General features: G+C 43.2%; 4 protein-coding genes across 29 annotated transcripts; 3 read left to right on the top strand and 1 right to left on the bottom strand.

The window, feature by feature from the left end:
- The first annotated feature begins 6,089 nt into the window (after window positions 1-6,089).
- LOC110505642 (kinesin light chain 1) lies at window positions 6,090-42,284 on the top strand. 16 transcript variants are annotated; one of them, XR_016491997.1, is made up of 17 exons: window positions 6,110-6,563; window positions 16,485-16,752; window positions 17,013-17,243; window positions 17,388-17,466; window positions 18,924-19,152; window positions 19,310-19,397; window positions 19,490-19,551; window positions 19,893-19,994; window positions 26,221-26,394; window positions 26,525-26,624; window positions 28,674-28,726; window positions 30,614-30,681; window positions 30,768-30,876; window positions 31,199-31,336; window positions 35,211-35,341; window positions 36,835-36,901; window positions 39,388-40,542. XR_016491997.1 is itself a non-coding variant. In XM_021584996.3 (16 exons), the coding sequence occupies exons 2-16, from the start codon at window positions 16,486-16,488 to the stop codon at window positions 39,451-39,453; spliced, it is 1,929 nt and encodes a 642-aa protein (XP_021440671.2). In that variant the 5' UTR covers window positions 6,090-6,563; window position 16,485; the 3' UTR covers window positions 39,454-42,284. The 16 variants fall into 16 exon arrangements, 10 of the variants coding, with proteins under 10 accessions (XP_021440671.2, XP_021440673.2, XP_021440669.3 ...); XR_016491993.1 differs by having other exon boundaries at window positions 31,199-31,363; window positions 39,388-39,606; XM_021584996.3 differs by lacking the exon at window positions 19,490-19,551 and having other exon boundaries at window positions 6,090-6,563; window positions 31,199-31,363; window positions 39,388-42,284.
- A 3,267-nt stretch (window positions 42,285-45,551) lies between these two features.
- LOC110505641 (zinc finger FYVE domain-containing protein 21) lies at window positions 45,552-55,562 on the top strand. Of its 8 annotated transcripts, XR_016491998.1 has the most exons (9): window positions 45,992-46,222; window positions 49,573-49,623; window positions 50,950-51,118; window positions 51,674-51,749; window positions 51,942-52,033; window positions 52,395-52,448; window positions 53,042-53,122; window positions 53,608-53,738; window positions 53,894-55,562. XR_016491998.1 is itself a non-coding variant. In XM_036962695.2 (8 exons), exons 1-8 carry the CDS (start codon window positions 46,097-46,099, stop codon window positions 53,927-53,929), a joined length of 735 nt encoding a protein of 244 aa, XP_036818590.1. In that variant the 5' UTR covers window positions 45,992-46,096; the 3' UTR covers window positions 53,930-55,562. The 8 variants fall into 8 exon arrangements, 4 of the variants coding, with proteins under 4 accessions (XP_036818592.1, XP_036818593.1, XP_036818590.1 ...); XR_016492000.1 differs by lacking the exon at window positions 52,395-52,448 and having other exon boundaries at window positions 45,583-46,222; XM_036962695.2 differs by lacking the exon at window positions 53,042-53,122.
- Window positions 55,563-65,456: 9,894 nt separating this feature from the next.
- On the top strand, window positions 65,457-129,778 carry brf1a (BRF1 general transcription factor IIIB subunit a). 2 transcript variants are annotated; one of them, XM_021584989.3, is made up of 19 exons: window positions 65,457-65,742; window positions 66,384-66,593; window positions 70,881-70,961; window positions 75,053-75,226; window positions 80,099-80,130; window positions 81,066-81,138; window positions 87,454-87,603; window positions 88,521-88,614; window positions 88,732-88,858; window positions 88,993-89,032; window positions 89,142-89,234; window positions 89,965-90,228; window positions 100,377-100,438; window positions 100,568-100,649; window positions 105,252-105,307; window positions 106,257-106,525; window positions 125,082-125,133; window positions 127,640-127,790; window positions 127,968-129,778. In XM_021584989.3, exons 2-19 carry the CDS (start codon window positions 66,410-66,412, stop codon window positions 127,997-127,999), a joined length of 2,016 nt encoding a protein of 671 aa, XP_021440664.3. In that variant the 5' UTR covers window positions 65,457-65,742; window positions 66,384-66,409; the 3' UTR covers window positions 128,000-129,778. The 2 variants fall into 2 exon arrangements, with proteins under 2 accessions (XP_021440664.3, XP_090076987.1); XM_090220861.1 differs by having other exon boundaries at window positions 65,501-65,742; window positions 87,454-87,619.
- Window positions 79,964-84,689, bottom strand: LOC110505640 (BTB/POZ domain-containing protein 6-B). Of its 3 annotated transcripts, none has more exons than XM_021584992.3 (5): window positions 84,254-84,689; window positions 83,759-84,032; window positions 83,470-83,560; window positions 83,254-83,372; window positions 79,964-82,835 (listed from the first exon to the last, which is right to left on the bottom strand). In XM_021584992.3, the coding sequence occupies exons 1-5, from the start codon at window positions 84,276-84,278 to the stop codon at window positions 81,803-81,805; spliced, it is 1,542 nt and encodes a 513-aa protein (XP_021440667.1). In that variant the 5' UTR covers window positions 84,279-84,689; the 3' UTR covers window positions 79,964-81,802. The 3 variants fall into 3 exon arrangements, with proteins under 3 accessions (XP_021440667.1, XP_036818136.1, XP_021440665.1); XM_036962241.2 differs by having other exon boundaries at window positions 84,281-84,654; XM_021584990.3 differs by lacking the exon at window positions 84,254-84,689 and having other exon boundaries at window positions 83,759-84,243.
- Window positions 129,779-144,179: the final 14,401 nt, after the last annotated feature.

Raw genomic sequence — 144,179 nt, 5'->3', positions numbered from 1 at the left:
AAGCCCTACCATATGATACTCCTATTTGCCACATCTTCAATTTAAGCCTACTAGAGAGCATGTTCCCTCAGGCCTGGAGGGAAGCTAAAGTCATTCTGCTACCCAAGAATAGTAAAGCCCCCTTTACTGGCTCAAATAGCTGATCAATCAGCCTGTTACCAACCCTCAGTAAACTTCTGGAAAAAAATGTTTGACCAGATACAATGCTATTTTACAGTAAACAAATTGACAAAAGAATTTCAGCATGCTTATAGGGAAGGACACTCAACAAGCACAGCACTTACACAAATGACTGATGATTGTCTGAGAGAAATTGTGGGGGCTGTCTTGTTAGACTTCAGTGCAACTTTCGACATTATTGATAATAGTCTGCTGTTGGAAAAACATGTGTTATGGCTTTACACACCCTGCTATAATGTGGATAAAGAGTTACTTGTCTAACAGAACACAGAGGGTGTTCTTTAATGGAAGCCTCTCAAATATAATCCAGTTAGAATCAGGAATTCCCCAGGGTAACTGTTTAGGCCCCTTGCTTTTTTTCAATTCCTACCAACGACATGTCACTGACTTTGAGTAAAGCCAGAGTGTCTATGTATGCGGATGACTCAACACTATACATGTCAGATTCTACAGCGACTGAAATGACTGCAACACTCAACAAAGAGCTGAAGTTAGTTTCAGAGTGGGTGGCAAGGAATAAGTTAGCCCTAAATATTTATAAAACTAAAAGCATTGTATTTGGAACAAAACACTCACTAAACCCTAAACCTGAACTAGATCTTGTAATAAATAATGTGGTAATTGAGCAATCTTAGCTACTGCTTGGAGTAACCCTAGATTGTAATCTGTCATGGTCAAAACATATTGATGCAGCAGTAGCTAAGATGGGGAGAAGTCTGTCTATAATAAAGCGATGCTCTGTCTTCTTAACAACACTTTCAACAAGGCAGGTTCTACAGGCCCTAGTTTTGTCGCACCTTGACGACTGTTCAGTTGTGTGGTTAGGTGCCACAAAAAAGGACTTAGGAAAATTGCAATTGACTCAAAACAGGGGAGCACGGCTGGCCCTTGGATGTACACAGAGAACTAATATTAATAATATGCATGTCAATCTCTCCTGGCTGAAAGTAGGAGAGATTGACTTCATCACTACTGCGACCTGTATGCTCTTATTGGCTGACCCTCGCTACATATTCGTCGCCAAACCCACTGGCTCCAGGTCATCTATAAGTCTTTGCTAGTGGGTGGCAAGGAATAAGTTAGCCCTAAATATTTATATTTGTATTTGACTCGCCTTATCTCAGCGGTCATCATAGCAACACCCACTCGTAGCACGCGCAGGTATATTTCTTTTTTTTTTCTTATTTTTTTTGTTGTTGAATTGTACCCCTTTTTCTCCCCAATTTCGTGGTATCCAATTGTTGTAGTAGCTACTATCTTGTCTCATTGCTACAACTCCCGTACGGGCTCGGGAGAGACGAAGGTTGAATGTCATGCGTCCTCCGATACACAACCCAACCAGCCGTACTGCTTCTTAACACAGCGCGCATCCAACCCGGAAGCCAGCCGTACCAATGTGTCGGAGGCTACACCGTGCACCTGGCAACCTTGGTTAGCGCGCACTGCGCCCGGCCCGCCACAGGAGTCGCTGGTGCACGATGAGACAAGGAGATCCCTACCGACCAATCCCTCCCTAATCCGGACGACGCTAGGCCAATTGTGCGTCGCCCCACGGACCTCCCGGTCGCGGCCGGTTACGACAGAGCCTGGGCGCAAAACCAGGGACTCTGATGGCACAGTTGGCGCTGCAGTACAGCGCCCTTAACCACTGCGCCACCCGGGAGGCCTCAGCAGGTATATTTCACTGGTGATCCCCAAAGCTAACACCTCTTTCCTTCCAGTTTTCTGCTGCCAATGACTGGAATGAATTGCAAAAGTCACTGAAGCTGGAGAGTTAAATCTCCCTCTCAAACTTTAAGCATCATCTGTCAGAACAGCTTATCGATCACTGTACCTGTACACAGCCCATCTGTAAATAGCACACCCAACGACCGCATCCCCATATTATAATTGATTTTTTTGCTATTTTGCACCCCAGTATCTCTACTTGCACATCATCATCTGCACATCTATCACTCCAGTGTTAATGCTAAATTGTAATTATTTTGCCTCTATGGCCTATTTATTGCCTTACCTCCCTAATCTTACTCCATTTGAACACACTGTACATAGACTTTTTCTATTGTGTTATTGACTGTATATATGTTTATCCCATGTGTAACTCTGTGTTGTTGTTTTTGTCGCAATGCTTTGCTTTATCTTGGCCAAGTCGCGTTTGTAAATGAGAACTTGTTCTCAACGGGACTACCTGGTTAAATAAAGGTGAAATAAAAAATATAAATAAAAAGATAAGAGGTGACATGTTGAGTGCACACTACTGGCACACAGCTCGGACACCCACGCGTACCCCACAAGACATGCCACAAGAGGTCTCTTCACAGTCCCCAAGTCCGGAACAGACTATGGGAGGCACACAGTACTACACGGAACTCTATTCCACATAAAGTAACTGACACAAGCAGTAAATTTAGATTTAAAAAACAGATAAAAAAACACAATATGGAACAGCAGGGACTGTGAAGCAACACAAACATTGGCAAAGACACATGCACACACACACACACGATAACATACGTACTCTACAAACACATGGATTTAGTACTGTAGATATGTGGTAGTGGTGCAGTAGGGCCCTGAGGGCACACAGTGTGTTGTGAAATCTGTGAATGTATTGTAATGTTTTTAAAATTGTATAACCTGCCTTAATTTTTCTGGACCCAAGGAAGAGTAGCTGCTGCTTTGGCAGCAGCTAATGGGGATCCATAATAAATATAAATACAAAATACTCAATAAATATGGTCTATTCTGTTCCATGATCACCTTAGTGTTCAGTCTTTATTTGGTGTAACAGTTGAGTGAGCGTAGAAACCATAGTTAGGAACACAGCACTCCCAGCACCCGTCATGATAATCCTTTTACCAACAGTGATATATTGAGTCACTAGTTCTTATGATCTGGGCTTATAAAATATCAGAGTAGTGTTAGACATACAGTACCAGTCAAAAGTTTGGATACACTTACTCATTAAAGTGATTTTCTTTATTTTTACTATTTTCTACATTGTAGAATGAAACATGAAATAACAAATATGGAATCATGTCATAACCAAAAAAGTGTTAAACAAATCAAAATATATTTTAGATTCTTCAAAGTAGCCACCCTCTTTACCTTGATGACAACTTTGCACACTCTTGGCATTCTCTCAACTAGCTTTATGAGGAATGCTTTTCCAACAGTCTTGAAGGAGTTCCCATATATGCTGAGCACTTGTTGGCTGCTTCTCCTTCACTCTGCGGGCCAACTCATCCCAAACCATCTCAATTAGGTTTAGGTCGGGTGATTGTGGAGGCCAGGTCATCTGATGCAGCACTCCATCACTCTCTTTCTTGGTCAAATAGCCCTTACACAGCCTGGAGGTGTGTTTGGTCATTGTCCTGTTGAAAAACAAATGATAGTCCCACTAAGCGCAAACCAGATGGAATGGCGTATTGCTGCAGAATGCTGTGGTAGCCATGCTGGTTTAGTGTGCCTTGAATTCTAAATAAATCACTGACAGTGTCACCAGCAAAGCACCCTCACACCATAACACCTCATCCTCCATGCTTCATGATGAGAACCACACATGCAGAGATCATCCGTTCATCTACTCTGCGTCTCACAAAGACACAGTGGATGGAACCTAAAATCTCAGAATTGGACTCGTCAGACAAACGACAGATTTCCACCGGTCTAATATACAGTGCCTTGCGAAAGTATTCGGCCCCCTTGAACTTTGCGACCTCTTGCCACATTTCAGGCTTCAAACATAAAGATATAAAACTGTATTTTTTTGTGAAGAATCAACAACAAGTGGGACACAATCATGAAGTGGAATGACATTTATTGGATATTTCAAACTTTTTTAACAAATCAAAAACTGAAAAATTGGGCGTGCAAAATTACTAGTGACTGGAACGAGCTGCAACAAACACTCAAACTGGACACTTTTATCTCAATCTCTTCATTCAAAGACTCAATCATGGACACTCAGCTGTGGCTGCTTTGCGTGATGTACTGTTGTCTCTACCTTCTTGCCCTTTGTGCTGTTGTCTGTGCCCAATAATGTTTGTACCATGTTTTGTGCTGCTACCATTTTGTGCTGCTGCCATGTTGTTTTGCAACCATATTGTTGTCATGTTGTGTTGCTGCCTTGCTATGTTGTTGTCTTAGGTCTCTCTTTATGTAGTGTTGTCTTTCTTGTCCTGATGTGTGTTTTGTCCAAACGTTTGCCTTTTGGTAGGCCGTCATTGTAAATAAGAATTTGTTCTTAACTGACTTGCCTATGTAACATTTTAGCTTCCGTCCCTCTCCTCGCCCCTACCTGGGCTCGAACCAGGGATTCTCTGCACACATCGACAACAGCCACACTCGAAGCATCGTAACCCATCGCTCCACAAAAGCCATGGCCCTTGCAGAGCAAAGGGAAGCCCCTACCTGGGCTCGAACCAGGGACCCTCTGCACACAAAGACAACAGCCACCCTCAAAGCATCGTTACCCATCGCTCCACAAAATCCACGGCCCTTGCAGTGCAAGGGGAACAACTACTTCAAGGTCTCAGAGCGAGTGACATCACCGATTGAAACGCTATTAGCGCACACCCCGCTAACTAGCTAGTCATTTCACATCGGTTACACCTAGTTAAATAAATGTTAAATAAAAGGAAAATAATAAATTAAGACCTGATTCACGCAGTCTCCTCTGAACAGTTGATGTTGAGATGTGTCTGTTACTTGAACACTGTGAAGCATTTATTTGGGCTGCAATTTCTTAGGCTGGTAACTCTAATGAACTTATACAATGCAGCAGAAGTAATTCTGGGTCTTCCTTTTCTGTGGCGGTCCTCATGAGAGCCAGTTTCATCATAGGGCTTGATGGTTTTTGCGAGTGCACTTGAAGAAACTTTCAAAGTTCCTGAAGTTTTCTGTATTGACTGACCTTCATGTCTTAAAGTAATGATGGACTATCGTTTCTCCTTGTTTATTTGTTGCTGTTCTTGGCTTATAATGGACCTGGTCTTTTACCAAATAGGGCTATTTTTGTGTACCACACTAACCTTGTCACAACACAACTGATTGGCTCAAATGCATTAAGAAGGAAAGAAATTCCACAAATGAACTTTTAACAAGGTGACTAATTCATGAAGCTGGTTGAGAGAATGCCAAGAGTGTGCAAAGCTGTCATCAAGGCAAAGGGTGGCTGCTTTGAAGAATCTCAAATATAAAATATGTATTTTACATTTTTGGTTACTACATGATTCAATATATGCTATTTCATAGTTTTGATGTCGTCACTATTATTCTACAATGTAGAAAATTTGAAAAAATAAAGAAAAACCCTTGAATGAGTAGGTGTGTCCAAACTTTTGACTGGTACTGAATCGAATCAAAATTATGGAGTTGATTGATTGTATGATAGAGCTTTTTTTGCATATACATTTTATTAATTCAACATGTTGATGACGACACTTTATTAATCAATATATATATATATATATATATATATATATATATATATATATATATGTGCTACAGTAAACAATCGATGGCATTGTCGCAATGTTATTGTCGCTTCCCCTTTAAAGGAGCAATCAGCAGTTTATACATCCGTTTTTGGACTTACAAATTTATGATATGTACCCATTGAGTCTTGACTGACTCATGAGCTTATTTCAACTGTCCTACCAAATCAGAACTCAAAATATAAGTTTTGTTTACTACAAGTTTTATAAACAAAGTAAACGAACACTATAAAACCTCAAAACATGATTAAAACTGTAATTTTGAAATCATGGCTGTTCGGTCCTTGCATCCATAGCTTTGTTTATGAATTTGAGAGTGGTACATTTCTCCGGCCCCATCACTCATCTTTTTTACAAGAACAGTGGCGTTTGATACGTTTTGTAATTGTTTCTACTCCTGATTGCCGCTTTAATCTAAATATGATGACATCATGATCAAGGAAGGGAGCTGGGTGGCGAGGAAGGGAACGCCATTTTCGCACAGCGTTAGTCCCTGGTGATGTTAGACCTAGCTGGGTAGTTAAATTAAAAGTAGCTCGTGTATTTAGCTAACTTGAAAGAGCATGTAACACAGGCGAATATGTCCTTTTTGTTTCGCAATCTCTTGATTTACTTTGGTATGTAGTCACCGATGATGCAGCGATAAGCAATCAAATTCGCGGCGTGACAGCTATGTAAAGGTTAGCTAGCTAAACTGCATTGGTTTAGGTATCTCCGGTCAGTAAGGAAGACAAGGGCAAGATATTAAATAGTTCGCTAGGTTAGCTGAGCTAAGTTTATAAACAGTTAATAATTTGGTCTTTGAGGTATACAACATTTCAGTTTTGAATCAGATTGAAGTCGGACTAACACTTTACTTTGGGGCAACGGATGTTCAATAGAACGGTAAGATTGACTGGCTGGGATTGTCTGTCAGTGGCAGCTAATGTTGACAAGCAGCTAACGTTAGCTAGTTAGATGCCGAACAGGCTGTTACCGATATCATTGCATCTAGTTAAAGCAATCTTTCTTTCAATTAACAGAAGTAAATTAATCTGAGAAATTATAACATGTTGCGCACAGCATGTGGCTAGCTAGCTACAGTACACTTGTTATGGATTTATCCTAAGATTAGGTTGTTAGGAGTATTCAGGAAGTTTATGCTAGCTAACTACAGTCATTTATCTGTTATAAACAGAAACCACGCACTAAAACTGCAGCTAGCTAGGTTTGAGCACACTTAACAGGTACTACCGATTACTCAATTTATAGAATACGAATAGTTCATTAGATAACCGAGAAGGGGACCTTAATGAAAACAACAGTTCAGTTGGCCAAGTATCTGTGTCTACAGTAGCTAGATATGTTCTCCTCAACCTCTGAGCTACTGTTTTTTTCTGTGACTGCTTGCCAAGCGTTGATGGTTGTCATTGAAATTCGGGAGGGCTGTTCTGTAGGAGGACTCTTGTGCCCTCTGAAAGTGTGTCTGTGTTGATCAGGAGTATGTAGACGTTGTGGTGACTAGGGATACTGAACCCAGTGTATTTGGGTTGGCAGCTGGGGGTTTGAAAGTCAGGTGGCTGTGAATGTGAATTCTACTAGGCTGCGTGGAACTGAGGAACTTGCCACTATCATGGAGTCTCAGAGCTGGCAGATGTTTTGTGTATTTTTTGTCATCATTTTTGGATGAATAGCACAGCTGAAGTAATACTATACACACACACACTCACTGTACCTACCCCACCCCATCAGTACCCACCCTTCATTTCTTGCTTCTCAAGCAGCATTGGATTTTGAAGCTGATTATGTCCTGGCCTGGGTGTCAGTGTGAGGAGGACAGGGCCAGTGCAGTCAAATGGCCTTGTTAGATTCTGTCCTCAGTGTGAAGCTGCCCCAGGGCAAAGTAACCATGCAAATCCCTTAGACTGGAGCCCAAGGGAAGCTGCCATCTATAAATTGTGGATGCTGCATAGAACAATGACACACACACACACACTGAAGGCCCTGCCTGTTGTTTTAGACACTGTTGTGGTCAGTGTTGGGTGGGAACGTTTCTCAATATCCTTGCTCCCTATGAGTAATCTTACATAATCTCTTCATTTTAATGCAAGAATGTTCGCCAGTACAAGCACTGTGTATGTTCCTCTTTTCACTGATTGGTTTTTGCTTTCTCTGCTATAGTGGAGGTGTTTGTTATAAAACCTAGCCATCAAGCAGGGAAATGGTTCCAATTGTTTTTCCATCATTAATATTTCCCATAGTGGATTTTAGAATCACTTAAAATAAGGACTGTTTTTTGTGTAGGCTTACCCTGGCGTGATGTTTTGATAACCATGTAAAACTCTCTTGGACAAGGGGACTTTTATCAATATATCCGGATCTATTTACTCACAGATTTGAAAATATTAATTAGCATCAAAGTAGATATCATGCAAAACTAAAAATCCCAGCAAGCTCCTGCACATCTTCACACCATTGCTAACAGGTTTGTGTCTATTTCAACTTGCACAAGATAGTTCACATAATTGTCCTTTTAAAGAAATGTAGCCAATTTATTCATTACTACATTTAGCTAACATTAGTTTAATCCAGAGATTTGGCAGTCTTGTCCAGGTCATGGCATTTGTAGTTCTTTATGATAGCCACATTAGAAGCTAATTAGCATTTAATTTTTGGGGTGTAAATACATGCAAATATATTGAATAAATGTCACTGGCCCATCAACGCGGCTAATTGTAGAGAATTTTAGAGGCCCCCATCTTGGCGATATTGAGACATTTTTGCATTTTAAGCATATTTTCTGCCATTCTATACATTTTTCAATGGAGTTTATTTTTTTTTGTTGCAGTTTTAAAGCTAATTTCCTGCAGTTCTATGCATTTTTCTACGCCTCATGCGGTGTTATTTTGCTTAAACATATACGGAGCCAATCAGATGTTTTATTATTAAGTTGTTGACAGTTACAGTTGAAGTCGGAAGTTTACATACGTTGGAGTCATTAAAACTTGTTTTTCAACCACACCACATTTCTTGTTGACAAACTACAGTTTGCCAAGTCGGTTAGGACATCTACTTTGTGCATGACACAAGTCATTTTTCCAACAATTGTTTACTGACAGATTATTTCACTTATAATTCACTGCATCACAATTCCAGTGGGTCAGAAGTTAACATACACTAAGTTGACTGTGCCTTTAAACAGCTTGGAAAATTCCAGAAAAATATGTAATTGCTTTAGAACCTTCTGAGAGGCTAATTGACGTCATTTGAAGGTGTACCTGTGGATGTATTTCAAGGCCTACCTTCAAACTCTGCCTCTTTGCTTGACATCATGGGAAAATTAAAAGAAAACAGCCAAGACCTCAGAAAAAATTGTAGACCTCCACAAGTCTGGTTCATCCTTGGGAGCAATTCCCAAACGCCTGAAGGTACCACGTTCATCTGTACAAACAATAGTATGCAAGTATAAACACCATTGGATCATGCATCCGTCATACCGCTCAGGAAGGAGACTCGTTCTGTGTCCTAGAGATGAACATACTTTGGTGCAAAAAGTGCAAATCAATCCCAGAACAACAGCAAAGGACCTTTTGAAGATGCTGGAGTAAACAGGTACAAAAGCATCTACAGTGGGGCAAAAAAGTATTTAGTCAGCCACCAATTGTGCAAGTTCTCCCACTTAAGATGAGAGAGGCCTATAATTTTCATCATAGGTACACTTCAACTATGACAGACAAAATTGATTTTTTTTCTCTCCAGAAAATCACATTGTAGGATTTTTTATGAATTTATTTGCAAATTAGGGTGGAAAATAAGTATTTGGTCATCTACAAACAAGCAAGATTTCTGGCTCTCACAGACCTGTAACTTCTTCTTTAAGAGGCTCTTCTGTCCTCCACTCGTTACTTGTATTAATGGCACCTGTTTGAACTTATCAGTATAAAAGACACCTGTCCACAACCTCAAACAGTCACACTCCAAACTCCACTATGGCCAAGACCAAAAAGCTGTCAAAGGACACCAGAAACAAAATTGTGGACCTGCACCAGGTTGGGAAGACTGAATCTGCAATAGGTAAGCAGCTTGGTTTGAAGAAATCAACTGTGGGAGCAATTATTAGGAAATGGAAGACATACAAGACCACTGATAATCTCCCTCGATCTGGGGCTCCACGCAAGATCTCACTCTGTGGGGTCAAAATGATCACAAGAACGGTGAGCAAAAATCCCAGAACCACACGGGGGGACCTAGTGAATGACCTGCAGAGAGCTGGGACCAAAGTAACAAAGCCTACCATCAGCAAGGGCATTGAAGATGAAACGTGGCTGGGTCTTTCAGCATGACAATGATCCCAAACACACCGCCTGGGCAACGAAGGAGTGGCTTCGTAAGAAGCATTTCAAGGTCCTGGAGTGGCCTAGCCAGTCTCCAGATCTCAACCCCATAGAAAATCTTTGGAGGGAGTTGAAAGTCTGTGTTGCCCAGCAACAGCCCCAAAACATCACTGCTCTAGAGGAGATCTGCATGGAGGAATGGGCCAAAATACCAGCAACAGTGTGTGAAAACCTTGTGAAGACTTACAGAAAACGTTTGACCTCTGTCATTGCCAACATAGGGTATATAACAAAGTATTGAGATAAACTTTTGTTATTGACCAAATACTTATTTTCCACCATCATTTGCAAATAAATTCATGGATTTTTTTTAATTCTCATTTTGTCTGTCATAGTTGAAGTGTACCTATGATAAATTACAGGCCTCTCTCATAATTTTCAGTGGGAGAACTTGCACAATTAGTGGCTGACTAAATACTTTTTTGCCCCACTGTATATAGAAACCCAGTCTACCCCAAACAGCAGCATGACCAAGTGGACTGGGGACAACCACAAGTTATGAGAGAGAGAGAAAGAAGACTGGCCCTAGCCACCCCGGCACATATACTATTGCAGCATAGATACTGGGGGGGCCGGGAGACACTGTGGATGATACCCTCTGACAAGGCCAACCAGGCAGGATATAACCATACCCACTTTGCCAAAGCACAGCCCCCATACCACTAGAGTTATCTCAACAGACCACCAACTTGCTACCCTGAGATGAAGAGTTCCTCCACCGCACGAGCCATGGGGGCGCCAAACCCGTACAGGATGATCACGTCAGTGACTCAACCCACTCAAGTGACGCACCCCTCCTATGGATGGGATGGAAGAGCACCAGTAAGTCAGTGACTCAGCCCCCGTAATGGGGTTACAGGCAGTGAATCCCAGTGGAGAGACCAATGGCGGTTTGTCGCTCCAGAGCCTTTCCGTTTACCTTCTCACCCCTGGGCCAGATCACACTCAATCATAGGACCTACTGAAGAGATGAGTCTTCAATAAAGACTTAAAGGTCAAGACAGAGTCTGCGTCTCTCACATGGATAGGCAGACCATTCCATAGAAATGGAGCTCTGTAGGAGAAAGCCCTTCCTTTAGCTGTTTGCTTAGAAATGCTAGGGACAATGAGGCCTCCGTCTTTTGACCGTACCGTACTTGTAGGTATGTACTGCAGGACCAAATCGGAGAGATGGGTAGGAGCAAGCCCATGTAATGCTTTGTAGGTTAGCAATAAAACCTTAATCATCACTAGCCTTAACAGGACGCCAGTGTAGAGAGGCTAGCACTGGAGTAATATGATCAAGTTTTGGGGTTCTAGTCAAGATTCTAGCAGCCGTGTTTAGCACTAACTGAAGTTTTTTAGTGCCTGATCTGGGTAGCCGGAGAGTAGAGCATTGTAGTAGTCTAATCTAGAAGTGACAAAAGCATGGATTAGCTTTTCTGCATAATTTTTGGACAAAGTTAATTATTTTTGCAATGTTACCAAGATGGAAAAAAGCTGTCCTTGAAATATTCTTGATATGTTCGTCCAAAGAGAGATCATGGTCCAGAATAATGCCTAGGTCCTTCAGTTTTATTTGAGATGACTGTACAACCATCACGATTAATTGTTAGATCCAACATCAGATCTCTTTGTTTCTTGGGACCTATAACTAGCATCCCTCATAGCAGTGAAAGTTGGCATTGTGTTTCCAAATGACATCACCAAGAGGTAGAATATATTGTGAAAACAATAGTGGTCCTAAAACGGAACCTTGAGGAACACCGAAACGTACAACTTACAAACAAACCATAACAGGATGTGCCACATCGTTTAGTGTACGCAACACTACGTTGGCAACACACTCAAAATCCTAACGTCGCTGAGTTTTGTAAGTCATGTGGTGTCCACCCAGCTTAAAAGGGTCAGAGTGAGGTGTTCTCTCATTTGTGTCTGAAAGTAGCTAGCAAGCTAGCCAACTTTAGCTAGTTAGCTTGGGTGCATGACTGCCATTGTAAGGAACGCTCGTATCAACCCTACCTCTCGTCGAGAGCATCCAGAGTCAATAGTGCAGTGTGTGCTCTGAACTCTCGGAATTTACGAACAGCGTACTCTGACACACTTGAGGCAATTTACGAACGCACCCATAGTTGCCAATCAAATGTATTTGGTATTGATCAAATGGCCGTGCAGGCAGGAGAGTTCCCATTCAGTTGTGAAAATGTGGGTTGGGACAAGCATGCATTGGCAGGCAAGCAGCAGAAGGACAAGCAGGCTACTATTCCCCATCGTTAATCAGTGCAATTCTGACGACCAACTATCTGAAAATGTTTGAAAGGGTTTATCTAATTCCCTTGTTAGATTTGAGGTAATCTTGCTCTGGCTAGCATTCGTTGTTGATCTTGTTGTTGATGTGCGTAACTGAGGGGGGAGAGCCTACCTTTTTTCATGGTTGTTTGATCCATAGGACTGTAAAGTTCCCAAATGTAAGAGGACTGTGGTATTTACACCACTGTTCAAAAGTTTGGGGTCACTTCGAAATGTCCTTGTTTTTGAAAGGAAAGCTTTTTTGTTCATTTAAAATAACATCAAATTGATCAGAAATACAGTGTAGACATTGTTAATGTTGTAAATGACTACTGTAGCTAGAAACGGCTGATTTTTAATGGAATATCTACATAGGCGTACAGAGTAGAGGTCCACCGAGTTTGATTTTTGAACACAGATACCGATTTATTGGAGTACCAAAAAAAGCTGATTCCGATTAATCAGATGATTTTATTATTTTTATTTCATTTTTAATGTATTTGTAATAACAATTACAACAATACTCAATGAACCCTTTTATTTTAGCTTAATATAATACATAAATAAAATCTATTTAGTCTCAAATAAATAATGAAACATGTTCAATTTGGTTTAAATAATGCAAAAACACAGTGTTGGAGAAGTAAAAGTGCAATATGTGCCATGTAAAATAGCTAACGTTTAAGTTCCTTGCTCAGAACATGAGAACATATGAAAGCTGGTGGTTCAATATTCCAACTTCTTCAATATTCCCAGTTAAGAAGTTTTAGGTTGTAGTTATTATAGGAATTATGACGCGTCAACTATTTCTCTATACCATTTGTATTTCATATACCTTGGACTATTGGATGTTCTTATAGTCACTTTAGTATTTCCAGCCTTATCTCGGGACTTGATAGGCTTGAAGTCATTAACAGCGCTGTGCTTCAAGCATTGCTAAGAGCTGCTCGCAAACGCAGTAAAGTGCTGTTTGAATGAATGCTTACGCGCCTGCTGCTGCCTACCGCCGCTGTAAGATTGCTCTATCAAATATCAAACCATGGACTTAATTATAATAAACACACAAATACGAGCCTTTGATCATTTAATATGGTTATACCTGGAAACTGTCATTTCGAAAACAAAACGGTTATTCTTTCAGTGAAATTCGGAACCATTTCCTATTTTGTCGAATGGGTGGCAACCCTAAGTCTAAATATTGCTGTTACATTGCACAAACTTCAATGTTATGTCATAATTATGTAAAATTATGGCAAATTAATTACGGTCTTTGTTAGGAAGAAACACAGTTCGCAACGAGCCAGGCGACCCAAACTGCTGCATATACCCTGACTCTGCTTGCACTGAGCACAAGAGAAGCGACACAATTTCCCTAGTTAATATTGCCTGCTAACATGCATTTATTTTAACTTAATATGCAGGTTAAAAAAAATACTTATTTGTATTGATTTTAAGAAAGGCATTGATGTTTATGGTTAGGTACATTTGTGCTACAATTGTGCTTTTTTCGGGAATATGCTTTTGTTAAGTCTTCACCCGTTTGGCAAAGTTGAATTAGGCTGTGATTCGATGATAAATTAACAGGCACCGCATTGATTATATGCAACGCAGGACAAGCTAGTTAATCTAGTAATATCATCAACCATGTGTAGTTAACTAGTGATTATGTGAAGATTTTAAAATTTTTATAAGATAAGTTTAATGCTAGCTAGCAACTTACCCTGGCTCATTGCAGCCACAAGGTCCTTTTGACGCTGCACTCGTGTAACAGGTGGTCAGCCTGCCACACAGTTTCTTCGTGGATTGCTATGTAATCGGCATCCAAAAAGGCAGATTACCAATTGTTGTGAGAACTTGAAATCGCCCCTAATTAATCGGCCATGCCGATTAGTACAGAGGCCCATTATCAGCAACCATCACTCCTGTGTTCCAATGGCAAGTTGTGTTAGCTAATCCAAGTTTATAATTTTAAAAGGCTAATTGATCGTGGGAAAACCCTTTTGCAATTATGTTAGCACAGCTGAAAACTGTTGTGCTTATTAAAGAAGCAATAAAACTGGCCTTATTTAGACTAGTTGTGTATCTGGAGCATCAGCATTTGTGGGTTCGATTAGAGGCTTAAAATGGCCAGAAACAAAGACATTTCTTCTGAAACTCGTCAGTCTATTCTTGTTCTGAGTAATGACGGCTATTCCATGTGAGAAATTGCCAAGAAACTGAAGATCTCGTACAATGCTGTGTACTACTCCCTTCACAGAACAGAGCAAACTGGCTCTATCCGGTGCACAACTGAGCAAGAGGACAAGTACATTAGAGTGTCTAGATTGAGAAACAGACGCCTCACAAGTCCTCAACTGGCAGCTTCATTAAATAGTACCTGCAATACACCAGTCTCAACGTCAACAGTGAAAAGACCACTCCGGGATGCTGGCCTTCTAGGCAGAGTTCCTCTGTCCAGTGTCTGTTCTTTTGCCCATCTTAATTTTTAATTTTTATTGGCCAGTCTGCGATATGGCTTTTTTTTGTTGCAACTCTGCCTAGAAGGCCAGCATCCCGGAGTTGTCTCTTCACTGTTGACGTACTATTAAATGTTCCCAAAATGTAAAGATGATGGATCCTCCAATTCTGGTTTATCGATCCCACCACTCGCCATCTACATAGTTCCTGGCTGCGCCTCACAAAAGGATAGTTTGAATTCCGCGACTTAAGATTAGAATTTTGATGACAACATGCACATAGGCTGTAGTTGTTTTAACGGAAAAGCCTATGTTTTTTCAGCTCATATTTACGAGGCAGTGGCATACAACACAGCGTAGGCATAGCCTATAGGCCTAGTGTTTATATATTTTTTGATTTATTCATTCGGGTTTCTGATGTGTGAATCAGGCGTAAGGTTGCTGGTTCGAATCGTAGCCGACTAGGTAAAAAAATCTGTCTATGCCCGTGAGCAAGGTACTTAACCCTAATTGCATTTGGCACGTCTGCATAATGACTAAAATGCACAATGTAAATCAATGTATGTGGTGATAGTCTTTGAGTTGGACCTTTACGTCTATTTATTGAGCGTTCTAAACGTTTATTCGCCAGGTGGGAGAATGATTTGGGAGGGGCCTGGAATTGCCCGTGACAGCGTATTTCTCAAACATTGTGGTTCAGAATGCTCCACTGCTCCCTCTGTCCAAGGTTATTTACGTCATCAATACCTCAGCTTGGCTCTGTGTTTGAACAGGCAGAAGTCAGAGCAGAAGGTCTTCAAATACATTGCCCACACTCTTCTTTCTTTTTCGAGGTCTGTCTTCAGCACAAAAGCCCTGCCTGTATGTTTGTCATTGGTTGATAAGCACGCTTTGTTCAACACAACTAGTGATTTCCCCGATGCAGACACACGGAGGAGCATATTGATTGAGATGGGCTAGACTAAAGTGGATGTTGGAAAGGCTGTCTGATGATAAAATGTAATGCCCCGCCCAGCCGCGAGGACAGAAGTTATTTTAAAAATGTTAATTCATTTATTTTTGAAATTTAGCCCTTTTTCTCCCCAATTTCATGGTATCCAATTGTTTTTTAGTAGCTACTATCTTGTCTCATCGCAACAACTCCCGTACGGGCTCGGGAGAGACGGAGGTTGAAAGTCATGCGTCCTCCGATACACAACCCAACCACTGCTTCTTAACACATCCAACCCGGAAGCCAGCCGCACCAATGTGTCGGAGGAAACCATGGCAACCTTGGTTAGCGCGCACTGCGCCCGGCCCGCCACAGGAGTCGCTGGTGCGCAATGAGACAAGGATTTCCCTACCGGCCAAACCCTCCCTAACCCGGACGACGCTAGGCCAATTGTGCGTCGCCCCACGGACCTCCCGGTCACGGCCGGTTACGACAGAGCCTGGGCGCGAATCCAGAGTCTCTGGTGGCACAGCTGGCGCTGCAGTACAGCGCCCTTAACCACTGCGCCACCCGGGAGGCCCTGGACAGAAGTTATTTTAAGCAAAAGTGTCTGAGTCTCTAACACAATGGATACAGGTCAAATGTAAACAAATATAGTGTAGGGCTAATGCATTTAGTGACACTGAATTAAAGGGACAGCATATTTATAATGTACTTAGGCCAGGGTATCTGTACTTCTGACAACTAAATCCATTCCTCTTCTTTGTGTCTGGTACAGGATGCGTGAGAACATGTCCACCATGGTGTGCTTGAAGGAGGAGGAAGACCCTGGGGAGAAGCTGTCCCAGGATGAGATCATCTCCAGGACCAAGCAGGTGATCCAGGGCCTGGAGGCTCTGAAGCAGGAGCACAACTCTATCTTGGAGGGCTTGCTGGGAACGCTGCGCTGCCTGAAGCAGGAAAACCAGGGTGTCCTGGTGGAGGAGAAGTCCCTCATGATCCGCAAGTCCCTGGAGATGCTGGAGCTGGGCCTGAGCGAGGCACAGGTCAGTACACTGTTTGTCTGCTACATACCTCTGGACCTGGGGGAGCTGGAGATAGAGCCCTCTGGGATCTGATCGAATTAACCTTCAAATTAGATAGCTAGATGGAGAAACCACAGCCATCTACTACTTCAATGGTCTGAGTGTCAGTAAACTAGTCTGAAACAGAGGATTATCCATGAATTTACCTCCAGTGTTCTCATTGTTCTTCCTCGACCCCTTGCCTCACCACTACCCCTGTTCCCCTGTTGTGTTTGTCCCAGGTGATGATGGCGCTGTCGGGCCACCTGAGCTCTGTGGAGTCGGAAAAGCAGAAGCTGCGGGCACAGGTTCGTCGGCTGTGCCAGGAGAACCAGTGGCTGAGGGACGAACTGGCGGGCACCCAGCAGAAGCTGCAGAAGAGTGAGCAGAGCGTGGCTCAGCTGGAGGAGGAGAAGAAACACCTGGAGTTCATGAACCAGCTCAAGAAGTACGACAAGGATCTGTCGCCATCGGTGAGTTAACCCACACCATACACAACATGCCCACGCGCAAGCAGGCTGATGCAAACACACACACACACCCCACTGCTTTTCATCTGCCTGGTTTACTCTAAATGAAAATAACAATCATCTGCCCTCTCTGTTTTCCTCTGTTAGGAGGAGAAGGACTCTGACTCCAGTAAAGAGAATCTGGATGATCTGTTCCCAGACGACCAGGATGACCAACCTCCTGGCAGTGAGTGTCTTCTTCATATCCCCATGTCTCTCCGTTCCACCCCTCCCATTCTCTCTCCTCGTTCCCACTTTCCCTCCCCACTCCCTCAATACATTGACTGGTTGAAGCAGGCCAAATGGAAATGGACCCAGTTAGCCAGATCACACAGGCATCAGGTTGGGTTCACTCTAGCAACCAGCATTTATAGGAGAGGATCTGAGGCACAGAGACAGACAACTACTCCCCATTTAAGCAGATCATTATGGACAAAATTAAACAAAAGGGATCCTACGTACATTACCATATTGTATAATGACCCCACACAGAACCACATCCAACAAATGAAGTAAGCCATATCAGTACATATCTACATTAGTGCACTTTAAATCTTTGCAATTTGATACATCTCCAGGAATTGCTCCACCGCATAGAGAACTAATGAGATGCAGATAGGGCTGTGGAGGAGGGAGGGAGATGGGAGCAGGATCTCTAGTCCTTTGTTGTGTTTGTATTGGGGATATTATTACTTTATTTTAATCTGTGTTTCTGAGGGGGGAGAGAGAGGATCAAAGGGAAGAGTGGGTAGTGCCAGGAAGCTCTCCAGAGAGCGGGGGAGGAACACATCATCAAATGATCCTGAGTATGCTCACATTAATCCAGCTGCCACATGAAGCAGAGCTGACTGAGATAGCCTTCTGTGTCTGTATGACATGATCCTGGGCTGGTACTGTTATAGTGAAGTGGGTTAGACTCCTCTACTGTCCAGACTGCTACCTCCTTGATAGGCTCTTAGGTCCCTATCAGTGCGGTGCTGGAGTTGGTACAATGGGCCCTGGTTAAAGGTGGATTGTATGTTTTTACATAGTTGCTGTATGTGCACTGCTTTTTCAAGTGGATATCTTTGGTTTGGCCAGGCATGTCGATAGGATTCGTCACTCTAGTGCGAGTCGACTGAACACCTGGGATCAGTTTTTCCGGCGAGACATTTTTGATACTTCCTGTATAGGGCCAGGATGATATCAGTATCTAAATATTTTTTCCTGTGGCAAAAATGAAAACACGAAGCAGACCAAACTTTTTTGTCCTTTAAAAACCTGCTGTATGTAAAATATTTGGTACTTTAGCTTGGAAAGTAAATGTGACTCTAGATGACATGTTTGTTTCCAATATCACGGCTGTTTTCCTAAAGAAGTGAAATCCACTGCGTTTTGTTTCTTTGTGGTGATTCTAACTAGTATCGCCATACTGGCATCATACCGGCCCTTTTCCTGTGTGGTGGAGAGTGTTCTTACTGCAGAGGACAACTCCTTCTTCAGCCCACTGTCCCTCCTTCAGAGGTGATACAGAGCTGTGGGCGTCTAATGAGACACTTCCAGTGTCTGTTTCTCCAGTCCAACATTAATAGTGTGTGTTTGAGTGAATAGTCCATGTGAGTAATTGATATGTTAACCCCTCACCCCCCTGCTCTGTGTCTCCAGTCCAGCAGCCCCACGGTAGTGCAGCAGCAGCAGCAGCCCAGCAGGGAGGCTATGAGATCCCGGCCCGCCTCAGGACCCTTCACAACCTGGTGATCCAGTACGCCTCCCAGGGCCGCTACGAGGTGGCCGTGCCCCTCTGCAAACAGGCCCTGGAGGACCTGGAGAAGACCTCCGGACACAACCACCCAGACGTGGCCACCATGCTCAACATCCTGGCCCTGGTCTACAGGTCAGCTTGGAGGAGGGGCTCTGGGGTGGGGATGGTTGGTATTCGGTGTGAATCAATTGTAGTCATTATAATACACTGGTAATTGACCTCATTGTCAGAGAAACAACGTTAACATGCTTTATGGCTTCTCTCTCTCTTTCTCGTTCTCCTCTTTCAGGGACCAGAATAAGTACAAAGAGGCAGCCAACCTGCTGAACGACGCCCTGGCCATCAGGGAGAAGACTCTGGGCAGGGACCATCCAGCGGTGAGTGATGTTTCTCATCAATCTCTGTGTCTCAGCAGTATGTCTGTAACCAGCTAGGCAGGCAGGTCCACTAACTGTGTCGACCCCAACAGGCTTGTGTCTCTGACTCTCCCTGGACATCCAGTTCCCTCAGTGCAGACTCAGAGCAGCAGAGGTTAGGCTCTCTATCCCCTTTCAGCCTCCATGTGGGCACCAGACCACTCCAGTTAAAGGTCACTGTGTGCACCTCTGTGGTCTGGTGGGCTGAGTGATGTGCACGTTGTGGAGATTCATCCTGCTGATTTGGGATATAATTACAGAGCAGTAATCACTTCCTGTTTCCCCTGTTTGTCTTCCTCTCGTCGGTCGGTCACACCTCTAATTCACCAAATCAATTGCACTCTGCTGCCATGGTTGAGTCTTGCGGTCACTCACTACTACACACGGGCACTAATGATTGAGGCTGTCTCAAGCATGATCTTTGTATATTACTGTGTGTGTGTGTGTCTGTCTCAGGTGGCTGCTACACTCAACAACCTGGCTGTGCTCTACGGGAAACGGGGGAAGTACAAGGAAGCGGAGCCCCTTTGCAAGCGGGCTCTGGAGATCCGGGAGAAGGTGGGTCAGAGGGCATATGTCACCACAAGGCATTGTGGGTATGGAGTGCTAATACTGCAGAATGATCTGGATTCCTGCTCCTCTCCAAGTAAATCTTGCTCAAGTTTCAAAGGACTTTTCATTTCTTTGGAAAGTTTTCTTCTTTGTCAAACATTTAAAAAAAAAAATAAAAATACTTATCTTCTGTGTATGTTCCCGCCTGTAATCACCCCCTCCTCTCCCAAGCCTCCCTATAGTTTTGTGTTGTTCAGAGGAACTGTGACTTTGGAGTGAGTTGAGTCCTGTAAGGGGTTCAGGATATTTGACTGCAGAATTGGATGTTTATAAAGGAGAAGCTCAGCAGTCCTAGAGATACAAAGTGCTGTCTCTCTATTTATCCATCTCCCTTTCTGTTTCGCGTTCTCTCTCTTTCTCGCCCTGTGCCTTTTCCCCTCATGCTCCCTCATGCTAAGATTGACATGTCGACTCCTGTGTTGGAGAGCACAGAGCTTAAAGACAGCTGAGACATTTTATTTATATTTCCACTTCAACTCTGATAAAGCTCTCTCTCAAGGTTAGAGACTTGCCACCCAGCTTTCGCAACAGAGGAAGGAAGACAGCTTTGCTGATGTAGGAGGAATTTTCCTGGCAGTTCTTTATTTTTATAGCTTTTGCTTTTCCCACTGAATGAGCTGCCTGAGTCCTTGGTTTATCCCTATGGGTGAAGACTAGAAGGAGGAGGCGGACGGAGGGTCTCTCTCTACAGAGTACCCCAGTAACAGGCACTAACCCTGGCTCGAGTTCAAAGGCATCACTCTCCTCAATAAAACTCAATCAATATATCACCCAGACCTTGCTGTCTTGTATTCCCTGTTGAAATCCTATACTTTTAATGATGTTTACAGTAAACTCTTCAAATTTACCTAGAAACTTCACAGGAGAGAGGAGGAGGAGTGAGATTTGTACACATCCAGCAGCACAGGTTGCTTTGAAAACCTCTTACTATTGATCATTCAGACGGAAACCATCAATCAGAGACTCAAGTCTACCTCATCAGTAAGCCTTTGTCGGTCACTGCATAGAAGGGAGGGAACTCTTTCCCTGCTAATGAGCAGTGTGTCTCACTCCTAACTCCCAGTCTCTCTCTGTCTCTCTCTTTCTGAGTCAGACAGAGAGACAGCGTTAGCCCTCTGCTCCATTCTCTGTCCTCACCCAACCCATTTGTGATGCCACTCCTCCAGCTCTGCTCTGACTTCACCCTCTTATTCTCTTATGATATTTAGCCTAGCCAGTAAACAAAGGACAGAAGTGAGATTGTTCTTCAATCCAAAGTAATGGGGATGGCGTCCAGTGTTTCCCATAAGCACCGGCTGTCGGCTAATCAGCCGGTTACAGACCCATTTTCAGCCAGCTACATTTTCCACTTCTTCATTTGAACTAGGCTACTTCTCATTTAAAAGTTTGAATTCACTAGTCCGTCGAGCCCTCTCCCGCTAAAATGAACTATATGCATCTTCTAGCGATCTATTGATGGGACAGGCGCCTGTCGTTCACAAAGCAAGCAATGACAGGGAAACGCAGCAGAGAGGAAGAGGCGAAGCGAGAGGTTTCAATCGCGCCAAAATATATCCGGAATAAGCCCAGTACGTTTCTATGGGTTTATGGTGGACCTAAGCTTGTCGCCTGCCTTCTCGCCTTTGGGACAACGACTCCCATTGTTAGGGTGGAGACATGAGTATCTTGTCATTATATCCAGATCTCTGGTTGCAGTCAAATTCCTTTACATGGAGGAGGGAGAGGAAGCATGAAGCTTGTGAATATGCACGTCCCATGTAATGTACAGTGCATTCGGAAAGTATTCAGACCCCTTGACTTTTCACATTTTGTTACGTTAGCCTAAAATTGATTAAATATTGGATTAAATAGTCCCCCCCCCCCCCATCAATCTAAACACAATACCCCATAATGACAAAGCAAAAACTGTTTTTTAGAATAGTTTTTTACATTTTAATACATTTGAAAACAATCACAGTTACATAAGTATTCAGACCCTTTGTTCAGTACTTTGTTGAAGCACATTTGGCAGTTATTACAGCCTTGAGTCTTCTTGGGTATGACGCTACAAGCTTGGCACAACTGTATTTGGGGAGTTTCTTCCATTCTTTGCAGATCCTCAAGCTCTGTCAGGTTGAATGGGGAGCGTCGCTGCTCAGCTATTTTTAGGTCTCCAGAGATGTTTAATCAGGTTCAAGTCCGGGTTCTGGCTGGGCCACTCAGGGGCATTCAGAGACTTGTCCCGAAGCCACCCCTTTGTTGTCTCGGCTGTGTACTTAGGGTTGTTGTCCTGTTGGAAGGTGAACCTTCGTATCAGTCTGAGGTACTGATCGCTCTGGAGCAGGTTTTCATCAAGGAACGCTCTGTACTTTGAGCCTTTCCTTTTTTTTCTTCGATCCCGACCAGTCCCAGTCCCTGCCGCTGAAAAACATCCCCACAGCATGATCTTGCCACCACCATGCTTCACCGAAGGGAGGGTGCCAGGTTTATGCCAGACGTGACTCTTGGCATTCAGGCCAAATAGTTCAATCTTGGTTTAATCAGACCAGAGCATCTTGTTTCTCATGGTCAGAGTCCTTTAGGTTCCTTTTGGCAAACTCCAAGTGGGCTGGCATTTGCCTTTTACTGAAGAGTGGCTTCTGTCTGGCCAATACCGTAAAGGCCTGATTGGTAGAGTGCTGCAGAGATGGTTGTCCATCTCCTCAGAGGAACCCTGGCGCTCTAGGAAGAGTCTTGGTGGTTCCAAACTTCTTCCATTTAAGAATGATGGAGGCCACTGTGTTCTTGGGGACCTTCAATGCTGCCGAAATATTTTGGTACCCTTCCCCATATCTGTGCCTCGACACATTCCTGTCTCGAAGCTCTACGGACAATTATTCTACCTCATGGCTTGGTTTTTGCTCTGATATGCACTGTCAACTGTGGGACCTTATATAGACAGGTGTGTGTGCTTTTCCAAATCATGTCCAATCAATTGAATTTACAACAGATGGACTCCAATCAAGTTGTAGAAACATCTCAAGGATGATCAATGGAAACAGGATGTACCTGAGCTTAATTTCGAGTTTCATAGCAAGGTTCTGAATACTTATGTAAATGAGGCATTTCTGTTTTTTATTTTTAATACATTTGCAAAAATGTCTAAACCTGTTTTTGCATTGTGTGTGTGTAGGTTGAGGAGCTTTTTTTTTATTAAAACAAAAAAATATATTTTAGAATAAGGCTGTAACGTAATAAAAACGGAAACCTGGAAAACTATATCCTTTAATTTGTTTTCAAAATATTGTTTACTTAATTTTTCTGTTTTAATAAAATACAGTACCAGTCAAACGTTTGGGCTCCTACTCATTCAATCATTTTTATTTTTTACTATTGTCTACATTAAAGAATCATAGTGAAGACATCAAACTATGAAATATCACATTGAATCATGTAGTAACCAAAGAAGTGTTAAACAAATCAAAATACATTTTAGATTTAATATTCTTCAAAGTAGCTTTGCACACTCTTAGCCCTCTCTCAACCAGGTTCATGAGCAATGCTTTTCCAACAGTCTTGATGGAGTTGCACATATGCTGAGCACTTGTTCGCTGCTTTGCCTTCACTCTGTGGTCCAACTCATCCCAAACCATCTCATTTGGATTGAGGTCGGGTGATTGTGGAGGCCAGGTCATCTGATGCAGCACTCCATCACTCTCCTCCTTGGTCAAATAGCCCTTACACAGCCTGGAGGTGTGTTTTGGGTCCTTTGTCCTGTTGAAAAACAAATTAATGTCCCACTAAGCGCAAACCAAATGGGGTGGCGTATCACTGCAGAATGCTGTGGTAGCCATGATGGTTGTGTTTCTTGATTTTAAATAAATCACTGATAGTGTCACCAGCAAAGCACCATCACACCACCACCTCCATGCTTCACTGTGGGAACCACGCATGCGGAGATCATACGTTCACCTACTCTGCGTCTCACAAAGACACAAAGATCTAATTTCATCAGACCAAAGTACAGATTTCTAATGTCCATTGCTCGTGTTTCTTGGCCCAAGAAGGTCTCTTATCATTGGTGTCCTTTAGCAGTGGTTTCTTTGTAGCATCTCGACCATGAAGGCCTGATTTCACAGTCTCCTCTGAACAGTTGATGTCGTCTGAACAATTATTTTGGCTGCATTCTGAGGCTGGTAACTAATGAACTTATCCTCTGCAGCAGAGGTAATTCTGGGTCTTCCTTTCCTGTGGCGGTCTTCCTAAGAGCCAGTTTCATCATAGCGCCTGATTGTTTTTGCAACTGCACTTGAAGAAACTTTCAAAGTTCTTGAAATTTTCCAGATTGACTGACCTTCATGTCTTAAAATAATTGACTGTTTCTCTTTCCTTATTTGAGCTGTTCTTGCCACAATATGGACTTAGCCCTATTTGGTAAAAGACCATCTTCTGTATAACACCCCTCTACCTTGTCACAACACAAGAAATACATTTTACAAATTAACTTAAATGTTTTTTGTTCATTTAACCTTCAACTAGGCAAGTCAGTTAAGAACACATTCTTAATTACAATGACGGCCTACTGGGGAGAGGCAGAACAACAGATTTTTACATTGTCAGCTCGGTGATTCGATCTAGAAACCTTTCGGGTACTGGCCCAACGCTTTAACCACTAGGCTACCTGCCACCCCAAAGGTTAATTGAAATGCATTCCACCTCATGAGGCTGTTTGAGAGAATTCTAAGAGTGCTGTCATCAATGCAAAGGGTGACTATTTGTATTTGTTTAACATGTTTTTGCTTATTACATGATTCCATATGTGTTAAGACGGGTCAATCAACCAAGGCTGCTCTCTTCTGTGTCACGGAGACTCTCCGCACTGCCAAAGTTGACACACTCTCCTTTGTTCTCATCCTCTTAGATCTATCTCCTGCCTTTGACACCGTGAAACATCAGATCCTCCACTCAACCCTCTCAGGGCTGGACGTCTCAGGCTCTCCACACTGCCAAATCTGACTCTCTCTGTTCTCATCCTCCTAGATCTATCTGCTGTCTTCGACACTGAACCATTAGATCCTCCTCTCCACCCTCTCAGGGCTGGACGTCTCAGGCACTGCACACTCTTGGATTGCATCCTACCTGGCCCTCCTACAAGGGGATGTGGATCTGTGTCTGCGCCACATACTCTCACTACTGGTGTCCCACAGGGCTCGGTTCTAGCAGTGACTCGCTCCTGCAGGTTCATGCTCTACAACATCCGCAGAGTACAACCCTACCTCACACAGGAAGTGGCGCAGGCCCTACTCCAGGCAATTGTCCTCTCCCGTCTGGACTACTGCAACTCGCTGTTGGATGGGCTCCCCGCTTGTGCCATCCAACCCCTGCAACTTATCCAGAATGCTGCAGCCGGCCTGGTTTTCAACCTTTCCAAGTTCTGTCACCCCGCTCCTCCGCACACGCCACTGTCTTCCAGTTGAAGCTCGCATCCACTACAAGACCATGGTGCTTACCTATGGAACACAAGAGGAACTGCCCCTCCCTACCTTCCTACACCCCAATGCGAGCACTTCGTTCTGCCACCTCAAAAAAAAAAAAAAAATTATAATAATTTATATGTCTGTGATATGTGGCTGTCCCCTATCTAGTTATCTTAAGATGAATGCACTAACTTTAAGACGCTCTGGATAAGAGCGTCTACTAAATGACTAAAATGGGGCGGCAGGGTAGCCTAGTGGTTAGAGTGTTAGACTAGTAACTTAAAGGTTGCAAGTTCAAATCCCCGAGCTGACAAGGTACAAATCTGTTGTTCTGCCCACTGTTCATTGAAAATAAGAATTTGTTCTTAAACTGACTTGCCTAGTTAAATAAAGGTAAAAAAAAAAAAAAAGGGAAGGAAAAAAAATGGAATCAAGGTATTAGAATATTTTGATGGAATTAAAGCATTTGAATGTACCAGAGGCCACCAAAATAGAGCTCCTTCTGCAAAAAAAAGGAATTTACCCAGTGGGGAAAGAAAAAAAACGGCCCAGGGCTGCCTGGCTGGCTACTTTCTCTATTTGGCTACTCTATGTACTTGTGGAAAACACCGGCCGTCTCTTTTTGTTGTGATAAACTCCTTTCTTGCCCCCTTACTTTGAGAAGCTGACCCATTATTGCTTTATTGCCCACTGTTTTGTTATATTTACATGGCCTCCCCATCTCACCTCCTGTCCAGGTTCTGGGTAAGGACCACCCAGACGTTGCCAAGCAGCTGAACAACCTTGCCCTGCTGTGTCAGAACCAGGGCAAGTATGAGGAGGTAGAGTACTACTACCAGCGGGCCCTGGAGATCTACCAGACCAAACTGGGCCCTGACGACCCCAATGTGGCCAAGACCAAAAACAATCTGGTAAGAGGGTCACATAGGGTTAAGAGATCACTGGCTTCGAAAAATGACTGCACATTTTCTAATGAGTTATGAGAAGATTTTCTTACTTTTTGAAGATCATATTCTTACATTCTCTCTCTTCCTCTCCAAGGCGTCCTGTTACCTGAAGCAGGGGAAGTTCAAGCAGGCTGAAACTCTGTACAAAGAGATCCTTACCCGCGCACATGAGAGGGAGTTTGGCTCTGTAGACGGTAAGACACTCTCACAAAGCATATGTTTTGCTATCTTTATGGGGCCATTAAATTGATTTCCATTCAAAATAATATTTCTCTAAAACCTAACCCCTAAACCTAAAATAGCCTTTGTCCTTGTGGGGACTTGGGAAATGTCCCCACGAGCGAGAATTTTCTTTGTTTTACTATATTTGTGGTGATTTCTGGTACCCACGGACACACACACACACACACACAATCTATTGTTTGATGGGCACCCGAGTGGTTCAGTGGTCTAAGGCACTGCATCTCAGTGCAAGAGGCAACACGAATCCAGGCTGCATCACTTCTGGCTGTGATTGGGAGTCCCGTAGGGCGGTGCACAATTGGCCCAGAGTTGTCCCGGTTTGGCCAGGATAGGCCGTTATTGTAAATAACAATTTGTTCTTAACTGACTCGCCTAGTTAACCTCTCTGGGATTGTTCATTGCAGTGCGCCAAATTCAAAACAACAGATATCTCCTAATTAAAATTCCTCAACTATACAAGTATTTTACACCATTTTAAAGATATACTTCTCGTTAGTCCAACCACAGTGTCCAATTTCAAAAAGGCTTTTTGGTGAAAGCAGAACATATCATTATGTTAGGTCAGCAACTAGTCACAGAAAGCATTTTCCAACCAAAGAGAGGTGTCACAAAAAGCAGAAATATAGATCAAATGAATCACTAACCTTTGACGATCTTCATCAGATGACACTCCCAGGACTCAATGTTACACAATACATGTATGTTTTGTTCGATCAAGTTCATATTTATATCCAAAAACCTCAGTTTACATTGGCGCAATGTTCAGAAATGCCTCAAACATCCAGAGAAATTTCAGAGCCACATCAAATAACAGAAATACTCATCATAAACTTTGATGAAAGATACATTTTTTACATAGAATTAAAGATAAACTTGTTCTTAATGCAACCGCTGTGTCAGATTTCAAAAAAGCTTTATGGCAAAAGCACAACATTCAATAATCTGAGAACAGGTTCAGCCACAAAAGCAATCCATACAGTTACCCGCCAAATTGTGGAGTTAACAAAAGTCATAAATAGCATTATAAATCTTCACTTACCTTTGCTGATCTTCGTCGGAATGCACTCCCAGGATTCCCACTTCCACAAATGTTCGTTTTGTTCGATTACGTCCATATTTATGTCCAAATACCTTCATTTTGTTTGCGCGTTTAGTTCACTATTCCAAAGGCACAATGCGCGATCGCAAAATCCACACGAAAAGTCAAAAGAGTTCCATTACAGTTTGTAGAAACATGTCAAACGATGTTTACAATCAATCGTTAGGGTCTTTTTATAATACATCTTCAATAATATTCCAACCGGACAATAGCGTATTCATTACAGAGGAAAAAGAAGGAACGGCGCGCCCGCGTTACCGCGCAGTAATCAACCTATTGGCCTCGGCCTAGTTCACTTGTTGAAACAGCTCTTATTCGACACCCTTCCACAATAGAAGCCTCAAACAACTTTCTAAAGACTATTGACATCTGCTGGAAGCCTTGGAAAGTGCAATCTGACCCCATAGACACAGCATATTGGATAGGCAATCACTTAAATGAAACTACAAACCTCAGATTTCCCACTTCCTGGTTGGATTTGTATCAGGTTTTCGCCTGCCATATGAGTTCTGTTATACTCACAGACATCATTCAAACAGTTTTAGAAACTTCAGTGTTTTCTATCCAATACTACTAATAATATGCATATATTACCATCTGGGACAGAGTAGCAGGCAGTTTACTCTGGGCACCTTATTCATCCAAGCTACTCAATACTGCCCCCCTGTCACCAAGAAGTTAAATAATAAATACATGTAAAAGTTAATGTTTTCAGGCTGCTGTCATCATTTTAGTGGAAATGCGCTTCTGAAAACAACAGTGACCTTTCAGTTGAATGTTCTAATACTTTGAGACAGACCAGGTCGAGCACCCTGCTGCCTGGGTGACTGCCTGACTGTCTGTCAATATCTTTTTAGACCTGCATGTGTCTGATTGTTGTTTTTGGTCTCTGGCTCTGCAGATGAGAACAAACCCATTTGGATGCATGCTGAGGAGAGAGAGGAACAGAGCAAGGTGAGAGTGTGTGTTTGTGAGGGGGATGATAGAGGGTCCACTTTCACTAATGGCCATGGCATGGCATGTGTCACTACTGACTTGTGGCTGAACTTTCACAACTGACAGGGAAAAGTGTTTCAGTCACGGTATGAAAGGGTCATCAATTTAGACTGCTGAAGAAATTGTGATGAACTGTAATCTCTCAATTTTCCACCTCTCTCTTTAAGCACTTATGTATATTAGGTTACGTTAACATGTCTCAGATCGGTTAATTTACTCTAGATCTCATTTTACGCTTCCGTATAATTTGTCCAGAATTAGCTGGAATATTTAGGCAAGTTCTTTGTGACCAACAGTTTTGCTATTAATGTGTTGCACCTCGGTCGCGTCATTGCCATTGTTATCAATGTTATACAGATGCTGCAGCCATATTGATGCTCAAAAGTAGAAAGGGGGCTAATGAATTTGAACCGGGGCGAATGACTGTCGTCTAAATTACACTCTAGGGGCTTGGGAATACGATGGCATTGATAAAGTAGGCACATATTTAGTAGGAAGCAACTTTATCATTATGTTGGCAAATGTACTTTTAGACAGATGCCAATGTTGTCATTAGCTAGCAAAGTTTGTCAGAAAATAGCTAGCAATGCTAACATTAGAGGAGACCTCCAGATTTTTGTTACATAACTCCGTTACAATTGCCCTTATTTTAGCGCCTCAAAAACGTAATACTTCCAGATCAACGGTAATGTCAATACCATTGTAAAGCACCATTTCTCCCCTTTCCAACAGAATCAATAACATGACCTAAACGCTGCCCGTTTCTGCATTTTATTTTACTAGGCAAGTCAGTTAAGAACAAATTCTTATTTTCAATGACGGCCTAGGAACAGTGGGTTAACTGCCTGTTCAGGGGCAGAACGACAGATTTGTACCTTGTCAGCTCGGGGATTTGAACTTGCAACCTTCCGGTTACTAGTCCAACGCTCTAACCACTAGGCTACCCTGCCGCCCCAATTCAAGACGGCAATGAGCCCCGTCGGGTCATTTTAAAAATGGCGGGTGGGGAAGCAAAACTACTGCGTGTTAGTGAGAAGGAGAGATGTTTTGTGGGAAAATTGCTTTTTTTCAATCTGTCCAATTTATCACCTTATCGCCTCTAAAATGTAAATAAAACACTATAAATAGTTTATATAATGTGTCATTACATACCTATTTGAAGGTTTGTGTCGAATTTGAATCGGGTTTTTAGGGCGGTGCTAAAGTAATCTTAGAAGTAAACAGCGGCTTTGAGAATGATGATCGCATGCAGTGATGACGCAACAAATGACTAGGTATCTCCCCCTTACCCCCGTCACTGTCCATTTCTTGTTTTTAAATGATGAGAGAAGTGCTACACCTGGTGGAGAGAGATTGTAGACAGAAATAGTTGCTTTATGCGTGCTCTACGTTACGACATGACACGTCACGATGTAACGGAGGGTCAGTCCTTTTAAACTTTTCTCCAATACTATAGAGCCATTACCATGTCAATCAACTCTTGAATAGAAATCTAGTTCACACCCCCGATTTTGAAGTCAACACAGTCGTTACAGTCACATTAGTTTTCTTTGTAACCTCGTTTGAATGTTGTGGTTGCTCACATTTGTACGGAATGGGGTGAGTTTACGTTAGCTAATGTTATACTGCATCTAAAGTCAATCTGGCGACATCAAAATGTTGACAAAGGTTTTTCCTACTAATTATTTATCTTCTTTAGACCAAATAATTATTGCCCAATGAGGATGCATTGAGGAGAAGGCTCACAAACGTGCAACGCATGAATAGGGGTGGGTGTTTGTCATTAGCGTTTGAATTCCTTAAATCCTGACAACTGATGGATGTGGTGGTTCTTCTCTTCTCTAGGGAAAGCAGCAGGACGGCTCCCTGTTCGGAGAGTATGGAGGCTGGTACAAGGCCTGTAAAGTAGACAGGTCTGTGTTGAGTCTGGAAACTCATGGACTGTTCTGTATGTGATTACATCATTAGTTCATGATGTGTTTATAATGTCTGCCCCCAGCCCCACAGTAACCACCACCCTGAAGAATCTGGGCGCCCTCTACAGGCGGCAGGGTAAATTTGAGGCGGCAGAGACACTGGAGGAGGCAGCCAAGCGCTCCAGAAAACAGGTGTGACCACTGTCCTCTTCTGACACTCACATGCTTGAATAAGATTTGCCAGGCCAGGGTCATATGAAACTCAAGGTGAACGCACTGTTGGAGTATCATTGGTCCAGCAGCTTAACTGAAATTAGCAGGTCCTGCCTTTCAACTATTGTAAACAAATCCATAACAAAATCCAACACATGATGTTGATCACTGTAGATGGCTCATGAAAATGCTCCAGATTTTTTTTATTTTGCTGTCTTTATCATCTTTGTACGTGTTTATTTGGTTCATAATGTGTCTGTATGTGTTTGTTAATGTGTGTGTCTCCTGTCAATGTGGCCAGGGTCTGGACACAGTGCACAAGCAGCGTGTGGCGGATGTTCTGAGCGAGCCGGAGGAGCAGGAGAAGCAGCGGAGCCGTGAGAGTCTGACCTCCGACACCACGGTCAAGTACGAGAGTGGCCCGGATAGGGGCGAGGAAGTGAGTATGAGCGTGGAGTGGAACGGGGTAAGTACAGTACACAGCCCAGGCCACACACGGTGTAGGGAGGGGGTACAGACACACACCCCTTAGAGAAAAAGTTATTTCTTACCTATTCTTAAAGTGCATATCCTCTTCAAATTGTAAATTATTTGATGAGGGCTGAGTTGCCAGTGGTATCATTGATGGGAACTCTCCTAGATTCTCTATGACTCCCTATTGTTGGTGTGAAAGCTAGTTATAAGTTGTAATGCTGATTGAATGTGATAATAATCACCTCAGCTCTACATTAATGCTTCTAGTCTACACCGATGCTTATAGTCCTCAACTAACGGAGTGAACACTCCAGCTGCTTATGGAAAACGTATTTCTTCCCAGACCTCTGTGTCAGCAATATGTTTTTTATGCTTCTTTTATGCCTTCAGCAGCAGTATTTTACTCACAACTAACACATCCTCTCCATGCAGCAGCTATTCCCTCTGTCTTTATCTGATTACTGCAGTAAAGTCCACTTGGTCACAGTGTATGTTTGCGAACTACACAACATTCACTGCTGTAGTCTGCTATTCAGAACTTTCCTGCTCCCGTAGCAACAGTAACTGTAGTGTCCAAGATAACCAATCAGCATCTCCTCCTGGGAGTCCCTTGCCTGCCTGGTCTGCACCTCAAGACTCCGGGGTGACTGGGCTCAGACACATTCTTAAACTGTGTTCTCTACTGTACTGCACACCTATTGGACTGGGTCTGTCAGACACTCACACTATCCAGTTAGTATGTTAACCTGTGTGTTAAACCACACCTCTAATGTTGCCATGGGGACTTATTCATGTTCTCATCACTACTGATGCATGTGGGCTCTGTACTGTACATCTTCAGAGTCTCTCTGACACTTTCATCATGTGTGTGTTTGGGTGTGGGATGTCATTATTGTACTGTCTGTACTTACCTGCCTATTGGTGTCTGCTTAGGTGTGTGTGTGTGTGCTCAAGCGCCTACAGTATGTGTTTGTGACCTGTACAGCTGTATCCTCTGTCAGAGGCATAATACATACTGGATTGGCAGACTTATACATGCATGTTGATTGTGATACAGTACTCCTGCTGTCTTTTCCTCTGCATTTAGTGGCAGCTTGTTACCAGGTAGAGGTGGGGCAGCATCCCGCCCTGGGCCTGTCCCATTACTCTGAGTGATTCTAATTGTCTACTGTCTGCATCCCCTTGTCTGTGCATTCTGTGGTGGGCTAACTTGTCTCCTGTCTGAGTAAAACCTGTGCTATTGTGTGTGCAACTATGATATAACTGTGTGAAGACGGACTGTTCTCCAGACACAGTATCTCTCCTCTTTTCCATTATTTCCGGTGATTTGATTTGCCTATGGTTGAACCTCAGGCCTTCTGAACTTGGCTGTTTGAAAATGGCCGATGGCTTTGTACAGGGAATTGACTAGATTTTTTTTATAGAAACCAAACAGGGTTAGAATATACAAGCTGGTTGGAGTTGAAGAATCTAAATGGTTTTTATTTTGGGTAAATAGTCATGTTGGCTGTTTTGTGGATATATATTTTTTTAATATACTGAATTGAGTAAAAGTCTGTTATAGTCCTTAAGTGAAGTTCTATTCATTTGCTTTAAAAATGACATAACTACCAAATTGATCAGCATACTGGCCAGCTCATACTGGCCAGCTCATACTGGCCACCTCATACTGGCCACCTCATACTGGTTAGCTCATACTGGCCAGCTCATACTGGTTAGCTCATACTGGCCACCTCATACTGGCCACCTCATACTGGCCACCTCATACTGGCCACCTCATACTTGGCCACCTCATACTTGGCCACCTCATACTTGGCCACCTCATACTTGGCCACCTCATACTGGCCACCTCATACTGGCCACCTCATACTGGCCACCTCATACTGGCCACCTCATACTGGCCACCTCATACTTGGCCACCTCATACTTGGCCACCTCATACTTGGCCACCTCATACTTGGCCACCTCATACTGGCCACCTCATACTGGCCACCTCATACTGGCCACCTCATACTGGCCACCTCATACTGGCCAGCTCACACTGGCCAGCTCACACTGGCCAGCTCATACTGGCCAGCTCACACTGGCCAGCTCATACTGGTTAGCTCATACTGGCCAGCTCATACTGGTTAACTCCGTGTTTTATATATTATGAGAGATGCTTTAACTGGCCATTTAAGGCTCTGAGGTCAAAGACTGGGAACAGCAGTTAAAACCCCAGATCCATGCTACCTTTGCTTCAGTTGGATGCACTCAGCCTATATTTGAGGGGGTTGGATGTTTATGATCAGTTGATGTATTAAGGCTTCTTTAATTCATTCATTCATGATTTTTCACTCTTACTTTTACCTGGGTAAATTTTTATTTTTTTATTTTGTTGCTTTAAGATTCCTTTCTCCTGTTATGCTCCTTAGTTGTTGCAACTGTTGAGTGTTGATTTCTTCTGCAGTAGTAAAGCACATCCACAACTCTATGTGGAGAAATAATGTCTCTGAGGAGGAAACCCTTTGGCTTACTGCTTCTGTCTGTCTGACTTCCTCTCGTTTCCTTTTACCAACTCCACATTTTTCTCTCCCCATCTCACTTTATTCTACCTCCCTCTTCATCTCTATTTTTCAATACCCTCTGTCTCTTTCATTCTGTCTACCTCTCTCTCCATCCCTGTCTGACTGGCAGGCATAACTCCAGATGCCTTGTTGTGGTTCTAAAAACTTGTCTTCTGCATGATGGACGCCTGCTCGCCTGCCACCCCTCCAGCTTTGCAGTTGTCCTCTCTTCAGACTCTGGTCCCCTGCTCTCCTCTGGGCTGTCTGTCTGGTTACTCTACAGGGACACATTGGGCCAAGCTGACCCCAGCTCTATCCAATGTCAATGGGACAGGGGTTCTGGGCTCTGTCCCAGAACCATTCCAAGCCTCTCCTGCCATTACCTTATCTTACTCTTTACTGTACTTAAATACTCTGTCTCCTCGCTCTCTCGCTTGAGGAGTTTCTAACTATCTCTGTGTGGTGGTGTTGAGTGTTTAGCATTTACTAGTACTGACCGATGCATACCGGACTGCGCTTGCTCGTAGTGATTTAACTAACATACTGTAAATACTATGAGCTGGTGGCATGATAATCACACTGTGTGCTCTCTCAGTGCACCATGGTGGCACCAGGCTACTGTCGGATTTCTTTAGTGTTAGATCCTGTGCTCCATATGCTCCTATTGATGTCTAACTTAAGTGTTGTGATGTCATGATCACGAGAGGGCATCAGAAGACATGGCAGCTCCTGTATATTACTGTATATACATAGACAAATGGGGAATGGGTGGGAGGGTAAAGGAGAGAGGAGTGGGACAAGCCTTGCTCTGCAGTGCGGAATCTGCTCTACTAATCTACTCTGTCGTGTCTGTCTGTGCATCAGATCTTACACTGTCTTTCTTAACTTCTAATAAAACTTAACTCTTTGCTCACCCAGATCTTTGCCTGTAGCCTCTTTGTTTGTTCCCTCTCGAAGATAAGGCAGGCAAAGCAACATGTCTGCCTTCGGATGAAAGTAGATTATTGAAGGAATTTAATTGCTGTGCTCTGTTGACCCAAGAGAACTATTGTGACAGCATGACCTCATAAGAGGTGTTTGGAGGGCTTCTCTGATTTCTTTATAGCATCATTTCTGAATAGCACACTTAGGATGACATTTTGTCTGAATAGAGAGTCTAATCAGATGCACATGACAAGCACACTCTCAAATGCACAGTCCATCACACATGCAGACACATGTCTATGAAAATAATTTACTGAACCAGATCTCTGTGTGTGCGTGAGAGTGTAACCCTCTGGCCTCTCTCATCAGGACGGTTCTGGTTCTCTGAAGCGGAGCGGCTCCTTCAGTAAACTCCGTGCCTCTATTCGCCGCAGCAGCGAGAAACTGGTCCGCAAGCTGAAGGGCGGTGGCTCACGGGAGAGCGAGCCCAAAAACCCTGGGTAACTATCCACCTCACCTTTGAACCCTTGACCCCTAATGTACAGAGGGCCCCATGGGTGAGGCCCTTCCTCTCCACCTCGCTCCACTGGATTGGTGTGCTGCCACTAGATCTGCCTAGAAAAGACTAAGCCACCCCTCTGCTGGAGGGATCTCTACTCTGCTGTGGGTTAACTCTGTGTATCTCTGAGTCCTGTTTGGCACAAGTCATGAATCACTGGGGGTTGCACTAACACATTCAAGCGGCTGATACTTATGCACTTTCACTGGCATACACTATGAATGCCACATATTGTGACTGGTACTGACTCTCACTGGCACAATATCACTCTCTAGAAGCAGGGTAGTATTCCAGACTATGTTGCCTGTGTGGATATGTCCAGTGTAGGAAGTGCTTTGAGCTGACTGGCAGAGAGAGTTGGGCAGAGTACTAGGACACGAAGTGACTCAGTCAGCAGCTTCTCTATTTAATGTCCTTGTAATTTGTATAAAAAGTCACATCTGCTGCTCTGCCTAGTTTATTCTGTTGTACACAGAGTACTCTCAATCAGCTGTGATGGACAATCTGGAGACTAAAGAGAATGGCTGAGCGCTTTAGAGAACCACACTACTACTACTACTCATTGTCTGCTTTGAAATGTCTGCATTTCTGCCTATGAAATGTGTATTTTATTTATTTTCTTGCCATATTGTCTTCTGTTTTTTTCACCATTTTTAAACTACATTTTAAGAAGGTGCAAATATTAGCACCTAGTGTTCATTTTCAATAGTTTCTTGGAGAATTTTTTGTCATAACTTATTTTTTTCTGCATGGGCATCTTTTATTTTAATATTCTAATATGCTGTGCTGTGTTGTGCTTTTATCGACAAATAAACTTTTCCAAGCGAATGGCTACAGCATGCCTCATCTGTTTGCTGGAATTCTGTATTCTTTGATTAATTTTCCTCTTTTTGCTTCTAACTCTTCGATGTTGAATTAACCCCATTATGATGACTTCTCTCTAATCCAGGAGACAGTAGAGAACTCTGTATTGATCAATACAAAACAATATTCTTCCCCTTGCAAGAGGCACAAATTAATTTGACTCAAAATACTCCCTTTAATCAATTGCTTTGTCACACTCATGAACTTTTGTTAAGTATGTCCTTCAACCCACATGTTATAGGGTAAAGAAAAGCCAAAAAATGGCATTTGACTGAACTACTGATTTGGATATTTTGTAAAAAAGTCTGCTGTGCTTTCCAGCGCATTCGGCTTCAAAGATTCTACTTACAAATGTACAGGTGTGGTACCACCAATTTAACCAGGGTTAAAGAGTATGATTTAGCTCATGCTTTATGTGTGGGGGCATTGTCTGGGGAAACTAACATGTGAGTGGGTCTCATTATAGTTATTAACCCACATACCATCTCCATTGGCCACATGTCCTTCTCCTCACCCCTGACCCTCGACCCCTCACCGACATCTCCTTGCATGTCACTGTTCTGGATGCAGCATGAAGCGAGCCAGTTCACTAGGTGTTCTAAACGTGGTGGACAATGCTGCCGGAGACCTCTACCAAGTAAGGAGCTCAACTGTCTCTCCCCCTCTCCATCTTTCCATCTTTCACATCACCCAATCTTGCCCCATTGTTTTCTGGGTCTCTCCTCGCTCATCCTCCCCTTTGTTTGTTTATCTACCTCATTTTCTTACACTACTCTCTGAGACCTCGCTTTATGAAACTCAAATTCCCAATGGTCCTCTTGGTTGTGATCTGTGATCAAACTGGCCCTTGCCCCTCTTCACCTGGGCAGTCATCTCAGAAATTGGTCACTAATGAAATGGTGAACATGTGTGTGGTAACATCAGTGGTTCACAGACTAACAAGTTTTTAATGGTGTTCTCTCTCATTTATAACCCCTTAGTCACAACTTGCAATAATGAATTATGTGCAAGGTAGATGTGGGAAATAACACCTTTTGGCAGTTGATTTATGTGGCTGTATGATGAGTGAAGAAATGAGATCAAAGATGAACCAGGGATAATAGTGTGCAACCGGATGATCAACAGCAACCTTTTTTAAAGTTTTACTCCTGTTATTAACTGACTTGTATCAATTGTTCAGAAAGATTCATCTGAATGGTTTGATTTGAGAATATGCATCACTGGACAATGGGACCTTTCTACATGGTGATATACTGGCTTTGCCAACCCACCATACGATAAGGGTGTGACTCCAGAATACAGTGCCGGTCTGTGCACCACTCATCACTGTCACCAAGCTCCAGATTTTGACATCTCATTTATATTATGTACCACATTCCCCAAATACTCAATAGCGATACTCAACAGTGCCTTCAGAAAGTATTCACGCCCCTTGACTTTTTCCATGTTATGTATTACAGCCTGAATTTAACATTGATTAAATGTCAAAGTGGAATTATGTTTATTTTTTATTTGTACTAATTCATTAAAAATGAAAAGCTGAAATGTATTGAGTCAAGTATTCAACCCCATTGTTACGGTAAACCCGAAAAATGTTCAGGAGTAAAAATGAGCTTAACAAGTTGCATGAACTCACTCTGTGTGCAATAGTGTTAACATGATTTTAAATGACTAACTCATCTCTGTACCCCACACATACAATGATCTGTAAGGCCCCTCAGTCGAGCAGTGAATTTCAAAAACCGATTCAACCACAAAGACCAGGGAGGTTTTCCAATGTCTCGCAAAGGCCACCTATTGGTAGATTGGTAAAAAATACAATAAAAACGGATGCTGAATATCACTTTGAGCATGGTGAAGTTATTAATTACACTTGTGTGCCAATACACCAGTTACTACAAAGATACAGGCGTCCTTCCTAACACGGTTGCCGGATAGGAAGGAAACCGCTCAGGGATCTCACCATGAGGCCAATGGTGACTTTAAAACAGTTGGAGTTTAATGGCTATAATAGGAAAAAACTGAAGATGGATCAACATTGTAGTTACTCCTCAATACTAACCTAAATTACAGAGTGAAAAGGAAGCTTGTACATCAAAGTATTCCAAAACATGCATCCTGTTTGCAACAAGGCACTACAATAATACTGCAAAGATTTTAGCAAAGCAATTCACTTTTTGTCCTGAATACAAAGTGTTATGTTTGGGGCAAATCAAATACATCACATTACTGAGTTATCACACCATATTTTCAAGCATATTGGTGGCTGCATCATGTTATGGATAGGCTTGTAATCGTTAAGGACTGGGGAGTTTTTCAGGATAAAAAATAAACGGAATGGAGCTAAGCACAAGCAAAATCCTAGAGGAAAGCCTGGTTCAGTCTGCTTTCCAGCAGACACTGGGAGATGAATTCACCTTTCAGCAGGACAATAATCTAAAACACAAGGCCAAATCTATGCTTTCTTACGAAGAAGACTGTAAATGTCCCTGAGTGGCCGAGTTTTACTTAAATCTGCTTAAATCTATGGCAAGAATTGAAAATGGTTGTCTAGCAATGATCCACAACCAATTTGACAGAGGTTGAAGAATTTTTTTAAGAATAATGTGCAAATATTGTATAATCTAGGTGTGCAAAGCTCTTAGACTTACCCAGAAGGTAATTACCAAAGGTGATTCTAACATGTATTGACTCAGGGGTGTGAATAATTGTGTATATGAGAAATTTCTGTATTTCATTTTCAATAAATTCTAAATTCTAAAAACATGTTTTTACTTTGCCATCATGGGGTATTGTATCTAGATGGTTGAGGAAAAAAACTAAATTAATCGGTTTTGAATCAGGCTGTAACACCTCAATGTCAAGGGGTATAAATACGTTTTCAAGGCACTGAATCTATATATATTGAATCTGTTCCTAGGCCGTCATTGAAAATAAGAATTTGTTCTTAACTGACTTGCCTAGTTAAATAAAATGTAAATATTCCATATTCAAGAAAAACACTTTCTTCATGGAAATGTGAAGGATGTTTTATCTGTGATGTTGGACCCTCTACATGAATAGTTTTTTTGTTGTATTTCTTCAACCTATTCTGAATCCTATTCCCTCTGTTGTCTTCTCTAGGAGCAAAATAATCATCTGACAAACAGTCGTGACCTGAGTGCCAGCCACAATGACCTGGCACATTGAAGATTAGAACTGAGTGGAGAGGTGAAAGAGGTCGTGGGATCAGTCTCCTGACCCCCACCCCCAACCTTCAGATCCTGCCTCCCCCTATGAGCTATCCCCCTCCAATATAATCCTGTACATAGCTGACTAACTGTTACACCCCCCCCCCCCCCCCTCCCCCAGGTTAAACCAAACAAACCCTTCCTAAACCACACACAACCGTCCATCTGCTCACTACAGCTGGCTACAGCACGTAGGTTTAACAATCTCATTGCACTTTGATCTAGTCGCTGGTTTTCTTAGAGGGTGTTTTTATTGAAATGTTTTCTCTTAATATCAAAATATATTTTTGCACCATGAGATGAGTTATAATGAAGGACAAGTGTATAATGCTAAGTCAAGTGTGAGTGGATGTAAGTGTGCACATATATTTTTGTGATTGAGTGCTCATGAGAGAGAACATTCATTTTTATTTTCTGTGTGGTTGCTTTTTTCTACCTTTCCTCCACAGATCTAAAGAATAATAATTTGGTTATCACTTTAATGGAATAGGTGAGCAGTTCAGGAGGTCGCAATATAGTATCTCATTCCCCTTTACGTCCAAAATGATGTCCTGTGTGTCTTTATTGAAGTGATAGCTGTGCTTATATGAAGTTGAATGTTTACATTTGGGTTGTGTAAATTGTTTTATTGTATTTCCTACGCTGCTCTGGGGGAATATTTTGTTTCTTGGCATCAGAGTTCTAGAAACTGATAGTTCTGCCTCTTTTTATAGTGATATTACTTACTGCAATTGAAGAAACTGCTCCATGTATATGAAGTTATGAGGCAGGAGCGTTGTGTTGGCACATGAAGTATATCTTGTCGATTTCTCAGGATTGTCACAGAACAGAAGATCACTAACCAGGCTAGTTTTGATATTATACACTGACTGCACAAGATATTTAACACCAACCTGTTACGGTCAAATGCAATTTCCATTAATAGGTGAATAACATTGTTACAATCTAGAGTAGAAACATTGTTTAACAATTTGTACCAGTCTGTTTCTGGATGTTAAATAACGAATTAAGAGTAAGACTGTGTATAAAGAGTGAAATTAATCTTAAAGGACTTGTACTTTATGAATAGCCAACCAAAAAGTGAACATTTTTAATGGATCTATTGCAGGTCTGTCACCACCACATTTGCATTGTTTTACTTTGTTCTCAAAACTTTAAAATTAGTTATTTTTCGTTTCTGGAGCATGCTTTATTTTGGTTCACAGACATCACCCTACTGACCCTTGACATGGGTGTGGACTGCTTGTTTGGTGGACTGTGTTAATGTTGGCTGTTGATGGGGATGTGTGATATCGTTCTCTTATGTAAGGAAGGTGACTAACATTTGACTTTAGAAAGCATAGGACCAGGGTTGACCCCAGTCCCTCACCAGGAACAGCACTAGTTAGGGATAAAGGGAAAACACCGGTTAGACTGTCCAAGGAACAGGACTTATTTTAATGATGAACAAGCTAACTGTCATGAACAGAGTGAACCACAGTGTAGTGAGTAATTTGCTTAGTAAATACCAGAAATTGTTTGAGCATTTCAACCAGAGGTCTGTGGTATAGTTAACTTTATACTGCAGTTTGTAAAAAAAAAAATCTATATTTGGTGGCTCAGTAATGGGCATAGGCTTTTCTATGCAGAATGCAGTTGGTAATTTGAAAAACTTTTACATGTGTAACACAACGAAGCATGTGATTAACTTGTGCAAACTTTTAGCCTTACCTTGTTATGTGTATATATAACATCATACTTTTAAAACATTGTGGTAACATTGTGCTTGTCAGAATAGAATATACAAATGCAAGGAACGTTGATTTAAGCACAAACCTGTAAGCTAAATATGTGTTGGATGCTCCCATTTGACTGTTGATCAGTTTGTCTGTCAATCATCAACCTGCTTTATTTGTGTTTTCTCCATTATGTGTTCGCTCAGAATTACTGGTAAGGTACTACAGTGTCCAATTGATTAGAAAGGCACATCAATTCATAGGGCTAGACATTGAATTATTGAGGACAAAATGTATGCTTTATATCAGAAGCATTCATTCAAGTATACTGTGTTGAGAGAAAATAGGACCCTAATTTCTGAAATGTAATCATCCCCTGACCCTGTGTTTATGACCATATTTTTACAAACTTAAATGATCATGAAATCCCTCAAATGCCTGGGCAGATATTATTTGTTCTTCAAAGTATTGATCCTGACGTATTTTGCTTTACTGGCAAAACAGTAACGATAATGAATCCTATTCTTAAACTCAAAGACCGTTGTGGTTAATTATTTGAAATTAGTAATCCTATGAGCAGTGGTACTCTTGAATCACTGTTGAGGTGATGCACATATTCCTATGGAGAAGGGCAACAAGCCCTGAACTAATGGTCGAATTCGTTTTGCATGGCCAGGTGCCCCCGCTTGATCCTTTTAGACCATTCCAATGGTTCTTAAGGGAAATCTCAACCCACCTGGTGCAACAGGCCAAGCAAAACTAACTCCACCAGTGAAACACTGTTGGGAAATCTTCATGATGACATTACCATATTGTTAGTGGGTCTTAACAGTCAATGCACCAGCTTCTCTACTGTCCATCTATTCCTTTGTTTTTGAAAGTGAAATGTTTGTTTGTTTGGGGTTGGCCTGGAGTGTGTATGTGTGGGGATGTCCTGAGATGCACTGACGATAGGATCAAACTCCCAGCCTCTCTCCTTTAGGCTGCCTGCTGTGCTGGCTGGATCAGCCCATAAACAGTGGTGAAGTGTTTGCCCTTCAAAAATATATTGTATGAATAAAATAATACAAATGTTTTTCTTAGTCCCTCTATAATTTTTGGGTCTGATAAAGGAGCATTGGATCATGGAGCAGAGCATGACAGGGGAGATAGACATACAGGATAATGATCATTCCCTCAGCGCCCCCTACTGGATTTTAAGTAGACTATACATGCTGTATCTGTAATCCATCAATTAATAAACTTTCAAAAACTGATCTTGTTTAGTGAATCTAAAATCTTTAATGAGTTGAAATTTTTTTTTAAAGATACAAGATTAGAAATCATATAGGTGAAGCAATTGTTGTTTGTTGCTATGTCATATCAAAATAATCTGTAGTGTTATCCATTGCAAATCAATGTTACTATTCCTACTTTTTCCTAAATGTAAGCAGGTTTCCATCCAACCTTTTTATGCGAGTAAGTGTCGGATAAAACCTGTAATGACAGGCCGAATGGAAACAAATGTTTCGATAAACTTTAAAAATGTCGACAAAACAAAATTCGCTAGATAGACAATGTGGATATTTTTTTGTGTCGGTATATTGAATTATGCGGGAAATATTGGTGGAAACGCTTTTATGCGTAAATATTGATATAATAACCATATCGAAGTAAACGTGGAGTCACGCGATGACATGTTGTGTGGTCATCCCACTACGACACGTCGGGAAAGAATGCAGTTATTAGGCTACAGATTAAATAAATTATAATGAATTTAACAGGAGATCGCGCTCTTGGTTAGAGCGCACTTGCTAATACCAGAGTGGGCACACTTGCTATATGGTGAGAACCATCAGCTGAGTTGAAAATGCGATGGAAACACATTTAACTTGTTTTTTTATTCGGTACATGAGAACTTAACATCAAAATGTATGTTTATGTAGTATGTCATCACTCACAGCCTTTTAATTGCAACAATTCAATTTGATGCAAACATCTCTGGTGGGGAAATGCGCATATCGTTTTTATTCGGATTTTTTAATATTCGCAATTTCGCATGGAAATCTGTTGCTAATTAGATGGAAACCTAAACTGTGTTTCAATACTAACCACACTATTTGTTACGTAAATTGAGTATATAGTTTGCTTATTGGTCATAGTATAGATATAGTTATTATGCCAAAGATTCTAACATCTTTGTTGTTGGTAGAGTATTTAATTGTATTAAAACATAGTTACATTTATTTTTGTAAGGTAAGGAAATGTGGTGTTTTGTTTGTAAATGTACATTTTTTTTATATGAAATTTGGCCAAAATAATTAAATTATTTTCATAACATCGTTTCAATTTATTTCTATCGTAGGTAAATAATCCAAGCAGTACATCTCTCCATAATAGTGTAACATCTTTATAAATGTGTTCAATTATAAATCTACTGATGTCTCGCCACAGATTCCTTACATGAATACAATGACAAAAAGATGCAACACCATTTCTGGGTGGTCATTACAAAAGGTACAATTTGAATTTATGTTTTTCTTAAAACTTCTTCATATAGTGGTTGGCAGGATAATATTTATGAATAATTTTAAAAGACACTTCCTTAATTTCGTTAATTAGTAGGTATGTGTGTGGCAACATCCCAACTTTTTTTCCAACAGATATCAATAAAACCGTTCCAGTAAGGCATGACATAAGGTATAGATAGATATAACATCCTGCTGAAACAAGGCTTGAATTGCTCTATTGTTGTTGAATGGACCTAAAGAAAAACAAATATTTCCTACTGATGAGTCAACAGGATTAATTGTAGGTATGTTCTAAGGGACACGTTCCTGAATAATAAAGCAACACATGAGGGAATGGTATCTAAAACAATTGCAAAATATTTAGGTGTAAAGTGATACGAATTCCTTATAATAAATAAAAGAAGTTGGCTCACCAATAATATATTATTGCTGAACCAATATTCTAAAAACAAAGAAGTGTCTAGATTATTCCATATATAATGTGTGTGGAGAAAAAAATATGCTTATAATTGAAGATCCATGACAAGAAACCCTGCCGATTAAAAGCCAAAATACGAAGTATAAAAGAGGAGACTATTTCCTTGCTTTTAGGGCCGATAATGCAATTATTTCGGGAAATGGGCGTGGCTTCACAGCTTAGAAGAAAAAGGCGGAAAATGTGCAGCCGAAGTCCAACGAAAGCGGATACAAATTCATTGCTTGAACTATTTATGACAAATGTTAAGTAATGTAATAAAGTCAGGACTTTTCAAAGAAGTTACCTTACACGTTATGCTGTCTGACAATTTGTTAGCGACGCTATCCTTACGAACCACATACCTGATCATTACAGAAGTATGTACCGGTATGTTAGCTAGCTAACGTTACCTGGCTACTAATACATCAAAATTGCCAGTATATTAACTATATGCTTACTAACTATCCAACGTTTATTGACTTTATTATTCCCGTCATTCTTAGCTAAGTGGTAAAGTGCCTTCTGCGTTGTCAATGGACATTTGGGTGGTTTCATAAATTCGCTCTAATAGCTACTCCGACTTCAGAACACTCGTCAATGTACCAGAGCGCAGAACAACTGATGGATTTACAAACGTTCAACACCAGTTGAATATGGCCGGTGTCAGTAAACCTCGGCAAAATGCGTAATTAAGTTGTTGCCAGTAGTAGTTACATTCACCAACGCTCTGGATAACATGAAAACTGCCAAACCAGCTCTGCCAGGGCGAGTAGAATGGTCAGAGTGAGGTGTTCTCATTTGTGTCTTCTGGAAGTAGCTAGCAAGTTAGCCAGTTAGCTTGGGTGCGTGACTGGTTTTAAGGTCAGAACGCTGGAATCAACCCTACTCCTCGGCCAGAGCGTCCAGCGTGCGCTCTGGCACTCCAGATTGAATATAAGAACACAACCGTCGTAAAATGTCTAGCTAGTAATTTGTTATGCTAACAATCTAGCAAGAGGTTGCATATAGACTGCATAAACTTCCGGAAGACAGGCAAAGCGCTCAACTGAAAGGATACCGTTTGTTTACAGTGTACTAAAATTAACTAATAGTCTTCTTCTATGAAGTTTAACGGCGGTTGGCATCCCATTTGTTGCATTACCGCCACCTACTAGACCGGAGTACAACTCCCTTATACTTTGCTTGATACATAAAAATGTACTAAATAAATACCCTACCATCTAACACTACATTCACTAATTTCAAAATTATATAAAATTAACACCACCCTACTCCACTAATTAAATGTATTTATTTCTACCTCATGCCATCATTCTGAAAGGATGGGACATCACCACACCCTTGAACTCTTCTGATTTCAAGTCTCGCACACCCAAATACCTCTGCAGCTGCCACCGCAACCTCCATTTTATGCGACTTCCGTTTCATCCCTGTAGTACAGCTGATAACCATTGCTATAAATACTAAAAATCCAATCTTACTGAAACTTATAACACTTTTTGGCCTATCCTTCTGTACGGGTATCTCTCTGCTACTCTCACCACTCCTACCCCTTAACCCTTCTTACTCTACCTTCTTCACTGCCTCAGCATGACAACTTCAGCACTACTCTAACCCTGGAAAACTCAACTTGCCTCTCTCGCACGGCTGAAGTAATAGTATGTAGTATATACTATACAGTATGTTAGTATGGGTATTCGAACACAGCTCTAGTTTGTGTAGATGTTTTTCCTAAAATGTCATGAAAAAATGTGGGTGGGATCAGAACCAGAACCAAAACAACATTGCTTTTCGTTTGCTGCGGTTCATCACATGACATCAGTGATTATACTCCACGCATTTATATTGGACAACGGCTCTGTCCATCAAATACGATATGAATGTTTTTCAGTATGAGCTAAAAAAAGAGGTTCTGGAAAAATGTCTACAGTGCCTGATGGCAAGAAATTGGTCCGAAGCCCAAGTGGACTTCGAATGGTCCCGGAGAATGGAGCGTTTAACAGCCCATTTTCGTTAGATGAACCCCAGTGGGTCCCGGACAAAGAGGTAAGAGACTATTGGAGAGGAAATTACAATAGGGCAACGCCGCTCGGACTTGATACTGTCTGTACGGGACAGTAGCCAGCTAACGTTACTTATCCCACGATTGAATGCCAAAAGGCGTATGATTATTAGTATTAAAAAAATATACGTGTGCTTTTTTTTTTAAAACATTGTTTTATAACTGCCTAGCTACTTCATTTGGCATGTGTTGTTTTTAACAATGTTCAGCAGTTTGCTAGCTGTAAATGTGATTCCCTAAAAACACGCCTCTTCCTTCGATACAACTACGTCGCGAAGTGACTTTTCCTATGTAAGTTAGCTAGGTTAGGAGAGCATTTTCACTAACCCTTTTCCTAAAGTACTAGGTTAATTCTCCTAATCTGTTACGAAAAAAATACATTCGGGTCGTAGTTGTATCGAAGTGGCGTGTTCAGCTATAAATGCCAAAGCTGCCTGTAGTGTTCTAGCTAGTAACGTTAAGTTAGTTAGACAACATGGAGCCGTCAATACAGTAACTAGTTAGGTAACTACGTTGTCAAGTAGCTAACGTTAGCTGCTTTGCATCAGGTGCCACCAAAATACAGAACCAAAGTTGCCTCAGCAAGTCACTGCTGTTAATTAGAAGTTGTTTTTTTCTCTCCGTCTCTTCGAGATGTTCACATGCATCATGATCTAGCCTGGGCAGCCACCATTGGGCTCGATGTGCACAACCGGATGAAACACTTGTGCCCACCGGCATCCGGTTCATACGTAAAACATTTTTCATTCAGGCTCCAAAGGCTTCAATTTCCTCCTTAACTAGATTTAATGAAGAGAAGGCAAAAAAAAGCGTGGAAAATATGCACACTTTATTGACGTTCAACCATGACTGTGTGGCTATGCACATCTCCTACTCAATCATCAAGTTTGCAGATGACACAACAGTGGTAGGCCTGATTACTGATGAGACTGCCAACAGGGAGGAGGTGAGGGCCCTGGCGGAGTGGTGTCAGGAAAATAACCTCTCCCTCAATGTAAACAAAACGAAGGAGCTGATCGTGGACTTCAGGAGACAGCAGAGGGAGCACCCCCCATCCACATCGAAGGGGGCTGTAGGGGAAAAGTTCCTTGGCGCGCACATCACTGACAACGTGAAATGGTCCATCCACACCGCCAACAGCACCTCTTCAACTTCAGGAGGCTGAAGAAATTTGGCTTGGCCCCTAAGACCCTCTACGGATGCACCATTAAGAGCATTCTGTCGGGCTGTATCACCGCCTGGTACGGCAACTGCACCATCCGCAACCACAGGGGTGGTGCAGTCAGCCCATCACATCACCGGGGACTGACTGCCTGTCCTTCAGGACATCTACAGCACCCGGTGTCACAGGAAGGCCAAGAATATCATCAAGGACCTCCCCCACCTGAGCCATACTATTTTCATCCTATATAACTACTGCTTTTCTATATAGTATACAAATGTTTCTATTCATATAATATCAATAATGTTTATACACGTGATATACTCTGAACAAAAAATGTAAACGCAATATGTGAAGTGTGGGTTTCATGAGCTGAAATAAAAGATCCCAGAAATGTTCCAAATGCACAAAAAGCTTATTTCTCTGAAATGTTGTGCACAAATTTGTTTACCACTCTGTTAGTGAGCATTTCCAAGATAATCCATCCACCTGACGTGTGGCATATCATGAAGCGGATATTACACAGGTGCAGCTTGTGCTGGGGACAATAAATGGCCACTGAAATGTGCAGTTTTTTCACACAACACAATACCACAGATGTCTCAAGTTTTGGAAGAGTATGCAATTGGCATGCTGGAATGTCCAACATCGCTGTTTCAGATCATTAAATGTTCATTTCTCTACCATAAGCTGCCTCCAATGTAACTTTAGAGAATTTGTCAGTACTTCCAACTGGCCTCACCACCACAGACTATGTGTAACCATGCCAGCCCAGGACCTCCACAGGCCACAATCAACAGCCTGATCAACTCTATGTGAAGGAGATGTGCTGCATTAGGCAAATAGTAGTCATACTAGATACTGACTGGTTTTCTGATCCACACCTCTACCCTTCTTTTTTAAGGTATCTGTGACCAACAGATGCATATCTATATTCTGAGTCATGAAATCCATAGATTTTCCTTATATGAACTGTGTTTAATTCAGTAAAATCTTTAAAATTGTTGCATTTTATATTTTTGTTCAGTATACATATTTCCTTTTTAATATTTGGGATTTGCATGTATTGTTAGGGATCACTGCACTTTTGGATCTAGGAGCATAAGCATTTCGTAACACTTGCGAAATATGTGTGCGTGACCAATACATTTTTGGGGGGGGGATTTGATTATCCACCACCATGCTAGTGTCTAATGCGTACGAATGCTACTTCTTGATGTTGCGCCCTGCATTCAGCCAGGGGTAAACAACAGACTGATGGCACCTTAATTGGGGAGGAAGGGCTCATGGTAAGGGCTGAAGTGGATTTAATGAAATGCTCCACTCCAGCCATTTATTATGAGCTGTCCTCCCCCAAGCAGCCTCCACTGGTCTGATGCAACCTGACTTGCCTAGTTCATACAACATCAGAAAGTATCATTCCTATAATTCTAGTTATTAATTAGCCACTCTGGTATGGTGGTGGAAAATGTGTTTCATAAAGAAAGTACACTTTTTTTTTAATAAAAAAAAAAAATCAAATTGAGGTAATCGAAGCCTTTGCTGCCTTAATGGAGAATGTTTTATGTACAAACCAGTCGCTGGGGGACAGGCTGTGCACATCAAGCCCAGACGATAGTCGAGATCCATAAAGACCACGAGCGGCTACCCAGGCTAATCATGATTATGACATGGGTCCACTTTGGAAAACACTTGAGTGGGGGATGGCCATGAGTCATAGCTGTGTGTGTGAACCTTACAGTAAACCTGTCCAGCAGCTTGTCACACCACTGCCTCTTCACCCATGTATTTGAATGGTACACTGATCTTTAAGATGCTGTGACATGTGGTGGCATTAAAACAGTCAGTGTTAGGCTAACTTTTACTTGGGTCTCTCTTTATGTAGCATCTCTCTTGTTGTGCTATGTGTTGTCCTATATTTTTTATTTTATATTTAATCCCAGCCCCTGTTCCCGCAAGTGGTCTTTTGCCTTCTGGTAGGCCGTCATTGTAAATAAGAACTTGCCTAGTTAAATAAATAAAGTCTGTGGGTATGTTACTGTAAGCCTTAGGTTTGTGATCATCTTAGTGTAAAGGAGAGGTATTTTGGTAATCCATTTAAACTGTGAATCAAATTGTTGTGTCCATGTTTGAAATTGAGTGAACCAAAAGTATGTCCTTTTCCTCTTTCAGTGCCCAAGCTGTATGCAGTGTGACAAAAAATATGACTTCCTTACAAGAAAGGTTTGATTTACTATGATCCCATAATATACATAAGTATGTGGACACGCCTTCAAATTAGTGTATTTGGCTAGTTCAGGCACACCTGTTGCTGGCAGGTGTATAAAATCGAGCACACAGCCATGCAATCTCCATAGACAAACATTGGCAGTAGAAGGGCCTTACTGAAGAGCTCAGTGACTTTTCAAAGTGGCACGGTTCGTAGAATTGCCACCTTTCCAACAAGTCAGTTTGTAAAATTTCTGGCCTGCTAGAGCTGCCCCGTTCAACTGTAAGTGCTGTTATTGTGAAGTGGAACATCTAGGAGCAACAACTGCTCAGCCGTGAACTGGTAGGCCACATAAGCTCACAGAACGGGACCATCGAGAGCTGAAGCGCTTAGCGCATACAAATAGTTTGTCCTAGGTTGCAACACTCGCTACGGAGTTCCAAACTGCCTCTTGAAGCAACGTTAGCACAATAACTGTTCATCGGGAGCTTCATGAAATGTGTTTGCCAAGCAGCCGTACACAAGCCTAAGGTCACAATGCCAAGCGTCGGCTGGAATGGTGTAAAGCTCGCCGCCACTGGAGTCTGGAGCAGTGGAAAGCGTTCTCTGGAGTGATGAAGTCCAAAGAACAAATATGGGTTTGGTGGATGCCAGGAGAACGCTACCTGCCCGACTGCATAGTGCCAACTAAAGTTTGGTGGAGGAGGAATAGTGCTCTAGGGCTGTTTTTCGTAGTTCGGTCTAGGCCCCTTAGTTACATTGAAGGGAAATCTTAACGCACAGCATACAGTGGCATTCTAGACAATTCTGTGCTTCCAATTGTGGCAACAGTTTGGGAAAGGCCCTTTCCTGTTCCAGCATGACAATTCCCTTGTGCACAAAGTGAGGTCCATACAGAAATTGTTTTCTAAGATCGGTGTGGAAGAACTTGACTGGCCTGCACAGAGCCCTGACCTCAACTCCATCGAACACCTTTGGGATTAAGTTGAACACTGACTGCGAGCCAGGCCTAATCGCCCAACATCAGTGCCCCACCTCATTAATGCCATTGTGGCTGAATGATGTGGGGTCTTTCATCCAACATCTAGTTGAAAGTCTTCACAGAAGAATGGAGGCTGTTATAGAAGCAAACGGGGGACCAACTCCATATTAATGCTCATAATTTTGGAATGAGATGTTCGACAAGCTGGTGTCCACATACTTTTGGTCATGTATTGTATCAGATAATTTTTTTTTTTTTTTACCTGACTTTGAGCCAAAATTTTACTTTTGCCAATAGGATACATAGTTTTGCCTATTATGACCTTTGCTTCCCTTCCTCTTGTTCTGTTGATGTTTAGCACCACTGTCGGCGGTGTGGCCGGTGTTTCTGTGATAAGTGCTGCAGTAAGAAGGTGGCTCTGCCCAGGATGTGCTTCGTCGACCCAGTCCGGCAGTGTGGTGAGTGCAGCCTGGTCTCCCAGAAGGAAATGGAGTTCTACGACAAACAGCTCAAAGTGCTTATGGGAGGTGAGTTCAAAGGAATGAATCATATATATATATATATATATATATATATATATATATATATATATATATATATATATATATATTAGGGCGGTTAGTGAGCAGGGCTAGGTCTGAGGTGATGCTGTCCTGCCCCGCTCTACCCCCTCCTGGCTAGTGAAGAGTGTTGGTGCAGACCAGTGTGGTTATAAATAGGCCCCTTCCACTCAGCCAGGCCCGTAATTAAAAATCCATTTGCAGCATGGTGAGCTCCAGGGCAAGGGTCTGCTGCAGTGGCAGGGACCTGGAGAGAAAGCCTTGTAGCATTTTGGACTAATGGGGTCATGTTAGCCAGATAGCATGGTCCAACAATGCTGTATCATGTCTGTCCACTAGAGATTATACTATGTAAACAACCAAATTAAGATAGATTTTAGTTCTGGGTTAACCAAGATTATCCTTTAGTACAACACCAGTGGACTGGGAGGTGTCTACAGTTGGATGAATTTATAGAGGGATTTTTGATTGGTATACTTTTTTAATTTGACTCACTGGTAATGACTTCTCTGTCATACTCAGGTGGTTCTTTTATTGTCACTTTGGGCACCTCAAAGACGTCTGAGACCATGATGTGTCGTCTCTCCAACAACCACAGGTATCGTGAGTGTTTTACATTTTACACAAAGGGAAAGTATCTAGAATGGAGTTATTTAGGTTAATGCTGGAAGTACATTTACTGTATCTGTGCTTTGATAGAACCACTTTAGAATATGTACATTTTCCAGTTGAACGACTTTCAGTACATCACTCTCACCTCTCTTGGTCTCTTATCTCCCTCTCCACTCAGGTATCTTTTCTTTGATGGGGAGAGCCATTTTGAGGTGGAACTGTCTCGGATCTCCAGTATGCAGGTGTTGACGGAGGAGTCCACTCCTGAAGGTAAAGCTCTGGATCAGATGTTCTCTGGCTGGATTGCTCTCAGTACAGAGGGCAGTATGACCGTACAGCAGCGATACTGTGCAGCTCCTTGAACACTTATTGATTTAAGAGACATGGATTCCTGTGGGTGGAGGAACTAGCTCCATCTCCTCTTTATGACCGGAAGTATAATCACAAATCCACAGTAAAATTCTGTTGACTGTCTTTTCATTGTATTGATTTGAAAACCCTTAACTGATCTAACAGCATGGTAAGTATACTGAGGTGGTGGTTGTGCCTGACTGTTTCCTCTCTGCTTTAATATTAAAACACTCTCTCCCTCTCTCCCTGGGCGGCCTGGCCTTTCTCCTTATGACTTTAGAGAATGACATTCACACTTACACAAGTCTGCTGGACAGTCAGTATATCTCTGAAGGTTAGCACTGTTATACTCCCTCATCCCTCTCTCCCTTATTCCTCTCCATCTTAAATTCACCTGCCTCCAGAGTTTGTTGCCCTGCTTTTGATAAGGATGCCTTTGTTATCATTGTACATGCATTTTATATCAGTGGTAGAACAAAGGCAACGTCCTTCAAATCCGTGTCCCATGCATGCTTCCATGGGGGGGATTGTGTGTAACTAAACACCCAGAGTGAGTCTCATTGCCCCTCTAACTGTGACCAGGCTGGTGTCCATTAGGCAACACCATATCAAAACACTTGATTTGACAGTTGCCATGTGGCACCTTCCTGTTTCTCTCTGTTTGGGCTGTTTTCTTCCACTTTGTGCCTACTGAACACAACCCAGTTCACAGCTCAAGACATCCAAACATATTCCCTCATTCCTATCAACTTCTTCTGTGAATGTCTGATATGTTGTTTATTTTTTCAAGTCTATAGATTTCTTAGTGATTTATGGTACATGCCAGTCGTTAACAAAGAAGCACTTGCATGTTTTCTTTAATCAGTGTTTGTTATTGTGTCCTTTTGAGATATGTTGTAAGGTTACTTTTTTTTCCTTCTCACCAAGGTCATTAGTTTGAACACCAGCCAGGTAGCAGTTTTGGTTTACAAAGTCTGAGCTGAAGCTTTTAGAGTACATCCCAAGATAGTGAGTGTTGTTACTGTACCTTACTTAACAACCTGGTCTTATAGCATTTTCTATTATTCTGTACGAAAATCCGAGACGCTCCATTTAGTATTATATGTTGTGTTTCGTATGGTAAATATTTGTGGATGTCCATCACCCATTTCATATGATGTTACGAATTATAATTTGTATTATATTTTACAAATTTGCAAAATGTGGAATATGTTACGAATTCTAGCTAGGTGGCGAATGTTAGCTAGGGGTTGGGGTTAAGTTCAGGAGATAGGTTAAAGGGTTAGCCAACATGCTAAAAAGTAGTCAGTAGTTGCTAAAATGCTAAAGTTGTACGTGATGAGATTTGGGTTGGTAGATGTTTGTGTTATATGCTCACCCACCCCGACCAACCACCCTAAGTAACCATCTGTCTTATGTAACCATACATAACATATTTACTATGTTACGTCTGGTCTGAGACCAGGCTGTGCTTAACTGTGTGTTGTGTCCAGGGGGAAACTCCAGGGCCAGTGGCATGTTGCTCCACTACAAACCCACTGGCTCTCAGGACCCTCAGCAGTTACGCATGGAGGCAGCAGATGACAAGAAGACTGCCTCCTCATGGCTGGCTGCCATGCACAAGGTACACCACATTAACAGGCTGGCTTGTGTTTTAAAAGGAAGATTATATTTGATACTACTGGAATTTATGTTGTGATATCCAAGCTTCAGACCTGCCATTACGTACTGTGCATGTGGTTGAATAGTTCTGCCTGTACTATGTCTATTCTCTGACAGGCTGCCAAACTGCTGTATGAAGCTCGGGACCGGTGACTCATTGCTAAGATGCCCAGAGCCTGAGAGTGATGGCACAGACCAAGTGTTTTCTTTCCTACCCTTCCGTCTCACATTCTCTAAATGCTGAGAGTGCATTTCAGTAACAATCCATTGAACTATTTGGCCAACCACCCATCTAATGCTGCTATTCTTAATGTTATCATAGACATAAGCCATTTGACATAACCATTTCCCTTCACGTAACGCTTTTAAGGTCATTTTTTTAATGTGATCTGTGACATAGTTCAAGTTAAGTTTCTTTGTTCATGCTGTCTATACTCTACTTTCAGTGCTGGCAGATTTGGATCCTTACCCCTTCCTTGGGGATCCACAGATTAGTCACTGATTCTAGTGGTATATATACACACACGTATGTGGACACCCCTTCAAATAAGTGGATTCGGCTATTACATCCACACCCATTGCTGACCGGTGTATAAAATCGAGCGCACAGCCATACAATCGCCATAGACAAACATTGGCAGTAGAATGGCCTTACTAAAGCCCAGTGACTTTCAACGTGGAACTGTCATAGGATTGCCACCTTTCCAACAAGTCAGTTCGTCAAATTTCTGCCCTGCTAGAGCGGCCCCAGTCAACTGTAAGTGCTGTTGTGAAACGTCTAGGAGCAACAGCGGCTCAGTCACAAAGTGGTAGGCCACACAAGCTCACAGAACTGGACCGATGAGTGCTGAAGCGCATAAAAATCATCTGTCCTCTGTTGCAACATTCACTATCGAGTTCCAAACTGCCTCTGGAAGCAACGTCAGCACAACAACTGTTTGTCGGAAGCTTCATGAAATGGGTGTCCGAACAGATCACCATGCGCAATGCCAAGTGTTGGCTGGAGTGGTGTAAAGCTTGCTACCATTGAACTCTGAAGCAGTGGAAAGCGTTGTCTGGAATGATGAATCACGCTTCACCATCTGGCAGTCCGTTGGACGAATCTGGGTTTGGCAAATGCCAGGAGAACTCTACCTTCCCCAATGCATAGTGCCAACTGTGAAGTTTGGTTGAGGAGGAATAATGGTCTGGGGCTGTTTTTCATGGTTCTGGCTAGGCCCCTTAGTTCCAGTGAAGGGAAATGGCTAAATGGAAGCGAGTTCCCCCAGCAATGTTCCAACATCTAGTTGAAAGCCTTCCCAGAAGAGTAGAGGCTGTTATAGAAGCAAAGGGGGGACCAACTCCATATTAATGCCTGATTTTGGAATGAGATGTTCGACGAGCAGGTTTCCACATAAGTGTGTGTGTGTGTGTGTACACAGTTTATTCAATTCTTTAAATGTAGTCCCATACATAGAATTTTTGTATAAACTATTTTGTTAAATATTCCTATTTTAACACAATGCGGTGTATGTACTTTTTACAGCTAAAATATTTAGTATAGTTTTTGTAGCACTTGTATAACAAAATGTTTATTCCTACACTACAAGATGACTTAAACATTTTGTTTTCATGTTTGATTGCTTTACTTTTTATAAATGAATTGCACAGCCACAACACCAACAATCTAACCCTTAATCTAAGGGTACAATATGCTGTTTAATGTAACACTTTTACTCTTCTGTTTTATTTGGCTTATATCCAACGTATTATGCTTCACATACCAAATAAAATACTTAAGACAGGTTTTCATTTTTGACGAAATATTATTTGTATTATCAAACCAGAGAATTGTGGACATTTAGCCGGAATCTAGAAGGTTTTATATATTTTTTTTTTATCAGGACTGCTCCCAAGTAGGCTGCACTCTAATCAATTGTATTAATATGGTAACAGGCCTGTTGACATGGTGTTTGCTGAATGTGTTTGTACGATGCATTGTGTCAAGAAAAATGCATACTATGGCTATTCACTTAGAGGACCTTTGATAGTCCTTGCTTAGTTCACAAGAATGTTGTCTAATGCCCGATGTCCACCAAATGCATATGCGTTTTGTTTTTTCCGGAAGTCTTGCCCGCATTTACCGTACTTAACACACATGTACTTTGCTTTTCACAGACTCCAACTAGCTAGCTTTTATCTAGTTGTACTTCCGTTTGTACAACCGCACTGTAAAGCCACGAACGAGTTGAAAATATTAAACGCATGCGGTACACAGAACTCACCGCAGCCTAGTGTGGTACCCCCCCAACGTAGCATTGGGGACTGCTCCGTTGACAATGAATCACTTCTGCCGGAACTCAGTAATGCATCTTATGCCTCATGTCCACTATCTGAATTCACTAAATTTTGTATATATCCTTGCCCTACGGTTCAGGCTTATTTTAATGCCCCAATGCTGGACATATAAACTGTTTCTGCATGATGCATCAGTATTTGTGATGGCCAGATTCAATTATTTATGTTATCTACATTCAGTACTCACTCAAGTTGAAATTGGTAGTTTTGCACTAGATGGCATTGTCAAAATGACACGTTTAGCAGTTCTGGTAAGTACCACTGCTCTTTATGGTCTTCCTTTTTACCGCAACTGTCTTAATAGTAATCCTATTACAATATCTAATAATATGTGTCAAGAAATGTCCATTATTTTAAATTTTAACTCATTAAATTGTAACTCTTTTCTCATCAATTGTATTTACAAATCATGACAATGATTGTTGCATTATTAAATGAAAGGTCAATAATAATTTTAACCCTAGGATGCATAGTAAACATGGCGGCCCATGAATGCATAGGCTGGGTCAAAATGACCCCCTACTGTAATATCTGTATTATTTATATGGCTCTGAAATATTATACATTTTGTGAGACATTATTTTGAGTGTTTTTGACCTTTTTCAATATTTTGTTTGAAATGTTTTTAGTCTCAACGGTTTGATACACATTTCAATCAAATTTATTGGTCACATACATGGTTAGCAGATGTTAATGCGAGAGTAGTGAAATACTACACTCGCACGAATGATAACATAAATTCATAACGGCTATTAAAAATAATAGCATTTTTCTTACAATCAATATTACAGAGTTTCACATTAAACCTTTGTGTGAACAACAAAATAAATCCACCTTAAGCATGTTTTATAATATTTAAAAACATTTTTGAAAATCCAAAGTTCATCATCAATATAAATGACAACGCTAACAATTGAGTTTGCCAAAACGCACCTAAAGGACTCTCACGACCATGAGAAACAAGATTCTCTGGTCTGATGAAACCAAGATTGAACTTGGTCTGAATGCCAAGTGTCAGGTCCGTAGGAAAGCTGCTCATCCACTGTGACACAGTCGCTGGGGATGAACCTTTCACTACAGTTTGCTAGGAAAAGGTCCCACACATACCAGAAGGCTGCCAGGTGGTCTGTTGCCTTTCTGAACACTGGTCCTCTTGTCATCAAGCCTCAGGTAGCGATGGATATCTTCCGACCGACATGGTGTCCTTATATATTGGATGGACTGTAATATGGCGCCGGCGAGAATGGCTGCCATTTCATGGGCTCTTAACCAACCATGCTATTTAGTTGTTTTAAAAAAAAACGTATTTTGTACATAATGTTGCTGCTACCGTCTCTTATCACCGAAAAGAGCTTCTGGAAATCATAACAGCGATTACTCACCTTGAACTGGATGAAGAATTTCTCTTTAATGAGTCGAAAGAGGGGGATTTACTCCAGACACCTGAACAGGCCCTCATCCCTGTCATTTGCAGGAGAAAAAGACGCAAGGGGTATTGCGGAAAGAGATCGGGGTGCCTTTGTGAGGATCCGCCGATGAGTGGCTAATCTGCCCTTGCCATCCATACTACTGGCCAATGTACAATCGCTGGATAATAAATTGGACGAACTAAAAGCACGTATATCCTACCAACGGGACATAAAAAATTGTAATATCTTATGTTGCACCGAGTCGTGGCTGAACAACGGCATAAATAACACAGCTGGCGGGTTATACACTGTATCACCAGGATGGAACAGCAGCCTTTGGTAAGACAAGGGGTGGCGGTCTATGTATATTTGTAAACAACAGCTAGTGAACGATATCTTAGGAAGTCTCAAGGTTTTGCTCGTCAGAGTGTGGTCTACAGCTTATCATGAGATACTCTATCTAGAGAGTTTTCATCTGTATTTTTCATAGCTGTCTACATATCACCACAGACTGATGCTGGCACTACGACTGCATTCAATGAGCTGTATACCACCATAAGCAAATGGGAAAACGCTAATTCAGAGATGGCTCTCCTAGTGGCCGAGAATTTAATGCAGGGAAACGTATCTGTTTTACCGAATTTCTATTAGTATGTTAAATGTGCAACCAGAGGGATAAAAAACTCGGGACCACCTTTACTCCACACACATATGCATACAAAGCTCTCCCTTCCCCCTCATTTGGCAAATCTGACCCTCATTTTATCCTTCTGATTCCTGCTTACAAGCAAAAATTAAAGCAGGAAGCACCAGTGACTCGGTCAATAAAAAAGTGGTAAGATGAAGCAGATGCTAAGCTACAGGACTGTTTTGCTAGCACAGACTGGAATATGTTCCGCGATTCTTCCGATGGCATTGAGGAGTACACCACATCAGTCACTGGCTTCATCAATAAGTGCTTTGATTTTCTTTGAACATCCGCACTGAGCTAAAGGGTAGAGCTGCCGCTTTCAAGGAGTGGGACTCTAACCCGGAAGCTTATAAGAAATCCCACTATGCCCTCCAACGAACCATCAAACAGGCAAAGCGTCAATATAGAACTGAGATCAAATCGTACAACACCGGCGCCGACGCTCGTCGGATGTGGCAGGCCTTGCAAACTATTATAGACTGCAAAGGGAAGCACAGCCGAGAGCTGCCCACTGACATGAGCCTACCAGACGAGCTAAATTACTTCTATGCTCGCTTCGAGGCAAGTAACACTGAAACATGCATGAGAGCACCAGCTGTTCCGGTTGACTGCGTATTCACGCTCTCCACAGCTGATGCGAGTAAGACCTTTTAAACATTCACAAGGCCGCAGGGCCAGACGGATAACCAGGAAGTGTACTCTCTGAGCTTGTGCTGACCAACTGGCAAGTGTCTTCACTGACATTTTCAAACTCTCCGTGTCCGAGTCTGTAATACCATCATGTTTCAAGCAGACCACCATTGTCCATGTGATCAAGAACACTAAGGTAACCTGCCTAAATGACTACCAACCCGTAGCACTCACGTCTGTAGCCATGACAACCCTGATGTCCTTGCCGTGTCTGAATCCTGGCTTGGGAAGGCCACCAAAAATTCTGAGATTTCCATACCCAACTATAACAATTTCCGTCAAAGGGGGCGGAGTTGCAGTCTACTGCAGAGAGCTTGCAAAGTAATGTCATACTTTCCAGGTCCATACCCAAACAGTTCGAACTACTATTTAAAAAAATGACTCTCTCCAGAAATAAGTCTCTCACTGTTGCCGCCTGCTACCGACCCCCCTCAGCTCCCAGCTGTGCCCTGGACACCATTTGCGAATTGATCGCCCCCCATCTAGCTTCAGAGTTTGTTCTGTTAGGTGACCTAAACTGGGATATGCTTAACACCCCGGCAGTCCTTCAATCTAAGCTAGATACCCTCAATCTCACCCAAATCATCAAGGAACCCACCAGGTACAACCCTAAATCTGTAAACAAGGGCACCCTCATAGACGTTATCCTGACCAACTGCCCCTCCAAATACACCTCCGCTGTCTTCAATCAGGATCTCAGCAATCACTGCCTCATTGCCTGTATCTGCTACGGGCCCGCAGTCAAACAACCACCCCTCATCACTGTCAAATGCTCCCTAAAACACTTCTGCGAGCAGGCCTTTCTAATCGACCTGGCCCGGGTATCCTGGAAGGATATTGACCTCATCCCGTCAGTTGAGGATGCCTGGTCATTCTTTAAAAGTAACTTCCTCACCATCTTAGATAAGCATGCTCCGTTCAAAGAAATGCAGAACTAAGAACAGATATAGACCTTGGTTCACTCCAGACCTGACTGCCCTCGACCAGCACAAAAACATCCTGTGGCGGACTGCAATAGCATCGAATAGTCCCCGCGATATGCAACTGTTCAGGGAAGTCAGGAACCAATACACGCAGTCAGTCAGGAAAGCAAAGGCCAGCTTTTTCAAGCAGAAATTTGCATCCTGTAGCTCTAACTCCCAAAAGTTCTGGGACACTGTAAAGTCCATGGAGAACAAGAGCACCTCCTCCCAGCTGCCCACTGCACTGAGGCTAGGTAACACGGTCACCACTGATAAATCCATGATAATCGAAAACTTCAACAAGCATTTCTCAACGGCTGGCCATGCCTTCCTCCTGGCTACTCCAACCTCGGCCAACAGCTCCGCTCTCCCCCGCAGCTACTCGCCCAAGCCTCCCCAGCTTCTCATTTTCCCAAATCCAGATAGCAGATGTTCTGAAAGAGCTGCAAAACCTGGAGCCGTACAAATCAGCTGGTCTTGACAACCTGGACACTCAATTTCTGAAACTATCCGCCGCCATTGTCGCAACCCCTATTACCAGCCTGTTCAACCTCTCTTTCATATCGTCTGAGATCCCCAAGGATTGGAAAGCTGCCGCGGTCACCCCTCTCTTCAAAGGGGGAGACACCCTGGATCCAAACTGTTACAGACCTATATCCATCCTGCCCTGCCTATCTAAGGTCTTCGAAAGCCTAGTCAACAAACAGATCACTGACCATCTCGAATCCCACCGTACCTTCTCCGCTGTGCAATCTGGTTTCCGAGCCGGTCACGGGTGCACCTCAGCCACGCTCAAGGTACTAAACGATATCATAACCTCCATCGATAAAAGACAGTACTGTGCAGCCGTCTTCATCGACCTGGCCAAGGCTTTCGACTCTGTCAATCACCATATTCTTATCGGCAGACTCAGTAGCCTCTGTTTTTCTAATGACTGCCTTGCCTGGTTCACCAACTACTTTGCAGACAGAGTTCAGTGTGTCAAATCGGAGGGCATGTTGTCCGGTCCTCTGGCAGTCTCTATGGGGGTGCCACAGGGTTCAATTCTCGGGCCGACTCTTTTCTCTGTATATATCAATGATGTTGCTCTTGCTGCGGGCGATTCCCTGATCCACTTCTACGCAGACGACACCATTCTGTATACTTCTGGCCCTTCCTTGGACACTGTGCTATCTAACCTCCAAACGAGCTTCAATGCCATACAACACTCCTTCCGTGGCCTCCAACTGCTCTTAAACGCTAGTAAAATTGTCCTATCAAACATCTCCAATCTAAAATCAAATCTAGAGTTGGCTTTCTATTCCGCAACAAAGCCTCCTTCACTCACACCGCCAAACTTACCCTAGTAAAACTGACTATCCTACCGATCCTCGACTTCGGCGGTGTCATCTACAAAATAGCTTCCAATACTCTACTCAGCAAACTGGATGCAGTTTATCACAGTGCCATCCATTTTGTTACTAAAGCACCTTATACCACCCACCACTGCGACCTGTATGCTCTAGTCGGCTGGTCCTCGCTACATATTCGTCGCCAGACCCACTGGCTCCAGGTCATCTACAAGTCCATGCTAGGTAAAGCTCCGCCTTATCTCAGTTCACTGGTCACGATGGCAACACCCACCCGTAGCACGCGCTCCAGCAGGTGTATCTCACTGATCATCCCTAAAGCCAACACCTAATTTGGCCGCCTTTCCTTCCAGTTCTCTGCTGCCTGTGACTGGAACGAATTGCAAAAATCGCTGAAGTTGGAGTCTCACCAACTTTAAACATCTATCTAAGCAGCTAACTGATCGCTGCAGCTGTACATAGTCCATCGGTAAATAGCCCACCCATTTTACCTACCTCATACCCATACTGTTTTTATTTATTTCTTTTTCTGCTCTTTTGCACACCAGTATCTCTACCTGCACATGACCATCTGATCATTTATCACTCCAGTGTTAATCTGCTAAATTGTAATTATTTGCCTACCTCATGCCTTTTGCACACAATGTATATAGACTCTTTTTTTATTTTTTCTACTTTGTTATTGACTTGTTTACTGTTTACTCCATGTGTAACTCTGTGTTGTTGTCTGTTCACACTGCTGTGCTTTATCTTGGTGTTACTGTAATTTAATTATGCCAATGTGCTTTCATTAATTGAAAACCCTTAATCTATTTTATGAGAATTTGTAGGATTCTTGTTTTTATAAAATAGACGGAGACCAGTCTTTTTTAATAATAGGTAACAGAATTTATTCTCGGAGCGCGCTGCCACTTTACCACGAGCAACAGTTTATATACAAATCATGACGTTATTTCATTGTTTTAACAGAATCCCCTCCTCTCGACCGGTACAAATTGAGGTGAAAAGTTCATTCTAACTTAATAACACACTCCCAGGTAACTTTTGACCCCTCAATATTATCGATCACCACTGAGCTGACAGTTCTAATTAACAGAAAACCTAGGAATGCACTCACTGTCTTATCTAAAAACCCCAGAGCTAAGTTTCTGTAGGTTAGACCATAGGTTAACGACCTTATGTGTTTACACAGTCCACAACCCATTCGTTTCTTCCTAGTTGGAATGGTGTTCATTAACTTTAATTACTCCTTGTCCGTGTCTCACAATCCCACTTTATGAACTCATATTGTTAATCAGATATAATAAAACAGAGTATAAGTTTACTTAGTTACAGTTCTATTTAAAATGGGGATATTGTTTATTCATAACACTTGGCCAGGTCGCAGTTGTAAATGAGAACTGGTTAAATAAAATAAAAAATAAAAATATAAAAAATGAAGTGCTTTGAAAGGCTGGTCATGGCTCAACACCACCACATCAACACCATTATCACAGAAACCCTAGACCCACTTCAATTTGCATACTGCCCCAACAGATACATAGATTATGCAATCTCTACACACTGCCCTTTCCCACCAGAACAAAAGGAACACCTATGTGAGAATGCTATTCATTGACTACAGCTCAGCATTCAACAACATAGTGCCCTGAAAGTTAATCACTAAGCTATGTACCCTGGGACTAAACACCTCCCTCTGCAACTGGATCCTGGACTTCCTGACGGGCCGCCCCCAGGTGGTAAGGGTAGGTAACAACACATCTGCCACTCTGATCCTCAACACGGGGGCCCCTCAGGGATGCGTGCTCAGTCCCATCCTGTACTCCCTGTTCACTCATGACTGCACGGCAAGGCACGACTCCAACACCATCACTAAGTTTGCTGATGACACAACAGTGGTAGGCCTGATCACCAACAACGATGAGACCGCATATAGGGAGGAGGTCAGACACCTTGGCCGTGTGATGTTAGGACAACAACCTCTCCCTCAACATGATCAAGACAAAGGAGATGATTGTGGACTACAGGAAAAGGAGGACTGAGCACACCCCCATTCTCTTCGACGGGGCTGTAGTGGAGCAGATTGAGAGCTTCAAGTTTCTTGGTGTCCACATCACCAACAAACTAACATGGTCCAAGCACACCAAGACAGTCTTGAAGAGGGCACAACAAAGCCTATTCCCCCTCAGGAGACTGAAAAATTTGACATGGGTCTTCAGATCCTCAAAAGGTTTTACAGCTGCACCATCGAGAGCATGGTTGCCTGGTATGGCAACTGCTTGGCTTCTGAACGCAAGGCACTACAGAGGTTAGTGCGTACGGCCTAGTATATCACTGGGGCCAAACTTCCTGCCATCCAGGACCTCTATACCAGGTGGTGTCAGAGGAAGGCCCTAAAAATTGTCAAAGGCTCCAGTCACCCTAGTCATAGATTGTTCTCTCTGCTACTGCACGGCAAGCGGTACCAGAGCGCCAAGTCTAGGTCCAAGAGGCTTCTAAACAGCTTCTACCCCCAAGCCATAAGACTACTGAACATCTAATCAAATGGCTACCCAGACTACTTGCAAATTTGAAAGGTCAGTTTGACGATTGCAGTGCAGTGAATTCCATAGGAAATACATACGGGTCATGTTTGGCCCACATATGAAAACTTGGGGTAATGATGCAAAAACTCGTTTTTTAATTATTTTTTAAGTAAAAAAAAACTAGGATGTTAACTTTAAAGACACGTTATTTAAGGAATTCCTGGAATATTAGATGCTGATATGTTTTTTGGGGGGGAAACCAATACAGCATATGCATCCTAGGGTTAAAACACCAATTTAAACAGCCCACAGGTAATTTGGACTACAGTTTTAAAGGTCAGAGCAATACAGAAATGTAAACCACACTTTGAACAAATAAATACCTATTGGATTTTTTGGGGATCCCGTTAACCAATGCCGACAGCAAGTTGTACTGGGGTCGACGCATAATGAAAAGACTACAGACAAAAGACTACAATTGACATACATTTAAAAATATGAACATGTAGTGAATTTGTTCTTATCCTGGGGACTGTGAAAAGACCCCAGGTGGCATGTTTGGTGGGGTAAGTGTGTGTGTCAGTGTTGTGTGCAAGTTGACTATGCAAACATTTTGGAATTTCCAACACAATGTTTCTCATTAAAACAAGAAGTGACGCAGTCAGTCTTTCCTCAGCTCTTAGCAAAGAGAGACTCGCATTCATAGTATTAAAATTATCCCTCTGATTACAATGAAGTCAGATCAATACAGAAATGTAAACCACACTTTGAACAAATAAATACATAGACTTGTGGCTCTGTTATGGGCCAGCTGCAGTTCTGAGCTCCCGAGTGGCGCAGCGGTCTAAGGCACTGCATTTCAGTGCTAGAGGCATCACTACGGGGCGGCAGGGTAGCCTAGTGGTTAGAGCGTTGGACTAGTAACCGGAAGGTTGCGAGTTCAAACCCCCGAGCTGACAAGGTACAAATCTGTCGTTCTGCCCCTGAACAGGCAGTTAACCCACTGTTCCCAGGCCGTCATTGAAAATAAGAATTTGTTCTTAACTGACTTGCCTGGTTAAATAAAGGTCAAATAAAAAAATAAAAAAAACTACAGACAACCTGTTTCGAATCCAGGCTGTATCACACCCGGCTGTTATTGGGAGTTCCATAGGGCGGTGCACAATTGGCCAAGCATCGTCCGGGTTTGACCAGGGTGGGCGGAATTCTAAATAAGAATTTGTTCTTTACTGACTTGCCTAAGGTTAATTTTTTAAATAAATGTAAATACTAGATCATTCTTTTCAGCACTTGTCCCTATGACTGGATAATAATCAATAAAAAATATATAAAACTGGAGCCTGCAAGATTGATTTGTGGAGTGTGGTGTCCAAAAAGTATATCTTATGTTTAGAATGAGGTTATGACACGAAAAGAAAGATGTCAAGTCACAAGACAAGGATTTTGGGTCGTGTCTCTTTAAAAATGTCAGTCCATTGCGTTCAGTGATATAACTGTGTACATGGGTCGCTATCATGTGGAGCTAAAAGGGGGTGTTTGTAGTAGCAGTTTGATATTTTTTTAGATTTTGAGTATTTTTTTCTTCATATACTGGATCAACAAATATCATTACCAATCACGTACGAGGCAGGAACATTCTCTGATGACACATTTCTGTAAGAAAGGGATATAGAATTATCACTACTGGGCATATCACCCTCGAAAATCAGTTTGGACCAATCCATTTGCCAAGCATGAAAACGCACATGTGGGCTTGGCAATGAGGTTACAAGAAGGATTGCATGCATGGTAGTCTGTCTATCTTGTTACCTCATTACAGTAAATAATGTGTGGTTTAGAATCCAAATAACAGTACATTTAGGCTATATACATTGTCTAGTCACTACAAAACATTTACATAGATTTAGCTGACGCACTGGCTTGGAAATCTACTCGGGAGATTTGCTATCAGCTAAAGTTTGCTAGCCACATCGCTGTCAGCAGCATCGCCTTTGAATTGGCTGGTGCGTATTCATTATCCAGTATTTTCTCAACAATTCATCACCACCTTTTGGAAACCATGTTACCCATTAGGCTACACAGAATTATTTTTAATACCAAAACCTAACCTAGTAGATTGTAGAAAGTTTGCGGTCAGTGATTCCAACGCTCACGGCTATTAAAGATTTAAGACGGGGTCGTTATTTAATTCATCTAGGTACGAGATTAAACATGCGGAACAATCATTGACGGAAATGTCAAGCACATTAGACCAGTACAAGCGCATTTGACACAAATGACACTTAAATGTACAGCAAACTAGTTAGATAAATGATCACCACTCTATGCCACGTAACGTTAGCTAGGGGTGTAGTGGCGCATTTATACCCCAAGCGTCCAGGGTCAGGTTACAGAGGATTTATGAAAGTGTTAGTTAGGCTATCATATTATTGTGATAGTAATTATTTCCAAACGTGATATGCAGTCACTCATGCAGTTTAAGTTGATTTAATTGTTTTTGGCAGTAGGTTATGCTTGTAGGCCACCACCTTTTGGCTGGAAGAATACATGACATGTGTAGATTTTTATGTAGCCAATAAATGCAACTCTTACAAAATGGGACTTCCACAAAAATGTGGCCCATTTTTTTTTCTCTGTTCCCCAGGCTGAGCAGTGTGAGCAGACTTCACCATGAGTTCAAGAGTGTGTAAGAACTGTGGGGGCACAGACATCGATGTGGACCAGGCCAGAGGCGATGCGGTGTGCGTGGGCTGTGGCTCGGTCCTGGAGGACAACATTATCGTGTCCGAGGTCCAGTTCATGGAGACAGGAGGGGGCGGCTCCTCTGCTGTGGGACAGTTTGTAGCTGGAGATGGTATGTGCAGATGGATTGTAGGTTGGTTATAATGACAAGAGCTACATTATTCTGAGAGGTAGCCCATTCATAGATGACTACCTTTTAGTGCCTATTGATGACGGTATCTTCTTTTTTTAAGAGCCCTGATGCTTGCTCTAGACGTTAACACGCATCACTCGCGGTACCTTTTGGAAGCATAAGGAACATGTCTTTCAAATCAGCACAAAATAATTACTACACACCTTTTATAGGGTTAGTGTTTCCACATGGCCAGATCTCCATGTTACAGCACTTGTTTACGAAAAACAGCCAGTGACCACCTGTGCTAATGCTCTGAACACCTGTGTGTTAGCATAACTCTGAAGGAAGTGTAGTTTGTCAACTGGAGGCGCACACAGCTTATGGATCTGTGCAAATCAGATACAGTAAGCATGTCTTTTTTATTTCAAATAATATTTCTTGCTGATATGAAAGAAGGGTTATGTTTCAAAAGCGTTTAGCAAGCAATGATTATTGAAGTTTCTAAACGTTAAAACACAGCGTTGGAATTGTAGTTCACACAGAGCCAGCTTATGGAGAGAAGGGTTTTTGAGAGCTAAGAGACATTGCTTATAAGAAGTATAAAACACTTTTATATCCCTTTATTCCTGCAGTTTTTCATGACATTAAGTTAGTCACTTGGATTGCAGAATGGTATTTTTTGCAGAGTACATGGCCCTGGCTAGTCTTTCCAGTAGCTGTGCGTGGGTGATATCTCTGAGGAAGCTAAGCCAGTAAGAAAGCCATATTACAACCGTTGTTGTCATATTTGCATTGTTTGCTCTAACCCATTCGTTCATACGCCACCGTGGTAAATTCAACTACATATTTGTTTCATCACAAAACCACAAAGCAGTCCACAAAGCAAATATTGCATGTTCCAAACAGTTATATGACCTGCAGCATGTTTAAGTTAATGTTTTCGACAGTTTACTAAACAACTACTGATTTAGAACCACTGAGTTGGCAAGTCGGCACAAAGACAACAGGAGCACTGCATCCGCTATTCCACCACTATTTCAACTTAAACATTTAAACATCATGAAAACAAGGCTATATATACTAAGTTTAATACACTGAAAACAAACTTAAAGATGCCAATTACCAAGAACAATTTATTCCAATCAATTTAGCTAAATATCATGTGCTTGTCCATGGTACTTATTTCTTTGTGCATGCGCAAAATGTTTTTGGACTCACCCTACGCCAATGCCATCCTCCTCTTTCATGTTGGCAAAACGGTCTATGGCTCATACGGTACACTTACATTTTGTCATAGGCTACCTAGCTAAAATGCTTGCTAGCCTAACTTCCTCGCATGGGCAACAATGGACCTGAGTTAGCTAGCTATACTGAACAAAAATATAAACAAAACATGTAATGTTGGTGTCATGAGCTGAAATAACAGATCCCAGAAATGTTCTATACGGATAGATTATTTATCTCAAATTTAGTGTACAAATTTGTCTACATCCCTGTTAGTGAGCAATTCTTCTTTGCCAAGATAATCCATCCACCTGACAGGTGTAGCATATCAAGAAGCTGATATTACAGGTGCATCTTGTGCTGGAACAATATAAAGCCACTCTAAATTGTGCAGTTTTGTCACACAAAACAATGCCATAGATGTCTCAAGTTTTGAAGGAGCGTGCAATTGGCATGCTGACTGCAGGAATGTCCAACAGAGCTTTTGCCAGAGAATTGAATGCTCATTTCTCTCCCATAAGCTGCCTCCAATGTCTTCTTAGAGAATTTGGCAGTACGTCCAACCGGCCTCACAACCCCAGACCACGTGTAACCACGCCAGCTCGGGATCACCTGTTGGATTGTCTGAGGGGAAGGAGGTTTATTTCTGTCTGTAATAAAGCCATTTTGTGCGGAAAAACTAATTCTGATTGGCTGGGCCTGCCTCCCCAGTGGGTGGGCCTGCCCTCCCAGACCTACCCATGGCAGTGCCCCTGCCCAGTCATGTGAAATCCATAAATTAGGGCCTAATTTATTTCAATTGACTGATTTCCTTCCATGAACTGTAACTCAGAAAAATCTTTGAAATTGTTGCGCGTTGGGTCTATATTTTTTGTTCAGTATAGTTAACGTGAGCCTACTAGACTAATTCTAGGCTAGATATTGAACTTCAATCTTCTCAGGCCAGTGCCGCAATATATTAATTTATGGTTAGATCAGAATCGTTGTCATAATCATTGGCCTGTACAGAGAATTAAGTAAAAACCAGAAGTCCAATCTCAATCCATGACTTGACTTTTTCCACATTTTGTTGTAACAGCCTGAATTTAAAATGTATTATTTTTTTTTTTAGATAGATTGGTGGTAAGGCCCTGTGATAGACTAGCGTCCTCTCCAGGTGGTGTACTTGTACATCAAGCTGCCTTGCACTACAGAAACAGGCATCCTGCCCTATGAGCTGTTCTGGCTCTCGCAAGCCAATGCTCAAAGTCTACTTACTACACACTATACCCCATAATGTCAAAGTGGAATTATGGTTTGCATTTTTTTTTTTTATGAATTAAAAATGAAAAGCTTTAATGTCTTTAGTCAAGTATTCAACCCCTTTTGTTATGGTGAACCTAAATAAGTTCAGGAGTAAATATGTGCTTGAGTCACAAGTTCCATGGACTTGCTCTGTGTGCAATAATAGTGTTTAACGTGATTTCTTTAATGACCACCTCATCTCTGTACCTCACACATACAATTATCTGTAAGGTCCCCAGTCGAGCAGTGAATTTCAAGCACAGATTCAACCACAAAGACCAGGGACGTTTTCAAATGTTTCGCGAAGAAGGCACTTATTGGTAGATTGGGGGGATAATAAAAATAAAAAGCAGTCATTGAATATCCCTTTGAGTATTTTAGCCTTCTTTGTAAATAAGAATTTGTTTTTAACTGACTTGCCTAGTTAAATAAATATAAATAATGAAGTTATTAATTACACTTTGGATGGTGTATCAGTACAGCCAGTCACTACATAGATGCAGGCGTCCTTCCTTACTCAGTTGCCGGAGAGGAAGGAAACTGAAATTTCACCATGAGGCCAATGGTGACTTTAAAACAGCATTTTAATGGCTGCAATAGAGAATTGAGTATGGGTCAACAGCATTATAGTTACTCCACAATACTAACCCAATTAACAGAAGGAAGCCTGTACAGAAGGAAGCCTATATATATAAAAAAAAAAATGAAAACCTGCATCTTGTTTGCAACAAGGCACACGTGTAATACTGCAAAAAATGTGGCAAAGCAATTAACCTTTTGTCCTGAATATAACATGTTAAGTTTGGGGCAAATACAACACATTACTGAGTACCATTCTCCATTTCAAGCATTGTGGTGGCTGCATCATGTTATGGGTGTGCTTGTAATTGTTAACTATTGGGGAGTTTTTCAGGATAAGAAAGAAACCGAATGGAGCTAAGCACGGGAAAAATCCTAGAGGAATGACTGGTTGTCTGCTTTCCACCAGTCATTGGGAGAGGAAATTCAGCTTTCAGCAGGACAATAACCTAAAATACAAGGCCAAATCTACACTGGAGTAGCTTACCAAGAAGACAGTGAATGTTCCTGAGTGGCCAAGTGACAATTTTGACTTAAATCTGGTTGAAAATCTATGGCAAGACCTGAAAGTGGTTGTTTAGCAAGGATCAACAACCAATTTGACAGAGCTTGAAAAATGTTAAATTGAATAATGGGCAAATGTTGCACAATCCAGGAGTGAAGAACTCTTCGAGATTTACCCAGAAAAACTCACAGCTGTAATCGCTGCCAAAGGTGATTCTAACATGTATTGACTCAGAGGGTTGAATAGTTATCTAATCAATCAATCATTTTTAACAAATGTTTGAATTTATTTTCTATAAATCGTTGACAAAAAAAAGACAATTAAATCAATTTTAATCACAACAAAATGTGGAAAAGGTAAAGGGTTGTGAATACTTTGAAGGCACTGTAAGCATTTTGCTGGACCTGCTATAAGATCTGCTAAATTGTGTGATACCGGTATCGTGAAACTCGCTAGTACCGTGGAAAAGAAACAAAACATGAAGCAGATTTAACTTATTTAGGAAAACAGCCCTAATGTCATTATGTCATCCAGTCTCATATGTATTTATTTTCCAAGCTATTGCACACAATATCTTACATACAGCAGGATTTTAAAGGAAGTATCGTCACAGCCCTACTGTTTTGTAAATGTTAAAGATTGCACTCCTGGTGTCGTGATGTAACGCTTCTCTCTTTCTCCTGTATTTATAGCCTCTGGAAGGAACCCCACTTTTGGGGAAGGGCTCTATACGGGCGTTGGAAGGGAGTCCCGGGCCCAGACCCTGCAGAACGGTGAGTTAACATTAGGGGTCACCACTTGCATTCCTAAAGCATTGGCGTGCATGCATCATAAGAGCTCATTACACTTACAGCAGGCCTAATCCTCAAATGTGGGTGCGCTAGGATATTAACCTTTGTTTTTAATGCTGTGTTTCATGATGTCTTGAAAGTAAAGCATTTAGTCTTATACTAGACAGATTAAACTGATGCCATCTGCTTTACATGGTCCTCATCCCCTCGTAAAGTGGCATCTGTATCGGGACCTTATTTCAGAAGGACAACAAACTTGGTAGGGACCACCCATTTCCTTTAATGTCCAATGAGAGATTAACAGGGTGTGTCTACAGCATTGCTTGGTTGGCACAAGCAAACATCCATCGCATGCTTGAATGCCTCAGGAAAGGGCTGATGTCATACGTTTCCTTTGTCTGGTCGGACACATTCAGTCTGTGTTGCCTAGTTTTGATGATTTCCTGTTTGTTTAGTCACGTTTATTTGGAAGTTACTTTTACTCGGCCGTAAAATGTAAATTATCTCCCAGTAACCTAATGTGAGTAGTCGTCTGTGGCTCCTGCTACTCCCATGGTACTGATGATCAATATAGTGCTGGCTAACTGCTAAGCAGGAGTGTGTGTGTGTGGGGCTTGCAAACATAGCACTGTCAGAGTGTGTCTGTAGGGATGAGACAGATGTTAGTCAGACTTTGTGGACGATGACTAATATATGTGTCTGAGAAGAACAGACATATATAGATACAGCCGGGTGTGAGTTTGTATGGGGTAATAGGTCTGTCATGCTGCGGGGAGATATATAGTGTCTATGGAGCTCTGAGAGAACAAGAGTGGTGCTGTGAGGGAATGCTCTCTTCCATAAACATCCCAAGTGTCTGGCCAGGCCACCCTCTGCTCTCCAACCCACCCACCCACACTCTGATTAATGCATCATCCTCCCCCGTCCCTACCCCCACTCTAACTCATCACGTCTCCTCACTATGACCAACACAGGTTCCTTTTCCCATTACTGGAGAAATCTCATATGTCCTGCATTTGACCCAAACTGCCTCAATATATCGCTAGTGTGGGGCTTTCCAATTGTATCCAGCTGTCACAATAAATGTACCTGATGATGATGCTGGTTGGGGTTTGGAAGATGCATAGACAAAGCTGTATAGAAATCAGGATATTTAGTTTGTCACAACTTGAGGAGGAGAGGGGAATGAGGAGGGAGTGGTATGAGTAGGGTTGCAAAGGGTCGGAAACTTTCCGGTAAATTTCTGGACTTTTTCCGGAAATTTGCCATGGGAAGTTAAGGGAATTTTGCTTAAATTCATCAAAGTTAGCTTATAACAGTGAACCTTTGTTGGATACACAAGGCAATTCTAGGTCTTGTGGCATATTTTGGTCAAACTATCCCTAATTCAATGGAATTGCAACCCTCTACATGCACAGTGCATTCTTCCATCACAGCTGATTCTCAAGATCTTGCACACAAATGATATGTTATTGAGCCCACACTACTACACTGTCTGAGCCAAGGACTACATGCTTTCTGGTAAGTTTTGTTTACAATACTGGGTGGGGTTAATATATTTTATGACATGCATGATTTTTTGTTAACTAGTAAATAGTAGCCTACAGCAAAGTGTGTTTAAATCATATCTAACTTATTAACAATTTCTGCTAGTTAGTTTTGGCTACCATGTGGGTTTTTAGCTTGCTTGAGCCTGCTAACTGAGTGTTAATTCACCTGTTTCCATACATGTTTAATCTTAAAACAGTTATCTTATAAAGGAGTTGTTTAATCTAACTACTTAACTATTTATATTTTTTCTAATCTTTACAGGAAAATGCCACATCTGATGTGTGGATACATTTCACTGCAGCTAATGTAGGAGGAAAAGCTGTGTACATTTGAAAATACTGTGCCAAATCATATGTGAGGAATGCAACAAAGATGCAGAATCATCTGGCCAAATGCATAAAGTTCCCTCAGCACTCACAACAAGCAACCTCTGACAAAAGTCCCCCTACTTCTATTCGAGGTGAAAAAGATTAATCAGACACCTTATCCATAGCAACAGCTCATGATCCTCCTGGAAACTTTTTTTTTTTTTTTTACTCAATGGCGGAACGTAGTCAGAGAAATGCTGATGAATGTCTTGCTCGAGCTGTGTATGCAACTGGTTAACCTCTGATGCTCACAGGCAATGTGTATTGGAAGAGATTTCTGAATGTTCTTCACCCAGCATACACCCCAACCAGACATGCTTGACCTACTCATTTGCTGAATGCAGAGTTCAAGTGAAGGTCAAGCAAATCATAGAGAAAGCAGACTGGATTGCAGTCATCTCTGATGGGTGGTCAATTGTTTGTGGGGAAGAAAAAATTAACTACATCTCCACCCTTCAACCAGTATTCTACAAGGGACAACCGACACACGGGTCTCTACATTGCAGATGAGCTGAATGCAGTCATCAATGACGTTGGACCACAGAAGGTATTAGCACTGGTGACAGACAATGCTGTGAACATGAAGGCTGCTTGGTCTAAAGTGGAGTCCTACCCTCACATCACACCCATTGGCTGTGCTGCTCATGCATTGAATCTGTTGTTCAAGGACATCATGGCACTGAAAACAATGGACACATTCTACAAGAGAGCCTTGGAAATGGTTAGGTATGTGAAGGGTTATAAAGTTATAGCAGCAATCTACCTCACCAAGCAAAGTGAGAAGAATTATAGCACCACATTGAAGCTGCCCAGCAACACCCATTGGGGTGGTGTTGTCATCATGTTTGACAGTCTCCTGGAGGGGAAGGAGTCTCTCCAAGAAATGGCCATATCACAGTCTGCCGATATGGATAGGCCCATCAAGAGGATCCTCCTGGATGATGCATTTCGGGAGGGAGTGGTAAGCAGCCTGAAACTCCTGAAACCTATAGCAGTAGCCATTGCACGGATTGAGGGATACAATGCCATCCTGTATGATGTTCAGACTCTGCTTGCAGATGTAAGAGAAGACATCCGTACTGCCCTGCCCACTTCACTGTTGCTCCAAGCAGAGGAAACTGCAGTTCTGAAATGCATCAAAAAGCGTGAAGACTTCTGCCTGACTTCTGCCCTCAGAGCGCAACTGGTCCTTGTTTGGGAACACACACACCAAAGCACGCAACAGGCTGACCAATACAAGGGTTGAAAAATTGATGGCCATCCGGGCAAATTTTTGGCTTTTTGAGCCTGACAACGAGCCATCCTCAAGGTTGGAAAGTGACAGTGAAGATGAGGCCTCAGAGTCTGATGTTCAAGAGGTGGACATTGAGGGAGGTCCAGGGAAAAGACATGGAACCCTGAGAGGAAGACAACCAAAGCTTTAGTTTCTAGACTATCATTTTACAGATGTATGTTGAAAACGTTTTTGGGAGATGCGATGGGTCATTGGGGATCATTCAATATTCCCTTTTGTTGTTCAGTGAAATCCTCCCATGTGAAGTAAACTCATTTAAGGTCAATTCATAACTAAACTTTTTTTTATTTCTATTGGCAGGATTTAATCATTTGAAATTGTCTACTTATTAGGTAAACGGTTTATGTTTCTGTCTCCGTTATATGGTAAATATATCCAATGCAAAAAAAAACATCTACATTTTAAATGGTAGTAATATTAATTTGCATATATTCCTACAGAAAGTTTCCACCTCTGAATATTCCCCAAAATGTACAACCCTAGGTATGACTAATGCTGGTGATGTGCGGCTGCCCTATAATCTGAAGCAATCTGTTCAGCAAAGCAGGGGGAATATTTAATCACTAAGATGTTGCATTACCTCAGCAGCAGTAGTTTGCCACACACATCTTACCTGTGTGTATTCACTGGGACATCTGATTGTGTATAATGTCTGAGTGTTTTCATGCAAAGTTAATCAGGAGAGCAAAGGACACACTGATTTCGAAACACCTGACCTGAACGTCAGGGTAATTGCAATCCCTGTTGTGTGTGGATCTTTGTCTACTCTGTTTATTATATGTCTTAAGTGCATATGATTGTGCGTCTGAGTGTGTACGACTTCGAACTGTGTGTAATAACATGTCTGTGTTTGTCTCCAGGGAGACGTCAGATCAACACACTGGGCCACCAGCTGCAGCTGAACCAGCACTGCCTGGACACGGCCTTCAACTTCTACAAGATGGCCGTGTGTAAACGCCTGACACGGGGCCGAAGGGTGGCCCACGTGGTGGCCGCATGCCTCTACCTGGTCTGCAGGACGGAAGGAACACCTCGTATCCTTACACACTGCAGAGAGGGATGGTGGAGTAACAGAGGAAGGGGTTGATTTGAAAAAAGGGGAATGCAAAATGTTTTTGCTACAACCAAATAGTTGTTACCATTATACACTATACGACCAAAATTATGTGGACACATGCTCGTCGAACATCTCATTCCAAACTCATGGGCATTAATATGGAGTTGGTCCCCCCCCCTTTGCTGGTATAACAGCCTCCACTCTTCTGGGAAGGCTTTCCACTAGATGTTGGAACATTTGCTGTGGAGACTTGCTTCCATTCAGCCACAAGACAATTAGTGAGGTCGGGCACTGATGTTTGTTGATTAGATGGCGTTCCAATTCATCCCAATGGGATTGAGGTCAGGGCTCTGTGCAGGCCAGTCAAGTTCTTCCACACCAATCTCGACAAACCATTTCTGTATGCACTTTGCTTTGTGCATGGGGCATGGCATCGTCATGCTGATACAGGAAAGGGCCGTTCCCAAACTGTTGCCACACAGTTGGAAGCATAGAGTTGTCTAGAATATAATTGTATGCTGTAGCATTAAGATTTCCCTTCACTGGAACTAAAGGGCTTAGCCCGAACCATGAAAAACAGCCCCAGACTACTATTCCTCCTCCACCAAACTTTACAGTTATTTTGCTGACGTTGCTTCCAGAGGCAGTTTGGAACTCGGTAGTGAGGACAGACCATTTTTACGCGCTACGTGTTTCAGCACTCAGCGGTCCAGTTTTGTGAGCTTGTGTGGCCTACCACTTATCGGCTGTGCCGTTGATGCTCCTAGATGTTTCCCCTTCACAATAACAGCACTTACAGTTGACCGGGACAGAAATTTGACGAGCTGACTTGTTGGAAAGGTGGCATCCTATGACTGTGCCACGTCGAAAGTCACTGAGCTCTTCAGTAAGGCCATTCTACTGCCTATGTTTGTCTTTGGAGATGGCATGACTGTTTGCTCAATTTTATACACCTGTCCGCAAATGGTGTGGCTGAAATAGCCAAAACCACTTATTTGAAGGGGTGTCCACATACTTCTTGTCCACAGTGCATTTGAAAACTATTCAGACTCCTTCCCTTTTTGCCCATTTTTGTTACGTTACAGCCTTACTCTAATATATATATATTTTTTTATTTTTAAATTAAACTGTTTTTGCTTTGTCATTATGGGGTGTTGTGTGTAGATTGAGGGGGAAAAACAATTGAATCAATTTTAGAATCGGGCTGTAACGTAACAAAATGTGGAAAAAGGGAAGGGGTCTGAATACTTTCCGAATGTACTAGGGCTGACCCCAGTGCATTCAAAATTTAGTCGAGCAGGAGCAAAAATAAATATATATATTCTCTCATGGTGTACAAGATATGTCTGATTCGCGCTGTTGACTGATCCATTGTGGAGGTCGTGGGAATGAAACAGTCCAGTCTAAGATGGGCTACTGAAATTGTATATGGTTATATTACATAAGAACAATGGTGCAACACTAATAAAAAAAATATTATTTTATAACATGCGCTTTTGTTGGATCGAGTTCGATGTCCACGGTTCTGAAACACATCAGTGCGCTGTTGAATTGGCGCCTAGACCAGGTTGCTTTGTGCATAATAGCAAAGTTAACCAGCATATTGGTGTTGAGAACAATGCCGGAGGCAGCTGCAGAGTGAGGAGATGGTTTGGTATGATTTAGAAACTTGGGATCCAAGCTTGAGTTATCAGTGTGGCCCTATGACCTTGACATGTTGAAATACTGTATCTTCACGCCTAGAATAAAAACCTCCAGGCTTGCGTCGTAACGGTCAATTCATTGGGAAGAAAATAAAGAATTACAGGGGGCAGTTTGAAAAAAAACGAATCATCCTCTGGAATAACTGACATTTTTGAGTAATAATTACATAACCAACGTTCTAGTAATACTAGTCCTGTGTGAATAGGTCTTTGGACACGTGCATGCAATGCATACGTGTCACATAAAGAGCCAGGGTTGAGAGAATATAGTTTTTCCTAAACAAATTAGGAATTTCGGTAACAGAACTTTTTTGTCAGAAATGGCTGTAATTATATTGCATCTTCAGCAACAAGGACAGCGCGATAAACACTTTGGTCTTTGGTGGTCGCTGCAGCAGGGAGGGGAGCGAGACAACGGGTGCCAGTCAGTCTTCATTTTTTTTTTTTTTTTTAACAATGCAGCAAGTCTGAGCCTGGCCCAGCACAATCAAGTCAATTAATCAAACCGTATGCTTAAAGCATCAGACAATATAGTGAATGTGAATATAGTTGATTTGATTAACCTGTCTAGCGGAACCCCTCGCCAACGGCCAGTGAAAGTGCAGGGCGCCAAATTCAAAACAACAAAAATCTCATAATTAAAATTCTTCAAGCATACAAGTATTTTACACCATTTTAAAGATACAATTCTCGTTAATCCAGCCACAGTGTCCTACTTCAAAAAGGCTTTACAGCGAAAGCAACACAAATGATTATGTTAGGTCACCACCAAGCCACAGAAAAACAGCAATTTTTCCAGCCAAAGAGAGGAGTCACAAAAAGCAGAAATAGAGATAAAAATGAATCACTAACCTTTTGATGATCTTCATCAGATGACACTCATAGGACTTCATGTTACACAAGACATGTATGTTTTGTTTGATAAAGTTCATATTTATATAAAAAAAAATCAGAGTTTACATTGGCGCGTTACGATCAGTAGTTCTAAAACATGCAGTGATTGTGCAGAGAGCCACATCAAATTAGAGAAATACTCATAAATATTGATAAAGATACGACTGTTATACATGGAACTTTAGATACACTTCTCCTTAATGCAAACCATGCAATAATCTGAGTAAAGCCTTTAGACAACAAAGTAGCCAAAAAGATATCTGCCATATTGGGTAGTCAACATTACTCAGAAATAGCATTTTAAATATTCACTTACCTTTTTTTGATCTTCATCAGAATGCACTCCCAGGAATCCCAGTTCCACCATAAATGTTTGATTTGTTCGATAAACAAATCCAAAAGCTCTTTTTGCGCCGAACGTCGGATGAAAAGTTCAAAAAGTTCCGTTACAGCCCATAGAAACATGCCAAACTAAGTATGGACTCCATCTTTAGGATGTTTTTAACATAAAACATCAACAATGTTCCAACCGGAGAATTCCTTTGTCCGTTGAAATGCAATGGAACGAGAGCTCTCTCGTGACCGCGCGTCATGAGACCGAGGCTCTCTGCCAGACCACTTACTCAAACTGCTTTTATGAGCCCCTCTTATAGTAGAATCCTCATTCAAGTTTCTAAAGACGGTTGATATCTAGTGGATCCTTAGGAAGTGCAACATAACCAATATCTCGCTGTATCTGCAATAGGGGCTCAGTTAAAAAAAAAAAAACTACAAGCCTCAGATTTACCACTTCCTGGTCGGATTTGTCTCAGGTTTTCACCTGCCATATGAGTTCTGTTATACTCACAGACCTGAGTATAAAGAGTTGAAAGAACAGACGACTCTTGGTCGACTAAGATTTATTTTTTAGTCGGGGACAGCCCTAGAATGCACTGTATGTAGTGTATATATGTAGCTGTAGCATCAATCTCCAGGAGTTCGACATGACTTGTGGTCATGTGTTTCACTCAATACCCGTTTCTGTACTGTCCTAATGTTAAGCAGATCAGCTTTTTATATCCCATTTGTACGGCTGTTGGTTTATCGTTTCCTGTCATTGACTGAGTATGATGTGGTTATGTAACAGCCGGTGGTTTCACAGGAAGGGCAGGGGACAGTTTTATCTGCTAGAACAAGAGGATGGAGGGAGCAGAGCAAAGCCTTTCCCATTACATTGTTTACATGGGTCGTGGGTGAGGGTTGGATAAAGTAACCATGGCTCCACTCCACTTCCTTTTCCACAGTTGGGGAAAACGATCTGTAGAACTTTCACAGAGAACTGGAATGATGAGTAGAGAAAAAGGAATCAAGAGGCAAACGTTGTTCAGTGTCTAGCAGCTGAAATGGCATGGCGCTCAGTGAAGGGACATCTGGATATTTGCAATGATTGCTCAGGGGGCCCTCAATTAAATGCTAGTTAATACATTTAATGGGATCATTCCCACAGGTGTTGTTGTTGGGAAGGGCCAGGTTATGGTCACATTCATGACCTTGATGAATTACAGTCAAGTATTCACGTCAAAATGAAACCTCCACACGTTTTACATGCAGGGCTAGGAAGTAACCTCCCTCCCTCCTTCCCCATACTACTGAAATGGTAAAACAGGATGCTTGTGGCAACTGTTATCTCTGAGAAAATCAGCTGCACAGAGGGACTTGTTTTCATTATTATGATGACTTGTCTGTAATCTCATATCGAGACTGTATGATTATCTTTTCCATTTCAGTGGTGACCATAATCCCATTGTGAGGCTTTTTGAAAAGGGTTGTCGCTAATCCACTTTACCCGCCCCCGGACACGTGCACCTGTCGCCACAGAGACTGATGCAGGGGCTGTGTTGGTCACCAGGAGACGAGTGTCTCCACAGAGACTGATGCAGGGGGGGGGGGGGGCGGGGGGGCGGGGTTCAGAGGTTAAAGGGGGTGGCTCATTCTCCAGAAGCTGTTGCTCAGTATATGTAGAAATGCTGCTGGCCTGAGGTGACACGTTCAATTAATGTACACTGTTGACTGCACCAGAAATTATCCTGAAAATGTATTTCATATTCTAACGTCTGTAATATTGTATTAATGAATGCTGGTTAGGAAGTTTGAAATACTTTTTATTGAAAATAACAAACACACTTGGCTGTACCATTTGCAGAGAATGGAAACCCAAATTATGTAATTGTGTCCTGTGGTTTTGATTTAACCCCCCCCCCCCCCCTTTACAGACATGCTGCTTGACCTCAGTGACCTCCTGCAGGTGAGTTTCCAATGAGTAGGCCTACACTAATTTCTCTCCATCTTTTTTTCAACTCTGAGTGTTTGCACCACGACGTTGACATTTAGCCCTTTTTTAAATATGTTTTATTAATAAAAACCTCTTCTGAAATATAATTGAACAGTCCGATACATCAAGGATGTTTATTTTTATTTTTTAAGTATACACAATCCCATCCCCACACTGACCATGATATAACATCCAACAAGATGGAAGTTGGCTTATGCAGTATGTTGAGCTTTTTAACTAAAGCCAAGGACTGTATAAATATAGGCCCACATTTTTTTCTGTGTATAAAGTCAGTGTTAGGGTGGAGGGACATTTCTCAGACACAGCTGGTCAGTTGTATTTTTATGCTCTCAGCTGTCCTTGGAAGAGCTGACCCTACCCCCTGGTATTTGAAGGGTAGGAGTGTGCTATCCGGTCAAGGATCAGTGTGCTATGGGTAGATATTCCACAAATCCACAGTTTGTGGTGCCCCACCCAGGCCAGTGATCACTGCCCTCCTCTCCCACGGGAAGGCATTGTGACCCACCTCCCATCAACTCATCAAGCTATGAATCTGCTGTGTAGTGCTAGGGTTAAGAACCAAAACATGCACCCAGGGTGGGCCCCAGGACTTGTTTGGGAAACGCTGCCCTAAGGTCTGGAGCGTTAGCCGGAAAGAATGAGATGGTCGGAGATCAAACTAGAGCTTTAGTCTGCCCCTGTTCTGGAGAATCGATGGGCTTTCTAGATAGTACGCCAGTTTAGCATTGAGTTACACTTACTAGACCAGATTTGATCACGAGCTACTCAATTGTTAAGCAACTCTGAATCATGTTATGAGGACATTGTGGACTTGACAGGGTGGGTTTCAGTGAAAGTTGCACTACCCTCCTGTATTTCTGCTCTTAATTCTCTTTTCCCTCCCTCAGGTAAATGTTTACGTCCTGGGTAGAACCTTCCTGGTCCTGGCCAGAGAGCTCTGCATCAATGCCCCCGCCATAGGTACCTACCGTCTCCCTGCAATACTCCCTGTGTTATTGTAAACAAAGAACCATACTGTTGAAAGTATTTTTTGGAGAAATGCTGTTGTTTTAAGTGTTGTCTTGCCACTGAGAACTAAACCTATTTACCGCTTATTAAAAGTGGTCAAATTAGTGACTTTGCTCCAACAAAGGCGTCATGAAGGTTTGACCACATCACTTTTACCAACCTGCCTGTAGCACTCATCTGTGTACCTAGAGGGTGCTCTAACAACAAAATAACCCTTCAAACAAATTTCACACATGCAAGCGAGTTATATAATGATGAGCAGCAACATCTGTGGCTTATCTCGCATAACTTTTATGATTTTCTGCAGGTTCATAAGCTCTCGCACAGAACATCAGGATTGATCAGCATCAAGCTGCACACCATATAACCGTACTTTATGTACAAAAAAAACATTGCAGAGGCTGTCCACAAGTGCAATACGACTTTTTACAAGGGACTGCTTTTTGCAGTTAATAATTAAAATAATTTTAAAATAAATAACAGCATTCCTTCACTTAAAAATAGTATTTTGTTTAGTGACATACCGTAGTGTCTTAATGCTACATTATTTAGAAGGCTTAAACACATGGATGTACAGTCCATATGTCCTCTACTTGTCCGTTATGACCAGTTCAGTTTATGCATAGAATACCAGCTCTGGGATCTGTCCCCCCTGCACCCCAGTCCCGTTGGTACTGTCCGAGGAGCACTGGAACTGAAATGTCACTTTTCCACACTGTACCTCTGTCATGCCCTCCTGGCCGAAATAGCTCAGCTCATTCCCGTCCAGCACGGCACTCACCGTATAGAAGACATCCTGCTCCACCTGAACCGGGTTTTCAAACCATACAGAAAATGTACTGCTTGATCCGTCCGATACAAACTTGGTCAGGTTCTGTGCTAGGGTCACCCGTTGACGCTTCAGTTCAATCTTGACGCTGTACTCTGCCTTCCCACCACTTGACCCATACAGGCCCAGTCCAGCAATAAAGATCCGCTTGTCCACTGCGAACTGGATGCTGTCACAGCGGCCCCTGTAGCGCCACTGGTTGCTCCGGTAGGCTGACGACTGGAACCGGTGGCACTTCTGGGGTGCCAGGCCCTGCCTCTGTGCCAGTGGGAAGTCCAATTTGGGCTTGGTGGCCGCTGTGTACCACAGGAAGACGTCATGCGTCTCCTCCAGTGTCAGGATGTCTGACTGGGCTGCCCCATCAGCGAACTCTTCCAGGGTCATAGTGGGGATGCGCACCAGGTAGAGTGCCTTGCCCAGGACAGATCTCTTGTTGCGGGTGGTTTCTCCCAGTCCTTGCCTCTTACACTCTGCTGTGGCCCAACTCATGACAGCATCAAAGACCACCACCTCCTTGGTGTTGAGGGTCTCTCTCTGCAGGATGATCTTCAGGGTCTGCAGGTCAATCTCACAGAAGCCCTCTGCGCCCAGGGCCAGCTCTGCCTGCGCATCAATCACCTCCCAGCAGCGCCGCGTCAGCTCAGGCTCCTCAAACAGACGGCTCTGGGACAGCAGCACACAGGCGTTCTTGGCCTCCAGGCTAGTCTCCAGGAAGCTGACGCAGGCCTTGGCCAGGGCGGGTACAATGTACTTCTTGGCAGCGTACAGGGTGGCCAGCACGGTGTCAGCCTCCAGGTCTATTGCATCACTGTACATGTACCTGAAGGGGACAAAATGGAGGAATAGAATGAGATTTTAGTTTAGTAAAGAAGGCAAATCAGCACGTGGAGAATTCATGACGGCTATTCCTTCTAGGAAAATAGGATGTGGACTTGGCACAGCTTCCACTATTCTCCCAAGTGGATAAAAAGCAGCAACGTTTCATTGCATTGGCGTGGATGACGAATTGTTATAGTATCAACAAAAAGTCATTATCCTCTAGACTGCTTATTCCTTCTGGGTAAATCATTGGCTTTGAATGAGAAATGTTTCAAGATGAGCAAAGAAACAAGCAATTACAGTTCTCTACAGTGCTCCCCGTGCCCTTTGATCTAGCATTTTGGCACTTGTCTTGCTTTGAATTTATTTTGAAGTGACATTGTGCTGGTCATGTTTAATATGAGGAGTGAGTGGCTTACTTCAGCAGAATTAGAAAAGCAGCAGGTTCTACATCTGGGATATGGATTTCGGACGACTCCTCTGCAAGATCCCCGTAAAACATGGCACAGAAGACTGAGCTACCCACTGCCAGCACATACTGGAGGGAAAGAAAACGGACACATGATTAGTCACTCATCATAGGCGTGATGGTTCAGAAAAGTCAACTTATTTCTCCAAATAGAGAGGGAGCTTACCTTGTGCGCTGGCACTTTCTTAGATTCACCGAAGGGACCAACAATGAAATGGATATCGGCCATGAGTTCATTGTTGAACATCAAGGCGTTCCTAGTCGGGAGGAAATTTGTCAATAAGATATGACAACTTGGGCTATTCCATAAAAGTATTTTGCAAGACAATATTATAACCTGCCCTACACAATGGAGCATTATAAAGTGTGATTCCAATTATGGACATTGACTTGGTTCACAATAGCCATATTTGAACTAAATCGAAATAATTTGATCTAAGTAAGAAGCTGAGTACCTCTCCCGTAGCGTGGGGTGCGAGGACTGCCAGCTCGGAGGTTCGACGTTGTTGTTGTTTATGTTTTGCTGGGTGGTCGGTGTTGTTGCAGTGGTTGTTGACTGGGTGACCTGCACATTGCTTTTCTTGTCAGTGCCGGTCACCGTAGTACCGTTGTTGGTCGCAGGGTACAGTTCTGCAGCCATCTTCTTCTTCAAGGACAGGGTTAGAATCTCATAGCATACTGGTAACCTGCTTGTGTGTTTCCCAGTCGTTTTAGACTTTTTCAGTGTTTCTGGAAGTAAGAGTAAAAAAGTCAGACACTTCATGATCCGACCATGATGGAGCAACCTGCAATCTGCCGTTGGCATCGGCACACAAAGCGTTGGCCCTTTCCCTAAAAATAAACCACGAACTCCAGGATCTACTATTAATCTGCGTTGACAATTGATACACAAATCGTGACCTTTAGATGCAAATGTTGCATAAATTCAGCGATTAAGAAGTCTTACGAACCCCGAATCAATTGTAAGAGAAACATACAAAATATCCGTCCAGTGATTGAGGTTGTATAACAAGTTCAAGCAGTATACTCCTTTCTCATTTCATCCTCTATTGCCACTGAGCTCTCCCCGAAACGTATTGTTTCCCTTTTTTGTGCTGATGGTAAATACAGATCATCGTTGCTCGCTTGGAGTTCGCTGTTTTTCTGCGCAAATCCTGGCAGATGTTTTTCTCCAAAAGCTACTTATCAACGAGGAAAAGGCGCGGGTTCCTCCTTAGCTGATGTGTGGATACGATGTGAATTGTAATTTGTCGGGTCTGGCGTTTTAGTTGCAGTGAATTTTTTTTATTTTATTTGATATAATCATCTCGGACGCCCAGCTCGCTGCCAACAACAAATCAGATTTACGCATACCGTCAACGTCAGAAGCGCCTCCTCCAAGCCTCTGACCAGCTCTCGCTAATGCTGCGTTTCTAACTAAGTGGGAGGTGGTAATTTACCAGTTGTGAAGTCGTAAATACCAGTTGGATGCATTCACGTGCTATGAAGTAATTGAGAAACGCCAATTGGCTAATGGCCAACAAGCAATATAAACCATGAACTAAAAGTACACCTATCATCTTTGCAAACAAATTAGAGTTAAAATACCATATTAATAGATTGGTTTGTATAAATGTTTTGTTGTATTTAACTGCCGAAAATGCTGTTATCAAGCTCACATTTTATTTGTCACAGCAGATGTTAATGCGAGTGTAGCGAAATGCTTGTGCTTCTAGTTCCGACAATGCAGTAATAACCAACGAGTAATCTAACCTAACAATTCCACAACTACTACCTTATACACACGTTTAAAGGGATAAAGAATATGTACATAAAGATATATGAATGAGTGATGGTACAGAACGGCATAGGCAAGATGGAGTAGATGGTATCGAGTACAGTATATACATATGAGATGAGTAATGTAGGGTATGTAAACAAAGTGGCATAGTTTAAAGTGGCTAGTGATACATGTATTACATAAAGATGCAGTAGATGATATAGAGTACAGTATATACATATACATATGAGATGAGTAATATAGGGTATGTAAACATTATTAAGTGGAATTGTTTAAAGTGGCTAGGGATACATTTTTTACATCAATTTCCATTATTAAAGTGGCTGGTGTTGAGTCAGTATGTTGGCAGCAGCCACTCAATGTTATTGGTGGCTGTTTAACAGTCTGATGGCCTTGAGATAGAAGCTGTTTTTCAGTCTCTCGGTCCCTGCTTTGATGCACCTGTACTGACCTCGCCTTCTGGATGATAGCGGGGTGAACAGGCAGTGGCTCGGGTGGTTGTTGTCCTTGATGATCTTTATGGCCTTCCTGTGACATCGGGTGGTGTAGGTGTCCTGGAGGGCAGGTAGTTTGCCCCCGGTGATGCGTTGTGCACTATCCTCTGGAGAGCCTTACAGTTGTGGGCGGAGCAGTTGCCGTACCAGGCGGTGATATAGCCCGACAGGATGCTCTCGATTGTGCATCTGTAAAAGTTTGAGTGCTTTTGGTGACAAACCGAACTTCTTCAGCCTCCTGAGGTTGAAGAGGCGCTGCTGCGCCTTCTTCACAACGCTGTCTGTGTGGGTGGACCAATTCAGTTTGTCCGTGATGTGTACGCCGAGGAACTTAAAACTTACTACCCTCTCCACTACTGTCCCGTCGATGTGGATAGGGGGGTGCTCCCTCTGCTGTTGCCTGAAGTCCACAATCATCTCCTTTGTTTTGTTGACGTTGAGTGTGAGGTTATTTTCCTGACACTACACTCCGAGGGCCCTCACCTCCTCCCTGTAGGCCGTCTCGTCGTTGTTGGTAATCAAGCCTACCACTGTGGAGTCGTCCGCAAACTTGATGATTGAGTTGGAGGCGTGCAAGCTAATTTCCTTAGTAGGTGATGTTAGCATGTAGGAGAAGTGGGAGCTCAGGATGATAGTTCTCAACTAGTAATTACCAGTTGGAGGATTTTTCTATTGAAATTTTCCTGTCCTATATGGTCAATTCCCACTTGGTTACGAATGCAGCATTAATTCAATGCGAAGTCCAAATATGGACATTAAGCATCGGACTGAGATCGCACAAACTCTTAGTGAAAATATTGTTTCTATTTCCAACTCAAAAAAATATATATCCACGTCCTTGTTTCTGAGGTAAATGATACATTTATTTAAATGACCGATTATAGCCTATGCGTAATCACTGCTTAATTTGGATTTAAGCCATTCATAATTTAATGTCCGATTGGTTTACTTTTGTAATATCTCCACTCGTCAGAAATGAGAAAGTTTGATGCAGAATTAGTTGAGCTTTGTTTGATCCTGTTTTGCATTGTTTAAGTAACATCAGCCGCACCACTTTATTTCCACTGGATGCAAGCCACGAGCAAAAGCTTTGACAACAGAAGACCGCACTTCTGTTTACCTTGGCTGAATGTTGGCGCGTTAGATTAGAGGGGACCGTTCCTGAAGTTTGCTTTGTAGAGACTTGACTAGAGCCAGCCCAGGAGACATGTTAGATTTGGAGATGGGGGTTGGGCTCCTACCATATCCTATTACCAGCAGCCTGCTCTACCTGGAGTGCATTCAGTAGGATGCAACGTTTTGGAACGTTCAGATATAGCCTATTTCTTTGTAGAGAAAAATATCCCTCCCTGACAAGTAGAATAAGGAATCATGTCAGCTCTATTCATGGCATTTTTATATGCAATGTTTGGCAACTGAATGTATTCCAGCTTTCCAACAGAAGGCTCTGCCACTGCCAAATGGGTCATTTGATTCTACAGTAATAATCTTAACTTGTATAGTGCTTTTCATTACAGAAAATAATCACAAAGTGCATAAAAAGGAGAAATGACACATTTAAATTGACATGATGGAGATTGAATGTCACTAGTTTGCCTCGGATGATGGAAAGGCAGGAGTTAAGGTAGTTTGGGTTGCAAATGCAGTGTAGAAGTATTCGTCCTTATTGGTCACAATGTGTTCCACTGGGAATAATATGAGTATATCCAATAATATTGACTTTTTCATTAAAGAAGACACATCACTTTCTGATCAATGTCTACAGAGTTGTAAACAGTACCCTGCTGTACACCATTTAGACATCTGCAATTCATATATTAGCATAATAATGTTGCTTGTCTGGGTTGGATCTCAGTTTCTCAATCTCCCATTCCAGACCCCTGCCTGTACATCCCTCGCTTTGCCCACATGCTGGAATTTGGAGAGAAGAACCATGAGGTGTCCATGACAGCACTGCGACTGCTGCAGAGGATGAAAAGGGACTGGATGCACACGGGACGGAGACCCTCAGGACTGTGTGGCGCAGGTAACAATGAGCTCAGGTAAACCACACCACAGGTTACCACCACAATCGCAGGTAGGCTAGTCCTTATCATGAATAACAGAAACTACAGGGTAACCATGTCCACTGGTATCGCTCACCACAGGGATCTGTAATCATAGCTCAGATCATGCGAGCTTCGATCATAGGTGACCCCCTAATCACAGGTAACACTCATAAGTAACCACAGAGGCTCCAATTAGTGACAATGTACTACAGTCTGTTCCCTACTTACTTGACCTGAACAGAACACTCCCTGCTTAGATGTATTACTGGCAAGACATCCTGAAACTGAAGAACCAACTTCCCCAGGCATGTGGACATTTATGTTCCTGGTTCCACTTTTCTGCCTTGCTTTTCCTCAGCTGCAATATCAGATGAATGAATTGCTTATCATTAATCATGTAGAGGATTCACTTACGTAGAGGGAAGAGAAGTTTAGAACTTGTTACTCAATATTAAGTGAATGTGTGAGATAGACCATGGGATTTCTAAAAGCAGGCTACTAGAACAACAAAGACCATTCAAACTACTTGCGTAAGAACAGAACCTTACATCCTTCTTCAAACAGACCTTGCTACGGTCAGTTACATAAAACATGGGTTACAGTACTACTGAATTGATGATTTATCTAATGGCTTAGATTATTTACATTTTAGTAATTTAGAAGACGCTCGTATTCAGAGTGAGTGCATTCATTTTCACACTGTTCCCTCGTGGGAATTGAAACGACAAACCTGGCATTGCAAGCTCTACATGTTCTACCAACATTAATAGATTATTATAATGTGAATATTACAACAATTGGTAGGTAAATTGAAAAATATATGTGGATATTAAACTTGTCGGCAAAGTTTGTTTCTGTGACGGAGTATTTCACCTGTGTGTGTTTTTGTTCTCAGCCCTGTTGGTCGCTGCTCGCATGCACGAGTTCCGCCGTACCATCAAAGAAATCATTAGTGTAGTGAAGGTGTGCGAGGCCACACTACGAAAGAGGTGAGCGCTGCTTGAAAAGCACATTACAGCATCTTCCAAATGAAATCGGATTAGCCTGGCATGTTCTCCGTCATCTATATGAAGAGTATGCTGAATCTTTTCCTTCTCATGGTTCAGATTGAATGAGTTTGAGGACACGCCCACCAGCCAGCTGACCATTGAGGAATTTATGAAAGTGGATCTTGACCAGGAGTGTGACCCGCCCTCTTTCATCGCTGGCCAGAGGAAGAAAAGAATGAAGCTGGTGAGGAACTGCAGGAAGGATACAACCGTACCACCCTTATTTATCTTGTCCTATGTTTTAACTGGTGCTTTGTCTCAATATGGCACTGCTGTTTTTTACATTCACACCCTGATATTTTGTTTTTTTCCTTCTAGCTTGAGGAAGAATTGGAGAAGAAGATTGATGATGTTCAAGGTACGGTTATGAAAAATGTCTAGTCAAGTGCCAACCAAAAAACTCTTTAAAAAGATAAATGTGCAAAGATTGCCGACTCCACTCTGACACTCTGATTTTATCTCAACAGGTGAAATCCATGAGTACCAGGATGAGATTGAGATGGAGCTGGAGCAGAGCCGGCCCAAGTTGAGAGGGATGTACGCCTCCTATGCAAAACCCGGTACGACACAGGGGTCGTGCTCAGCAGCCATGCAAGTTCTCTAGTTACACCCCCCCCCCCCTCCCAGGGGGTCCTATCTCACCATGCTGCCAGTCTGTCGCTAGAGCCTGAAACTTCCATTTATCTAAATACTCAGAAAAAAACAAAACAATTGTTCACTCAATGCAAATGAGAATGTTATGATGACGCACATTTGCCATCTAACTGTGATGTGCTAAACCCCCTCCAACCATCTGTGCCCCCCTAGCTGATTGTGTTGCATTTCATTCTTAATCTCTGCACGCCCTCTGTAGAGGAGCCGCTGGCTGGCTGTCTGTCAGCGTGATGTAGGCCTGTTGCTCTTCTGCCTGGCCTGGGAAGCACAATTATAACACACACACACTGGGCTTTTATCAACACTAAGAGGGCTGACAGCTTGATGGTACCGTAGAATTAAACCAGGTGCTTCTTTTATAAGGTGCCTTGTCTCATTAGCCGGGTTGATAGATTCACCCATAACTACATGAAGGACTCTTGACTTAATTGAAAACACAGATGTCATACAGTTTGAATTATTCTCATAATCAGCCACAACAGCGACTAAATCAATCTGCCTTGAAATGCAATGTCAGTCTCTTTACTTGTTCTCTGCATCATTTAGTTTTTATCAGTTTAATTAAGAAATGTCATTGCATGTAGGATTTATAGGATTTTATTTGGATGTCTTGCGCTTTCTCTCCACCTCTCCTAGGCCCCCAGGAGGAAGAGGACGATGAAATATCTCTTCCTGATGGGGAGGAGAGGGAGGACGAGGAGCTAAAGGCTGTGGCCCAGCACCTCAATAAGGAGCTGTGTGACCAGGTGATCTCTGGAGAGGAGGATGGAGACGGGCAGGAGGAGAGACCTCCACGCAGAGGCCCATCACTGGCCTCCCTCCTGGGGCCCATGCCCACCGCAGCCAGCCTCGGCCTCCCAGAGTCTATCAGCAAGTGCATCGGAGAGGAGAAGGAGAACGGTTAGCAAACCTGTTGCTTGTCTAGATGCTTTTTGTCCTGCTGTTAGTTTGCATCGGAAATATTCCTTACTGCTCCTTCTTAATTTTGATATTCCACTGTCTCTCACTTCTCCCTCTACTTCATATCTAGAAATGTCAAGGTGTGGGGGATTTCAAAGGTGTAAGAGATGGGGAGGATGTTGACTTTATGTCCTGATGTGGTGAAGCAGATTGGTTTTCATGGTAGTGGGCATCTGGGGAGTGTAGAGAGAAGGTGAAGAAAATCTAGTCATAGACGGGAATGAGTTTCAAAACTAACCGAGTCAATCTCTATGGAAGGATCAGTGTAGCCACTAAGGACAAAACATCATCTATTGTCAGAAGAATAGATTATTAGATGGGGTTGGTTTTAAGACTCACCATTATGTGATTTAAAATGAGTCATCGGCTTGAATCATAAACTCAGCAAAAAAATAAACGTCCTCTCACTGTCAATTGCATTTATTTTCAGCAAACTTAACGTGTAAATATTTGTATGAACATAAGATTCAACAACTGAGACATAAACTGAACAAGTTCCACAGACATGTAACTAACAGAAATGGAATAATGTGTCCCTGAACAAAGGGGGGGGGGGGGGGGGGGGTCAAAATCAAATCAGTCAGTATCTGGTGTGGCCACCAGCAGTGTTAAGTACTGCAGTGCATCTCCTCCTCATGGACTGCACCAGATTTGCCAGTTCTTGCTGTGAGATGTTACCCCACTCTTCCACCAAGGGACCTGCAAGTTTCCGGACATTTCTGGCTGTAATGGCCCTAGCCCTCACCCTCCGATCCAACAGGTCCCAGACGTGCTCAATAGGATTGAGATCTGGGCTCTTCGCTGGCCATGGCAGAACACTGACATTCCTGTCTTGCAGGAAATCACACACAGAACAAGCAGAATGGCTGGTGGCATTGTCATGCTGGAGGGTCATGTAAGGATGATCCTGCAGGAAGGGTACCACATGAGGGAGGAGGATATCTTCCCTGTAACGCACATCGTTGAGATTGCCTGCAATGACGACAAGCTCAGTCCGATGATGCTGTGACACATCGCCCCAGACCATGACGGACCCTCCACCTCCAACTCGATCCCGCTCCAGAGTACAGGCCTCGGTGTAACGCTCATTCCTTTGACGATAAATGCAAATCCAACCATGAAACGACAACGCGACTCGTCAGTAAGGAGCACTTTTTGCCAGTCCTGTCTGGTCCAGCGACGTTGGGTTTGTGCCCACAGGAGACGTTGTTGCCGGTGATGTCTGGTGAGGACCTGCCTTTTCAACAGGCCTACAAGCCCTCAGTCCAGCCTCTCTCAGCCTATTGTGGACAGTCTGAGCACTGATGGAGGGATTGTGCGTTCCTGGTGTGACTTGGGCAGTTGTTGTTGCCATCCTGTACCTGTCCCGCAGGTGTGATGTACAAAATAGCCTCCAACACTCTACTCAACAAATTGGATGCAGTCTATCACAGTGCAATCCGTTTTGTCACCAAAGCCCCATATACTACCCACCACTGCGACCTGTATGCTTTCGTTGGCTGGCCCTCGCTTCATACTCGGCGTCAAACCCACTGGCTCCTGGTCATCTACAAGTCTCTGTTAGGTATAAAGCCCCACCTTATTGCAGCTCACTGGTCACCATAGCAGGACCCACCCGTAGCACGCGCTCCAAAAGGTATATTTCACTGGTCACCCCCAAAGCCAATTCTTCCTTTGGCCTCCTCTCCTTCCAGTTCTCTGCTGCCAATGACTGGAACAAGCTGCAAAAATCTCTGAAGCTGGAGACTCTTACCTCCCTCACTAACTTTAAGCACCAGCTGTCAGAGCAGCTTACAGATCACTGCACCTGTACATAGCTCATCTGTAAATAGCCCATCCAATCTACCTCATCCCCATTCTGTATTTATTTATTTACCTTGATCCTTTGCACCCCAGTATCTCTACTTGCACATTCATCTTCTGTACATCCTACCATTCCAGTGTTTAATTGCTATATTGTAATTACTTCACCATGGCCTATTTATTGCCTTACCTCTCTTATCCTACCTCGTTTGCACATGCTGTATATATTTTTCCATGTGTAACTGTGTCGAACTGCTTTGCTTTATCTTGGCCAGGTCGGAGTTGCAAACGAGAACTTGTTCTCAACTAGCCTACCTGGATAAATAGAGGTGAAATAAAAATATGTTCGGATGTACCGATCCTGTGCAGGTGTTATTACACATGGTCTGCCACTGTGAGGACGATCAGCTGTCCGTCCTGTAGAGGCGTCTCACAGTACGGACATTGCAATTTATTGCCCTGGCCACATCTGCAGTCCTCATGCCTCCTTCTTGCAGCATGCCTAAGGCACGTTCACGCAGATGAGCAGGGACCCTGGGCATCTTTCTTTTGGTGTTTTTCAGAGTCAGTAGAAAGGCCTCTTTAGTGTCCTAAGTTTTCATAACTGTGACCTTAATTGCCTACCGTCTGTAAGATGTTAGTGTCTTAACGACCGTTCCACAGGTTTATGTTCATTAGTTGTTTAACGTTCATTGAACAAACATGGGAAACAGTGTTTAAACCCTTTACAATGAAGATCTGTGAAGTTATTTAGATTTTTACGAATTATCTTTGAAAGATGGGTCCTCAAAAAGGGACGTTTCTTTTTTTTGCTGAGTTTATAATGCTTCTCAAATTAATGTATCAAAAGGCTTTATTGACTGATGTGAGTTTGAGTTATCTCAATGTACATTTGTCATGTGGATCTCATCCTCCATGTCCGTGAAAGGGAAAGATATAGAGTACCAGTCAAAAGTTTGGACACGCCTACTCCTTCAAGGGTTTTTCTTTATTTTTGCTATTTTCTACATTGTAGAATATTAGTGAAGACAAACTATGAAATAACACATAAAGAATCATCTAGTAACCAAAAAAGTGTTGAATGAATATATATTTTAGATTCTTCAAAGTAGCCACCCTTTGCCTTTGACAACTTTGCACACTCTTGGCATTCTCTCAACCAGTGCCATGGAATGCATTTCAATTAACAGGTGTGCCTTGTTAAAAGTTAATTTGTGTAATTTCTTTCCTTTATGCGTTTGAGACAATCAGTTGTGTTGTGACAAAGTAGAGGTGGTATATAGAAGATAGCCCTATTTGGTAAAAGACCAAGTCCATATAATGGCAAGAACAGCTCAAATAAGCAAATAAACCACCAATAAGAGAAGAGACTTGCTTGGGCCAAGAAACACGAGCAATGGATATTAGACCGGTGGAAATCTGTCCTTTTCATCTGATGAGTCTGAATTTGAGATTTTTTTTGTTCCAACCTCCTTGTCTTTGTGAGATGCAGAGTTGGTGAACGGATGATCTCCGCATGTGTGGTTCTCACCGTGAAGCTTGGAGGAGGAGGTGTGATGGTGCTTTGCTGGTGACACTGTAGGTGATTTATTCAGAATTCAAAGCACACTTAACCAGCATGGCTACCACAGCATTCTGCAGCGATACGCCATCCTATCTGGGTTGCGCTTAGACCCACTGGCATTTATTTTTCAACATGACAATGACCCAACACTGTCATTGCTGTGTAATGGCTATTTGACCAAGAAGGAGAGTGATGGAGTGCTGCATCATATGACCTGTCCTCCACAATCACCCAATCTCAACCCAACTGAGATGGTTTGGGATGAGTTGGACCACAGAGTAAAAGAAAAGCAGCCAACAAGTGCTCAGCATATGTGGGAACTCCTTCAAGACTGTTGGAAAAGCATTCCAGGTGAAGCTGGTTGAGAGAATGCCTATAGTGTGTAAAGTTGTCAAAAAGGTGAAGGGTGGCTACTTTGTAAATATAAAATATATTTGGATTTGTATAGCTCTTTTTTCTTGGTTACTACATGATTACATGTGTTAGTTTTTGTGTTTTCAATATTATTCTACAACATAGAAATAATAGTGAACCCTTGAATTGACTGGTACTGTACATTGGCTGACCTTTTGACTCATTCTAATAGAATACTTTTTAATATGTGGCTGATCTAGTGAGAGGATTATTTAAAGCAAGTCAGTGTTGGTGTGTGTACCTCTTGGGGCTGCTTTCATGGAGCTGTGTGTCTGCAATGGTTGTGTCATGGATGCAGTCTGCCAGTGGTGTCTCAGGCCTGGCTAATTGTAGTGTTGGAGTAGTGAACTACCTGTAGTTCAACTAATATTTGAATTACATATTGCATTATCTTGGTGGTGGTTGAAATTAATTCAAATCTTGGTAGTTTTTTTCAGTAGTTAATCATTTATTTAATGCCACATTGGTGTAGCTAACTGCTGGAATTAGGACTGCCAGGTTAATAAGGTCTAAGGCTCTGCATCTTAGTGCAATAGGCGTCACTGCAGTCCCTGGTTCGAATCCAGGCTGCATCACATCCGTGATTGGGAGTACGGCGGCGCACAATTGGCCCAGCGTCGTCCGGGTTTGGCGTGGGTAGGCCGTCATTGTAAACAAAAATTTGTTCTTATTAACTGACTTGCCTAGTTAAATAAAGGTTAAATGAAATAAAACTATAATCACTTTTTTTTCCTAAAAATGTGCGACGTAGGCAAGAATTTCCTTTTTTGGCATCAGATCTGCCCAATTCACACTTGAAAACTAATGCTCGCTTTGTGTTTTAATTGGCTAAATCACACATTCTATTTACATCTGACTACAGAGCGATGGTTCTTTTGAAGTCTATGACATTTCAGATTTGGATATTTTTTCCACAATGTAGTTTGGAAGTAGTGAACAATTTTTCTAATTAACTTTAGTTAACTAGGTGCCTCCCGGGTGGTGCAGTGGTTAAGGGCGCTGTACTGCAGCGCCAGCTGTGCCACCAGAGACTCTGGGTTCGCACCCAGGCTCTGTCGTGTCCGTGGGGCGACGCACAATTGGCGACGTCATCCGGGTTAGGGAGGGTTTGGCCGGTAGGGAAACCCTTGTCTCATCGCGCACCAGCGACTCCTGTGCCGGGCGCAGTGCGCGCTAACCAAGGTTGCCAGGTGCACGGTGTTGGTTGCCTGGCACATTGGTGCGGCTGGCTTCCGGGTTGGATGGCGCTGTGTTAAGAAGCAGTACGGCTTGGTTGGGTTGTGTATCGGAGGACGCATGACTTTCAACCTTTGTCTCTCCCGAGCCCGTACGGGAGTTGTAGCGAAGAGACAAGATAGTAGCTACTAAACAATTGGATACCACGAAATTGGGGAGAAAAGGGGTAAAATTCAACCAAATTTTTTTTAAAATTTTTTTTAACTAAACTATATTTTTCTAATTAGTAAACTAGATTTTTCGTAAGGGTAGCTTTAGTGTAGCTTAACTTCTTCCGGTGTGAAGTAATTGGTAGCTTGGTAAACTATATTTTCAGAGTAGCTTCTCCAAAACTGGCGGGTTTGGGAGGGGCGGAGGTTCAAGGGTCCCCAGCTCAATGTTTGAAGCATTAAGGACCTTGTCATTAGTACGGTGTCTTTCATCTGTGTGTGTGTGTGTGATCAGTTATGTTTTTGTGCACTGTTGGTTTGGGCACGGCTTAAGAGGAAAGGGAGGAGGGGTCCTTTTTGAGTCTGTTCATGTGTTTAAGATACTAAAGATGGAGTTGAGTAGACTAAACCAATCTGTCATTCATCCCTAACGCCTGTATTGAAGGTAGAGAGGATCTTCATGAGTCCAAAATGTTGGACCCGTTTCGAAATGGACCTGGGGCTTTGCAACCCGGACCTGATATGCATAAATGAATTCTTAAAACATAGAGACAGCTAGAGTGTGGGGAAAGTAATTTATGCTACTTTATTAACTGGAGCTGATAAAGGGAGAGAGGGGTGCTGCTCTAGCAGGCACGGAGGGGCCATACTGTGAGCAGATGAGAGATGAGACTGCAACCAAACAAGCAGACTCGCGCTATAGTAGACTAATAGTTGCCATAGTTAGGTGATTTATCATCCAATATGATTATGTAGTACCTGTCTTGACAGCATTAACCCGGGAGTTAACTAGCTAGGCTAATTGAGGCTGCAGTGAATATGCCTTCTCATCCTACAGTTACCTCTGTTCAGAATATTAAGTAGCAGCCTACCTGTTGTGGTTCTTAGTCATTGGTGCCCATCCTTCTCCAATAACTTTTTTATTCTGTAATTTATTCCATCTTCCATTGATTAAATATCTTCTAACTTTTGCCACACGCACAGGTTTTATACCTGTCGCCTTGTGCCACTTTGATTCATGATTGGCCAACATGCGCCATGCTCCACTCATGAAAAGCAAGAGCAGCAGCATGAATGATAAAATGTCTTTCACTATACTGCAGCAGTTGTGTTTGGATCTGTATGGGCCCTTCCAGACAAGTCAGTTAAAATTGCACATACCTGAGACCCGTGACAATCATATCGGATCCGACCCAGACCCGTGGTTTTATTTAGAAATCTCGATTGGAACCCTCTCTGCTCCCAGATCCGGTCTCTGGTACAGATGACTTCTAAGTGAAGGGTGGAAACCAGAGGAGGGGTCCTAGAGATTGTTACAATAGGTGTGCTGTAGTTTAGATGCTCTAGTCTCTGAGTAATGGCATATTAATTTACACTTGAGTCAGGGAGAGAGCAGCCAGTCTTGGCAATGCTTTGCGACTCGGCAACCACATGATAACTCTGTCGCAAACGTCTATATAGTTTTGTCTTCAGGGAGCACTGTCCTTTACCATTAGAGCAGGCATTGATTGAAGGCCTGTGTTTTCATCCAGGCACTTAGTCCAATCAATGACTTTGGGCCTGACCTTAACAGCATCACTGAGCACAGTCAGCCTCTGGCACTTTTTAAACGGCTCTGCTTTTATGGGCTGAGAATGTCAGCACTCAGCAAGGGCCATTTAAAGGTGTTGGGCCTCTGGATTTAGGTGAATCTTGGCACTTTCCTGAACCATTTCAGATGTTTGCGCAGAAAACAAACTTGTGCCTTATTTTCCCCCACATACTAGGTCAATCAATCATTGGACAACCAAGCGCTCAAGGACTGGAGTTGTCCACTGCCAGTGCTTAAAGTCATTGGTAAATAAGTAGGCTCCTGCTTACCTAAGCATGGCTCCTGACTCTCCAATTCTAAGACTACAGTTACTACTCTGTAAACTTACAGCTAAACATAATATAATTCAGAGAGCATAACGACCTCTGGTGTGTGAATGTCTTAAGGCAGATCCAAGTGAACAGTGAGAACATCTCTAGTTGCTAATTTTAGGCTGTTTAAAGGTCTATTTAGAAGCTATTCAAGGTGGAATAGAATGAAATGTTCACTGAGTCAGCAGCAGCGCCACTCTACCCATCCGACCTACCTACCTGGGCTAGCCTTTAAACTGTGGTGTTTATCTTCCTTCACATTTAACAAAAAGGCAATCATAGAGGTCAGATGAAGCTACACACACACACAAAGGTCCTCCGCTCTGTCATTTACATTCTCTGCCTGACATCTGGAGATGCCTCAATTCCACAGTGAGGAGGCGGAGATGTGGGGTGTTTTACAATGCCTAGGGGCAGTACAGTCTGTAGGGCCAGGGCCAGCATGACAGATGGCCGGATGGCCAGCCCCTCGGAGGAAGGTGGGGTAAGGTGACTACTGATGACATCATAGAGATATGCATATGTCAAAAGCGGGAAGATTAGGATAAAAACATTCTAGTATGTATTTTAATCTCTGCAGGCCTATTGCACTTTGTCAGGAAGTCTCACAAAGCTCCTTTGTGATTTCAAATGTAAAACCAGGCTGATTGTGTTTCTCAAGAGCTGCAGTAGTGTCTCCTAGGCTTGGTGAGATGCTGCATCATAGTCTGTGACACATGTCATATGAGCGATTCGTGACTGGACATGATCCGTCTCCGTGGACTGGGGAGGAAAAGGAGATGCTCTGTCTGTAGCTCCCAGCCTGAGTGGAGATGACAGCTGCCGTTTACCACGGAGGAGCAGGAAGTCCTGTGCCTCAGGCTGTTACTTTCTCTCACTCACACACACACACACACACATAGGGTTTTAACTCGCTGTGCGTGCATCAGGGCTAAAACCTGTTTATTGATTTAGCATGGTGGAAACGAGGGGGCACAAACACAGGATTATGTCATAAGGACTGTCAAGGCACCATGATAACATATCTGAACGCTGTTTGATGTATGTGGTAGGGTTGGAACAGATAATGAAGTGGGCTGTAATGCTTGGTGGGTCCCTGTCCCAAGGTTAGTGCTAGAGATGTGCTCAACATGGTGAACCAGCCTGCCCATGTCAGTTGGAGAATATTACACTTTATTTATTTCCTCTGCTCTGTTTGGTTGTCTTCAGCACAGAGCTGCCATGTAGTCTGCTTGACTTTACCACTGGGCTGGTTTTGAATGATGATGAGACTTGTCATGTTCTCAGGTTAAGGGAAAGCCTTGTGTTTGGAACAGTGGTGTTGTTGGGGACCACAAGGGAGTCTTGATGTTTAGGTAATAGTGATCCACCGTGAGCAGCACCATGCCACAAGCTGATTCATCCTGACGATCACAAACTCTGGAGAGTGTTTTCTGGGCAGAGCGCGGAGAAGGGAGGAGGACGCAGGTTCGAAGCACCGTTGCTCCCTTCTAATTTGCTGGACCATACTTTTTTTCTTTCTCCCCTGTCTTTTTCTCTCTCTGAAATATAGGCTCAAGGAGCTCAGCGACTCTCAATCTCTCTCTCTCTCACTCACACACAAAAGTGAAGCTCTGCGGTATAGCATCTAATCTCTGACATCACATCAGAATTGGGTGTTATTAGCTTCTGGACAGCCCCCACAGTTGATGATCTGACAGTGGTCTACCCTTCATTCCTCCCCTCCGTGGTGGATTTGGAGTGTGTTCTAGAGTGCTCCAGGGGGAGGGGGATCTACTGGTAAAGAAGTGTTCATTGGGAAAGGAAAGGCCTAAGGAATCCTGGGGCTCGTGGCATTGATACGCAGGGTGTGCTGTGCAAGAGTGTGAACAAAAACTGTAGAAGCCCATCTCCCACCATGATGTCATTTTTAAGAGGGTTTTATTAAAGGAGAATAAAATGTAAACTGCACTGCCTTTTATCCTGCTGTTCTTAACTGACTCACCAAGTTAAATTTAAAAAAGTTAACTGACTCACCAAGTTAAAAAATCCCCTCACACTTCACTGAAGGGAAGTTTTGAGAGGGCTGGGCCAGACCTATTGGGACCTACTGAACACGACTGACTGGATTGCAACTTCTGTAATATTGCAGGTGTGTGTGTGGCGTGTCCTGAGCACCTGTCTCTCCTTAATTATCTGGGAAGCCTGTCTGGATGTGTGTGGCACGGCTTTGAAGTGTGCTTCTGTGGTGAGTGTGTTAACCTAGGGAAGCATGGCTCTCTGAACACGTCAAACAGAGAGGTGACAGAAGTTAAACGGCTCCCATAAACCTGTCACATGTTGCCCCTTAAGACGCGATTCTCTTCCCTTTGACTGAGACTGTCTGTGTGTAGGCAGGCGAAGGAGTCTCACTTTATTAGAAAATGGCTAATCAAGGAGATTCATCTGTGTGAAAGCTGTTGTATTCATTTTTTTCTTGCCGAAGTCAAACCCTCAATCATTTTGTCTCTGTTATCAAAGGTAATCAGACTTTTCCTTTGTGAGAACGTTTTTCTTCCCAGTCCATCATTGAAGTGTTGAGTTCCCTGGGATTTGAGAACACTCCTGTCTTGTCTCGGCATAAAGGTGGCTGTTTCTTCTCAGACAACCTGAACAATCACCAGAGGAAGGAGGGTAAAAATGGAAATGAGGCTTAGGAATCCATTGTCTCGCATCAAAATGCAAATTGACGTTTCAGCAACTCCATGAAAATGAAGCGTACCACAATCTTGAAAGCGTATTGTAATTGAAAAGACAATCTGTACAGGCAGATCTGCTTAAATCAGGCTTACACCTATTACTTATTGTTTGGTTTTTTACATTTGTGGTGCTTATTATTTACTGAAACTCCAGGCACAATTGTTTTTGCAGAAACACACTGGATGAATTTTGTAAAGTGTTATCTGCTGTGGAATTGATATCTTTCTCCCAGAGTGGGTTGGCGTACCTGAGAACCTACAATACTTAACATTTATAATAATAATGTTGAATTTATTTTTCAGATGAGGATGCTGAAAATGGAGAGCTGGACTTGAGTGGTATTGATGATGATGAGATTGAGCTGGTATGTACTGTATTTTAATTTACGTTGCACTTAATATTGAACCATCTATTCATTCTGACTTTACAGGATTGCCAGCAAATAAAGCCTGGAAATGCATAACTAAGGTCATTTATGTACCCTTCTCTGCAGTATCTCCTGAATGACAAAGAGGTGAAAATCAAGACTGAGCTTTGGCTGAAACAGAATGAAGACTACTTGAAAGAGCAGAAAGGTACAGCCACACCCAGGGGGTCTCTGTATTGCAAAATTCATGTGCTTAGTAATAGACGTCATTTGAACTGTACATTACCTTTTAATGTGGCAGGAATACAACTAGTCATGATATTTTTCTGTCAAATAAATCACGTCAAAGTAGGCTACCTGTGCTTGTTCGCCCACTCAAATAATTCCAGCATCCAAACTGCATGTACAGCCTACTCACTCTATTTGATTAATGGAAATAAACATCTGTTACAAAACACCAAAATGTGTGCCTAATGACCTTCAGCGATTGCCATTGATTAGGCATAAATTAATTGATGTGTCTTGCTGACAAATTGAGCCTTTCTTGTAGCCTGAAATTTCGTGACAGTTGAAATGGGGCTTAAACTGTCCCGGGAAAAACGGGACCATCTCCCTAACACACACGGTCAACTTTCTAGACTAGGCTACAATGTGTATTACCATAAACTTTAAATAGGCCTTACCGGTAGCCAGTGTGTAGTAGTAAAAAAATATATAGGTCGTAAACGGTGAAAAAAGTAATGCTCCCGGTAATTTCAATGCATTTTTCTGAAAAAAGGTGGGTAAACGGCATTTACTTGAGTTTACCCTCGCTAGGCCTACACTACTGCCAGTAGCCTACCCTCTCAGTCAAGGCAATTTTAAACTCATGAACACACGCTGATTAGGAAGCATTCAATATAATACATGAGTTTAATATTTTTTTTTTTTTACATAGCACTACCTTTTCTTACATCAATGACATGACAGTTATTTGTCATTATTAAGCATTTAACAATTGAATTAGAACCATGAACTTAAACCCTGTACAAATCATGGATCTTGGAGATCTTGGAAAATGCGCTGTAAGTGTAACTGTCAACGTAACTTTTCATTATGTAAAATTGATGGCCACCATTGTTCCTGTACCCAAGAATGCAAAGGTAACTGAACTAAATTACTATTTCCCCATAGCATTCACTTCTATCATCATGAAGTGCTTTGAGAGACTAGTCAATGGTCATATTACCTCCAACTTACCTGTCACCCTAGACCCACTTCAATTTGCTTACCACCCCAATAGGTCCACATACGATGCAATCGCCATCACACTGCACACTGCCCTATCCCATCTGGACAGGAGGAATACCTATGCAAGAATGCTGTTAATTGACTATAGCTTAGCATTCAACACCATAGTACCCTCCAAGCTCATCATTAAGCTCTGGGCCCTGGTTCTGAACTCCGCTCTGTGCAACTGAGTCGTGGACTTCCTGAAGGGCCACCCCCAGGTGGTGAAGGTAGGAAACAACATCTCCACTTTGCTGATCCTCATCACTGGGGCCCCACAAAGGTGCGTGCTCAGCCCCCTCCTGTACTTCCTGTTCACCCATGACTGCATGGCCATTCACACCTCCAACTCACTTATCAAGTTTACACACGAGACAGTAGTAGGCTTGATTACCAACAACGACGAGACAGCCTACATGAGGAGGTGAGGGCTCTGGGAGTGTGGTGTCAGGAAAATAACCTCAATCAACGGCAACAAAACAAAGGACATGATCGTGGACTTCAGGAAACACCAGAGGGAGAACCCCCTATCCACATCAATAGGACAGCAGTGGAGAAGGTGGAACGTTTTTTTTACGTTTCTCTGCGTACATATCATTGACAAACTGAAATGGTCCAGCCACACAGTGTGGTGAAGGCACAACAACGCCTCTTCAACCTCAGCAGGCTGAAGAATTTTGTCCTGTCAGCTAAAACCCTCAAACTTTTACAGATGCACAATTGAGAGTATCCTGTCGGGCTGTATCACCGCCTGGTACGGCAACTGCACCGCCTACAACCGCAGGGCTCTCCAGAGGGTGGTGCGGTCTACGCAACGCATCACTGGGGGCAAACTACTTGCCCTCCAGGACACCTACAGCACCCAATATCACAGGAAGGCCAAAAAGATCATCAAGGACAACAACCACCCGAGCTACCGCCTGTTCACCCTGCTATCATCCAGAAGGAGAGGTCAGTACAGGTGCATCAAAGCTGGGACCGAGAGACTGAAAAACAGCTTCTATCTCAGGGCCATCAGACTGTTAAATGGCATCACTAGCACAGAGAGGCTGCTGCCTACACACAGACTTGAAATCATTGGCCACTTTAATAAATGGAACACTCGTCACTTTAATGTTTACATATCTTGAATTACTCATCTCACATGTACAGTTGAAGTTGGAAATTTACATAGACTTAGGTTGGAGTCATTAACTTGTTTTTCAACCACTCCACACATTTCTTGTTAACAAACTATAGTTTTGGCAAGTCGGTTAGGACATCTACTTTGAATGACACAAGTAATTTTTCCAACAATTGTTTACAGACAGATTATTTCACTTATAATTCACTGTATCACAATTCCAGTGGGTCAGAAGTTTACATACAGGCTGTTTAAAGGCACAGTCAACTTAGTGTAACATTCCAGAAAAAGATGTCATGGCTTTTGATGCTTCTGATAAGCTAATTGACATCATTTGAGTCAATTTGAGGTGTACCTGTGGATGTATTTCAAGGCCTACCTTTAAACTCAGTGCCTCTTTGCTTGACATCATGGGAAAATCAAAAGAAGTCAGCCAAGACCTCAGAAAATAATTGTAGACCTACACAAGTCTGGTTCATCCTTGGTTGCAATTTCCAAACGCCTGAAGGTACCACGTTCATCTGTACAAGCAATTGTACGCAAGTATAAACACCATGGGACCACGCAGCCGTCATACCGCTCAGGAAGGAGCTGTTCTCTGTCTCCTAGAAGATGAATGTACTTTGCGAAAAGTGCAAATCAATCCGAAAACAACAGCAAAGGACCTTGTGAAGATGCTGGAGGAAACGGGTACAAAATTGTCTATATCAACAGTAAAACGAGTCCTATATCAACATAACCTGAAAGACCACTCAGCAAGGAAGAAGCCACTGCTCCAAAACCACCATAAAAAAGCCAGACTACGGTTTGAAACTGCACATGGGGACAAAGATCGTACTTTTTGGAGAAATGTTCTCTGGTCTGATGAAACAAGAATAGAACTGTTTGGCCGTAATGACCATCGTTATGTTTGGAGGAAAAAGGGGCAGGCTTGCAAGCCCAAGAACACAACTGTGAAGCATGGGGTTGGCAGCATCATATTGTGGGGGTCCTTTGCTGCAGGAGGGACTGGTGCACTTTATGTGGTGAAAATTACATGGATATATTGAAGCAACATCTGCCCACATCATTGGTGGGCAGAACTGAAAAAGCGTGTGCGAGCAAGGAGGCCTACAAACCTGACTCAGTTACACCAGCTCTGTCAGGAGGAATGGGCCAAAATTCACCCAACTTATTGTGGGAAGAATGTGGAAGGCTACCCGACGTGTTTGACTCAAGTTAAACAATTTAAAGGCAATGCTACCAAATACTAATTGAGTGTATGTAAACTTCTGACCCACTGGGAATGTGATGAAAGAAATAAAAGCTGAAATAAATCATTCTAATATTATTCTGACATTTCACATTCTTAAAATAAAGTGGTGAACCTAACTGACCTAAGACAGGGAATTATTACTAGGATTAAATGTCAGGAATTGTGAAACTGAGTTTAAATGTATTTGGCTAAAGTATATGTAAACTTCCGACTTGTAAACTTCCGCAACTGTATATACTGTATTCTATTCTGTTCTACTGTATCTTAGTCTATGCCGCTCTGACATTGCTCATCCATATATTTATATTTTCTTGATTTCATTAATTTACTTAGATGTGTATTAGGTATTTGTTGTGAAATTGTTTTATATATTACTTGTTAGATATTGCTGCACTGTCGGAACTAGAAGCACGCCCGCAATAACATCTGCTAAACACGTGTATGTGACCAATAAGATTGGATTTGTTTCGCCGTGGAAACAGTTCCCATGGGCACACAAATCCCAGACAATGTAATCTTATGTCATTGCAAAATCAAATGCTTCTAACCGAAACTATCGGCATAGTATCATTAACGTATACTTATTGGATGCACATTGGTGTCTAGCTCTAGGCTAGTGATATTGTCGACCGTCAGCTGATCCAGGAAAGAAAACAAATATTGATAGACAATAATAAAGCAAAATAAATGGCCTACTTCTGGCCCGGATGGTACGGAGAACATCAGTATCTGTACGCACCTGAAAAACAAAGCAGTGTGCGCTCTGAACAGCTGACTGACAAAAGCAAACGATAAATTAAATTAAATGCATTGGAATAAAGGCTATTTTAATCACAAACGCATGGTGAAAATGAGGAAGTGCAAAGAAAAATCTATGCATGAAGGAGCTCAGCTGAGGTCAAAATTCAGCGCTACTGAGTAGACAGTGCCACCACATAGAAATAAATCATGACAGGTGGGGATGTTAATTTCATTGGAAGCTTTTATTTTCATATTTACCACTGCATTTTAAACAACTAGAAGAATGGTTAAATTAGCATTTATTTAGAGAGCCCCTGTGGCCACAACACACCAGGCACATATTGTAATAAACTGTTTTGTATTGACTCTTTACAAATAACTATATTTACAATTGAATTCCCCCAATCCATTTATACTTTCAGAAAAGGAAGAGCGGATAGCGAAAGAGAAGGAGCTGGGGATTTACAAGGACAAGAAGGTAAATCCTGACAATCTAAAGCAGCGATTCTCAACTGGTGGGTTGCAACCCAAATTTGGGTCTTGGGAGGTTTTGAATGTGTTGCGAGTGTCTGAATAATACAAATAAACACTTAATTTTTTTGTCAAAATAAACCAGTCTGAACTTAAACTACTAAAATCAGGTAGAAAGTGTGTATAAATGATAATGAACCTATTTTTTTTTTTTTTTTATGTATTTTTTATTTTTTTTCAATCAGTTCTCAATTTAGAATTATTAGCAGTGACTTTAGTGGATTAGGTTAAAAAAAATCTCACACCAGTGAGTTTAACATTCTTCATCAAGAATATGGGCGAAGTGGAATTATTGGCAATGGAAAAAGGTGGGACTGTTGTTCCTTTGTCATATAATTGGTGCATTTACTGTCAATATAGCATTAAACATTTTCCAGATTGCATTTTGGCAACAACAAAAAATCGTGACAGGATTATTGGATCGCGATAGACAACCTGGTTCAATTTGGGTCCCGAGACTAAACCAGTTGAGAACCACTGGTATAAAGAAGCAGTGATCTTGGGGTGGCCTGGATATATGCTAAGCTGTGGTGTGTCAATGTGTGTGCATGTTTTCCACTCTAGTGGGTTTATCATTTCACGTCAGTATTTGGCAAGGCCCAGCCTCCTTGTTAGGTCCAACATCTGCTCTCTGGTTTTCACTAGCTGGATTAACTGCAGCGCAATAGATACCTAATGAGGTGTGGAGTCTTTGACAGCACTGATCCAACCACCTTATGCCATGTTGTCCAAATTCACAATCAGCCCCCTCCCATAATACTGCCGCATAGCTAGAGCATCCCTTTGTTGTGCAAAGTATAGTTACAAATGTACATTAAGCTAAAGCACTAATTTGCATAAGTAATTGCATTTGACTGGACACTGAGTGATTTGAAACCCCACTATGTGCCCTGTAGCCCAAGACCTCCAAGAAGCGGGCTCCGATCCATGCCAGCACAGCCGACGAGGCCATAGAGAAGATGCTGGAGCAGAAGAAGATCTCCACTAAGATCAACTACGATATCCTGAAGGAGCTGAATGTCAAGCCATGCGCCAGTCCAGCCCGCCAGACAGCAGAGTCTCCGAAAGGAGCCACCCCTGGAGCCCAGAGGCTGACTGGACGATACCGCAAACCCACCAATGTCCCTCTGAGCCTGGGCACACCACTCAGCAGCCTGGGCAAGAGGTGGGTGAATCAGAACCACAGGGTGACTCAGTCTATCTAATAATACCACTGCTGTTCACTGTCATATATTGTTCAATATATTCAGTATTGGCTGATTAAGCTTCAAGACTGACTGATGGCAGCAGTGTTGAATAAATGGGAGATGAATGGAAATGTGAGTGATGCAACAGTATTTTTGTCCTTCTCTGAGCCTCCTGTCTGTCACTAGGGGCAACATGCCCACTTCCCAGCCTGTTGAAGCGATGTTGCTGCTCTTCTCAATAATGATGAGGCTGCACTTTTCCTCTAGCCTGGAATAATCACCAGCGACAACCAGACAGATGCTCGCGTTCCTTTTTTTATTTTTTCTGGAAGGCTGTGGACTCACTCAGACCGCCACTCACTCCCATGTGCTTCCCTGAGATTTACCTTTTCTTTCTGCCAGGATTTGCTTGATCTCATTCTCTCTTTCTTTCCCGCTTTCTCAACACACACATTCAGTATGTTATGATCCACTGTGAGGCTTTCTTCTGAAGTTAATCAGTTTCTTCAGTTTTGAGTTTTGACTTTTCTGTTTGCTTGGTATTACTGAAATTGGTTTCCCAACTTTCCATTAAAAAAAACCTCCTCAAAAACACTCAATAAATCAAATTTGTGTGGAACCGTCTTGCAGGTGTACAAGTCTTAGACCCAGCTCAGCCTAGACTCAGCTCAGCCTAGACCCAGCTCAGCCTAGACCCAGCTCAGCCTAGAGCCAGCCTTTTAGTGACATCCAGGAGAGCCCCCCCCCCCCCTCTTCTTAGTGCAGTAAGTGTTACTGGAGTCATCTGGTTGCAGCTCCTCCCTTCATCCTACCCTCTCAACCCATTTTTATGAGCTGAAATAAAAGATTGCAGAAATATTCCATACACACAAAAAGCTTATTTCTCAAAAAAGTTGTGCACAAATTTGTTTACATCCCTGTTAGTGAGCATTTTTCCCTTGTCAAGAGCTGTTTCCAGAGAATTTCATCTTTATTTCTCTACCATAAACCACCTCCATTGTCATTTTTGAGAATTTGTCAGTACGTCCAACCGGCCTCACAACCGCAGATCACATGTAACCACACCAGCCCAGGACCTCCACATCTTGCTACTTCACCTGCGGGATCATCTGAGACCAGCAACCTGATTCGTATTTCTGTCTGTAATAAAGCCCTTTTGTGGGGGAAAACTCATTCTGATTGACTGGGCCTGGCTCCTCAGTGGGTGGGCCTTTATGAACTGTAACTCAGTAGAAGTGTTGAAATATAGTATGTTGCGTTTTATATTTTTGTTCAGTATAGTTGCACCAGTCAGAGTAGCCTAGCACTTCTTTAGAAAGCTGACGTTTACTGTAGTTTACACACTCCAGACATCTACAGTTACGTGTTTTTTTCTGCTGTTGAAGAGGGCTTCATGGATGAACCTTTCCCCCCTTTAAGAATTACAATTTTCCCTCCAACTGTCCACCCGTACATTTAAAAAAAAAATGCATTCATGTCAGTAAATGATTAATGTACATTATGGTTATTGAATCATTCATTGTACACTTTCAACACTTGTTTTTCCTGAATGGAACAGTGCTTTTGCTAGCAGGTAGCTTTTAAGACTGAGAAAAATTGGAACTTTGCACTTTAGTTCTGCTTGCTCAACAAAAATAGTTTTAACCACAGGATGGGATCACACCATGGTTTATCCAAACAGTTACTTTTTCTATATCACTATGTTGATAATTTGGCATCTTTGCTGTACCTCAGAAATTGTAACATTCAAATGAAAACATGACTTGCCCATTGACTGCAGAAAGAGTCCTTTCACTGGTTGTTTGACGAGTACACCCTTACTGGGGCTCTGAAAAGGTTGCTGTATGGTTATTTAAAAGGCGAGTCAGGGAGAACTATTAAAGTGGAGGAGAGCGGTGGCTGACAGTAAGTCCATTGTGCTGCCTGCTTCCAGACCTTACTGACTGCTACACTGAAGCATTGTACTCCTTCTCACCTTCCTCCAACCACTGCTCTGCTCCCCCACACTCCACTCCACTTAAAGGTTCTTCCCTGTAGGAACCGGCCCGTTCCTGCACAGTCTCAAGCCTGCTTTATACAGGGTCTCCCATCCTCGGTCATGGCCAGCCTGGCCTCCAGGGAAGGCCTCTGAGCTCCCCCTTTCCCCAGCCCTTCACCCGGTCACAGGCCTGTACTTTACAGGACTCCCACCCGACAGTCCTTCAATCCCTCCATCCCTCTCCCTCCATATTCCTCCACGCCTCTCCAGCCAGCTGCCAAACAGGGCCTCCCTGTTCCCTTCATTCCGACTGGAGGATGGAAAAGCACTCTTCCAGAAATAGCCCAGATAATTGCCCTCCAGTGCTTTTTTTTCTTCCCTCTTCTCCCTCCTTAATCTGTTCCCATTCAAAGCTGTTTTTCTTTCTTCTCTCTTTTTAAAGCCCTTTTCCCCATTCAACTTTTTGGGGAGGAATACTTGACTGCATATTTCACCAAGGGGAGGGGGTTGTATGGTTTCGGTCTGTGTTGGGTTTCAGAAGTGTAAATCGAACCCTAAAGTTCTAGTGGAAGCTCTGATCCACAGTCTGGTCTAATGGAGAGGGTTGTGGCAAGAGTTTTTGACCATCGATTTTCTCTCTGCTGCCTGTGAAGAATTAACAACTTTCTCTGCATTTCTATTCAGCCTCTCAGAGCAGGTGTCATCGGCAGAGTAGGGACATCAGATCATCCCCACATGGACCAATAAGTTTCACACTTTATTTTCAGTCCACTTTTAAGAATTGTTTTTCTACTAATAGTAGCAGCTCTATTGGGAGAGTATAATCTCCCTCTGGTTTCCAGCCCTTCCCTGGCCTCTCTCTGATCTCCCCCACTGCCCTGCAACCCCTGACTGACTGTGACCACTAAGTATTTCCATGGGATTTCTCTTGATTTGCTTCTCACAGGAACCAACTCTTTGGGTGCCACTGCCAGGCAGTCTCCACCCGTTACAATGCTACAGATCAGAGGGCATCCCATCCTACGTGAGGCATACGTTGGGCTGGACAGGAGGACAATAGACTGCTGGGAAACTGCATATTTTTCTCTGTTGGACATCCAGCTCCGCTAGCAGTAGCTTTCTCTCTTCTAGATTTTCAAACAGTTGTCTACAGCCAAACCTTTGTTCTACTAACGCTTTACCACAACTAATGGGCCAATGAAGGTTGGACATTTTCGGACTATAGCTCCAAAGTGGGCCGTTTGGACTCCATCCCACAGTATATCCATCTACAGCCCAAGAAGCACCACGGGAACCGTTGAGATGGGCAGAGTTTATATTAGTCGTAGTTCATTGTTCCACAGCCTGAACCAGTCAAATAGTCGCTCTTGAGTAGTAACGCATGGACTGACGGATGCACTGAGTGCCTTTCTCACTATACACTGTTTTATACTCACCACTCATGTATTAGCACCTGCCTTGGTGACAAAGGGAGTCATCTTGTATCAAAGCACTCAGACAATTATTCTTTCAGTTCTGTGAGCCCAGGGGCATACTAAACAGTGAAAGTGTCTGAACCAGAGTGGTCTGTCTGGAGATCCCAGAGGAGAAGGACTGACTGTTGGCACCAGCCAAATCCTTTTCTCACTACTGCAGGTTTCTCACCCTCTGCCAGTGTGAAGTGCTCATCATCACATAGTGACAGAATCAAATGTTATTTGTCACATGCGCCGAATACAACCGGTGTAGACCTTATCGTGAAATGCTTACTTACAAACCCTTAACCAACAATGGAATGTTAAGAAGTAAAAAAAGGACAATAAAATAACAATAACAAGGCTATTTACAGGTGGTACCGGTCCTGAGTCAATGTGCGGGAGTACAGGTTAGTCAAGGTAATTGAGGAAATATGTACATGTAGGTAGGGGTAAATTGACTATGCATAGATAAACGGCGAGTAGCAGCAGTATATATATTTTTTAAAGGTGGTGGGGTAGAAGCTGTTCAGAAGCCTTTTGGACCTAGACTTGGCACTCCGGTACCGCTTGCTGTGCGGTAGCTGAGAGAACAGTCTATGACTGGGGTGGCTGGAGTCTTTGTTTGGGAATGCAGCCCAAAGCGTGTGGTAAACTCCATCTAAGGCTAAATACCGGCACAAGACCGATAGTCGACAAGTACCGTAAGGGAAAGTTGAAAACAACTTTGACACCACCTGGTATAGAGGTCCTGGATGGCAGGAAGCTTGGCCCCAGTGATGTACTGGGCCGTACACAAACATCTCAGATTATACATTCATATGTAGGGTAAATGCTTTCTTTGTTTCTCATTCACTGTAATCATCTCCCCATTAAATGTGTTATATTACTGATGTAACCTTAACATTATCCTCAAGGGTTCCATCTCTTTTAGTCTCGCTCCTCTCACTCTTGGCTTTAACGATTTTCTTCTAATTATATAGTTGCCATCCCCCAGCTCTAACCAGTTGCCAGCCACTGGCTAGACGCTCTCCGTCAATCGCCTTTTCAGCTCCGGCTTAGTCTCATTGGCAGTAAGCTGATTTAGAAATGTGTTAAGCCCAGCAGAGACTAATAGTCTAACAGAGAGAGAGTCGGAGATGGACAGCAGTGGTGGGGGAAAGACTGAGGCAGTAAGAGAGGGAGTGAAAGTGGGAGAGTGTTGGAGTCTCCCCAAGTGTCTCCTGTCTGACCTTTTTAGAGAGGTGGAGGGGGGCGTCACGCCAATAGAGAAGTGCTTCATATGTCCCATTGTCTTTGGAGAGGTGATTTATACATGTCACATCTCCTCTGTCCAAGGAGCCACTCCCCACTGCTGATATCAATGTTCAGAGGGAAAGGGCTCCCTAGGAGGCTGTCGTTATTGGCAGCCGGCTCAATTTCAAACAGCAGTTTGACCTCTGAACTTTAAGACAAGATCTGTCCCCTTGGGCTCCCGAGGAGGAGCTAGGATCTAGGATAGTGCCTGCATATTTTGGGTTAATGAGGCTTAAAGTGATCACTGCTTAATCAGAATGAAGCTTTTCTACTATGGAAATATTGACACACTGGGGACCAACAAGTCGATAAGTAGTTTGTCTTTGGATGTAAGCTTTTATGGAACATCTGTAGCCTTAGATTTTAGCCAGACAGATGTATTTTTCTGTGAGGTTTAGAAGCCACGGCTAATGTTGATGTCCTCTGGGCTTTCTCAAAGGCTATGTATAGTTTGTCACTGTGACATCTGACAGTATGGAGGTGTGTGGTGGTGGTGTGGTACAGCTCCCTAATGAAAGAGCTGTTACTGTGTGTCTCCCCAAAATGAGCTGAGCTGTGTCCATGCTTACTCCAGTCCAAGGTGTGAGCTCATGGGGGATGAGGTGTGAGAGGGGACATGCCATGGGAGGAAGGATGGAGCGGGTCTGGTCTGTGCAGGCATCTCTGTCACTCCTGTCACACCTACACCACCCCTGCCCTCATTAGAGAGGAGACGTCAGACATGTTTTCTTCTGTGAGGGGGAAGTAGATTTTTAGAACATGTTCACTGTTCTAGCTGAGGTGGTGTCGCAATAATGAGTAGTGTTGTCACGATACCAGAATTTTGACTTAGATACCAGGTTGTGTATCATGATACTCAATAACAAAACAATCCCACGGCAAAAAAAAACACATATTAGCCAAAGTCACAGAATGACTCTTGATCCAGACAGTGAGACTCAGCTACTGCTCTGTTCAATCGTTGGGCATCATTTGAGTTCAGTATTATTACATTATAATTGTTTTACCTCAAACATCTTCAGAGACAAACATGTATGCATTAATTAATCAATTATACAATCAATTTGACTTTGGTAAAAACAATCTATCTACATCTGAATGGTTATCTCTATTGATAAACTGGGTAAATCTAGATGTAGCCAAGGCCTATTCACAATACAGGTTGATGTATATTCAACAGTGTGCATGCATTGAGTTATTGAGCTTGTTTGGCTGATTTCATGGGATGGGGCTACATATGACAATTTGTTTCCCTTATATTTGGGACTTGCAGTGCATTCGGAAAGTATTCAGACCCCTTGATTTTTCCACATTTTGTTATGTTACAGCCTTATTCTAAAATTGATTACATTTATTTTTCCTCATCGATCTGCACACAATACCCCATAATGACACATTTTTGCAAATTCATAATTTTTTTTTACTGAAATATCACTTACAGTACCAGTCAAAAGTTTGGACACCTACTCATTCAAAGATTTTTCTTTATTTTTAGTATTTTCTACATTGTAGAATAATATTGAAGACGTAAAAATATGAACTAACACATATGGAATCATGTAGTCACCAAAAAAGTGTTAAACAAATCAAAATATATTTTAGGTTCTTCAAAAAGCCAACCTTTGCTTCGATGACAGCTTTGCACATTCTTGGAATTCTCTCAACCAGCTTCACCTGGAATGCTTTTCCAAAAGTCTTGAAGGAGTTCCCACATATGCTGAGCACTTGTTGGCTGCTTTTCCTTCACTCTGTGGTCCAAATCATCCCAAACCATTTCAATTGGGTTGAGGTCAGGTGATTGTGGTGGCCAGGTCATCTGATGCAGCACTCCATCACCCGCCTTCTTGCTCAAATAGCCCTTACACAGCCTGGAAGTGTTTTGGGTCATTGTCCTGTTGAAAAACAAATGATAGTCCCACTAAGCGCAAACCAGATGGGATGGCGTATTGCTGCAGAATGCTGTGGTAGCCATGCTGGTTAAGTGTGCTTTGAATTCTAAATAAATCACTGACAGTGTCACCAGCAAAGCACCATCACATGCTTTACGGTGGGAACCACACATGCGGAGATCATCCGTTCGTCTACTCTGTCTCACAAAGACAAGGCGGTTGGAACAAAAAATCTCAAATTTGGACTCTGTCTAATCTCTTTTGCTTGTGTTTCTTGGCCCAAGCAAGTCTTCTTCTCATTGGTGTCCTTTAGTAGTGGTTTCTTTGCAGCAATTCAACCATGAAGGCCTGATTCACGCAGTCTCCTCTGAACAGCTGATGTTGAGATGTGTCTGTTACTTGAAGTCTGTAGCATTTATTTGGGCTCCAATTTCTGGGCCGGGAACTCTAATGAACTTATCCTCTGCAGCAGAGGTAACTCTGGGTTTTCCTTTCCTGTGGTGGTCCTTTATGAGAGCCAGTTTCATCATAGCGCTTGATGTTGTTTGCGACTGCATTTGAAGAAACTTTCAAAGTTCTTGACATTTTCCGGATTGACTGACCTTAATGTCTTAAAGTAATGATGGACTGTCGTTTCTCTTCACTTATTTGAGCTGTTCTTGCCATAGTATGGACAGCCCTATTTGGTAAAAGGGCATCTTCTGTGACCCCTACCTTGTCACAACACAACTGATTGGCTCAAATGCATTAAGAAGGAAGGAAATTAACTTTAAACAAGGCTCACCTCTTAATTGAAATGCATTCCAGGTGACTACCTCATGAAGCTGGTTGAGAGAATGCCAAGAGCGTGCAAAGCTGTCAAAATATATTTAGGTTTGTTTAACCCTTTTTGTTGTTGGTTACTACATGATTCCATATGTTATTTAATAGTTTTGATGTCTCCACTGTATTCTACAATGTATAAAATTGTAAAAAAATAAAGAACAACCTTGGAATGAGTTGGTGGGTCTGAACTTTTGACGGATACTGTAAGTATTCAGACCCTTTACTCAGTACTTTGTTGAAGCACCTTTTGGCAGTGATTACAGCCTTGATTCTTCTTGGGTATGATGCTACAAGCTTGGCACACCTGTATTTGGGGTGTTTCTCATGTTCTTCTCTGCAGATCCTCTCAAGCTCTGTCAGATTGGATGGGGAGCGTTGCTGCAAAGCTATTTTCAGGTCTCTCCAGAAATGTTATGGCGAGTTCAAGTACGGGCTCGTCGAGGACATTCAGCGACTTGTCCCAAAGCCACTCATGCGTTGTCTTGGCTGTGTGCTTAGGGTCATTGGGCAGGTAGCTTGTTGGTTAGAGCATCGGACTAGTAACCAAAAATGTTTCTAGATCGAATCCCCGAGCTGACAAGGTAAGAATCTGTTGTTCTGCCCCTGAACAAGGCAGTTAACCCATTGTTCCTAGGCCGTCATTGTAAATAAGAATTTGTTCTTAACTGACTTGCCTAGTTAAATAAAATGTTAAATTGTCCTGTTGGAAGGTAAACCTTTGCCCCAGTCTAAGGTCCTGTGTGCATCTGGAGCAGATTTTCATCTCTTTGTACTTTGCTCCGTTCATCTTTCCCTCGATCCTGACTAGTCTCCCAGTCCCTGCCGCTGAAAAACACCCCACAGCATGCTGCCACCACCATGCTTCACCGTAGGGATGGTGCCAGGTTTCCTCCAGACCTGATGCTTGGCATTAATGCCAAAGAGTCCAATCATGGTTTCATCAGACCAGAGAATCTTGTTTCTCATGGCCTGAGAATCCTTTAGGTTCCTTTTGTCTAACTCCCAAGTGGGCTGTTGTGCAATTCACTGAGGAGTGGCTTCTGTCTGACCTCTCTGCCATAAATGCCTGATTGGTGGAGTGCTGCAGAGGTAGGATAAACTTCCAGAAGAACAACTATCTCCACAGGAACTCTGGAGCTCTGTTAGAGTGACCATCGGGCTCTTGGTCACCTCCCTGACCAAGGCCCTTCTCCGATTGCTTAGTTTGGCCAGGTGGCCATTCCTAGGAAGAGTCATGGTGCTTCCAAACTTCTTCCATTGAAGAATAATGGAGGCCACTGTATTCTTGGGGGACATTCAATGCTGCAGAAATTGTGTGGTAGCCTTCCCAAGATCTGTTCCTCGACACAATTCTGTCTCGGAGCTCTACGGACAATTCCTATGACCTCATTGCTTGTTTTTCGCTCTGACATCCACTGCCAACTGTGAGACCTAATATATCATGTCCAATCAATTGAATTGTAGTGTAGTGCTGAGGCATGTAGTTAACACGGTCTGCAGATAGACCCTACTTGTTTGAGACAATAAATTATCTTTGGGAGAAATGTGAGTGGCCAATAAAGTGAATTAATAAAGTTTTGGTGGCAATTATCTTTAAAATCAGCATGTTATGGTTGGCATATTATCACAAACAAAGTACTAGGGAGGTGAACTGATGTCAGCTTTAGCTGTAATCTAGCAAGGAAAGTTTGCCTATAAAGCTGGAAGCTACTGGTATCTTCTTGCGTTGTAAAGTGTTCTAGCCTGTATTGACATTGTTTTGCAACAGTAATGGTTTCAACATTTCTAAATGCCGTGTCACATTATTCAAGTGTGCAGCATGAGTGGGGAGCTAACATGATGCAGCCCAGACTCCCAGTGCTGGGCTAAGTGGAATAGGCAGTGTGGGCTGGCATTATTAGGGGGACATCACCTTCACTGATACAGGCTTTTGATCCGTGGGACACATTTGGTGTACCAAAAGCAACAAAAATTCTAATATCAAATCGTTTTTTATGTTGTATTTAAAAAGTAGCAATGTTTCGGTATACCCTTCGTCACTAATAATGAGTAAATGGACTGTTTGGTATTTCTGACATTGTCTCTGCCTGCCTTTTGGTGTGAGACAGTCTGCTCTCTTTTGACCGCATTGTCTGTGTTTTGTGTGATCCTCCTTGTTAGCGTGGTAGTAGTGTCCCTGTAGTGTGTTATTAGTATGATATTAATGCAGTAGTAGTGTGTGTCTGATCCTCCCAGGCTGTCTGTGATCATACTGAGCCTGTGATACTCAAAGCCAGGATGGTAGTAGTGAACCTGTAGTACAGTAGTAGCATTTTGATCCTGTCTGTGTGATCAGCCTGTGATCCTCCCCCTGGTGGGCATGGTCAGACAGATGCCGTCACTCTACTGGCTAATGCCACCATCCTGAGCCCCGACCACATCCCTCTGATGTGTGTGTGTGGGTCTAGCCCAGACCCAGAGGCACATGGGAATGCAGGGCCAATCTCCAGGCCACACATGACTTTAAAAAAAGGCCACATATGACCCAATATGTCTCCAACATCCTCTTTAGAGGTCAGAATTCCCCAGGGCCACGCAGAATGATATCCCTTTCATAAAGCCCATGATCTCCCTTTCATAAATGCCATGTCTGTTTTGTAACAAACAAGGCTGGTCTTCTAGCCTAAACAATCATAAACATTGGACCCTCATACACTATGAGTTTGTGTTCTTACTCAAGCAGGTATTTTGGTGTGTGGGAGATGTTTATGTTTGAGTGTGTTGTAGTGAGATGCTAGAGTAGAGTATGAATGGTGTCAGTGTCATGTGGAGCTTCTTTTGGCCCTATCAGTGTCTCATGCTGCCAAGCTCTGCTCTGTCTGTCCCAGAATCTACTTTAGGGTGAATGGACTGCGCTCAGCCTGCCCTGCCAAAGTAGAAACTGGGAGAATAAGTGTGTGTATACTGGAAACGGGCGAGTGGGCACCACAGTTTTTTTGTGGGTAGTTTATCTTTATGCATAGTTTGATGGTGAGGAGGGAGGTACTTTGCCTCAGACTTCAGGCCCAGCCTGGAAAATGTAGTTTGAAGCCCTGATTTATTAAAAAAAAAATGTTTTATCATAGTCCATATATTTATACCATAGCTTCCTCATACTACTAATTTAACTAATGCATTTTCCATCTCACAACAGTGAATAGATTACCTTGTGTATAACTGTGTGTGCTGGTACCTCTAAGATCCTGTGTTTGTGGAAGGGACCTATTGGGGAACCCTGCTCACCCAGTCCTGTCTAGTACAAGGTTTGTAGGCTAGCACCAGAATAGGCTGGTGCTGCTGGATGCTTTTCTAATAAGCTCTGACAAAGGGAGTGAAGATGCCATGCTTGCTGAACAGTGAACACACACACCCTCTCCTCCACCCTCCTCCTAGTAAAGCAGATTAATTAAAAGTGCTCTCTCTCCACTCTTATCAGTGTGAGTAAGGCACTTACAGTAAGCCCCCAGGGGAGTGGGTCTCACCAGGGGGGGCAGAGGGTGGGCAGGCAGGGAGGGCAGAGAGCCTCCAAGAGATTCTAATTTCATCCACTGGAGATATTCTTCCCCAGGAATTACTGCTGCTGTTGGCACCCTTCTGCCTGTTAGTCTCTTGCCCTCTTAGAATTGAAGTCAATTCATAGGGCTTTATTGGAATGGGAAATGTGTACGAAGTGCAGCTCAGTTTCCACCTAATTTTGTGGGCGGTGTGCACAGCCTGTCTTGAGAGCCAGGTCTGCCTACGGCGGCCTCTCTCAATAGCAAGGCTATGGTCACGGAGTCTGTACATAGTCAAGCTTATCTTAATTTTGGGTTTGTCACGGTGGTCAGGTATTCTGCCTCTGTGTACTCTCGGTTTAGGGCCAAATAGCATTCTAATCTTCTCTGTTTTTGTTAATTCTTTCCAATGTGTTAAGTAATTATATATATTTTTTCTGCCTGTGTCTACCTGTCTGTTAGAATATACAGTTGAAGTTGGAAGTTTAAATACACCTTAGCCAAATACATTTAAACTCAGTTTTTCACAATTCCTGACATTTAATCCTAGTAAGAATTCCCTGTTTTAGGTCAGTTAGGAACACTACTTTATTTTAAGAATGTGAAATATCAGAATAATAACAGAGAATGATTGCTTCATTTCAGCTTTTATTTCTTTCATCACATTCCCATTGGGTCAGAAGTTTACATACACACAATTAGTATTTGGTAGTGATGCCTTTAAATAGTTTAACTGGGTCAAACGTTGCGGGTAGCCTTCCACAAGTTTCCCACAATAAGTTGGGTGAATTTTGGCCCATTCCTCCTGACTGAGCTGGTGTAACTGAGTCAGGTTTGTAGGCTTCCTTGCTCGCACACGCTTTTTCAGTTCTGCCCACAAATGTTCTATAGGATTGAGGTCAGGGATTTGTGATGGCCACTACAATATCTTGACTTTGTTGTCCTTAAGCCATTTTGCCACAACTTTGGAAGTATGCTTGGGGTCATTGTCCATTTGGAAGACCCATTTGCGATCAAGCTTTAACTTCCTGACTGATGTCTTGATGTTGCTTCAATATATCCACATAATTTTCCTGCATCATGATGCCATCTATTTTGTGATGTGCACCAGTGCCCCCTGCAGCAAAGCACTCCCTCAACATGATGCTGCCACCCCCATGCTTCACGGTTGGGATGGTGTTCGTCAGCTTGTAATCCTCCCCCTTTTTCCTCCAAACATAATGATGGTAATTATGGCCAAACAGTTCTATTTTTGTTTCATCAGACCAGGGGACTTTTCTCCAATGTACGATCTTTGTCCCCATGTGCAGTTCCAAATCAAATCAAATTTTATTTGTCACATACACATGGTTAGCAGATGTTAATGCGAGTGTAGCGAAATGCTTGTGCTTCTAGTTCCGACAATGCAGTAATAACCAACAAGTAATCTAACTAACAATTCCAAAACTACTGTCTTATACACAGTGTAAGGGGATAAAGAATATGTACATAAGGATATATGAATGAGTGATGGTACAGAGCAGCATAGGCAAGATACAGTAGATGGTATCGAGTACAGTATATACATATGAGATGAGTATGTAAACAAAGTGGCATAGTTAAAGTGGCTAGTGATACATGTATTACATAAGGATGCAGTCGATGATATAGAGCACAGTATATACGTATGCATATGAGATGAATAATGTAGGGTAAGTAACATTATATAAGGTAGCATTGTTTAAAGTGGCTAGTGATATATTTACATCATTTCCCATCAATTCCCATTATTAAAGTGGCTGGAGTTGAGTCAGTGTCAGTGTCAGTGTGTTGGCAGCAGCCACTCAATGTTAGTGGTGGCTGTTTAACAGTCTGATGGCCTTGAGATAGAAGCTGTTTTTCAATCTCTTGGTCCCAGCTTTGATGCACCTGTACTGACCTCGCCTTCTGGATGATAGCGGGGTGAACAGGCAGTGGCTCGGGTGGTTGATGTCCTTGATGATCTTTATGGCCTTCCTGTAACATCGGGTGGTGTAGGTGTCCTGGAGGGCAGGTAGTTTGCCCCCGGTGATGCGTTGTGCAGACCTCACTACCCTCTGGAGAGCCTTACGGTTGAGGGCGGAGCAGTTGCCGTACCAGGCGGTGATACAGCCCGCCAGGATGCTCTCGATTGTGCATCTGTAGAAGTTTGTGAGTGCTTTTGGTGACAAGCCGAATTTCTTCAGCCTCCTGAGGTTGAAGAGGCGCTGCTGCGCCTTCTTCACGATGCTGTCTGTGTGAGTGGACTAATTCAGTTTGTCTGATGTGTATGCCGAGGAACTTAAAACTTGCTACCCTCTCCACTACTGTTCCATCGATGTGGATAGGGGGGTGTTCCCTCTGCTGTTTCCTGAAGTCCACAATCATCTCCTTAGTTTTGTTGACGTTGAGTGTGAGGTTATTTTCCTGACACCACACTCCGAGGGCCCTCACCTCCTCCCTGTAGGCCGTCTCGTCGTTGTTGGTAATCAAGCCTACCACTGTTGTGTCGTCCGCAAACTTGATGATTGAGTTGGAGGCGTGCGTGGCCACGCAGTCGTGGGTGAACAGGGAGTACAGGAGAGGGCTCAGAACGCACCCTTGTGGGGCCCCAGTGTTGAGGATCAGCGGGGAGGAGATGTTGTTGCCTACCCTCACCACCTGGGGGCGGCCCGTCAGGAAGTCCAGTACCCAGTTGCACAGGGCGGGGTCGAGACCCAGGGTCTCGAGCTTGATGACGAGCTTGGAGGGTACTATGGTGTTGAATGCCGAGCTGTAGTCAATGAACAGCATTCTCACATAGGTATTCCTCTTGTCCAGATGGGTTAGGGCAGTGTGCAGTGTGGTTGAGATTGCATCGTCTGTGGACCTATTTGGGCGGTAAGCAAATTGGAGTGGGTCTAGGGTGTCAGGTAGGGTGGAGGTGATATGGTCCTTGACTAGTCTCTCAAAGCACTTCATGATGACGGAAGTGAGTGCTACGGGGCGGTAGTCGTTTAGCTCAGTTACCTTAGCTTTCTTGGGAACAGGAACAATGGTGGCCCTCTTGAAGCATGTGGGAACAGCAGACTGGTATAGGGATTGATTGAATATGTCCGTAAACACACCGGCCAGCTGGTCTGCGCATGCTCTGAGGGCGCTGCTGGGGATGCCGTCTGGGCCTGCAGCCTTGCGAGGGTTAACACGTTTAAATGTCTTACTCACCTCGGCTGCAGTGAAGGAGAGACCGCATGTTTTCGTTGCAGGCCGTGTCAGTGGCACTGTATTGTCCTCAAAGCGGGCAAAAAAGTTATTTAGTCTGCCTGGGAGCAAGACATCCTGGTCCGTGACTGGGCTGGATTTCTTCCTGTAGTCCGTGATTGACTGTAGACCCTGCCACATGCCTCTTGTGTCTGAGCCGTTGAATTGAGATTCTACTTTGTCTCTGTACTGATGCTTAGCTTGTTTGATAGCCTTGCGGAGGGAATAGCTGCACTGTTTGTATTCGGTCATGTTACCAGACACCTTGCCCTGATTAAAAGCAGTGGTTCTCGCTTTCAGTTTCACGCGAATGCTGCCATCAATCCACGGTTTCTGGTTAGGGAATGTTTTAATCGTTGCTATGGGAACGACATCTTCAACGCACGTTCTAATGAACTCGCACACCGAATCAGCATATTCGTCAATATTGTTATCTGACGCAATACGAAACATATCCCAGTCCACGTGATGGAAGCAGTCTTGGAGTGTGGAGTCAGCTTGGTCGGACCAGCGTTGGACAGACCTCAGCGTGGGAGCTTCTTGTTTTAGTTTCTGTCTGTAGGCAGGGATCAACAAAATGGAGTCGTGGTCAGCTTTTCCGAAAGGGGGGCGGGGCGGGGCAGGGCCTTATATGCGTTGCGGAAGTTAGAGTAACAATGGTCCAAGGTCTTTCCACTCCTGGTTGCGCAATCGATATGCTGATAAAATTTAGGGAGTCTTGTTTTCAGATTAGCCTTGTTAAAATCCCCAGCTACAATGAATGCAGCCTCCGGATAAATGGTTTCCAGTTTGCAAAGAGTTAAATAAAGTTCGTTCAGAGCCATCGATGTGTCTGCTCTGGGGGGGATATATACGGCTGTGATTATAATCGAAGAGAATTCTCTTGGTAGATAATGCGGTCTACATTTGATTGTGAGGAATTCTAAATCAGGTGAACAGAAGGATTTGAGTTCCTGTATGTTTCTTTCATCACACCATGTCTCGTTAGCCATAAGGCATACGCCCCCGCCCCTCTTCTTACCAGAAAGATGTTTGTTTCTGTCGGCGCGATGCGTGGAGAAACCCGTTGGCTGCACCGCCTCGGATAGCGTCTCTCCAGTGAGCCATGTTTCCGTGAAGCAAAGAACGTTACAGTCTCTGATGTCCCTCTGGAATGCTACCCTTACTCGGATTTCATCAACCTTGTTGTCAAGAGACTGGACATTGGCAAGAAGAATGCTAGGGAGTGGTGCACGGTGTGCCCGTCTCCGGAGTCTGACCAGAAGACCGCCTCGTTTCCCTCTTTTTCGGAGTCGTTTTTTTGGGTCGCTGCATGGGATCCACTCCGTTGTCCTGTTTGTAAGGCAGAACACAGGATCCGCGTCGCGAAAAACATATTCTTGGTCGTACTGATGGTGAGTTGACGCTGATCTCATATTCAGTAGTTCTTCTCGACTGTATGTAATGAAACCTAAGATGACCTGGGGTACTAATGTAAGAAATAACACGTAAAAAAACAAAAAACTAGTAGTTATAGTTTCCTAGGAACGCGAAGCGAGGCGGCCATCTCTGTCGGCGCCGGAAGTGCCCAGTTGCGAACCGTAGCCTGGCTTTTTTATGGTGGTTTTGGAGCAGTGGCTTCTTCCTTCAGGTTGTCGATTTAGGACTTGTTTTACTGTTGATATTAGAGGTTGACCGATTAATTGGAATTGCCGATTAATTAGGGCCGATTTCAGGTTTTCATAACATTATAACAGTATTTTTGGACACCGATTTTGGCCGATTTCAAATTTTATTTTTACACCTTTTATTTAACTAGGCAAGTCAGTTAAAAACACATTCTTATTTTCAATGACTGCCTAGGAACGGTGGGTTAACTGCCTTGTTCAGGGGCAGAACAACAGATTTTTACCCTGTCAGCTCAGGGGATTCAACCTTACAGTTAACTAGTCCAACGCTCTAACCACCTGATTACATTGCACTCCACGAGGAGACTGCCTGTTACGCGAATGCAGTAAGCCAAGGTAAGTTGCTAGCTAGCATTAAACTTATCTTATAAAAAACTATCAATCAATCATAATCACTAGTTAACTACACATGGTTGATGTTATTACTAGTTTATCTAGCGTGTCCTGCGTTGCATATAATCGATGTGGTGCGTATCGTTGCTCCAATGTGTACCTAACCATAAACATCAATGCCTTTCTTAAAATCAATACACAGAAGTATATATTTTTAAACCTGCATATTTAGCTAAAATAAATCCAGGTTAGCAGGCAATATTAACCAGGTGAAATTGTCACTTCTCTTGCGTTCATTGCACGCAGAGTCAGGGTATATGCAACAGTGTGGGCTGCCTAATTTGCCATAATTTTACGTAATTATGACATAACATTGAAGGTTGTGCAATAGATTTATGAGAAAATACGGAACGGTTCCGTATTTCACTGAAAGAATAAACGTCTTGTTTTCGAGAGAGTTTCCGGATTCGACCATATTAATGACCTACGGCTCGTATTTCTGTGTGTTATCATGTTATAACTAAGTCTATGATTTGATAGAGCAGTCTGACTGAGCGATGGTAGGCAGCAGCAGGCTCGTAAGCATTCATTTAGACAGCACTTTCGTGTGTTTGCCAGCAGCTGTTTATGACTTCAAGCCTATCAACTCCTGAGATTAGGCTGGTTTAACCGATGTGAAATGGCTAGCTAGTTAGCGGGGTGCGCTCTAATAGCGTTTCAAACGTCACTCGCTCTGAGACTTGCAGTGGTTGTTCCCCTTGCTCTGCATGGGTAACGCTGCTTCGAGGTTGGCTGTTGTGTTCCTGGTTCGAGCCCAGGTAGGAGCGAGGAGAGGGAAGGAAGCTATACTGGCAATACTAAAGTGCCTATAAGAACACCCAATAGTCAAAGGTTAATGAAATACAAATGGTATAGCGAGAAATAGTCCTATAATTCCTATAATAACTACAACCTAAAACTTCTTACCTGGGAATATTGAAGACTCATGTTAAAAGGAACCACCAGCTTTCATATGTTCTCAGGTTCTGAGCAAGGAACTTAAACCTTAGTTTTTTTACATGGCACATATTGCACTTTTACTTTCTTCTCCAACACTTTTTGTTTTTGCATTATTTAAACCATATTGAACATGTTTCATTATTTGAGGCTAAATTGATTTTGATGTATTATATTAAGTTAAAATAAGTGTTAATTCAGTATTGTTGTAATTGTTATTATTACAAATGCATTTTAAAAAATTGTCCGATTAATCTGTATCGGCTTTTTTTGGTCCTCCAATAATCGGTATCGGCTTTGAAAAATCATGATCGGTTGACCTCTAGTGGATATAGATACTATTTTATTTTACCTTATTTAACTAGGCAAGTCAGTTAAGAAATTCTTATTTTCAATGACGGCCTAGGAACAGTGGGTTAACTGCCTTGTTCAGGGGCAGAACGACAGATTTTTTTACCTTGTGAGCTCGGGGACTCAATCTTGCAACCTTTCGGTTACAAGTCCAACGCTCTAACCACTAGGTTACCTGCTGCCCCCACTTTTGTACCTGTTTCCTCCAGCATCTTCACATGGTCCTTTGCTGTTGTTCTGGGATGGATTTGCACTTTTCACACAAGTACGTTAACCTCTAGGAAACAGGACACGTCTCCTTCCTAAGCGGTATGAAGGCTGCGTGGTCCCATGGTGTTTATACTTGCGTACTACTGTTTGTACAGATGAATGTGGTACCTTCAGGCGTTTGGAAATAACTCCCAAGGATGAACCAGACTTGTGTAGGTCCACAATTTTTTTTTCTGAAGTCTTTGCTGATTTCTTTTGATTTTTCTCATGATGTCAAGCAAAGAGGCACTGAGTTTGAAGGTAGGCCTTGAAATACATCCACAGATACACCTCCAATTGACTCAAATGATGTCAATTAGCCTATCAGAAGCTTCTAAAGCCATGACATCTTTTTCTGCAAGCTGTTTAAAGGCACAGTCAACTTAGTGTATGTAAACTTCTGACCCACTGGAATTTTGATACAGTGAAATAATCTCTCCGTAAACAATTGTTGGAAAAAATTACTTGTCATGCACAAAGTAGATGTCCTAACCGACTTGCCAAAACTATAGTTTAACAAGAAATTTGTGGAGTGGTTGAAAAACAAGTTTTAATGACTCCAACCTAAGTGTATGTAAACTTCCGACTTCAACTGCATCTCTCTCTGTGTTCTGTCTGTTAGAATATCTCTCTCTCTCCCTCTGTGTCGGTCTGTCGCTCCAGCCTTTATGTCCTTTTTCTGAACGGTCATCTCTGCCATTCATTGCAGCCACGTGGTCTGTTCTTCAAAGTTTTTGTTTCTCTCAGGTTACGGCCCTTCATATCAGGACACCCCCCTAAGAAGCTGGCTCTAGACCAGGTAAGATGTTACACATGCTTTTGTCTCTTACATACACTTTTACTATCGCTAAGGGTATCCAGATTTCCATACTGTGTCTGTGCCATCCCGGGATATACGGTATTACCGGTAGTGCACACAAGGGGTGCTATTGAAAAATATATAAATGTAAAAAAGTCACTTACCAGAATGCTAAGAAGTACTAAGAAGTTCTCATAGTGGATGCTAGGTAAATGGTAACGAGCACTTGCAAACATTTACTACTAAGACAGAACCCAGCTCATAAAGTTATGCAAGTATCTCAAAACGCAGTTTGCAGCACACACAAAACAAATATTAGACAGCAGGAATCTTAATCCAGGAGGGGATTGCCTCTGCTGCTGTTACCAAGAAGCTTGATCTTGCAAGTTAGCAACGTTAGCAAAACCCAGTTAGAGATAATTTATTTGGCACATCTTAGTTCATTTATAAGTGATATAGCTGACAGGCTCTGTCGCAGCCGGCCGCGACCGGGAGGTCTGTGGGGCGACGCACAATTGGCCTAGGGAGGGTTTGGCTGGTAGGGATATCCTTGTCTCATCGCGCACCAGCGACTCCTGTGGCGGGCCGGGTGCAGTGCACGCTAACCAAGGTAGCCAGGTGCACGGTGTTTCCTCCGACACATTGGTGCGGCTGGCTTCCGGGTTGGATGCGCGTTGTGTTAAGTTGTGTTTCGGAGGACGCATGGCTTTAGACCTTTGTCTCTCCCGAGCCCGTACGGGAGTTGTAGCGATGAGACAAGATAGTAATTACTAACAATTGGATACCACGAAATTGGGGAGAAAAAAACGGGGTAAAATTTTAAAGAAAGAAGCTGTATAAGAATAGTTTTGCCTGTATTGAAAAACCATTCCGTGGCTTTTTCGAAAGGCTATATACGGTATACCGCCCAAGCCTACTATCGCTAACACTATATCTTGAGAAAAAAATGGGGGAAAGGAATCATGACCTATGGTTTTCACCCATTTTGAATGTTATATCTTCATAGGATGCAAAACTCATCTTACAGTATTTCTGCCTGCTTGCACGATGATGGCTCAGATACACATGAAAACATGAAATGACCCCAGGAATCGATAGAACATTGCTCAGAGATGCACAAATACGATATAATATTCAAATTGGGTGAGTCTTTTCTTTAACCAACCCTTTAGTCTCCTATGGACCGGGGGGGAAGAGACTTTCTTCAGCAGCAGGCTCACTAATGGGAGAGGACTGCGGCCATGTCCCGCTGAGTTGTTCACATGCATTCAAGCGGTGTGGGCTGGAAAGTACAGGAGGGAGCCTCACTTTCTCCTGCACCCACTCTTCATCTGTCTGCTGCTGTGTCTCGCTCCATTCCCTTCTTTTGCTCGCTCTCTCTCACTCATGTGGTGTTGGCAGCCATGAATGGAATCTCCCAGTGCAGGCTACAGCAACCAGGAAGAAAACATTTGCCACGAGGGGCTGGGTCAACAAAGCTTGTTACTAAGCAACCCCTCACCACCCCCTGGGAACTGGCATCAAATGGCTTCTCTGATTGGTTGGGTCCGGGTTTGCTTGGAATTCATGTTATGTAAGGAAAGGAAAAGGAGCACAGAAGAGAGAAAGGAGATGTGTGCTTTGCTGTTGCCTGGCAGTTTTTCTGGTTCTCTTTGTATTTCCAAAACAAATGTCCTAGGAGTAAATGGCACTTTGAGTTACCCAGTGCAGTGCTTCTGCCTGACAGTCTTGGCAATAAATGTCTGTTTCAATGTCAAGCTCAGAGAAACTGGCAGGCTCCTGTGATAAACCTCTGCAATAGAATAGAGACTAGCCTAATTTCACTGTTCCTGGCTTTAAAGCTGAGAGGCTAGTCAAGTTCATCAAGCCCTTCCCCCAGTGTAAGCTATGGCAGAGAACCACTGACTCATCACACTGTTATGACTGACCTGATTCCACCAAGGTCACCCAGTTCTCTCACCTTTAAAACTGTCCGGGGTCAAGATTGTTGTATCAGTATGTCTTCTCATTCCCTCTGAAAGGGTCTTTCAACACTCCCTGCCTCTCCTATAGCTCCTTCCCAGGACTCAGACCCTTCCTCACCACCCAGTAGCCACCCACCCACTAATTAGTCTGGAGAATAATTTATATAATTTTTTCTTCCTCTTTTTGATGATAATTAATGAGACTTCCAGCTCCTATTATGAGGAGACATTTTCCGCACTGGGAGGCTAGGCCCAGCAGGGTGACCATGAAGGGATGGAGAGAGGGAGGGAAGAGAGCCCAGCAGGAGCTTAAACACACTGCTGCAGAGGGAGCTGAAATGGGTCTCCGTCACACTGGATCCCCCACCTGCCTTGCCCACACCCACATGCAGTAGGACTCGGATGATGGGGGGGGGAGGGATCAGGGATCAGGCTAGCTATAACCTCCGTATTGAACATCTATTCAGGCTTTCAGGCTCAGTGTGCAGAATCATATTACTAGTTGGACTGATTTAGTGGATTTTTCCTTATTGTTTTCTCAGATAGCCATCCCCCTGCCAGTGGCCTCTGAGGTGTCGCCCCACTCTGTGCTGGTCGAGAGTGGGCCTGTGGTCTATGACGATGTGGCAGATGAGGAAGAGGAGGATGAGGAGGAGCCCTGCGTCAGCGCCATGGAGCTGCTGGGAGGCAACGGTCAGTAAGATAGATACTTCAAACTAGCCTGTTAGCCAGATCTCTTGATCGGCATTATCCAACTCATCTTGCATTGGTTGGGTTGCCATGTTGTCTGGCTACCAGGGTGTCTACATATGTTTGAAAACATGTATTTTGAGAGCAGTTGAGTAATCATTTGGTCTTCTTTTACTCCAGAGTATGGATGTGATGATGATGATGGTTTCTAGCACTACTGGGTTTGGCCTGTTTGTCTGGACCGTTGTGCTACTCCAACCCCCTGTCCCATTTGGAGAGAGTGACTCATTGATTGAGACGGCGGAGACACCTTTCATGCTCGCAGAATGGTGAAGAGGATGGAGATGATGACAGGATCCATTTCTTCTCAGGATATCTCCTTTATCTAGGAAAGAGATTATGGGTAGTATTGAGCTGGATCGAACAAAGAGACTAACCGCAATGTCTCATCCTACATTTCACGTCACTCAAGTATACACTACCATTCAAAAGATTGTGGTCATGTTCTTGTTTTTGAAAGAAAAGCACCTTTTTTCCCCCATTAAAATAACATCAAAATGATCAGAAATACAGAGTAGGCATTATTGTTGTAAATTAGTATTGTAGATAGTGGCCCCAAACTTTTGAACGGTAGTGTATGTTGACTTTGCCTTAGCTTTTTGCCCCCCCCCCCCCCTCTATCATGGATATGTATGTCTGTAATTACATGAAAGTGAAGTACACTACCTAATGTGTTGGGAACAGTCATAACAGATAGGTATTAGTCCAATCAGTATTTCAAAAATCATGTATGAAAGAAGCTGTATGCAAGCTTGCGTCTGAAGCCAAAGTATTGCTATAATCATGCCTTGAATATGTAAAATGGAGTATGTTTCAGTTTAAATGCTCATGTTAATCAAGGTGATGAAGTTGCATTCAGCCAATGAAGTCTTGAAACCTGTATTATAGGATTAGCTCAATTTGAACTGGTAGCATTTTGATTTTGTTTTGGATTTCTTTTTCAACAGCTGCTATTTATTTAATGTGGTATGATTTCTCATTATTTGTTTTATGGAGAAGAATTCTGCAAACTATTTTGGACTGAATAATCACTAGTGTTAAAGCTGGAATCCATTGCGGTGATACTGCCACGTCCGTTTGGGGTATTACAACAACAAAGACATTACGTCAAACAACACTTTTTTTTTCGTAAATCATTGCACGTGCGATAGAACAGCATAGTATGTACTACGATTTTTTTTCTTTTTTCTACCATGATGCAGGATTGCTTGTTGCGCCTACCGCACATCTCAGCTTTAATTAATTGTACAAAAAGCTGCCAAATATATTCATTGTTGATGATCAACTATGCAATGTTATCCATTCCAAATGAATGACATTGTGTTATGGATTTATTTTGTAAATGCGCTTTTAGAATTTTATTTGGAAAATGTTGACTGGGAGGATCACTGGTGGTTTGTTTACTGTGTTGACACAACTGTATTTAAGGAGAAGTTAGGATGTGGCTAATGTTCACAGCCTCTCCTTCCACTTTGCTGCTACTGTATATAGACGGGTTGATTGATTAGCAACAAAACCGCCGCGTGCAAAACTATGGGGAAAAACAAGGTTGGCTTAGATTGTTGACAAACTATATTTTGTCTACAGTGTTATTGAAAACATAAATACATTTGCACAATGATCACTACGTCGTTGGTTAGCTAGCTAGCACATTTTTGGCCATATTAGCATAGATGTGACATCAGTGAAAACACCTAAAAACAAGACATGGTATCAAGAATGAAATAAAACTAGCTGAACAAGCCACCGACATTTCCCCACATGGCAGTTTCTTGTCATTGTTGCTAGCTATCTGGCCATCCAGAATCACAACAGACTTCTGCCCCATTTTGAAGTGTGCGCATCCTTTTCGTGACGTCAACTAACCCGTCTGTGTTGAAGGTTACTTGTTTTGCATTGACTGTCTCAGTAAAGCTCCTACCAACAGGAAACTTTTGTTCTTATTCTCTTTTCTAATTTGTCTACTATCATCTTTTCGTCGTGTATTGATATGTGTTAGAACTGCTTTTGACATGAATACATGAAACAACAGGGTTTAGTGACCAGTCTCCTCTAATTGTGACATCAACAAAGTTAAATGGTACAGTAACTTAGCTGCTGGCTAAAAGGCATCCTCATCCTAGCATCTCCAAATGGATAAAGCAAGGTTTAGAGAAGGTAAGGTGTCTTATTCCATTTTTTTCCTGTCCTTTTTATAGTGGTGTTGGTTTTCAAGGCTATCAAATATCACCCTTGGCAGAGGTGTACAGTTAACTTTATGGAGAGGTCTGGGTCTCCTCGCCCCCGCCCATCAAACCCTGTCACTGAGTGGGCCTGGTCTGTCTGGGCTGGGCTGACATGTTAGAACATTACCACACCTCACCTCAGAGGCACGTCATCCTCTTCTCTCTTCATTGCCAGCTGAACCCAACCTCCCACCCAGATGGGGGTTTTACAGCACCATTGTGTGTAGATATCACATTTAACTCCTCCAGAGCCATCAAAGCCTGGAGCGTAGGCTATTTTTCAGCTTTTTTCAGTATAATTTTACGACCTCATCTGATATACTGTTTTATGATATGTAAAATGGCCGCCCTGTCAAGTAATCTTTGTGAAACAGGTTTAGGATTAATATCACCCACTCCCCTTCTTACAGTGGCCCTAAGGGGCAAACCAGCTTTCAAAATAATTGGCTGCGAAGTTTGGTAAAAGGCTTCGAAATATGTCCGGTTCTGAAGTTTGGCCTGAATTAGCCCAAGTTCAGGTCATTGTTTTTTAAATTCATATGGTTGTTTTTTTCCCCTATTTGGTAAAGTTTCACGTAACCACTTTGCTGGAAACAGGCAGGGAGCAGGTCTCGAACCCTCTGCCTTCTAGCCCGAAGTCCAGAGCACTATCGACTGCCCCAACAGCATGCTCAAGCGGCAGAGTAGATATCAGCACTTACAACTCCGGTAACTATCGGTTTATAACTCCAGTTCTATGAGTGGAGCGGAGCCCCATAGGGGAGCTCTGCTCCTAGTGGATTACCCCGCTGCCTAGGCAGCGAACAGCCTGAGAAATGATGCACACACCTGCAGCTAATAGGAGTACAGGTGTCCCAATATAAGGGGATGCTTCCCCACAAACAGCCTCCTGAAAAATTACCTTCAGCGAGAATGGGGGTTGGCAGGGCCTTAAGTCCTATGGGGCTCCGCTCCACTCATAGACCTAATAGGTCTAATCCACCCTACTCAGTCCAGAGACACTGCCAATGACTAGTGGGTAGATAAACAGAATGAGCTATACTAATCTGTACAAGCAGATCGATGAACTCAAACTCTAAGTATTAAAGATTGGTCAAATAGTATTGTAACACCAGTTATAGAAACTATATCCCTAATCCTTCTGCCCAAACACAGTCATAGACTTGTGGGTAAGATACAACACATGAACCCCCAGCCAGGAGTCATGTCATGTAATCATTCTAATAAGAGAAAGCAGACCTGATGGAAACCCTGTCCATTGATCCTACGTTTCCCGCCTTAGTTCTAGCCTTCCCATCAGAAAAGATGAGTACAGGCTGAACCAATTTAGAAGACCTACTCACTGATTTCTCAGTGTAACCCGCCACACTCAATCCATAGGCAAAGCCAATGATTTGTGGGCAGATAATAAGAATATGGGCCAACTACTCTGCCTAAGCAGATAGATGATACCTCGATATTCCATAAATTTCAGTGACCAGTTTAATAGTAAAGTAATACTAGTTACAGCACTATTTCCCTCATCACTCCGCCCCTATACAGTGATACACTGGTGTGCAGTCTAAACATTACCTGCTGTACTGACAGTGTCAGACAAAGGTCATGTCGCACGTGTCTCACTCCCTGACAAAAAAGAGTGGACCTAATGGGAACCCTGCCCAATCGTCCTGCATATTTTCTTAACTGAAGTTCTCCCTTCAGCCATGCTGAGCACAGAACGAGCTAGAAAGCTAGACGATATGTCTAACCGGTAGAGTTGGATAAAAGGAGACGGTGACGACCCCGACGCCGCTGCTCAAATATCCTCTACCGCTGCTGTTCCTCTGAAAAGGGCCGTAGACTCCGTTACTCCATGAGTGGAGTGGGCTCTGACGCCCTGAGGCAGTGCCCACCCTGTCGCTTTATAAGCCATCTCAATGCCTTCGCAAAGCCAATGAGACAACCACTGTTTTGAAAGTGGTCTACCAAGTATACTAGCACCGTGACACAAACAGCTGAGGCGATGACCTAATTATTGCCGTGTGCTGCACTTAGCACGCGAAGGCGCACACCGGGCACAGGTGATGAAACCTCTCCTCTCTGCTCCGCATGGGGGAGGGGGGGGGGAGAAGGCCCCCCCCCCCTCAACGGACTGTGACCTATATGGGCTCTTAATAATCTTCAGCATAAATCCCGTGTTAGGATGTGACACCGTTCTGCTCAAGTCGCCATTGATGGCAAGGCAGGCATGTCTCATCAAAAGAGCCCACAAATCCCCAGCCCCTCGGCTGTAATCAAGGCAAGCAACAGTGCCATCTTCAGAGACAACATCATGAGGGGAATTTGATTCAATGGCTCGAACGGCATCTCACGGAGCGCCTCGAGTACCAAAGTTAAATCCCACTGGAGCAGCGTGGCTCAAGCTGCTGGCCTAAGCCGCCGCATTCCCAATAGACTGAAGACTGTCTCTGCCAAACCCCTCATGACAAGCTGGAATCACTGCCAAGAACACCTTAATGGTGGCGGGTGAGCGCTGCTTGTCAAACATGAACTGTGGGAAAGAGAGCACGCTCTCGACCTGACCGCACACGGGATCTACATTCTTTGTGGCACACCATTGTGAAAACACGTTCCATCTGCTGGCATACATCATGGATGTGGAACTGGCACCTGAGCCCTGTATGGTTCTTATTACTGAATCTGATACCCCACGGCGCTCTAACCTGTCTCTCTCAGGGGCCAGAGCCTCAGTGGTTGGCCGATTTTTATCATTTTATCGGCGCAATCAACATTTGAGTCATCTCTGCATACCACGGAGCACCTGGGCGATTGAGAGCTATCAATATGATTGACAGCCCTGCTGTTCTCATGCGGGCTAGCAGTGGGAGAATGCAGGACAGCGGTGGAAATGCGTACAGGAAAACATCTGGCCATGGTTGGTGCGCAAAAAAAATCCTTAGTGGCGGTTCGTCCTGGGCTCGTAGGGAAAACCATAGGGGACACTGCGCGTTCACACGTGACGTGAACAGGTTCACCTCGACTCTCCCGAGCCGTTCCCATATTTAGAGAACAATGTCGGGGTGCAGCTGCCAATCGCCGTCTCGGGGACCCCCTCAAGACATAAGGTCTGCTCCGACGTTCTGAATGTGTGCTGCTGTCAACGAGCGAATGTGCTCGTGAGCCCACAGCCACAATTTCTCCGCCAGCCGGTTTAGTGCAGGAGACCTGACTCCTCCTCAGCGATTTATGTAGGATACTGTTGTTCGGTTGTCTGACCAGACCAGCACGTCCTGACCCCATAGGGTAGACACGAAGTGGGTCAGAACCAGTAAAACGGTCTCCAACTCCAGGAGGTTGTGGCATCCCGAGCCTGACATGTCCCTCCCCATCCAGTCAGACAAGCTTCTGTAAACACTGGAATGTACAGTGAGGGGAAAAAAGTATTTGATCCCCTGCTGATTTTGTATGCTTGCCCACGGACAAAGAAATGATCAGTCTATAATTTTAATGGTAGGTTTATTTGAACCTTGAGAGACAGAATAACAACAAAGAAATCTAGAAAAAACACATGTCAAATGTTATAAATTAATTTGCATTTTAACAAGGTCAATAAGTATCAACTCAACTCGCTGTGTTTGGAGGAGGAGGAATGCTGCCTATGACCCCAAGAACACCATCCCCACCATCAAACATGGAGGTGGAAACATTATGCTTTGGGGGTGTTTTTCTGCTAAGGGGACAGGACAACTTCACCGCATCAAAGGGACAATGGACGGGGCCATGTACCGTCAAATCTTGGGTGAGAACCTCCTTCCCTCAGCCAGGGCATTAAAAATGGGTCGTGGATGGGTTTTTCAGCATGACAATGACCCAAAACACACGGCCAAGGCAACAAAGGAGTGGCTCAAGAAGAAGCACATTAAGGTCCTGGAGTGGCCTAGCGAGTCTCCAGACCTTAATTCCATAGAAAATCTGTAGAGGGAGCTGAAGGTTCGAGTTGCCAAACGTCAGCCTTGAAACCTTAATGACTTGCAAAGAGGAGTGGGACAAAATCCCTCCTGAGATGTGTGTAAACCTGGTGGCCAACTACAAGAAACGTCTGACCTCTGTGATTGCCAACAAGGGTTTTGCCACCAAGTACTAAGTCATGTTTTGCAGAGGGGTCAAATACTTATTTCCCTCATTAAAATGCAAATCAATTTATAACAATTTTGACATGCGTTTTTCTGGATTTTTTTGTTATTCTGTCTCACTGTTAATAAACCTACCATTAAAATTATAGACGGATCATTTCTTTGTCAGTGGGCAAACGTACAAACTGTAGGAGGACACTGCCTATTGGGACCCCTTACGTCAGGACTCACGACGAAAGTGCTTCACTGGGTCCAGTCGTATTTGGGCAAACCATCTCTGTGCTCTGTGCATGTGCAGAAGTCCCAGCGGAACCACGGAGTGGGCAGACGACATGGGAGTGTCATGACGGAATGCGTCATCACCATATGATCCGGATAAACCTTCGTAGGGCTTGCAACAAGACATCCCGTAGAGGATCCGAAATTTGAGCCTTCATAGTCAGTGTCTAGCTGTAATCCCAGGTAGACAATCTGATGACTGGGCCAAGGCGTGCTCTTTTTCCAATTCATAGCGAATCCCAGACGTGTGGTCACTGTCTGTCGTGTGTGCGATCTCCAGCTCTGCTGACGGGGCGAGAACCAGTGGGTTGTCTAGGTAGGCTAGTAGCCTTATCCGTTGACGAAGCAGCGGTTCCAATGCCGCCTCCATGCATTTGGAAAAGGTATGAGGTGCCGTGGCGTACCTCTAATGGCATTCTCGCGCGGCACCCCTTGGAAGGCGAAATGCAGAAACTTCCTGTGACGCGAATGCACCGGCACATAAAAATATGCGTCCTTTAGATCTATGCTTATACAAAAGTATTGGTGTGGATACGTCCAGCAGACGTTTTGTCGTAAACATTAGAAAGGGCCGTTTGGCCTCGTTCTCCCCCAGTCTTTTTTGGCACTAGGAAGTAGGGTGAATATAGCCCGCTGTTCCTTTGCTCTTGGGGAACTACTGTGACTGCCTCCTTCACCAAAAGTTCCGTAAACTCTCTTACAAGAGCGGCTACTTTCTCTGGCGTCTTCATCACCGCCTCCACCACGCCCAAAAACGGGGGAGAAGTTCGGTGGAATTGGATGGCATAACCCTTCTGCAGGGTCCAACTTAGCCAGGGGGAGAGGGTGCAGCTTCGCTGCCACTCCGAGTAATGCTCTGAGAGCGTGAAGCTGTGGTACAGACAGTAGAAAGGATCTGTATTCCTCTATGGCCCAAGCCACCGCTGTCCCTCGACACTGAAGTGCTGGGATAGCCCAGGGTGGGCGCCCCTCGAAAGGGGGAGGAAATATTGGAGCATTCTGTGAGAAACGGGGGTGCCGACACTTTGGTTATATGTGTAACCTTGTGGTTCCAGCCCTCCGTGAACACAGCATGGGCCTGAGCTGCACTAACTGAGGCGCCTGCCAGAGTTAGTGCGCCGGCCCCCAACAGCGATTGCGTCATCGGGTCAACATGGGACTGTGTGTGTACGCTGCTCTTTAAACACTTAACTACATCCTCCCTGCGCATACAGCCAGAGGATGGCACCGGAAATCCTTGATGCTTCCTCTTTCTTCTCTCCCGACAGCTCAGTCTTACCCATGGTGAGACGGGAGAGAGAGGCTGCCAGGAACGCAATATTATCAGCTGCTGCTACAGCTTGTACACCTAGAGCGAAGGACTTCCCTACCAGCTGGGCTGTGAGTCTGCCGTAGGTAATGTGGGTTTCCGGAACAACGGCCAGGAGCTCAAACCTGGGACGAGGTACGCGGCTAGGGCGTCCTCTAGCCTAGGGATCTCCTGAGGCTGTTTTCCGTCCACACTGCACCCTCCACGTATTTCGCCAGTGAGGGCATGGCAGGTGCCAAAGGCACAGCCTCCGGTCTCAGTCTAGATTAAGGGCCGCCCACCATCATATCCACCTCCGGGTTGGGGGGAATAGGGGGCAGTGTAATCTCTAGGTGGCCCGCTCAATGAGTCCTGTAAAGTCAGAGCGCAGAGAAGCCGTTGCGTTCGAGGGGGCTGCTGAGAACTCAGAGCCCGTCTCTTCCTGACCCAAGGATGTGACGTTCCCCTCGCTCTCCTTAGGGAGGGGGGGTCATTTCCGCTTCGGTCAGTTGACTGGGTTTTTCTCCAGAAAAAAACCCAGACACTTACCAACATCCTCGTCATCTCCGGAGGCGCCGTCGTCATATGACGCCTCAGAACCTGAGGCTAGCACAGACATGGTATCTTCCAGAAAAAACACCACCTCTGTTTCCTCTCCTTTAAAGAAAGGAGGGTGCAGCTAGGGATCTGTGAGGCTGCCCCTAGCATGCTGTGTGAACCCAAACACATGAAACATAAGTTGTGTGTGTCAGCAGCCACCATGAGCTCTTGGGGGTGGAGTGCTCATGAAGGACAACGTCGAGACCAGGATATTGACAGCAGGTTCAATTCTGAGTCTTCTCTCTTCACTTCTTCAGTCCAGTCTTGTTGCTGAAGATAATGGGAGGCTGATTGTGTACTCCTATTGGCTGCAGGTGTGTGCATAATTCTCTCTCAGGCTGTTAGCTGCCTAGGGAGCTCCTCGTTATAGAACCAGGGTTGTTACACAACTCCCTCCTTTTAAAGAGCGCATCCTTGCGCTAGCTTACGACTCAACAGCGTATAGGAACGCACTCACCGGCCAAGCAAGGTCCAATCACTTCTGACACCAGTGTAATGAAACAGGCAGGGAAGGGAGCAGGTCTCGAACCCTCGGCCTTCTAGCCCGAAGTCCAGCGCGCTATCGACTGTGCTCCACAAGCGGCAGAGTCGATATCCACGCGTATAAACCCAGGGTCGTTACACTATCATTACTCAACAAACTGGACTCCATATATCGTGATAATACAACATCCTGGATATCTCCCTGAAATGCGGTACATTTTAAAGTAAACTTTAATCGCCTTATGGTTACAGCATTTATTACAAATACATTTTACGGACCAGTGTGCTTTTTATTCAAGCGCTACCCGCATAGCTTCAACATGGGCTCAGGTGGGGTTTACTTCCCCACTAAATTCCAAAACCGGGCCAACGTGTGGTCAAGTTTGCAATTATGCCTGCTTCATAATGTATATGACAGTTAGTAATGCTAACAAAATTGCCCCCCAATTTTGTTAGCAGTTAGTAATGCTGTAGCAAACTCGCTAACGCTGTAACTAACTAGCTAGCGTTGCTAATGACCTAGCTAACTAGATAGGTCTGCTAACGTCGTAGCTAACTTGTTAGCACTGCTAACGATAAAGCTAACTAGCTAGCATCGTTAATGATGTAGCTAACTAGCTATTGTTGATAACATCAAAGCTAACTTGTTACCGTTGCTAACTAGATAGCGCTGATAATGATGTAGCTAGCAATGGTAACATCGTAGCTAACATGTTATCCCTGCTAATGACTTAGCTAGCTTAGGTTACTAACGACATAGCATTTTACCAAACTTCAAAGGCTAAAATATTTATCTGCTTTTTAACTAAATTTGCAGCCTGAAATATCTGCAGGCCTTTGAAGTATTTTGATGGCCTTTTAAATATTTTGGTGGTTTTTACCAAATTACCAAGCTAATTTGCACCCTAGGGCCACCGTACCTTTTCCCATGTCATCTAAATCTTCATCTTCTACACAAAAGTTTGACATGAGTATTTTCCTGTATGTTTCTGTAGAGAAGTTCATTCTTTGTCTGGTAACTCCAGTCACCTTTAATGTCTGTGGTAGGAAAAATGTGTTGGTTGTGTAGTTTTGTGGTATTATGCGACCGTAATGCGCTTTCACAGTGCTAACAGACAAGAAGGCCGTGTGGATTCATTCTTCAGCATGTTTTTATGCTAGTTGACTAAACTGCAATTTTCCTAATGCCGATGAGACTTTTGGAGAGGACCTCTGGCATTGATGTGAGGTAGATTCAGAGAGGTGAAGAGAGAAATCCCACTCCTCCTTTCCTCCCCCTATTCCCCCTCGTTTCCTGCTCTCCATACTCTCGGCCCAGGCAGATGAACATACAGTACATGAAGGCAGCCGATGCATGACCCCCTCTCCTCCTTCCTGGTTGGTTCCCTCTCTCTGACAGCTGCAGTTTAGCGGCGGGCGCTAACTTTACCCAATGGCAGCCAGCTCAAAGGCACCTTGCTAGGCTCGGCCCTCCACTGCCTGCCTGCTCAGACTCTGCTGCTGTTCTGCCAGAATAATTTCCCTAATAATCCCACCTGCCTTGAACTCCCTCCACTTCACTCTGCCTTTCTCTGCATCAGCACTTTGATTCTCCCTCCTGGCTCCCTCACCCCAATTATTTCCTAGGACCTTAGCTTAAAGGGATTCCTTTACCCTCTCTCTTTGTAATCTCATTGTACACCAACCTCCCTGCTGTAGGCTATGCTGTCCACTGTGGAATATAGATGTGGATGTGTTCTGTTGCTCTGAATACCTATTATAGGCATTATCATCTGAGAAGATAAAGATTGTCATAGACAGAGGCTGTCATCTTTTGTCAGATTTTTGCTGACATCTTCATACAGGTATGACTGACATTGGATGGGAGTGACCTTTGAAGCACAGGAAAGTGTTGAGTAGCCTTACATTATGTTATGAGTTTAACACCAAGTTATGTTTTTATATTTCCAGTTACATGTCTTGTTTCACTTCTGTAATACCAGTGGCATAGTTAAGGGAGTAGAGAACTGCTGCTTGGCTCTCGAGGCATTCAGCCTAACTTAGTTTTGGGCGGTATAGCAGAGTCCAAGCATCAGCTACAGCAAGCGCTTCTAATTCACAAACATAAATCCTTTGGCCTCTTCATCTCTGTAAACATGTGGAGCTGGAGGAGGAGGGCTAAATTGTTTCTCTGTGGCAACAGATGAGTTTGCCTTCAGCTCTGGGCTCAGTTGATTTATGGTCCCATCTCTGTAATTGAATTCATTAAGGGATTACTGAACCCCATCTGTGGAGACCACTCCCATGGCAGACCCTCGCTATCACACACACACCAAACTCCCTCTGTCAGAAACCCCCCATCACAGAGAGAAATGAGATCTAACTCTCTCCCCATACCTCCAGCTGTGTGTGTACGTGCATATACTGTATGAGTGTGTACCTGTCTGTTCCAACATACAGCTCCCTCTGATCTGTGAGCCCACTATTGCCTCCTCTGCCCTCTCCACCTCCCCTTGAGTGCACCCACACAACAGGGTCTCACTGTGGGGTCAGAGCCTGGTGGCCTTGACTCCCCTGTGCTCCTCCACTCTGTTGTGTTGCAGCTACCCTAGCAGCCTTATAATGATCTCAAGTCAGATCTGATTCGATGGCGCAGGTGGATGATACTGTTTAATTACAGGGTTAGAGCCATGCACAAACCCACCTGTGAGAGGGAGGGATGGGAGGAGGAGAGAAAAAAAGATGCTGAGACAGATTGAAAGAGACAGAGAGATGGTGAGGGAACTGACTGTAGCGCATGTTGAACACCTGGCTCTTGATTAGAGGGCTGGAACAGAGGGAGGGAGAGCGAGAGGGATGATTCTGATTAAACAGACCATGTGGGCTCTGTCCTCTCTCAGTAGGAGTTTCATCAATCTCGTGGGCGCGGAGGGGTCTATATAACCCAGTTATTTCCAGAGGTAGCGTCGCCTCTTGTCTACAGAGTATCCTCGTTTATTTGTGTCCCGGACACTGGTACATGGGCAGGTGTTGACTGTGGATCATTCAGCAGGGTTTGGCTCATGAGACTGCAGTGTGAGGGCTGGAGATAGACCGACCTCTGTACAGCTGCCAGACTCCAGCCCGCCCTCTCCTCCCTTCTCCCCCTCCATCCAGGCCAGACCAGGCTTCATCAGGGTGCCCTTGGGAACCAAGCCAGGAAACATCCAGCCTCACACAGCTGCGTGTCCACACACTCTAATACAAACGCGCACACACACATTGTCTGGTGGATCTGGGCTGAGAGCCACCCAGACAGACGGGCCCTGAGACCTCGGAAGAGGATAGGAGCTGAGAGCCCTGGTCCCTGCCAGACCCCAGGTTATCCTCATCACAGCTGCATCAGACACGTGCCCGCCCATCCCCGACATCCACAGCAGATTCATAATTTATCCCAGACCAGGCAGTGAACAACAACGATCTATAATTTGTATGACTGTTCACACACAGCATTATATTACATACATATTCACTGATTATGTACGAATGTATCCATATTACCTTATTTTTCCTGTCTTTTGTGGAGCATTTCGTTTTTTTCAGTCTGAATGGCTACACGGATATGATGATACCTGATGTTCTGTTACTTTGACATCCAGCGAGGATCTCAGTTCCCTGGATAATTTCTTGTCATCTGGGCCACCTGTTATGTGAAGTACTGGGATTTGTCCTCTGGCATGGTGCCTACATGCGCACAGTGAGAAAGTGGACATTAGCCAACCAGCTGTGGTCTTGTCTCTCAGCCAGCTCTGCTCAGCCTTGGCTGGTCTCTCTGGCCAGTGTACCTCCTGCCCTGTGTCTGTGTCTAACCAGCCTCATCTCCATCCACCTCTCCCACCAGTCTCCAGTCCTCTCCTAGGATCACCCACCACTGTGCTCCATCCTGGTGGCATGGTGATGGCTCCACAGCCTGGCTATTCCAAGATGGGAGCTGAACTAGAGATGATGAACAGGTTTGCTGCTATATGAGCTCTGACTGCCTGACTGAGAGAGCAACAGAGCGTTGCCAAGCACACTGTTACCCTGCTCCAGTGACCCAAGCTGAGGAACCACTGTGAAAACCCTGGGGTGTCCATGGCTCCATGCTGGGGTGTCATCTCTCAGCAGGCTCGCTGGGTGGGGGTGTGTGTAAGAGTAGATGCCCTAACTCCATAACTCGACACACCATTTCATCTTCTTTGTTCTAAATCTCGCTCACTGGATTGGTCCTCACATTCCTCAGTGCTACTGTGGACTTACTATATGTAATGTTTCTATGGGTCTATAGTGGTGTGTTTAGTGTAGCTCTCTGTTGTTTTGCTACACTGCAGTGGAGATCAGGTGCCTATTCAGTCCCCTGATTCTCTGCTCCATAAGCCCCTGCCTTGTCACGACATGCCCCTGAGAGGAGGGAGGAAGAGGAGATGGTTGTAGGAGGACGTTTGTGCCTGTGGACTTTACTCTAATTGCCTATTTGGGTGTGTGTTTATTAAGTGTTTTCCTACAGACAGGCAGGCACTGGGATTGACTTATGCTGTAATAGCCAGTACAGAAGAAGAGAGGAGTCAGAGAGGGTAACGATTAGCCTTCCACAAAACCTCAACCCCCCAAAACACCTCTAAGTGGCAATCAGGGAAGATGAGTCATCTGTGAAACAATGAGAAAAGGACTCTCACTGGATACACTAAGGGCCCAGAATGAACCAGAAGAACGCCCATGCTCCAGTTGACATGATAATGATATCCATCCAGGGAGCGTACTGATTAGCCATGGAGAACGATATAGCATTGCACTGGTGTTTTTATATCTCCCACCTACAGACATGCTGTAAGCACTTTGTTGATTATGGCACCTTTCAGTGAAAAAACACCACAGCAAGACACTCTAAATGAATTCCCATTCCCTGCACAGATATTACCTACTCTAACACTCATCTAGACACTCACAACAAGACCAGCCAAGATAACAATAGAAACCTTCTTCAGAGGAATGTAGCAGGTATCTTCTAAATCCTCCATGTTCTGCTTTGAAATTTAAAGAACGCAACGTAATCAGAACACCATGACGTGTTTCTCAGGCAGACTGAATATCGGCCAAATCAACACTCTGTGCTGATTCTAAAGGACTAATATAATGATATACTATTCTCTATTGTTATTCCCAATCATCCTGTTCTCTCTGGTTGCAAAACTGCCTAAATGCATTTTTTCTAGTCAGTGATCCAGATTCTGAATATTTCAATATTGACAGCCTGGAAATACTGTAGTAGAGGAACCTGAGTGTCTCAGTGGTCTAAGGCACTGCATCTCAGTGCTATAGGCATCAGTACACACCCTGGTTCGATCCTGGGCTGTATCACAACCAGCCGTGATCGGAAGTTCCATAGGGCGGCGTACAATTGGCCCAGCGTTGTCCGGGTTAGGGGAGGGTTTCACCAGGGTAGGTCGTCATTGTAAAATAAGAATTTGTTCTTAACTGACTTGCCTAGTTAAATAAAGGTTAAATTAAAATCAGATAAACCAATCATTCCTCTGCTATTGGTGTCAGTTTGATAGGCTACAATAATCATTTTCATCTTCTTGTAGGATGGCTTTTCCTCAAGGACGTGCTCATAAACCCACACTAAGCTCAACATCACATTAATCCATATCAGCCATAATAAATAATGATCTCTATTTATAGCATCTAATTAGCAGGTATCCCAAGTTGGTCCCACACACTGCTAGAATGATGGTAATATTTAAATAAGACTTATTGGGGATAATCCCACACGCTCTATTTGATTTGAATGTTTGCATACTGTATACGCAGTCACCGTGTTGCTTATTGCATTTCATACCATTAATCAAGCTCTTCAGTAGGGGCCAATCAAATGGGTTCAAATCATCAAAGCGTGGATATGTTTACAGTGCCTTCAGAAAGTATTCACACCACTTGACTTTTTCTACATTTTGTGTTTTGTCTCTACACACAGTACCCCATAATGTCAAAGTGTAATTATGTTTTTAGAAATAAAAAAAATATATAAAAAAATGAAAAGCTGAAATATCTTGAGTCTAAGTATTCAACCCTTTTTTTGTGGCAAACCTAAATAAGTTCAGGAGAAAAATGGCACATGAGTTGCATGGACTCACTCTGTGTGCAATAATAGTAATTAACATGATTTTTTAATGACTACCTCATCTCTGTACCCCACACATAAACTCAGCAAAACAAGAAATGTCATCTCACTGTCAACTGCGTTTATTTTCAGCAAACTTAACGTGTATATATTTGTATGAACAGAAGATTCAACAACTGAGACATAAACTGAACAAGTTCCACAGACAAGGTGACTAACAGAAATTGAATAATGTGTCCCTAAACAAAGTGGGGGTCAAAATCAAAAGTATCAAAAGTATCAAGTCAGTATCTGGTGTGGTCACCAGCTGCATTAAAGTACTGCAGTGCATCTCCTCATGGACTGCACCAGATTTGCCAGTTACCCCACTCTTCCACCAAGGCAATTGCAAGTTCCCGGACATTTCTGGGGGGAATGGCCCTAGCCCCACCCTCTGATCCAAAAGGTCCCAGACGTGCTCAATGGGATTTAGATCCAGGCTCTTTGCTGGCCATGGCAGAACACTGACATTCCTGTTTTGCAGGAAATCACGCACAGAACGAGCAGTATGGCTGGTGGCATTGTCATGCTGGAGGGTCATGTCAGGATGAGCCTGCAGGAAGGGTACCAAATGAGGGAGGAGGATGTCTTCCCTGTAGCGCACAGCCTTGAGTTTACTTGCAATGACAACAAGCTCAGTCCGATGATGCTGTGACACACCATGACGAACCCTCCATCTCCAAATTGATACCGCTCCAGAGTACAGGCCTCGGTGTAACGCTCATTCCTTCAACGATACACTCGAATCCGACCATCTCCCCTGGTGAGACAACCGCGACTCATCAGAGAATAGCAATTTTGCCAGTCCTGTCTGGTCCAGTGACGGTGGGATTGTGCCCATAGGCGACATTGTTGCCGGTGATGTCTGGTGAGGACCTGCCTTACAACAGACCTACAAGCCCTCAGTCCAGCCTCTCTCAGCCTATTGCGGACAGTCTGAGCACTGGAGGGATTGTGCATTCCTGGTGTAACTCGGGCAGTTGTTGTTGCCATCCTGTACCTGTCCCGCAGGTGTGATGTTCGGATGTACCGATCATGTGCAGGTGTTGTTTCACGCGGTCTGTTGTTTCACGTGGTCTGCCACTGCGAGGATGATCAGCTGTCCGTCCTGTCTCCCTGTAGCGCTGTCTTAGGCGTCTCACAGTACGGACATTGCAATATTTTGCCCTGGCCACATCTGCAGTCCTC

The sequence above is a fragment of the Oncorhynchus mykiss genome, chromosome 25 (assembly GCF_057628025.1).
Source record: "Oncorhynchus mykiss isolate SJ-2025 chromosome 25, ASM5762802v1, whole genome shotgun sequence".
Taxonomy (NCBI): Eukaryota; Metazoa; Chordata; class Actinopteri; order Salmoniformes; family Salmonidae; genus Oncorhynchus; species Oncorhynchus mykiss.
The sequence above is the reverse complement of the archived record's forward strand: the minus strand, read 5'-3'. Positions and strand labels throughout refer to the sequence as shown.

Excerpts from the sequence above, each read along its gene's own strand:
- LOC110505640 (XM_021584990.3), bottom strand. The coding sequence starts at position 84,108 with ATGCCAACGGCAGATTGCAGGTTGCTCCATCATGGTCGGATCATGAAG. Across the intron at positions 83,561-83,758 it reads CACCCCACGCTACGGGAGAG|GAACGCCTTGATGTTCAACA; the intron begins GTACTCAGCTTC and ends CCTCCCGACTAG. Across the intron at positions 82,836-83,253 it reads GCTTTTCTAATTCTGCTGAA|GTACATGTACAGTGATGCAA; the intron begins GTAAGCCACTCA and ends TGTCCCCTTCAG.
- brf1a (XM_021584989.3), top strand. The coding sequence starts at position 66,410 with ATGAGTTCAAGAGTGTGTAAGAACTGTGGGGGCACAGACATCGATGTG. Across the intron at positions 75,227-80,098 it reads CAGGACGGAAGGAACACCTC|ACATGCTGCTTGACCTCAGT; the intron begins GTATCCTTACAC and ends CCCCCTTTACAG. Across the intron at positions 89,235-89,964 it reads CGCCTCCTATGCAAAACCCG|GCCCCCAGGAGGAAGAGGAC; the intron begins GTACGACACAGG and ends CACCTCTCCTAG.
- LOC110505641 (XM_036962695.2), top strand. The coding sequence starts at position 46,097 with ATGTCTACAGTGCCTGATGGCAAGAAATTGGTCCGAAGCCCAAGTGGA. Across the intron at positions 51,119-51,673 it reads GCTCAAAGTGCTTATGGGAG|GTGGTTCTTTTATTGTCACT; the intron begins GTGAGTTCAAAG and ends TGTCATACTCAG. Across the intron at positions 52,449-53,607 it reads CAGTCAGTATATCTCTGAAG|GGGGAAACTCCAGGGCCAGT; the intron begins GTTAGCACTGTT and ends TGTTGTGTCCAG.
- LOC110505642 (XM_021584994.3), top strand. The coding sequence starts at position 16,486 with ATGCGTGAGAACATGTCCACCATGGTGTGCTTGAAGGAGGAGGAAGAC. Across the intron at positions 19,153-19,309 it reads ATCCTGGCCCTGGTCTACAG|GGACCAGAATAAGTACAAAG; the intron begins GTCAGCTTGGAG and ends CTCCTCTTTCAG. Across the intron at positions 31,364-35,210 it reads TGAGCGTGGAGTGGAACGGG|GACGGTTCTGGTTCTCTGAA; the intron begins GTAAGTACAGTA and ends CTCTCTCATCAG.